This window comes from Lepisosteus oculatus, chromosome 11 (assembly GCF_040954835.1).
Source record: "Lepisosteus oculatus isolate fLepOcu1 chromosome 11, fLepOcu1.hap2, whole genome shotgun sequence".
NCBI lineage: Eukaryota > Metazoa > Chordata > Actinopteri > Semionotiformes > Lepisosteidae > Lepisosteus > Lepisosteus oculatus.
Window position 1 is genome coordinate 29343418 of NC_090706.1, and position 122028 is coordinate 29465445.

Sequence of the window (122028 nt, forward strand, 5' to 3'; positions counted from 1 at the left end):
TGCGGTTCTTCCTCTGCTCTCCTGCTTCGTCTCCGTCTCTTGGCACCGGCTCCCGTTTAAGCAAGAGCTCATCCCGCAATCGAGCAGCCCGGAAATCCGGAAATCCAGGGATCCGGGTGATCCTTGGCGATGACGAAGCACGGTCAGGTCTAGTGAGTCAAACCCGTGGGAGCAGTGGAACTGGCCTGAGAGGACCGTGGTGTACCAGAGCTAATCTGGCTGCGAACACGAGGAGGCCCTTCGGTTCCTCTCGCTCGTGTGGACGCTGGAACGAATTGATCCCAGGGTCTCAGCCAGCTGTTTCTTGAAGGAAGCCAGGGTACCGTCTTCAGCTCGTGTTCCATGCTCTTACTACTCTTTGTGTAATGTGTCACAGAATCCTGCAATGTATGATGCTGCACTGTTCATCATGGTTTACCGCCGACTAGTACAGTAAACCACAGTGTAACGTGCTGCAGCGCAGTTTACAACATCTCAGTATCTAGCGCATCTGGTTTGTAACTCTTAACTGCTCAGTCTTCAGAATTTAACAGAAGCTGGGGACTTTGCGCAGTGGGGGATGTTTATGTTTTGTATTAGAGCCTGGAAAATTACAACGAATAAACACTTGTTCACAAAATGACAGATTTAAGAGATGCTTACAGCCTTGCTGCTTATACACAAAGCCTGGACTACGAATGAGAAATGCGACCTAGTAACACCTCCATTGATGTTAATCTCTGAAGTTATTTCTCATGGCCTTGAGGGGGATGAATTTAATAGTGGTTTAGCAGCCGGGGAGAACTCTGCTCCTTTTGTGACTGATCGAACAGCGTGCACACTAGTGATCTCCGATAAAGAGTCTGGCACATCCAGGCGAGGTGGAGGGGTCACGGCCGCCACCCCTGTCACTCCACGGCTCCCTGGGGGGGCCTGAGGTCCACCCTGCACCCCGATTGGCCGTGCAGCACAGCAGGAGGCAGCAGTCACGTGGATCTAGAAGAAACACGAGAACTCAAATCCAGGTTTTCCGTGTCCGGGGATGAGGAACACGGAAGAGCTGAGGAACTGTAGGGAGGAGAGGTGGCCGGGATACATTCCATTCCACATAATTGTGGAATTCTTCCTTGCAAGCACTTGAGGAGCTGGGAATTCTGGAAAAAAACATTGCCATTGTCATCACCAGAACCATTGTCATGGCGATCACCATGACAGTCCCTGCACTGGCCTACTCCACAGAGCTCAGCCCCGCAGGAGAAAGAGTTCGGTCCGATAGTGTGAGGTAGTAAGGTGCAGCTTTCTGACCACTCCCTACCACAGCCCAGCATCGAGACATCGGCACCTCTGGAGAACCATGGCAACCCCCAGGTCCCTGCTACCATTGTCACCATGACAACTGCATCACTGCCAGCCACTCTGCTGGTTTCCTCAGCCTCTCAGTCTGCGTGCCAGTTTTCCTCTCTGGATCCCCCTACAGGGGACCAATGGCCGAGAAATGGGGCTGATTGAGCCTCCTGACCCCTGACCCCTGCGTGCCAAAGCTTCACAGGTGTCGACCCGCAAGCGCCTATAGCCCAGGAAACGACCCCAGCGCGCCCCGAGTCAAGCACCGAGATGCGAACAGAGAGGGAACGGACAGGCAGAGGAAAGCAAGGGAGTATTCGGATTCTGCACTACGCAGAGGATGACATGCAGTCTGGTAAAAGAACAAGCAGTCTGATAAAAGCTTGTCACCTTCTATCTTCAACTGAGTTCATCCCCTGGAAAGCACAATGCATGTTTTGTTAGGATGACTGAGGCTCAGAAAAGGAGCCCTGGGAACACTGATAACTTAACTTAATTAATGAACGAATCCCCTCACAGGACTGCAAAGCTTACAGCCTGCACAGAGAGTACAGAGGCAGGGCTCAGGTAACACACAACCAGAGGGACAAGGAGACCTTGGCACGTACAAGAACAATACAGCGAATGAATGAAAGTCAACAGACCTGACAAAGGAGAAAAGCCACTGATGGCACCGGAGGTGTAGAGCTTCCCTCCAGGTGCAGACTTCTGCAAATACGGCCGTTTCCCAGAAGCACAGCCCAGATGCTGGCCTGTGTTCTTGGCGTTTGCGTGACGTATAACCCTCTCCATGGCCCCAGGGGAGTATCTCCGCTCCGCGGGGCTCGGGCACGCACAAGGAGAGAACACACAGATCCAGCAGGAGGCTGGCCAGGGAGTGGGCATGTGTCAGAGGCCGGAGGACAGGCGGGCCCAGGAGACCCTGCAGAGCGGAGACTCTCTCTCTCTGTAACACGGCCCCTCACACCTCTCTCCATTACAGTCTCCTCTCTCTCTGCACTGTAAGGGCACCAGGTTCCCCGTCTGATCTGTCTTTGCTTCATGAGTTTTTTTGTGGTGTTTTTGTACTGGCGTCTAGAGCTGCTCTCTGTTGGCTCTTGTTTCAGTCCTACAGTGTGTTACCGTCCTTCTGTGTGGAGTCTACATGTTCTTCCCCAGATTCATGAGAATTTTTCCCTGAATATTCCCTGTGTGTCGGTGCGCTGTGATGTGATCCCGCCTTGCGCCCTGTACTGCCAGAAAGAAACCCCATTCATCGTCTTCTGTTGGGTGTGACAAGGGCAGAATGGATGACAACAAACCTGGCTGGACAGAGTGTGTCCTAGAGGTGTCTCATAGTGCCTGTATGGCACCTGAGCGCTCCGTCCTGCCACTTCAGGTAACCCCTGGGCGACAGAAGATGTCGTCTCTCAGGTGTCCATATATTCCCCAGGATGCTGTGCAGCTGAACTGCTGGCTGTTTCATCCTGGAGTTTCTTGTGCTGCTGAAAACGGATACACAGGTCGATCGGTTGGACAGGAGAGTCCCGAGCCTGGGTGGTGGCCCTCTGCCCTCCAGAACCCTGTCCCTCACAGAACCGGTCTCCTGGTCTCTCTGGCCTGGTCTGCTGGTGCTTCATACAGAGCGCCTCACTCTGCAGGGGCTGTGAGGAGGTCCGAGGGCCTGTTTATACAGATTGAGTGAGCTCGTTACGACAACGTTAACTCGACCCACTCGGATCCCAGACACCGCGCACCTGGCCTTGTTAGGGAGTCACCTGACGAGAGCTCAGTCTTTCCCAAGGAGCGAAACTCGACTCGATCAGTCCCAAATCACCCCTCTCTGCCCACTAAAAAAAGAGTAGGGGTGTTAGCCCGGTGTCCTGGCCAAATTTCCCCCTGGCCTTTACCGATCAGGGCCTCCTTATAATCCCCATCTCCGAACTGGCTTCATCACTCTGTTCTCCTCCCCACTGAGAGCTGGTGTGTGGGGAGCACACTGGTGCACTATGGCCGCCATCACATCATCCAGGTGAGGCTGCACATTAGTGGTGGTGGAGGGGAGTCCCTATTACCTGTAAAGCACTTTGAATGTAGAGTCCAGAAGAGTGCTATATAAGTGTGAGGAATAATTATCTAAACCTCAGTAAACACAGCGGCTTGGCCTCACAGGCTTGGCAAGGTGACAATGACGCTCTGTACTTACAGGAGGAGTCAATGGAGATTCTGCTGGAGAATCTAAAAGAAATAAGAAATAAATCAGGTGGTAAAGAGGGGGACTGTAAAGACACATTAGGCAGTTGCATGTAGGATATGTTAGTGTCTTTTGTTAACAGTAAGAAATATTATTTCTATTAAAGGCACATTTCTGGCGCGTCTTCGCTGTCTTCGCGGCCGCTGTCAGCTGTTGACTAGAACTAGAACAAGCCGATAAGCAGCAGCCGGTTGGCACGGTGCAGTGTTAAAACAGGAAATCGATGAGCTTGACCCCTCAATTACTCCAGCTCTGCTTAATTAGCGGGAAGGTGAGCGGTGGTAATTAGCTCCATTGTGTTCCCCCAGGAGGCTGTGCGCACGCGGTGTGCGCGTTGCCATGGAGACCCGCAAGGCGCACCTGCGCCAACATTAGACCGAGAAACCGAAGCGTTCGGCTCGTGTTTCCTGATTAAACACGGGCTGGGCCCCCAGCGAGAAATGTGTTCCAAATCGTCCGCGAAGGTTACTTCCAGAAACTTATTCTTTAAAAACAAAAAATGTCTCCAGCACTAAAGGTGCGGGCTCCAGTCCCAGCCCGGGTCGTGTGACGGGCGGGCGGTGGCTCGGGGCTCCGCCTAGTGGCGGCTCGCTGTACCGCAGGACTCTGCTCAGGAGCAGGGAGAGGGACAAACTAGGATGTACGAGGAGGCGGGGGTCACAAAGCGAGATTACGTACTTAGCCACAGACCTTTGGTAAACATTACTATATATATAAATAGTTGACAAAAGTCTGGCTCTTCGGTTCTGTGAAGCAAGATCGAACTGTGTCCGTCTCAGTAACTATAGCAACATATCTTCTGTTATGAACCTGCTCCGTGCAGGTTAGTTAACACTGAGCTCCGCTCACAGACCAACCCGCCCCCAGCGAAAAGTGCACGTCGCGTTTCTTTCGGGATCGCCACGCCCCTCACAGTCCGCTGAGACTTTTCAGTTGAAAGACACCGGTTTCGCGGACGGGTGTTAACGCTGTAAATACTACTCATCGCCGCACTGCGTGAACAGAAACTCCGGCTCGGCGCAGACCCGAAGTCCCTTGTGACCAGGTCCAGACCAGTTACTCGGAGCGCTCCAGTACGGAAACCGTGCGGCGTGCGGTGAGGAACGAGGTGTTTGCACCAAAAGTTCAAACTAAAAAAGTTTTCGGCGCGCGTTCCCAACATTGCCGAACCATGCAGTAGCGAATATCATCGTAGAGGAATTTCATGAAATAGCAGGTCATATCCTCATATACAATAATATCCACTGGGCATGTAGCTTCCGTTCCCTGTAACTGTGCACGCTAATCGAAGCTTTTCTCCTGTGGGATTTCCCGATGTAGTAGGTGCTCCTGACTGCATTAAGGCTCCCACAGGGGAAAAAGCATCGATGTACGGGTGCAGAAGTCATTTCTACTCTAAAAAATATGAATATTGATGACACAAAAGACAATAATTCAGTTGTCAGTCAATTCCATCGAACGACGTTTCTAAACGTGTGACTGCAGTGGGTGTTAGCTAGTCTAGAAGCTCATCATGCACAGTTTCCATCATCACCATGTTTCCCGAGTATCAGGTGATCTGCGATACAGGGTGACACTTCAGCAACAGCTACATGACACTCAGATATTCAGATAGTCCACACTGTAGCTATAAATTTGAGCAAAGGAATTGAACACACACAACCACTGGTCTTAAGTACAATGTGTTGTGTAGCAATTTGTTCCATTAATCTAGATTTCAGGTCAATGTGGCAGCCTTGTTGTTGAGGATAAAGTTCACTGACTCAGATCTACCTCGAATTCCCCATACACCCTCCTTTCTGAAATCATTCCTGCGCTCTAATTCCGATGTGTCCGCTGACGGGTTACATAACGCGTCGTTTGAAATCCCGACTGGAACGCCTGGAGCTCGTACTCGGCACACAACATCCCCTCCAGCTCTCGTGCAACAGGAGACTGGCAGAGAAGAGACATCACATCTAAAGTCAAGCCAAGACGGAGCCTGGCAGGCTTGTCATCCTGGCCTGCGCTCGGCTCCGTGCTGTAGCGAGAGGCACGTGGAACGATGTAAAAGCTCTTTAGCACCGACAGCTGGAGCTTCAAAACATCTGAAAGCAAAGCAAGACTACAGCTGGTTGAGTCACACACCTGCATCTTTACATAAGAGGTACTGGAGCTTTCAGACTTTCCTTTTCAAGTGCTGAAAGGAGGAACATTAAATGCTATGGAGATATATATATATAGTGAAAAGTTTTGAATTTAAATCCAAGGTAGTTAAAAATGCATAGTGCACTTGCAAAGCCTCATTTAGAATGTTACAAAAAAAAAAGAAATTACTGCTCTGGATTCAGTCCACAGAAGAACCAACAGGTACATTCCAGGGCTTCAGCAAATGTCCTACACTGACAGGGCGAGGGACCTGAATCTCTTTAGTCTTGAACAGAGGAGACTATGAGGAGACCTGGTGCAAGTTGTTCACAGTCCTCAAGGACAGTCAAACTAGAGGACTCCTTCACAACCAACAGGGAAGCACGAACCAGAGGACACCAGTGGAAACTATAGGGAAGAGCATTTATCACTGAGAACAGGATGTAGTTCTTTACACAAAGGGTGGTAGGAGAGTGGATCAAGCTGTTGAGGTCAATACCCTGCCTTCCTTCAAGAAAACAGCTGGATGAGATCCTCAGATCATTCAGCTACTAACGGACCCAACAGGCCAGATGGACCCAACGACTTCCTCTCATGTGTGTCCTGTCTGAGGTTCTGATGAGTCAGATGGGGCCCGGCTGTTTGTTTACCCTGTTGGTCCCCATCTGGGGCCCCGGGTCCTGGCGCAGGAGAGGGACAGATCCCTGACCATGGGGGCGAACCGTGTGCAGACTGACTCACTGACCACCCTTGGGTGCCGACTGTGGGCACACTTCACCACTGCCATAGAAACAGCAGTCCTCAGGTCTTCAGTGGGGAGGGAAGCTGATCCTACCAGCTTACAAAAATCACCACGCTGCTGCCCCCTGCTGGCCACCACAGCCCCTCGCATCATGTGTTTCCTGGTGGAGCAGAGCCCTCTAGTGTTGAAAATTGCACTTTCAGAGGGCTTGTAGACCAGGTCTCCCTGTCTTAGACCTGGAGACCCTCTTGCTCCATATATTCTTTTTAAATTAATATAATCTAAAAATGATTTTAAACATGTTTGAAAGCCTGAAAATTGACTGCCAATTTTTCCCTACAGTACGGAAATAATTCCAAGATCCCTGAAAACGGGGTAGAATACTTGGTGCAAAACAGGACTGAAGAGTAAGCAGGGATCCTGCATCTGCATTTTGACTGTATGAAAAAATATTGGGATTACAGGAGCAATAAGGCAGCTCATCTAGTAACACACAAGCATTCACCTTGTAACACACCTGGTGGTCCCTTGAGCTGTGCAAGGCTGGGCATGGGCAGTGCTGAAGCTGGAGACTTCAGACAAGACAAATGAGGTGGCCAGTGCAATCAGTGACCGTGTATCAGAGCGACACCTACAACAGGAGAGACCTATAAGGCATGCCCTCAGGGGGAGTGACAATGTACCAGACACACCTGAGGCAGCCATTGGACACACCCACCAGGGGAGTGGCTATGTAGGAGCCACACCCCCGTGTGGGAGGGGCAATATAAAGAGCACGTCTGTGTGGGAGGGGTGATGTATCAGAAAGGTCACATTGACTGGTAGGCGGCACTCACCTCTGGAACAGAGTTTCCTAACTGATACCCCAATGTGGAGAAGTGTTCTTTTTGTGTGAGATGTTAAACTGTTTCACCCTCCTTGGGTTTGGAAAGGTGTTTTATCAATAAAAACGTATTATTTTTCCTGACTAATGTGTTATTACAAATCCCTGTAGAGTTGGATCCCCGTTGTCCTGCCTAATGTCTGGGTCTATACACAGTCTGGTATCCCAAAAAAAATCTCTTTAATTTAGAACAGTGCAGAACAGTCATCCACGTTTGTGCACTTCGGTGGGAATGAAATGGGTCTCCTCCTGTGTGTGAAATGTTTGTGTAGGAATGCAGACAAGTATTATTAGCTTCAGCGGGCCATGCTGGTATCAAACGTGTGACAACAGCGGCCTCTGCTGGTGATAAGCAGCACTGACCACAGTGCTGTCAGACCTTGCTGATCACTGAACTGAGCCCAGGAAAGTCAGCAGTGACTGGGGAGGGTCAGTGATGTGTGCATTTCTGTCTGCCTGTGGCCTGGTCAGCACCCTCATGACAGGACTGTTACTCCAGGAAATCAAGGTCTTCCCTCTCTTTGAGCACTCAAAGGTACAGACACATACACATACATGAACATGTGCGCTTACTGTACATGCACATACAGTACACAGGTGTGCACACTGTCATGCTCTCCCCTGCTGGAGCACTGCAGAACAAGCTAGCGTTGCCACAGCAGCTGGCCATGCCTGTACTCACCTGTCAGTCCGTGGCAGCTGCCCTGGAGACATATCAGACAGGAAGCTTGTTTCACCTGTGGGTGATCACTACCTTCCCCAGCTCAGGTAAAGCAGACTACTTAAGGCCCAACCTTGCCGTGCTCTCGGCTCTATTATAGAGTTTCGCTCTGATCCACTGGCTCATTCCTAGCTTTGCGAGTCTCTTTGGATTCTCGACCCTGGTTTGTCCCTTGTGTTCAGCTCAGCTACAAGCCCGGACTGATTCATTGGACCTTGACTTTCGGATTTTCCTTGCGTTCATTCCTGGCTCAGCTCGTCTACTCAGCCCGTCTGCTGCACCTGCCTGCTGCTTGCCTGCTCTCCTGGGGTTCCCTCGCCTCCCTGTTGAGCTTCTCTTGACTCTTAGACCCCTACTTGACTCCCAACTTAATCAGCAGCCATTACACACACAAGCACGTACACATACACACGTACACATGCACACACACAAGCACATACAAAGATAGACGTTTGTGCATGCAAGCAGATGGACGAAACACACACATGCCTGCACTGGCGCTGTGCTGAACCCTCACTCCGCGAGACCCAGCGGTCTCTGGGCTTTGCTACTCCGACGTCACGTTGCAGGAGCCGCCTGGCCCGGGAGCTTTTACTCATGACAAGCATCAGCCCCTCGAACGAAGGCTGCTCCCCTCTGCCAGGGCTAAAGACAAGGTGGATCATTGTGGGAGAGGGGTGGGCGGGGCAGTTCCAGGTGAATTACCCAGCACACAAGCTCGTGCACCCCCCCCCCACACCCCCCAGTCCCAGCAGTCTTCATCCAATCAGCATCTAGTGAATCACATGCCAGTTTCAGTCAATCAATACACAGAAGGTCACCATTAGCAGTCACTCATCTCATTTAACCCTTCCTCTGGAAGAAAATGATCAGCAGTCCAGGATCTCCAATCTGTGCACCAGTGTCTGAATTACCCATGGAGAATACCCCACTGCCTAAATTACCCCCTTATTCAGGTAAAAATACACCTAAAAGTACAAATGTTAAAAAGTTCAGGTGTATAGCTGCGTCAGCATGCGTAGGCTGCAAAGGAACAAGTAATAGGTTTATTCCATGCTGAAATGCTTAATGTTAAAAATGCTTGAAGAATTATTTTAGTACTGTACTATTAGTTTGAGGACCTATTTTATTTTTTCGGTAAAAAGCGACATCTTGTGGTCAATTGTGGACACTACAAGAATCAGTCATATTTATGTTTTAACCCCCTCAGCTACAGACATTTGTGACATCGGTCAATTCCAACCCTCAGGTCCTCAGGGAATTAACTCCTCCCTCCTCCGAGGCAGAGTCAAAAACACCGAAGGTCGAGGGGAGTGTTTCAGCTTCTACAAGCACACAGAACTTCCACCTTTCCGCCATCTGCTCACTCTCATCTCCGACTGAACGGGGACCGGCGCTGGAGGAACAGACACGCCCAGAAAGGACACTTTGTCGGTCCCGCCCACTATGGGTGTGGCCTGAACAAGACACGCCCACGACATGAAAGGCCTATACCACACACCCAAACCTGGGAGTGACCTGCAATATCCCCGCCCACAGTGGGAGTGACAGTGCAGCAAACGCCCACACGAGTTTCAGTAATCCCTCGGTTTAACGGATTTATATAGGGAAAGCAGTGCGTAATAGACTAAATGTCTATTAAATACGAATTAAAGAACAAAAACACTATTATATGAGAAACAATTCTATACTTTATATATGCTTTCAGGATCTGCAGTCTTTGTTTTACAATTGCAATCAACACAATGAAAATAAGATTTTTAGTCACCTATTGCCAAGAACCAGGCTTTACTGGAACGCTGGCAGGATACACGATGGATCGGACACCAGTCCATCACAGGGCAGACAGGCACACAAACACACTCACACAGAGCCAATTAACCTACAAGCATGTCTTTGGACCGTGGAAGGAATCCCCCACAAACACAGGAAGAACAAACTCACATCGGAGGATTACACTACTCCTTCAGCACCGGCTTCGCAGACAAATCCATCCGTAATAATGAGCAAAAAACATCTATGGTCACTTATCAGGACTAAAGACAGCTACAACACGCCAGGAAACCACACTGAGTTCACTGGACCACCCAGACGTGGCGTCTGGCGTTCTCCAATCCAACCCTTATTTATTTTGTGGTGGTGAAGGCGTTCTCAGTTATACACCGTGTAACTGGTTTAGTCACACTTCTGGGAAAAACGAGCGAACATCGGCAGCGTCACCCGACGGGATCAGGTTTAGGAATGGCGAGAAGAGGAGTGAACCCAAGAACAAAGCTCTCTGGCAGTCAGGCCAAACAAAAAGGCTGGAATCAACACCCTTCCTCTGACAGCTTCCCTCTGCACACTGACGGGTCACACGTGCAGCCAAAGACCAGAAAACCACATTAAAGGTTCATCAAAACACAAAATATTTATTCTGGAAAAAAAAAAGATTTAAGACGCTTCCACAAATAAAAATGTCAGGTTCTCGTTAAGACCCCTCACGTTTCGACCCCGCCAGTTGTTCAGAGGCTCAGCTGCAGGCACGTCTGCGCTGGTTCTTCCAAGACGCACTGTAAAGATCACACTGACCCTGTTCCCTAAAGTCGGGATCATCCCAGCTCTTCCTGGACGATTCTGCCCCTCTCTCGGCGAAGTCGAAACGTCTGCAGGGACGCGGCGCCCAGGCTCCAGTTCTGGGAGAGCGGGGCTCAGTTCTGCCGGAGGCTACGCTGATGATAAAAGCTGTATGTGATCTGCAGGTGTTCGGATCACAGTACAGCCCGGCCCACAGGCTCAACCTGAGGTGCTTAAAATGTCGGTTTGGTTCGATCCGTTAGGATCCGCGTTCTCTCTGTGGCTGTGATCGGCACACAGGTGAGCAGGCCTGTTATTAAAACAACTACGTTAATTGTTTAATTGAGCACTCCGGCTGGAAACCCCAGCTTCTCCAAGATCCCCAATCTGTTTACTAAAATGTGATATCCAGGTTAATATTAACCGCACAAAAGGAAACTGCACGGATTTGTTTTTTTTACAAAGGTCATGGGACAGGCCCACTCGCCACAGAGCAACACCCCCCCGTCACGTCCCTACTGACAGGGCCAGCAGTGACAGCTGCACGGGTTACAGCTTTCAAACCCCCCAAAACACAGGACCCCAACACCGGGGTCCCCCGCCAAGCTTAGTCTGACCCTTGACCTCAGTGCCAATCACAAGCAGGTAAAAAAAAAAACACAACCGGTTAAATAAATAAATTGCAATCAGAGTGGACTCACTACTGCCCCCTATTGGCCTAAAAGTTAGTTAGTGGCTGCAATACACAGTTTCATATATACCGTATATCCATTCCATTATATACAGTACATATCGCTTAATATACATGTTATATACATTTTATACAGTTCCTATTTGTACATTTACAGTACAGAATATATATAGAGCGATTTCTAGAAATTGCATTTCTGCTTACATGACGGATCCACAGACACATCAAAGCCCAGTGAGGATTGATTGTAAAATCCTGCTCTCGAAGCAGGCGGTACAGGACCGCAGTTAAGCCTAATGGTACAACAAGCCAAAACCAAAGATAAAAGAAACTTATTTGTGTGGATCCTTCACTAACACTACAATCCACAGCTCGGACTTCAGACTCATGCTGCCTGTGGATCCCTCGTTTCAGAATAAATACACCAGCTTAAAAATGTCTTCCTTAGCACCCCAAAACTCTTGTGTGCGTGGGGGCTGTGAGGAATTCGGCACACAAACCTGGGGTCCTGACCCCTGTACTTGTTATCTCCCTCTCCATCTCCACACCGCTCTTTCCTTGTTCCAGTTTCTCTCTCTATTCCCAAAATATCCCCCCCCCCCACCCCCTCAGGAAAGACAAAACACTGAAGAAATCGAATTAAAAGCCTAACAAGGCCCGTGGCGCCCTGGGCGCTGTCTCGTCTGGTGCGGCCTGCGTGCAGCCCTGGCACACGCATCTTGCCCTTTCTCAGATGACCACAGAGTGGGGGACAGCCACACCCCTTGGGACCCCCCTGTCTCTCAGCTGTACAGGTCGTTTTGGGGGTCAAGCATGGCCGCCGCCATCACAGATGGGCACAAACCATAAAACACGGAGCTCCGGAGAAAAGCGTTTGAGGAAGCAATACAATGACGATCCCCCCCCCCCAAAAAGGAAAAAGGCGGAAAGCAACTGGGAACTGGGCCGGCTTTGCCATTAAAACCTGCGTTGGTAACTTAAACGGGGCGTCCTGGGGGCGTCTGAGAGTGCAAGAGTGTGTGCGGGTGAAAGCCAGGCAGACGGACACAGGGGCAGCGTGGACTGGCAGCAGGGGCTCGGCTCACGCAGTCTCTGCGTTGCCGCTGCCTGCGGGCGTGGCCTTCTTCTTCGGCTGCCTCTTCACCGTCTTAGTTTGCGCCTGAGAGGACACAGATCCAGAGAGGGGGGGGGGAGAGAGAGAAGGAACCAGGGAGGGAGGGAGAGAGAGGAACGCGGTGACAGAGACAGATGAGGAGAGAGGGAGAGATGGGGCAGAAACAGTAAAAAGGAGAGAGCGAGGAAGAGAGCCGTCAGACAAGAACTGATTGTTCAAGGGTCATTTCTCTCCCTGTCTGCCTGATTATTCCTGGGCTGATCCCTCAGATCACTGCACTCTGAACTCAAACACCCACTGCATTCCAGCGCTAAACGTATACTCAGACATGCTGGACCAAATACAATGCATGAGACAGCATGTGCTTTTACCACAATCACACTGGGCTTCACTGCACTGTGCTGTGATTATACCTTAATCTCACTGGGCTTTACTGCACTGCCCTGCACTGTGCTTTTACCCTGATCTCACTGGACTTTACTGTACTATACTGTGCTTTTACCCTGATCTCACTGTGCTTTACTGCACTGCACTGTGCTTTTACCCTGATCTCACTGTACTTTACTGCACTGCGCTTTTACCCTGATCTCACTGTGCTTTACTGCACTGCACTGTGCTTTTACCCTGATCTCACTGGACTTTACTGCACTATACTGTGCTTTTACCCTGATCTCACTGGGCGTTACTGCGCTGTACTGTGTTTTACTGCAAAGGAGACCCCAGTAGCGTGTCCTGAGGGTCCCCAGGAACAGGACAGTCAGCCGGGGGTGTCTGGAGTCTCCAGTACCTCAGTCTTCGCGGCAGGTTTCTTGGTTGCTTTGACACTCGCAGTGCGTTTCGGCGGCCTCTCTGCTGCATCCTCGTCGGACTGCTCTGTCCTGGCATCTGACTGGTCCCCATCGGGCTTGTGGCCGTGCGACTCGTCGGCTGCAGTGGGCGTGGCGCGGGCTGCGGGAGGGGGCAGGTGAGCGAGCAGCAGCATCCTCCTCTTTCCCTGCCCACTCGTGCCCTTTCCCACTCTCACATCGCAGCTCCGACACAGGGAAGGCCAGCTCCCCCTTGCTGTGGTGCAGCTGTACAGCAGCACTGCCCTCAGGAAACACGAGCCACTGGCAGAACGGCAGGGACACGGACGCAGAGCCAGGCAGCTCCGACACACCGGGGCCAGACAGCGAGGGGTGTCCAGTCTGCCCTCAGTGGGGCACTGTCTCTCCAGAGCCCACACGGTCAGACAGATGTTTGCTCAACATTCACCTGATGCACAGCTGGCACTCACTGGCCTTGAAACACCCTTCTATTTCTGCTTAATGTAATTAAAAGCTCTCCAGGACTCCTTCAACCTGTTTGAGGACTAGGGAAAACATGGATGTGTAATGTATATATTGGATTGCAAAGTGCATCACACACAGGAGGGGACCCACTTCTTCCCCACTGAAGTGCAAAACCACCTGGGTGACACTGTTCTGCACCTGCAGACCCACGACACACAGATCAGGGGAGGAGAGAGAAACTGTACGAGACCAGAGTGGGGTTCAGCCAGGACACTGGGGTGACAGCCCCACTCTTACCAGCAGCCCTGGGATCTGTACTGACCGAGCAGTCAGGACCTCGGTTTAATGTCTCACCTGAAGGACAGCATTCTGGTCTAGAGAGAAAAGCACCACCTACTGGTCCACCAACACCTCCTACAGCAGCAGCCTGCCTGTCCCTGCAGCTCTACTGTCCAGGCCCAGCCTTGCTGACCAGCTCAGGCTACTGAAATCGAGACTTCAGCTCTTCAGTTGACTGCAAGTTGAACTTAATTTAAGCCACTAGAGACCCCAGGCCAAAAGAAAAAGCGAACATTCAGGCAGGCCTGAGAATGGCGGCTACACGTCATGCTCAGTAAACCCCCAGAATTCTCTGCTTCCAGGCAGCTTCAGAGAATGAGAAGAGGAAGTGAGACACACCTCTGTTTATACTCACACCTTCATGTGTTCTGTCTTCACAGATCTCTCCTGTGTCACAGTTTTCACAGGCAGGAACTGTGAAAGGCGCTATACAACCCCGATGTGACGCACGGACCCGATGGCCCGTGCAGCAGCCCTACCTTTGCCCCGGGGGGAGGTGCCCCCCCCTCCCGAGTCGCTGATGGAGTCCAGCAGGCTGGCTGCAGAGCTGCGCAGACGGGGGTCGGAGCTGTGCAGGTGCAGGTCTTCCTCGTCCCGGATGAGCGTCAGGTCCTGCATGCTGAAGCTGCGCAGCTTCTCCGACAGCACGCCCTGACCCTGCAGAAGCGAGCGCGCAGCTGCAGACAACGGTACCGACACCACAGCAAGGACAACCACATTCGCCAATTCGTTACAGGCTACACTGATCCCTGGCCAAGTTTCTTCTTCAGCACTCAGGAGCATGTCGCAACTGCTCGCTCGGCTCTGCTCACTACCCGACTACCTGAAGGGCTGAGGCTGAGCTCACAGAGTGCACCTGGAGTACAGTACAGCAGGCAGGTGATCCAGGTGCAACACGCACACACATACTGGACCTGTTCATCTCCATGCTCAAGTGTGTAGGCTGGAGATGTGATGACTGAGGTACTGAAATGTGGCGATGGTTTGGTAAGTGGCTTTAGAAGGGGCTATATCGCCCTCTAGGTACTGGAGGACTGAAGCACAGGAAATTAGTTGAGAAATACCACATGCCACGACGTAGCTGTACAGTTTGAATGACGACGAACAGGACGATTAACTCAACGAGCGACTCGATTGAATGACCTCTGACCTTGGTGGCAGCTGTCACGGCTGCATTAGCGGCCAGGTTCAGTCCCCTCTTTCCGAACCGCATCATGGTCTCGTAGCTCCGGTCCCGGGCCTGCGTGATGTACTCATCGATCTCCTGGATCGCCAGAGACACAAAGGAAAGCCTGAAACACACAGCCCCTGATACCCCCGTCGCCCCACTGCTGAGGCTGTACCACACACCTGGAGAACCTGCACACAGCTGGAGTACAGACTCTTACTGGAGACTCTGTACAGACACACAGCTGGAGTACAGACTCTTACTGGAGACTCTGTACAGAGACACACAGCTGGAGTACAGACTCTTCCTGGAGACTCTGTACAGAGACACAGCTGGAGTACAGACTCTTACTGGAGACTCTGTACAGAGACACAGCTGGAGTACAGACTCTTACTGGAGACTCTGTACAGAGACACACAGCTGGAGTACAGACTCTTACTGGAGACTCTGTACAGACACACAGCTGGAGTACAGACTCTTCCTGGAGACTCTGTACAGAGACACACAGCTGGAGTACAGACTCTTCCTGGAGACTCTGTACAGAGACACACAGCTGGAGTACAGACTCTTCCTGGAGACTCTGTACAGAGACACACAGCTGGAGTACAGACTCTTCCTGGAGACTCTGTACAGAGACACACAGCTGGAGTACAGACTCTTACTGGAGACTCTGTATAGAGACACACAGCTGGAGTACAGACTCTTACTGGAGACTCTGTATAGAGACACACAGCTGGAGTACAGACTCTTACTGGAGACTCTGTACAGAGACACACAGCTGGAGTACAGACTCTTACTGGAGACTCTGTACAGAGACACACAGCTGGAGTACAGACTCTTACTGGAGACTCTGTACAGAGACAAAGCTGGAGTACAGACTCTTACTGGAGACTCTGTACAGACACACAGCTGGAGTACAGACTCTTACTGGAGACTCTGTACAGAGACACACAGCTAGAGTACAGACTCTTCCTGGAGACTCTGCACAGAGACACACAGCTACAGTACAGACTCTTACTGGAAGCCTAATGAGGCCATTGAAGCTCACTCTACCTTCTCCTTGTTGGACAGTGTGGGGTGGACAAACTTGCGGTAGAGCACACTGGAGCCCTTGGTGTAGGGAGACAGCAGCCAGATGACAAAGGCGATCTTCAGCTCAAAATAAAACGGGAACCTGAGGAGACGACACAGGGATGTCATGAGCCTGGTTTCTTCCAGTATGCAACATGTCAGTTAGACCTATGTTGGTAGCAGTTAGGAGGTATAGATATTTAATGTATATACTAAGTCTCTTACGCAACCTTAACACAGCATGCAAACAAAATGGCCCATTGTGGCCTTTTGGATGTTGACAGTGGATTGATTGATCCCAGGATCTCATCTAGCTCAGACTCCCACAATCTTTGGGTGAGGAAGTGCCTGCTGCTCCCATGAGTCAAAGGCACTTCAGACAGGAACAGCAGGCAGGCATGTTAGACATAGGTGTGTGATCATGGAGGGGGCTCATATCTTCGCTGACACTGAGAACTATTCTAGTCTCCTCCTGAGTACAATAAAGCAGAAATATAATAAATATCCTCTTCTTCACAGGTGGGAGTAATCTGGCACTGGAGTCTGGAGACACTTACCAGGACAGAATGATGTCAGTGAGAGTCTCTGCTGTGGTGAAGAAGGCAAAGACTATCCAGTACATCATCCATTTCACCTGGGGAGCACAGAGACTCACTGAGAGTGAGCACACTGGCACACACACACACACACACACAGGCACACACACACACACACAGGCAGACACACACACACACACACACAGGCACACACACACACACACACACACACACACACACACACACACACACACACACACACACACACACACACACACACACACACACAGAGCACCAAGAGTGAGCACACTGGCACACACACACACAGAGCACCAAGAGTGAGCACACTGGCGCACACACACACACAGAGCACCAAGAGTGAGCACACTGGCGCACACACACACACAGAGCACCAAGAGTGAGCACACTGGCGCACACACACACACACAGAGCACCAAGAGTGAGCACACTGGCGCACACACACACACAGAGCACCAAGAGTGAGCACACTGGCGCACACACACACACAGAGCACTGAGAGTGAGCACACGACCCACACACACAGAGATCTGGGAGTGAGCACACTGGCACACACACACAGAGATCTGGGAGTGAGCACACTGGCACACACACACACACAGAGCACCAACAGTGAGCACACTGGCACACACACACACAGATCTGAGAGTGAGCACACTGGCACACACACACACGGAGCACTGAGAGTGAGCACACGACCCACACACACACAGAGATCTGAGAGTGAGCACACTGGCACACACACACACAGAGCACTGAGAGTGAGCACACGACCCACACACACAGAGCACCAAGAGTGAGCAGACTGACACAGAAACAGACACCTCTCACTCCATTAACCTTCAGATTAGCTACTGAAAGCACATGGGTGCATGAGTAAGCTACAGATAAACTCGACTAATTAGAACCCTGCAGGAAATTCCTCTGGCCCTGCCAGGGGGGCACAGCTCAGAGCCTGATCGCTGGGCCGGACTCTCAGGGCAGACCACAGCACACAGGCTCTCCATTCCCAGGCTGTTGTATTTCCATGGCAACCGTCTCCAGGCAGCGCCTCGCGCTCTGTCGCCGTGGCGAGAATGTTCCAGGGCTGCCTGTGCCGCGCGCTAAGAGGGGGTGTTCAGACACAGCGGAGGGGAGACTGCACAAGCTCCAGTACTAAGGAAGCAAAATTCCCTCCAGCTTTTTTAGCACTATTATCAATACAAGGCCCTCCCAAAGCACAACAAAAAACAGTGGGACCAATTTCCAGGCTATCAACAACACATTGGTCTGATCGTCTGCATCAGGCCCTGTGTGGTGTACAAGGCTCATCTGTGCCCGAACGAGGATGTGTTTGTGCCAGCTCCGTTTCATGCCTGGTGCTTTACTGCCTGTTGCATCAGACACAGCCCTGGTAAAAGTGACAGGTCTCTGTGCCACCGGGACCCCAGCAGGGTGTCCTGGATCTGCACTGGCCTGGCACAAACAGCTCCGCATGCGCCCTGCTGCTGGGCATCACGATGCCACGGAGCAGTAGGACCCAAACCCACCCATCCCCTGACCCTCGACCCCTGACCCGGGGACAGAGATACAGGAAAGCGCACCACGGAGAGCACGATCAACAGGCGGCTTACTTACGTATTCTTTGACATTCTTGGTCTTCACTGCCTTGTAGGAGGAGTAGGCGGGATACAGGGTCCCAAACACCAGGCTGCAGGAACACGAGCAGAGAGGTCACACGCTACTGGCGATGGTGGGAGGGCGGCCCCTCTCCCCCACCACGGCCGAGCTCCTCCTCGCTAAGCTGGGCTCGCTTCTCCCTTCATAGCTGTGAATGAGCCCTGGTCCCCAGGCTGGCAGGGACCCCGATATCCGAGGGACTGCCGGCTGAGCGCGTCCCCCGCAGACAGGAACCGGGATCCCCCGAACCAGACACAGCTCTTTCCCCGGTTTCAACTCAACCAACACACTGCAGCACTGGAATCTGGGACTTTCTCCCAGTACAGCAGGCATATCCGTGTCATCTATGTTCAAGCCCACTGGATACCTGATAGCCACTGAAAGCAATCAGGGAAAGTTATTGGTTCACTTAAGATACCAGTTAAGAAGCTGAGAGCTCATCTGGAATGAAAATAATTCAAATGGATGGCCCCTACATCAAGGTGGTGAGGAGTCTGAATTGATTCTGGGCCAACATTTGGCACTAAGTGTGTTAAGGCAGTTAAGGGGTTAATTTAGGACTACATCATGCCAGCCAGCTCTGCACAGAACAATGCCTCCGTCTCTCCCTCTCTCTCCGGGTCCCCACACAATCACGGATCCAGCGCTTGTCCTGCCAAGAGCTCCCATTCAAAACTCCCCACCCCCAGCCATCCCAGTCCGGGGGCTGATTCACACAAAGGCTCCACAATCCGTCTCTCAGCGAGAGCTGGGCCAGGCTTGCCTCCCCTCTCTATTCACAAAGTTTTTTTTTAATCATTTTCTTTCTGGAAAACAGAAAAGTGCATAAAATCAGGTTTTGTTCACGCTGTGAAAGAGCAGGGCAAACGGTTGGCAGTAGGAGTTCACACTGCAAGCGGCCCGTTGTAGCCCAGGGCCAAGAGGGGTCCCAGCCAGCAGGAGACTGTCGGGATCCTTTGGGTGCTGGTAGGATCTCCTCCAGCCACGACCTGCAGGACCCCAGGGAAACTCTATATCCAGCGGCTCTATCACCCCGCAGTTCCTAGCCGGCACCCCGCTGGGGCTCAGCAGTGTGAGCCTGGTCAGCACCTGGATGGGAGACCTCCTGGGAAAGCTAAGGCTGCTGCTGGAAGAGGTGTTAGTGGGACCAGTAGGGGGCGCTCACCCTGCGGTCTGTGTGGGTCCTAATGCCCCAGTACAGATGTGGGGACTGTAAAAAAGGTGCCGTCCTTTGGATGAGACGTAAAACCGAGGTCCTAACTCTGGTATTAAAAATCCCGGGGTGCTTATTGAAAAGAATAGGGGTGTTACCCCGGTGTCCTGGCCTAATTCCCCTCCTGGTCTTTTCCCATCATGGCCTCCTAATAATCCCCATCTCCGAACTGGCTTCATCACTCTGCTCTCCTCCCCACTGAGAGCTGCTGTGTGGTGAGAGTGCTAGAGCATCATCCAGGTAGGGCTGCACAATGGTGGAGGTGGAGGGGATCCCCATTACCTGTAGAGCACTTTGAGTGCGGTGTCCAGAAAAACGCTATATAAGTTATTAGAAACTTCTTCAGAACCACGACTGGGGAGGGTGATCCAGAGCCCACAGACTTTCAGAACCTGCGGTTTCGAGTTCTGCGTCCTCCCGGTACCTGTGGGTCGAGTCCTCCAATGGAGGTCCCTTTGGAGTGCCTGCTGCTTAAGACTAAAAAGATTGAGTCCCTCTAACCAGGGGAGGCATCTTACAAAAATTCTCAGGAAGAGCATTTTAGGGGCTCCCCTCTGTAAGTGTTCAGGGTCCCCTCCGTTACCCTGGTCGTCTTATACTTCAACAGATATGCATCTAGCTGGCTGCGGGACAGTTTCCTACTCTACTGAATGTTATGTCTTTTGCTGCCCCCTCCCTCCTGACCCCTACAGATGGGAGGGGTTCCCTCCTCGCTGGCCCTGTGCCCCCATCCTGAAATAATGCCACTGGCTGTAACATGGGGAAACACCCAAAACAGCTGGATGAGATCCCCCAGGCAAGTCAGGAGGCCCTTCTTTACACAAAGGATGGCAGGAGGCTGGAACAAGCTACCCATGAATTTGACTTTTTTTTCCACCTTATTCATCTTCATAATCCACATAGTGCTTTAGTAATGCCAAATCCACACACGAGCTAAACACGGGCAGAATGACCTCCTCTCTTTTGTAACTGCTCTGATGTGACCGCCTGCTTCTGTTCTCTCAGTGGATAAACGCACTGGGTAGTCAGTGCAGGAGCCGTATGGCCAGCGGCCGCTCGAAGAGGCCCACGGCCCCCGCCTGACCGCAGCAGTGGGGGGGGGGGGGGCAGACGCGCCCTGCCGCTGGCCCTGGCGTCTGCGCTCCCTGCCTGGCTGCATGCTGCCGAGGCGACAGGACACAGCTGACACGGCGCGCCAGCCCTGCGCAACCAGATCGCCCCGGCCCTGCAGCGCATCATCGCTCCACCGTAGAGGACTTTAAATACTGATGCATCTTTCCAGGCCCCTGCTCCCCAGAGGACGACAGCTAATGGACACGGGAGACACGTCAGTTCAAACCTCCTCATTGATTTGTTCACATGCGCAGGGTCTAAGCACCACGTGCATGGAGACAACTCTCTGGCAAAGGTATTGCTGATGTATTTTAGAGATCTGGCCTCTATGATCTATTAACACAAGAAAGGACACAGGCAGGAGGGCATTCAGCTCATCTAGCTCAGCAGTGACTGGATCAAGTAATTTCAAGATCTCATCTAGCTGTTTCCTGAAAGAAATCAGGGTATTGGCTTCAACAACATGGCTGGGCAGCTTGTTCCACACTCCCACCTCCCTTTGTGTAATGAAGTGCCTTTTGCCTTTTGAAAGGCTTATTTCCCTTGAAGATGATCTTGAAGGAGTCGGCTAGGTCAATCTTTGTGGCTTTTGAATAGTTAAATCAAACCTCCCTGTAGTCTGCTTTGATTAAAGCTAAAGAGATTCAGTTTCATTAACCTGTCTGTGCAAAAGGTCTTCCGGACAGAACAGGAAACCACCACGTTGTCCTTCTTTGGACCGAGCTCAGAGCAGCATGGGAGAATCAAACACCGACTTGACCAGAGACCTGGACAGAGCCCAGTGATGAACAGGCAGGACACACACACAGCCAAACCTAGTGGCCACACACGTCCCAAACAGGACTAGACACTGGTCAGAAGACCACTTGTTTGCAGCCATTCTTAAGTTGTTCTTTTGAAGCTCGTTTTGTCCAAAGCCTTGGTCCACCTTTTACCATCTCATCCTTGATATTTTCAGATACTGGTCAGAGGGAACAGATGTCTCTGCATGGCTTCCAGGGTTCTGCAGGTCTGACTGACTTTTGTTCAGAAGAGAGGAAATAAAAACTGCGGCGGTGAGCGATGATGGGTCTGTGCAAGAACCGCCTGGCCAGAGAGTGCAAACAGACAATCCAAGTGCCTATTTCACTGGATGGGCTGTGCGGGCACACGGAGGGGAGAGGGCAACAGAAATAGGGGCAAACAAACTAGATCAGCCCTTCCAACCCCACCCAGGCCTGCTGCACTTCCTACCCACTGAGCTCCGTACCTGATGCACAAGTAATTGAATCGGAGCCTTTGGAGCTGTTCGCCTGCTTGAAACCTACGACTTACCAGCAAAACACAGCAGTCAAAAGCCAATCTCTAACATTACGCCAGCATCCACTTAAGAGCTGAAAACATCAGACTGATCCTGTGATTAACTCATTTAATTATGTAACTTGAGAGTGCAGAGGAAACTAACCCTGGCAGGTTCTGGGTCCTGAACTAGCTGATAGTGTGTCATTAGAGAGGCCCCGCATCAAAATAAAAACAACAGTGCAAATTCCTGGGACAGTCACACTGATCCAAGCCCCCCCCGGTCTCTGTTTAACTCACATAATGAACCAGACATCCACTGTCCGGGTCAAGAGATTATGATCTGTAGAGAGAGGCTGGACAGGCCACATTAAGCTACTTATTGTGTTTTTATTTTTTGCAAACACACAAACACAAGGGCTAACTGACCATATTTTGTTTTTAAAAAACCACAGTGTTTGCACTGCAGCATCTTCTCTGTATGGCTCTGCGCTACACACTGCTGAAAGTCATTCCTTTCTTTGCTAATGGTTTTTACAAGCACACTGATGCATCTTGAATACAGCCACCTTCTAATCACCCAATCCCAAAGCAGCACAGCCTAGTGCCTTTATAGCATTATTTCTCAGACTAGACGTTTTTTTGGAAAAAAGCCTGCCAGTGTTTCAGGTGCAGTTCAAAATATATCCGTTTTCTCAGAGTTCTGAAATAAAATACCATTTCCAAATTATTTTCATATACTTGGCCTCTTAATCACGTGAGGGTTAATTTCAATAATTAGACAACCTAGTTACTTAGCCTACATAGAACTCCTTGATGGCTGCCAGATCCAAAGTGACTTTGAAGAGCAAGCGCAGTAGACCTCCTCTGAGAAACAGAAAAGGTAAACGCACACCACAGTCGCCTGAAGTTTAACTGGTGTTCATTTTCCCTGTCCTCCCGGTTTTTTTACATCTCGCAGTACATCAGTGTATGATCCATCATCAAGACCGCAGGATATCTGATGTCCGACACCCCTGCTGTACATTCATGGATCCCCAGGCTGGGAGGGGAAAATAAAGTGGGAAAACTCCCTATACAAGGGCTTACTTGAGGGGGGAACAGCATGCCCTTCCTACACATGCTTTCAAATTTCAATTAAGAGACTCTGTAACAGACGGCCTCCTTTCAAGGGTGATGAATGGCTGTCATTTGCTCCAGTCCTTTGAGGGCAGGTCCTATTGTTAGGGGACAGCGCTATTGTTTTTCTAAACGCGTTGGTTATGCAGCTAGATCACTGCCAAGGGTACCTCATTGAAGGTCCTGGAGTTGTGCACAGGGTGCTGATTGTGTCCCTAGCCAGAATGACCCACGTGCGTGGACTGGGCTGTCCGAAGCTTTAGAGACGCCCTCAGAGAAAACTCTTTCCTGCCAGTGGAGACAGAGACAGAGGCAGCGGCGCCGATTGCGACCCAGGTACCACACTCACGTTTAGGAAACAGGCAAGGAAAACCAGGCCACTGCAGCAGCTGTCACCCTGGGAGTCCTGTGAGTGAGGAGAAACCGCATAGGGTCCCCAAAAAGCAACAAGGGATGTTCTGCTGAACTCCTGTGCACTTTATCAGTCACATTTCAGTCATCCATCCATCTTCTAACCGTTTTATCTAACTCAGGGTTGTGGGCGAATCTTTGGACTTTGAGAGGAAACTGGAGCACCCAGAGGAAACCCATGGGAACACAGGGGTGAATATACAAACCTCACACAGACAGCACCGCAGGAATCGAACACTAGGCCCAGCACTGCAAGGCAGCAAACACATTCGCCCCATATTTCTGCCATTTTCCAGTCAAAAGAATAAGGTAGAAGTTAGTCCTATATTCAATTTTTGCTTTGCTCCAGTACTTTGTTAGGGTATGCCTATTGACCACAACAAAAGTCCAGATTGTGTCTCTGTCCAGCACAGGGTGTCATGCCTCTACAGAGGTAATCACCCTGTACTACACTGCAAAGCAAATGCGTCTCAAGTAATTCAATCAACCAGATTTTAAAGTATGATGCTTTACATTTTAGGGCTTTTAATAAAGAAAATAGACACCTTTTCCATTTTTGTTCCCTTTTCTGCTGATTTGGCCAGTCCCAGACCGACAGTAAGTGCCCTGAAGTGCGCAGGCCGAGGAGAAGGCTGCAGGGAGGCCAGGAGGCAGGTGAGCTGGGCCGGGGAGCCACCCGCTGCCTGTCCGCGATACATCGCCTCACACGGAGCATGAGCGCATCACAGAGACGGGAGACACGTTTGTACATGGACAGACTGACAAAACCTGCAGATCATCAGAGCAACACCATTTCCGAATTCCAGCTGAATCCAGCAGAAAGATAAATGAGTCACTGGAACTAGTACAGTCCGATTTGTGACGTGCACAAACAATAATTAATTTGCTATGAAAAGGCTCTGATGACTGTATGGCAATTCGGCAAACAGAGGGGGAGGGGGAGAGAGAGCAGAATAAGGTAACTGAGGGTTCCACCTCTAGCACAATTAGAATTATTAACAACCTTCATTCAGCACCCAGTATTTATCATATTGCGGTGACACGCAACCGACATCCGGCAAGATCGCTGTATTTGCTTTGATCTTTCATCCCCCTGCCATAAATAGCTAAATTGGATTGGCGATACAGCTGCAGCAGCACAGCTAACTGAAATGGCAAACATGGGCCGATGTAACAACAAACATGCTCTGAGCATACTTACACCACTAATCTAGAGATGATCCAGGAAACCATCTTGGTGAATAAACGGTGTTTATTCCTTTTTAATTTCTTCCCCCCAGGTAGCAGTATTAGCGTACAGCAGGGGTACACTTTAAAGGTACGGATTCTGCTGCATTCTGTGTGGAGTCCGCTGAAGAGAATTATATTAGCCCACCTCCTCCACAGTTAAAGGGGCGGCTCATTGCGCTGGATTTTGCCGACAGATAATGATGCTCATGCTCCTATCACCGCAGATCCTGCGTAACCTGCGTCGTTTTCGCCTGGACACTGGATTTAAGAAACTCTGCACTCGATCTAAAGACACTTCATCCAAAGTGTGTATCTTTCTATCAAATATTTTACTTTCCCACCTTGCTAAAAAGACTTGGTATCTATAAAAATGTCAGTTTATAGTTTCATGCTCAAACTATAAACAATCGTTTTACACCACACACAGTATACATTTGTAATCTAACATTTGCTATTTGCCGTTACTGGTATTTTCTTACTGTTTATAGCGTGATTGTGTACTTTGCATTTAATGATGAGGTAGCTTCTCCAGATCAGGAATATCTGGTGGGGCATTGAGTGAGTGACAAAGGTGATTCAGGCTAAAATATTTATTTGTGGTTTAAATAAAAAGTTGGTTTTTCCAATGCTGAAATCTTCTAAACATTTTATTAATTCTCCATGAACAATTTACACTATAAACTTCCAATTTCCCTGTTTTGTCAAAGTAATTCACAAGGCTGGCCGGTGGAAGATTAGGTACTAGGAAGATGTTACTGTATCTGTTTTGCTTGAAGGCAGTGCTGTAACTATTGGAAGACAGCATTCCAGGTGGGTTGAAGCTAGTGAAAATTAAAGACAATATAGGACACATTACAAACCATTTAAAAACAATTCCTGGAGAATCAGACCTTCATGTTCGTACACTTAGTGCACTTGTGTTTCAGCCCTCGTCAGCGCTGTTTTAACTCTCCCTTTGTGACATTTAGCTCATAGATCAGACTTGCTCTCTTCAGCAACTTGCTCATGACATCAGGGTAGAAGGTCCCCACCTCCTCAAGGTCCTCCTTAGACAGAGACAGAATGTCCACATAATTCTCTGCGATGACTGACTCCTCACACCTCTTGCGCCTCAGCAGGAAGATGACCCCATACGACCTGCCCCTAGACAAGAACTCCACTTCCTCTTTCTGGTCGGGCCCATATGAGATCACCCTCACCTTCCCATTCAAGATCAGTAGCATCTGCGTGCCGATGTCTCCTTTTCTGGACAAGAACTCACCTGCAAGTCACAAAGAAAAAAAACACTGACTTCTGATATTTTTACGTACTGTGCAGAATGCCCTTATGAATTGTCCATTTAAATCATTTGCTTTTCATAATGCAAAGACTCCTGTCATCTACAAACATCTGCTCTCACATGAACTATGCGTTAAAATATCCAGCCTGTCTTTACAGCTGTTGGCTGTGTATGAAAACATATCTAAACTGAGTTTGATACACTCATTGCCCTGTTGCAGCTCCACACTCACCAGTAATGTAGCTCATCAGTTTCATTTTGGTAGAGATGTGGCGAAGATAGGTTTCTGACAAATGGGTGAACAGTTGTTGCTTCTTCAGAAGACTTACACTAATCCTAAAACATAAAAAAAACATGGCTTCTTCAGGTAAAGTACTTGCACACAGGAAGAAAACTCATCCCAGATCTGGGATATTAAAAGATCAGAAAAAAAGAATATTAAGTATGTATTCTCAGATACCTGGCAAAAACCTCCGTTTTCATACAGCTAGGTGTGTCTCTGAACAGAGTTTCAGAATCTATCCCCTTATTACACGTCCATCTATTGTTATAGAACTGAATCACACGCTCTTGTAAAGATGGGGGGATATTTTCATCATTCATATAGTCTTTGACAGTCTGAAAGAAAAAAAACAATGGATTACATTGCCTCCTACCTCAAGTGAGAATGTTAGTAATTACTGAGCTCTTCCATGTTTTGTATTTATCTTTTTTTTTCTCCAGGCATGTTTCCTGCCTAAGTGATTTTAAAGCCAGTGGGTCCTTGGTTCATAAACCCTCAAATGCTAGCAGCACCTGAACTTTTCAGCCCCTCTAAATACCCAGTCAGCAACAGGAATAGCCGGATTATTTTCCAGCTTTTGAAAATAAATAACCCAATGGCATGGTTTCGATCTGGGTTACTGTGGCTCCTCCATTCTGTTCTACTGCAGCACCTGAACACACCAAGCAGCCCTGTCCCTGATTACCACTAGTCAGATAACGAGCTACTGTAGGTGCTGGCACTGAAACAGAGTGCACTGGAAGGGGCATATGGCATTTGCCCGTGCTTTCAGTTCTTTAAGAGGTAAGGAGTCAGATTTAACAAATTAAATAACAGGGCCACCATCCAGGGCACTATGGGTTCTGTATATTCCCTTCTTTTACCAATGTAATAATAATGCACACATAAGCAGAAAACATAACATATAAATAACATTACCAATTATTACTTTTACTAAATTACATTACAGCCGTGTTTTAAATGAAAGAGAAAGAGCTGTAAAATTTTGCAATAAGTCAGTATAATTAAATACTAATATGTCTTAAAACATTTAAGACCTACATACCTGCAGTTTCTCTTCATATGCAACCTGAAGAGCATGTTTGTTTGTCTGTGTGGAAGATATTGTTCCCATATGATAGGCAATCAATATTTTGGAAGCAATCATGACAAAAATGGAAAAACACATTTCTGCATATGTGCAAGCCCGGATATCGCCATAGCCAGTGGTTGTGAAAGTTGCCAGCGTCCAGTAAAAAGCATAGGCGTAGAGTTCCGAAAAATAGGAAACATCTACAAAACAAGCATGTGTATGTGTTACTTTTAAAATTACTATTAATTGACATTCCAAATGTTATTAAAAGAAAATTCAATGTCAATGTTTTTCTAAATATACTCAAATATACATTCTATACATAAGTACATTTAATGTAGATTATATTAATTTATTTACATGTCTGGTTAAGAAGGAAACTTACCTATAACTGAATACCATGCATCGGGATTGCATTTCAATGGGCAAGCCAGCATCACAAATACAATAGCACAGCTGTGTACAAACAGAATTGCATGTACTACATATTTGATCACTCGAATTCCCATAACACTGTGAAAGAGAAACAGAAAATCTAGACAATGTTCACAAAATAACAAATTTGAATAAATTCATTATATGTATGCATATGCATTTTATTTATTTTATTTTATATAGATGTCATGTACTTTTCAAAGTTTATTATATAGTATTAAAATGTAGAACAAATGACATCCTCCTCTTAACTGTTAAAATAAACAGGAGAAGCAGTAAACTTCACAGAATACTGTTTCAAAATGTATCATGCATGAACAAGATTATTCCTCCAAACAAACCCTAATTCTTCTGAGGACTGACACCTATCTTTCATACTAAATATTCCTGTCCTTAATTGCCATATGAGTTATATAGGAACAGGTAAAGGTTTATTCCATGCTGAAAGGAAAGGAAAAGAGACGCATCAGTTTGACTGTGAAGCCTTCACATCCGAAGAAGGCTCCACAGCTGAAACACAGTCACTCTTTTCTTTGCCTTTCAGCATGGAATACACCTTTATCTGGTCCTTTGCAGCCTTTGCATGCTAATGCAGCTACCTTCTCAAACTTCATGTAAACTGTAAGCTACATACATATTTTGGAGGTTTTTAAAGTTTTAGTCAACTTTCAGACCCACTGTAGCTGAGTGAGCAGTACTGGAACTGAGTTTCAGAGTGCTCAATAGCTCTCAGCTTTCAGCATGACTCCTGGGACTAACCCATCTGTGAGCTTCCAATGACATCAGTGAGAAACATGCTTTTCATTCTTCCGTCTGAAACTAATGTGTTCATTCTGACATTCATATTTTCCTCTATACAATATTGAAAAATGCAGTCATACAATAAATTAATTGGAGCTGTACTTACGTGGTACTGATAGAATTGTCTTCACTTTGCATAAATACTAAAACAGAGAAAATCCTGAACAAATGACCTGTCCGGACCCACACTAACACAGCCAAAAACGTAGATTTATCTGTTTCTCTGGCTAAGTGCATGACTGTAAGACCATAGGGGAAAGAGGATAAAATGTCGTAAAAAAACCCAACTTTGTTCTTCAAGTAGTTTTTTGACACAGATTCATAATCGGAGATGTAGGTTCTTTTTTCATCATAATAGCAAATGCGAAACTTAACTATAATCTGTAACGAAAGCAAAGAAAACAGACAAATCAGAGGAATTCTCTCCTATTCCAAAGACAAATCAAGGACCTGGGTTCAGGAATTGGTTGGGTGGGATCACAATAGGGAGCCTCTACATTACACAGTAACATTATTGCTTTCCCCATTGCCCTGTACCATCCAATACAGTGCTTTCAACAATGTCTAAAAGGGTGAAAATGAATGGGGCTCCTTCATAATGAATGCTATGTTCTCATTTGACATTTGAGAATCTCCCGTTACACCTTATTGTCCTCTCAAAATCATACCCCTATCGGGCCTTAAATCTCCCTTAGTCAACAGCCCGACTCCCATAACAAAAACAACTAGGGAAAGAAACATTTAAAGCCCTGTTAAACCATTAGCATACAAGGAAAATTTAAAAGTCCCTAAAAACACACAGATCTGCCAATATTGAAATGCTTACCTCAAGCATTTGGATGTATTCTATAATCATCGTTAACAAAAAAATGCTTTTATCAACTTCAAAAACAGTAGGCTAGAAAAAAAGAATTTCTCATTAGTATTTAGTACTCTACTTTTCTTTCAGTCAGCTGCTGAGGTAAAAGAATCAGAAGCTGTCAGATACAGACAGATTGTCAGATCTTAGATGAACATGTCTCAGACGGGACCAGCAGCAGATTTTTTCTTAAATTTGGCTACTGACCACAGTATCTTCCAACCACAGCAGACCAGAAAGCCCCTCATACACTAATTTGTGTTAAGTCTGTAAGTATTTTTATTTACAGGTTTTTATTTACAGGTCTTCCCTTCCCCATTTAATCATATAACACACTGCAGATTTTATTAGTATAGTAGGCATTTCTGATCTACACAGACATGGTGGTGGTGGGGACCCCATTACCTATAAAGTGCTTTGAGTGGAGTGTTCAGAAAAGCGTTATTATTATTATTATTATTATTATTATTATTATTATTATTATTATTATTAATCCTGCACATGGACTATTCTGTTTCTCAATGTATGCATTTTGTTAGCTACCATTAGTTGGCATTAACGTCACTTTTAAATAGTATAAGCCAATGTATTTGAGTGACACAGTACACTTACAAGGTGATACTGTATCTTCAAAGATATCTTACAAGTGAGTGACTTATAGAGGTGAAAAAACAGACTGTTAACATGAGTCAATAAAATGGGGTTGTCAGACATTCTGGAATATGTGATGCTGATAGTGGTACTGAAGAATACTGAATAAAACCAAACAAAATCATTCATCCAAAAAACCTCTATTTTCTAAGTCATGAAATATCCAATGTATTATCCAGTACATGGCTGCGGGTTAGCCTGAGCTTTCCCGGCAAGCAATGGGAGCAAGGCACAATATACAGTATATCCTGGATGGGATGCCAGTTCCTCACAGGGCACATGCACATGCAGACACAGACACACACAGAACAGGGCCAGTAGCCAACAAACCCACGTGTTAATTCTGTTTGGACTGTGAGAGGAAATCGGTGCACCTGGAGGAAACTCAAGCCATCATGGGGGCAACATGCAAACTCCCCACAGATAGCAGCCCAGGAATTGAACCTAGGGCCCTAGCAATGTTAACCACTGTACCACCCAAAACAAAAAATATTTTTCAAAAAGAATAAGAAGATAGTCAGGGGACAAAAGTGCAGTTTTTAATAACTTAAATTTAACTGAAATGTACATAATGCAGTGTTACTGTTGTTATTATTATTTGTAAAAAGCAGAACCTGTCCCAGAGGTCCAGGGTGCAAAGCGAGTCTACACCCTGATCAGAATGACATTCCAATTAAGGACACAAAAATACACAATCTAAGCACACTGCTGCCCTCAATTGTGCTCTGAACATTCACAGAATCTAACATATTTTCCATAAAAAAATTGCATTGTGTCAATAATCCGAAGTCTTAATTTGACTGAATACCAAGGAACATTGTGATTCTTGGGTGGCATGGTGTCATGACAGCGCTGCGAGACAGCAGTGAAGCACTGTCACAACAGTTTCCCATGTTCGATTCTGGACTGAAGAGATTTAGGTGAAGAGTTTGCAGTTATTTCCCTTGGGTACATGAGTTTTCACTTGCTGCTTCTTCTGTTAATTTAAAGACACGCTGGCTAATTTAAATTGTTCCCGCATATGTATGTGTGCGCCCTGCAATGGACTGAGATACCTCCTGTGCCCATCATCTGCTGGGTTAGGCCCAAGCTCACCATGTTTCCACACTATCCTAAGTGGATACGGAAAATGAATAGGGTTATATACAGTAGTCTTTCTTTGGACTGTTCAGAGGCAATCTTGGCCATACCACATAAAATCAAGTTTTTAAACATTTACAAGCATAATTCTTCATTTCATGTTTCTGTTAGCACTTCTTGCATTTACACCACTGAAATCCACTATGAAGTGTTTCATCTGGATTGTGATTACTGGGTAGGAAGATATTTTAATCCTTTGTCTTCTACTGTATGTGTAATACACACATAGAATTTATTCCCAAATCCTTAGGTACATTATGTAACCATACAATCCTACACTACATATTTTCAAATTTTCTGATAATAAATAAAAGTACTCATTGTATTATTAAGGTAACATTACAATTCATAGTTCAAACTATACAAAATAAATCCTAAAGAATTCGTGCAATTAAATCTTACTCTGATGTTTTTAGCAAGTAATTTTTATTGATGTCAGATTTTAATGGTTAGAGGATAAATAGTGTAACAGAATATTATTCCAGATAGCTGAAATGTACGTTTTCCCTTATATTTTAAAAGAACTGGTCTACCTTGAAGTTATCAGACTAAATTATTATCCATTAAATCTTACTTGATACAAAACCAAATTACTATGAAACAATTCCTTCTAGTGCCTATTTAAAAAAAAATCTATAAAAAATGTGTACCTACCATGAATGAGATAGCCCAAAAGCTGAAAACGATCAAGACACAGGAGGAATACTGATAAATGACTCTGATTTTATTCTCAGGATCAATGGTTGTATTGTGGATTTTGACAATCCCATTCAGAAAACTTCTGTAGAAGTTTATGATATTATTCCTCATCCGAATATTCAGAGGCAAAGCAACATTGGACTTGTGTGCTTGATCTTTCATATAGTCTTTGTAAAACTTAATAACTAAAAACAACAGACAAAACATCAAGTATAAGAACAATACAGTTAATCAATTTTTTGCCCAGCATAAGGCTTAATGTAACACTGACAGGGAAACAAGCAGAAGTAAATTCCCTACAGGAAAGTGGAAAAAAGAGGAAGAAACAATGTGGCTCAGGTGTCTTCTTCAGGTATGGGGGAGAAATAGGGAGAAACAATACTGGTCCCCTTCTGTGTGCATATACAAAGCAATATGTTTAGTGTTAATCACTGGGCAGCTTGGGCTGAGCTGGTTACTTATGTTTTTGCCGGCTGCAGACTTTATCAGGCCTGCAATCACACTGGTGTGAAAGAAATGCAGATGTGTATGGCAAATCTGCATCCACCAAAGTAGCTCCCTTGTGGCTGAGAGTATCCTGTATCTTGTATCAGCTGTTCCTGGAACATGTCTTTCTGGGGTTAATTGCACTCCACCCACCCACCCCCCCCCAGCATGTGTGTGTGACCAGGGCTTTACAGAATAATCAATGACAGAAATGTTCATCAGTAAGAAAGCCATTAAAATGAATTATTTAAACGGGTCAAGACAATATACTTACGTCCAGTTCCATTCTGAAATGAAGCTCTTCCCTTGTCTCCAGGTGTCTTTGTGAGCAATTGTTGAGCTTTAAGCTTTATCAGGAGGTCTCGTTTAGCTGCTGCAGCCTCCTTGATTTCCTTGCAGATATCGGGGTAATATTTCACCGTTTCATCCAAACTCTTCTTTGACAACACATACATATCACAATTTGTAGCAGCCCTGTGATATATACAGTAGTAGCACACAGTATTAATGTAATTTCCTTATTAAAATTATAACTAACTGTAAACACATACATCTTTAGTAAGGACATGGTGGATTAGACCCCATACTTGAGTTCACTTCAAATTTCTGTTATTAGAAAAATAGGAGGTATATCTCAAAGTACAAGGGCTGTCTTGTCATTTTCCACAGGAACATCATTAATTTAAGGACTGAAGCAGTCCTTTTGACTATTTGATTGTTTTTTCTGTCAGTTCTACTCTTTAAGAATAAAATAATCACTATGTGCATCAATTTAGAAAAATCCCACTGTCTTGTCATGCCTGATTGTTGTTGACCGAGGTTCTGAGAAAAGGAGGCTTCCTTCTCCAAAGTACTGTCCAGCTTTAAGTTTGACTATCACGTTTCGCTCATCCTGGGACAGAACATCAACCTCTCCTTTCTCGATGAAGAACATCTGGGAAAAAAAAATACTATAGCAGCTGATTATGCATTATGCATTATGCCAGCAGCCATATCACCCTGCAGCTCTCAACTGGCTACCCACTGAAGCTCAGCAGGGTTGAGCTTGGTCAGTACCTGGATGGGAAAACTCCTGGGAAGCTAAGGTTGCTGCTGGAAGTGGTTTTAGTGGGACCAGTGGGGGGTGCCCACCCTGCGGTCTGTGTGGGTCCTAATGCCCCGGATAGTGGCAGGGACGCAATACTGTAGCGGGCGCTGTTTTTCGGGTGACACGTTAAACCAAGGTCCTGACTCTCAGTGGTCATTAAAGATCCCCGAGCATTTCTCCATAAGAGCAGGGAGTTATCCCGGTGTCTGGGCCCAATTTCCCCTCTTGGCCTTTACCGTGGCCTCCAAATTGTCCCCATGTATGATTGCACTTGCCCTGCGATGGACTGGCGCCCCCTCCAGGGTGTACCCTGCCTTGCGCTTGTTGCTTGCTGGGTAGGCACCGGCTTCCAGCGACACCATATGGTATAAAGCAGTTTGGCAAATGACATGACAGTCTGCATTCAAATACTAAACTTTAAAATAAAAAACAATTGATATTTTTTAACACTACAGTAAATATACTGTTTCTCTGTTTGTCACCCATTTACTTTTTCTTGACTTGAATAAACTGATCTGGCATAAATCCACTCCAGCCCTTGACTGAGCAAACCATCCTGGGTAGAGGTACTGCTCACACACCATACCTCTGATCCAAAGTCATTCCTCCTGCAGATAACATCATTGGCTCTGAAAAGGCAAGGCCGAATCTGCCTAGCCAACATCCGAATAAACCCTCCATCTGTCTCCAGCTTCTCCATACTTTCCTTCTGGAGGATTTTATGAAAAATTGGACTCTGTGTGATTCACAATAAAACACAAAAACAAATAAGAATATGACAGATGGCACTTTGTTGCAGAACTAAGGCAGCAGACCACAGTGTTTTGTAAGAAAACATTTAAAGCCAAAGTAAAAAAATCTAACTCAGTTCAAAAGTTTAACTGAAGACCAGTATCATTTGTCATGCTAAATATATTATTTGCACTTCAGGCAATTTCACTTACTGAAGTGATTTTGACCATTTTCTGCTCTTTTCTGCCAACCAAATGTAGGATAAAATTGTTTTTTTTATTTTTTGGTTGAAATGCAAGGCCATTTGTTAGAGAATGCTTTAGTCCTTATCTGACCTGGACATACAATACCTACTTGCCATTTGGTCACTGACAAGAAATAAAGTTTTTTTAAAATAAAAATTACATCTAGTTTTCCTGATAACTTCCGCTCCAATGGAGACAGCTGCTGGACACTTAATTCTGTTCTCTTCCTTGTCTTCATTTTTAGTCCGAAAGCCTGAAACAAAGAATCGTATAAATGTTATTAAAAATATTTACAATCCCAAGAACTGTAGTTGCTCTGCAATAAAAAATCCACAAACTGTAAAGAAACAGGCAGAGATTAATTTTGACATGAAATCTAAAATGAAAATGTTTATTTTTTTACAAATTCCAAGGTAAAAGTGGAAGGCAACAATTTGCCTATTTTGAAGACAGCAGCCAAGTCTTTGAATCCATTTGAATGTGAAAGGCCACAGACAGGACAGAAATGTCAGTGTAATCTGAGTGAAGAGTGGTGAGAGGTGAAAGGCAGGACTATCGGCCTGGAGAGTACTCTGATGCCCACTGCTCTGACGGGGTTGTCTGAAACAGCTGGCCAGTCTTCTTCCTGTTCTGCTGACGTAAATGGGGGGAACTTACTGCAAGACATGCACTAGATGAGATTGCTTTGGGTGTGAGAAAGAACTGTATGCTCACACCTGAAGAAGGCTCCACAGCCGAAACATTGTGTTTTCTTTCTTCTCTTTTCATCATGGAATAAACCTACTACTGGTTCCTATATCTTATACTGTAAATACTAAAGCATGTCAGTGAGGCTGTTGGTGGATCGATTGGTTACCTTGGCAATCAGGTCTGAGTAGATAATGGTGGAAATATCCCCAAGCAGCGACGATGGTAGAAACTCAAAAAGCGTGTCCTGTTCTACACCTTTTGTTCTGATCCATTTGAATGCATAAAACTTTACTATATTGCTGTAGGCAGGTCCTGTAATGTTGTTCCTCTAGAAAAAAAAAGTGATATAGTTTTCAGATCACATGTTGGATTTACTGTAACTTGTTGCTCACTATTTATTTTTCCTATTACAGTCAAATTTAACATACGGTACTCTCTCGTCTGTTTGCATTTGTCCTGTTAGCATTCATACACAAAAATGTTTATCATCACCACTTAGAACAGAACTAATGGGTACCAACTGGGAAAAAAAACAGCTAATACTGTATACCTGAATGATATTTAAAACAAATAGTATGGTAAGTTAATAGAATTCAAAATATGCCAAAGAGAGAGATGTATTACTGGAAGTGGCAATATGAAAGAATGAAAGTATTAAATATTAATGCATAATTCTCAGCTAGTTCAGTTACAAGTTCTTGAAGATATTTTGAAACTAAATGGTTATGGTGAAAATACATATTTTTGCTAGTTTCCCCTCAAATACTAGCCATATATTTTTCTTAAACATTTTGTCAAACAATCTCAAACAATGTGGAGATTAACGATTATGGTATGATAATCTAAAAATCCATTGAGAGTAAATTACATAGTTGATGAAGTTCTAAAAATATTTGAATGTACATATCAAATGATATTACTGTATAACAGCGTGTCTGATACGGTCACTGTACCTTCAGAAAATGCTTTATGCAGTCTATTTTCTCTGTAAAGGCTGCTCGTGCAGCATCTGCATTGGCAAGCATAGAAGTAATTGTCCCAACCACCCAGCCACAGTAAAGAGCTCCAGCCATCATTAAAAAGGTCATAATTATTTGCTGCGTGAAGAGAAATAAAACGTTTTACCTTCTGCATTTTTTCTGACTAAAACTAGTACATAAAAATGTGCAGATATCCTGTAATAATAATCATAATCATTTTTAAGACATTAATTTGAGCTTTTATAAATACTTAAGGGATATATCTATTGATGAGGTATTAATAATGCATTTATCTGGAGAACACAGTTAATATTAACCTACATTTAAAACATAATGACATACTAGTGAAAAAATATACTGAGCATCAAAAAGGCAACAAATTCACAAAATCGGGGAAAAACTTATTCTGTAGCAGTTGTTCATGTCAGCATGCTGGTTAACATGTCACAGCAGTGATGATCACCTGGGGCTCAATGGTAGTGCGTGGCCCCTGCTGGAGTCAGCTCAAACTGAGGTCTATGTCTCATGCTTTGGAGGGGGCAGCAGAGGAGTCCAGACCTCTGTGAAGATGACTGTGACTCATGCTTTGTGTCAGGTTAAAGATGTTGTGTTGTTGGAATCTCTCCTACCCTGGGCCATTGTATAAGTCCCAGGACTTGATCAATATAGCGCCCTGCCATCAGGCTGCCCTTGATCACTACAGGTAGGGTTCGGTGGGGACCAGACACATAAACAGTTAGCATAATCGGTCCTCTGTGAAAATGAGTCAGGCTTGTGTGTTGACCACCCTGATGGACATCAGTAAGTGTGGCACAGATCTGCTAACTGTAGAGTACAGCTGCCCACTGACAGGGAGGTTCTAGTGTGAACATTTGGGCAGAAGTGTCTGTTCCCCACCGAAACCCCACCTGTAGTGAGCAAAGGCAGCCTGATGGCAGGGTGCTATATTGATCAAGTCCTGGGGTTCACACAAAGGCCCAGGGTAGGAGAGATTCCCACAGCACAACATCTCTAACCAGACACAAAGCGCGAGTCACAGTCATTTTCACAGAGGACCAGGCTCCTCTGCTGCCCTGTCCACCAGCCTCCAACTATAAAATGGGATGAAGGTGCTGTTCTCTTAAAAAGCATAACATATTTATTCATTCAGGTGTGACATTTGACATTCGACAGGGCTCAATATTAAATCTTCAACTACACCTAATCCACTCTTCCATTAGTGAGGTCCCTCAGTGCTTATGTCAAGCAACAGTTAAAGTTGCTTAAGTGTATCAGTCACAAATGTTCAATTAACCAAAATGACACTATAATAATTTAACATTTACATAATACATATCTAAAATCCATCAGCTTCATTTTTTAAAAGCATGTACTATATGTGCATAAACAGAGTGATACGTTTCTTTTGTTGCTCATTATACACGACATGTGTACTTCAAACAAATTAGTCTTCTTAATTTAGCTAGTATTGCCAGTAGGACCCCCCAAGGCCAGGATATTCTATGCCATTCAAGTGTCAGGTAGGCACTAAAACACACCTGTTTAACTCACACTGTACATGTTTCAATTTAATCCTCAGACTCATGATATTTCTCTCTTTGTAGGTGAAACCCGGGAATCATTTTAACAAACACATTTGATAATGCAGATACCCAGCCACATAATGATAAAAGTGCTTTACAATAAATCAATACGTATTTTTTCATGAGACACCTTTAATTTAGGCACAATTTCTCTGCAATCTCCACAAGAATCTGCTTTATCTGATTAAATCTACTAAAGTTTCCCTATGACTGTCTTACTGTAGAAAGGAGGTAGGGATGAACATCACCATATCCAACTCCACAAAGAGTTGCTGTCGCAAAGTAAAAACTTGTTACGTAGAGTTTACTAAAGCCGACTGTGCCTGGGGAGGAAAAAAAGAAACATGTAAAGCATTCTACAGTACTGGGATACTTTTAATATGTATGTTACTTAACAAGTGTAAACCTGTGATACGTAATTATTTTATTTTTTTCTTTTTAATTCCTTATCACAAGTTAACATTAGCTCAAACTTTGTAATGTGTCCAAAGTAACTAGGATGTTATTCATAATATAGCTTAAAATGAAAATTGCTGTTCTATGAGCACATTTAACTACTAATTTCAAAAGGTTTAAACCAGTTGTTTTATGGCATAGAAACTGTAAAAACTGGTTCACTTACCATAATCGATGGCGTACAATGTGTCCAAATGTGTCACCCAAGAATTTTTAGTGCAATTATGCTTCAGCACTGGCAAAATGTATGTTGTGCTTTTACTGGTGATGTCTGTAATGGGAGGGCATACAATTGCAAACCCAATGCAAGTGGAGAAATGAAGAAAAAGCACGGAATACATAATGAACTGAAGCATAGTAACTGCCGTCTTTTCGGTAGCAATTCCAGACTGCCAGAACTTAAAGGCAAGTGGGACACGATACAGCTGCAGGATATGAGGGGCTCTGAAGTATGCATACATGTGCATTGCCTTGTCGTTGGTATAAAATTTGTGCTTTTCATCAAATGGAGAAACCATCATCCAGCCAAACACTTCCCAGGGGAAGCAGCTGATGAAGTCGATTAGAAAGCTGGTTTTCATATAGTGCTTGGCTGTGTTCAGTGTGTCCACTTTCAGCTTGCTGTCTTTGTAGAAGCCCACGTGTAAACGTATATACATGTCAATCCAGCAGAAAGCCCCGAGAATGTAGCAAATAATCCACAGTGGCTTTTTAAAATGCAGGAATGAGATAAGGAGAGAGGTGAGAATGCTGACGGATATGGCTAAAATGATGCGGAAAAACTCCCATCTGATGTAACGTGAATCATTTGGCATGATGGCACTTCTGTAACAAAAACAAAAATTAAACAAAATTAATTTTAAAAAATGAATGTAAACAAACTGAATTTCTCTTTAGTGAAAGCAGGTTTACCTGAGTTTTGAATATCTGAAGTAATCAGTTCAATCCGTTGATATTCAATTCTTAGAGTGCCAATTCAATGCGAGTTCCACATCACTGCCCCATTATACATAAGGGTGAGCAATACATATGCATGCTGATACTGCAGTTTTTGTGAGCTCAGTGCATGTAACACACATACCATAAATGAAGACGTTCATGGCTGTAGTGCCCTAGGAAATGAGCCAGTGTGCACTTGTTTACAAACAACTGCCTGTGCCATATTAAAGAACAGTGAAAAAGAAAATACTTGCACAGAAAATGGATTTTATTTTTTTATACCCATGTCTGCTGCACACAGTGTTATGCAATTTGCTAAATATTCAATTTTAATAAACATTAAATATGACCTTCCCAGTCTATCAATATCACTGCCTTTTTGGATGTAATTTATTGAAAAGGGCAGACACACTATACAAGAAGATGGCTGAGTCTTTTACAACATGCACTTTAAAATTAAAAGTGGGAGAAACTCTACTTACCGCAATAAAAAGATCTGTGGAAGTGTTCTACAGAAGAGCATCTGAAGTCTCTCTCTCTGTGTTCTGAAAATAAAATGGAAATAAAATTAAATGCACATGAAACCCTTTTGGTTCCTATTTCACTACAGGAACTGCTTTGAGAGCTCTAGTTTAACTATATAGTTAACATACAGTATAATATTATCTATATCGCACCCTGATTTCAATGACATATGCAAAAAATTGTCAGATGGGAAAATACTGCAGTTCATGCATCAGTACATTACACGTTGTGAAACAGTCTTAGACATCTTAGACACCATCAGGAGCTACAATTTATGTATGTTATCGGCATCAACAATTTATTAATATCCACAACTAGTGTTATCCACTGTTACAAGAATTCTGGCTTATTACATCAAAACTGTTAAGTGTGGGTGAGAAGAGACCCATCCTGTCATCTAATCTACACTGATCAGAGTCTCTAAACACCCGATCACAACACCTGAAGGTAAACTGCAAATAAGATAGTATTGTTAATCTACAGTTGCTATTAATCTAATTTCCCAATCACATGTAATTGACTCATTGTAACTGCACGTGTGGGCTCACCACCCGCAAGGTGAAGGATGAGTGTCGAGTGATGGGCATGAGCAGGACATGCCGTATCTCGACTGACATGTACATAGAATGTACATACCAAAAAAGAAGAAACCTATTCTATGCTGTGGGTGGACTCGATTATTTGTTAGATGAGATCAGATTACTTTGAAAAGAAGAACTGAGCCGCAGTCTGGTGATCAAGATACCTGGAAGCCTTTTCCATTGGTATCCTGTTTTTAATGGTGATTTCCTTTTGTCTTATTTATTATAATTTGGACTTCAGAAATTGTGCGATGTATTCTCATCCTAGTGTTTGAAAAACCTATTCTGACACTATTGTAATAACAGTAGCTATTAAGGAAATAGTCTATATAAAAGCCTCTACAGTTTGAAATGCCTGGCAAAAATAGATGACAGAGTAAGTTTATTCTGCTCTTCAATGTATATAATTGTATAACTGGTACTGTAACATCATGTTCCATTAGATTAGATGGGTAATCAATCTTGGTACCCTTGACACCCTCCCGCTGCAAGTCTTTAATAGCATAAATGCAATATTTTGAATTTTATATTTTACTGTGTGAAGTTTGTATGTTCTCCCCATGCTTGCATAGGTATCCTCTGGGTGCTCTTAGACTCCAAAGTCGAAAGACCTACAGTACATGTAGGTTAACTGGCTCCTGGGAAAACTGGCCCTGGAGTGAGTGTGTGTGTATTTGTGTCTGTGTGCCTGAGAATGGACAGGCTGTATCCTGCCTTCACCCACTGCTTGCTGGGATAAGTTCTGGCTTCCCTCAACCCTGAAATGGATAAAGTGATTAGAAAATGTATACAATTTTTATCACTTATGTCTGAAATGTGTCAACTTACTTAGGTTTGCGTGGTATCAGTCTTGTCTTGCTGAGCTTCTCTAGTTTTTCTGTAATAGATTCTTCTTCAGATCCAGCATATATTGGGAAGTTACCAAAGTCCTCAACATCTGATAAAATAAAAGGTTACTCCTATTTATTTATGATCTCCAATAACATTTAATTTCAGTCAATTCTAAAGAATAGCACTTTGTAGAATTATCAACAAAACACAAATCTTTCCATGAGATCATCTGTATTATTTTTGCTTGTATGGATTTATGGTTTTCTACCACAGTAACCATAGTGAAAATATTTTAGTGACATAAGAAAGTGGTATTAAAACCCTGTATTTTATGAAAATGGCAATTCCTTGGAGAAATTTATTAGACATATTATATTACATATTAATTTAAAATGAAATAAATTACATATCCAAACTAATACACTCAGATTGTGATTAATGCTCAAGGCAGTGATTATAGGTGGAGTAGTGGTTAGGGTGTCAACTGTGTAACTGAATGTTTCTGGGTTCAAATCCCAGGAGAGGCACTGCAGTTATACTTCCAAGAAAAGTACCTCAACCTAGTCACTCCCCTAAAGTCATCATGTGTATAAATGGCTACAAATGTAAGTCTGAATAAGTCAGACAAATGGATTTGTAAAAATATGTTTTTATTCTATTTTTATTTATCTCATTTATTAAACACTGACAAATATTTTATTTTCATTCAGTTTCTAATTATTTTCTGGTCAGAATACTGTTTTGAAGACAATTATTTCAATATTTTAATACAACTAATACAGATTACAGAAATACCCATTTCTGAATTTTTCAGAAAACATGATTTCCTGAACAGGAAAAAATAATGGTGAACTGTATACATCTGATCTCTCATGTAAGTGAAAAATTAACTGATACATTTTTCAAAAGACAGAAACACAACTGCAAAGGACTTAAAGCACTCTAAGGTAACTCACAGCATTTGGACTTTTTAAAATATCGCCGGCCTTGATATTCCAGAGAAGCCTCCTTTTTTTTTACAGCCGTGGCTTCCTCACCAGTTTTTTTCTGTGTCTTTCTCATCATTAAATCCACTTGCTTCACCAAGCACTGGAAAAATGCTCTGTTATCTTGCAATCTTTCAATCTGACTGAAAGAGAACAAAAATCGAGAAAGGTCTAGTTGCCAATCTAAATATTACCAAAACACCCATATGAAATGGTATCAGAATAAGGTTTTTAGGCATTCAGTGACCACACAGGAGTCACGGTACAGTGATTATTATGGTTTTTGGGAGTGAGGAACGAGCTGCAAAGCCATGTTGTTGGAGCTGACACACTGGCGTCTTTCAGGAAACAGCTGGATAGGATCTGTGTGGTGTGCTGGCTCTGTGGCTAAGGATCTGTGCCTGTGGTTGGAAGGTTGCTGGGTCAAATCCTGTGGCTGGCAGAGCTGTTGGGCCCCTTAGCAAGGCCCTTAATCCAAACAATCTCTTAGCTACCAAGTACCAGATGGGCCAAATGGTCTCTTCTTCTTTGTAACTGTTCTTATGATCTTACTATACAAGAGTGACCTGCATCTAGATTTACTCTTAAAAAATTAATGCCATTACCTTTTGATAGGTGGATACTTGTCAAGAACTGGTTTAATTCTGTCAAAGTCAATAACCAAAACTTCACAGTATGTTTTCGCGCGGATTGTCATTGTGGCTGGTTTTCCAAATAAGAATCCTACCTGAACAGCAAAAAACACAAAAAATTTGAAAGAAAAGGTAATGACATCAGTAACATGAAGAAATTAATTAAGTTGTACTAAAAATTGCCTATGGTTAACTGTCAATGAAGTTTTTTGGGAAAAGCTTTAAATTTCTAAGCCCAATTTATATTCAGATCAACTAAAAATATTTAAACCTACAGTATAAGATTATGTAAGATCTGCCATTATTTTAGCGTGCATGTCTGACAATGTCTAGTACTGCAGGCAGGTGAAATCAGGAAAACTGTGGGAATCATGAGCCCCTCATGACTGTGGTGAATAGAAAATTCATTTGACACAAAGAGACACAAAGAGGAATCCTACTCTGTTGGGCCCCTGAGCAAGGCCCTTAACCCCAGCTGCTCCAGGGGTGCTGTATGAATGGCTGACCCTGCACTCTGACCCCCAGCTTCTCTCCCTGTCTGTGTGTCTCATGGAGAGCACATTGGGGTATGCGAAAGGACAAAAAGGTGCTATATAAAATAAAGTTTATTATTATTATATAAATAATAATACAAGAAATTTTATATGGCCAATAAAGCGATCTTATCTTAACAAAAAATTAAGAAGCATGAATGATACTGTACCTCTCCAAAATACATTCCTTCTGTGTAGAGACCCAGAATATCTGAGAGATCATCGTTTAAAATCTGCAGGAATAAAAACATCAAGACGTGAAGCTGATTGAGGACATGCAGACCATTGTTGTGATGCATAACATCTATTTTGTAACATGATTCGAATTATTCCAGCATTATGTCAGCTCCAGCTCTGGGGGAAAGTCAAAAGAAAGTGCACGTGTAGCACCTGGACTGCGGTATTTAAGTCAAGGCTTTCTGTCTGTTCTGGAGAGGTTTCCATCCAGTTTTCATCAAAACTGAATAAATTTGAGACAGTCAGGTATCAGTTAAAATAGTGCAGATTGTAAACTGATATAGATATATACTACAGTCTAATAAAAGCATCTTTTGACCATTAGAGCAACAGATGTTGCATTTTTACAAGCTACATTATTTGCTGTAATTTTACACTACAGCCAAAAAACATGAAAAAGGCAAAAAAAAGGGACTTCTAATAATGACAAAATAAAGTTAAATTCACATTGAATCAATCAAACTTGACAATCATTTAAGAAAAGTGAAATTCCACATCTTCTATGTCTGAATTCAGACATACATGTAGTATATCGCAGAACTTCGAACTGTCCTATTCAGATGCTGTTCATAACTGCATAGAATTGATTCACACCTGACACATCCCTCTTCGAATGCAGAACAGCTCACGGGTGATGGTTTCACTGTACTGGATAATCTCTCCTCGAGGATAAAAGTACATCATAGAGATTGCTGCAACATCTCGAAGGAATGCAGATCCAGCTTGTTCAAAATAAGGAATCTTTGAAAGACAATGAAAAAAACCTGCACATCAATTACAAACATGCAGATCATCTGTGTAATGTGAATTAATCTATAAAACTCCACCATACACTGTTCGTATATTGTGAAATGAATGTAGCATGCACAACAGTTACTAAATACAGTGCAATCACTTACAAATACATCAAAATAAACTTATTTGAAGAGGGAGGTATAACAAAATCTTATTATAGACAAAGCTATTTTAAAACTTCTGAGTCCAACCAAGAAATATTTGTTAAATGTGGCAACTATTGGTAAATATTGTCCCAGCTCTTTTGAATGTGGTTCAGATACATGGTGTACCTTGGACAAAAGCTTCCCTCTCTCCTTCATGAGTATAATATGCTTAAGTTCAGTGGGCAGGTCATGCATCAGAAAAGGCCCTCCTGGATATGCCTGTCCTCTGGAATAAAAATCCAAACTTTTTAACATTTCTCCCAAACTGCAATATATACAGTGTGGTGAAAAGGTAAGTACACATACTTAAAATTTTATGGTTTAACATTTTAAAACATATTTAAATTTCACCTAGTCCTCACCAAGTCCTAACGGTAGATTAAAGTAACCTTATTTGACAAATAACTCACAAAAATTCTGCTTTGTCATTTTTCTTTAAAAAAATCCTCCAGCACTCAAGATCGTTGTGTGAAAAAGTGCACCTTGCCTCAGTAATTTGTGGCACTTCATTTAGCAGCCATAACTTAAATTGCATGTTTCCAGTAAGAGTTCATCAGTCTCTCACATTCCCTGGAGGGAATACTGGCTCGCTCTTCCTTACAGAACTGTCTCAGCTCTGTGATGCTTGTGGCCTTTCTTGGATGCACAGTCTTCTTTAGGTCCCGCCTCAGCATCTCTGCGGGTTTTATAACTGAACATTGACTACTTGGAGAACAGTGGTTTCATGGAAGGATAGCCAGAGGTAACCTCTGTTCTCCAAGCAGAACATTGCTGCACAGTGTATGTTTGCAACACATCCCTTGAATGAAAAACAAGACTTCTGCAACAACTTGCTGCGGACAAATGAGTCAAAAGGGAGTTTGCAAAATATCATGTTAAAATAAACCTATTATGTGTCTCCAGCTCTGACTGAAAGAGCAGCACTACCACTGACCAGGTGAAGGTCAGATATGTCTAAATATGTTAAACTGTAAAATCTTAAGAAGGAGTACTTACTTTTTTACCTCACCGTATCTATCAATAAGATACTGGACAAACCTGTCACTTCTCTATATACACCTCAGGTCCATTTTCTCCCCAGGGGACAAAGATTTCAAAACAATTAACAATTATTTTACATTTTCATATTTCAAAACGCTTCAGTAAGGATAACTCCCAATTTAATCCTTAAAAAATCACATTAATTCCTGCAACACTACTCTGATTTTCTGATTGTAGGCATAATATGTAAAAAAGGAAATTCCTAAGCAAATTTTTTTCCATAACTTACTTATATTTCTTCCACAGCAGACTCATGTAGTCAATAACCCTTTGCTGCAGAGATTGACTGAGATCGTGTGCTTCCATGAATTGGGTCACTGCATTAAGGTGGTTCTGAAACGTCACTCTAGAAAATTTTTTAAACATTTGTTTAGTTGTATGTAGTAGATTCTCTTACTATGCTACATATTTCTGTGTGACATTCACTCTCTCCTGATCAAAGTGTCAATATTCCTCAATCATACAGAATATACAGTAGACTGACAGACTCAAATAATGGTGTATAGTTCTAACAATCTGGTGTCAGTCAATGTGGGGTCTGAGCTTCTTGAATTCTTAACTTGCATACTGATTACTTTCATCTTTCCATCTCTGCCTTTCAAGTATGCTTTTACGTTGCTTTCAATACTGTTCAATAAAATCTTAACACCTTTTTATTTCACTGATAATGTCCTCAGTTATCAAATTAGATAAGTAGATACGTTATAAAATGTAGATCAAACAATAAAGTTAAGAAGAGAAAAATAGTTTTTGAATATGATATATGCAGTATACTGAATATATTATGGACAGCTACAGTAATGCCAAGGCACTTGTATAAGGAGCAGTTTTTCTTTCAATAGAATCATCTACTAGAAGCATCAATATAGTCTTTAGCCTTTAGTAGAGGGATCATATATATAGAAACAAAAGTATTTGGGGGGTATACAGAAACTGAGCAGCAGTGATGTGCTGCATAACTGGAAGGTGTCAGCCATGATGTTTCATAAGGATTAATGGAACAAAAGTATAAAAGCATGATTGGCTGAGCATTCTTTAATTAAATTAGCTCCTGTCTATTACCGTATTCTCAAGATACAAAGCCCTTTTTCACTGTGCCTTAATTGGGCTCCTGTATTTCTACTTGCCCTATAATTGTCCTTCATTAAAAAGGCACTCTCCTGCAAGATTTGAATTGCAATATCTCACTAATAAATAAAACAAAACATTTGATTTTTATTCTGGACTTATCCTTTTTCTTTTTTAATAGTACTTTATATCTTCTGTGGCAGTGTTTAAAGTCTTTCTTCTTCTCCATCTGTCCAGAATGCTGAATATACGTAAACCATAAGTCAGCATTTGCATGGAGCAGCTAGGGGCTTCACCAAGTGCTGGGGATTAAGGCATTGGACCGACTTCAGCAACTGTCCACAACATATACTGTATACTGTATATACGGTATATTATATTAACTGAAAGGCACTAAACTGCAACAAATTCGTTTTGGAAGCAGGAACATTCGTTGTGTTTTGATGCGTTGTTTCTAACAGCTTATGTAGGAGGAGGAACTGCCCCAAAAGATAGTTTAGATAAACAGGGTAAGATCATAAAGAATAATTAGGCACAAACTTTACATAAAACGAAAACAGACTCTCACCTTGCGGCATTGGTACTTGCTAATGTGGCACAGATTTGGCTAATAATGTAGTTGAAAACAAATAAGCCAGTAACACACACAATGACACACACAAGTCTCTCGGAAACTGTGTAGGCTGTAATATCACCATATCCTGAAAAGAAAAAGCTGATTATAAAATAAATACAATTTAAAGGCAATCTGCAGTGTTTCACCTGTACCTTGTCCCTCAATCCCCACCTGTGTTTGTCATTGTAGTCACAGCCCAGTAGGCAGAAGTCATGTAATGGTAAAAGTTAGACTGGTATGCCTTCAAGCCATTATACCAAGCCCAGGATTGTGGGTCACACCTGAGGAGAAATCACAGCTAAGTGGCTACAAAACTGTGTCTTAGTCAAAGCTAAACATGGTGACAATCTCCTGCTTCTGTACCTCTCCTAATGAAACTCTGAAGCTGTAAACTTGTGTTCTGTCAATGTACATATTTACAAAAAAATATATTGATCGTTATAATGGCACCTTTAATATGTTATTGCCCATAATGTTATAAATGTCATTATACTTTGTTTTATAATGAGTATGAATCACAAAAGGGCAATATTGTATGCTGAATAGAAAAGATGCCACTTAATAATCTCATTTTAATATATGGAGGCACTCTGTAGTTTATTATTAGCACTAGATTAAAGTATTGTCATGCAAAGAGGAAACACAATAAAGGCATGGTGAATCACACAGAAGTACAGTAAAGCATGATATTAACTGCAGAAAACCAGGGAAAAAGAATAAAGGTTTCAGATGGGAAGAACAAAATATTCTAGAAAATAATGTGGAAAACTATACCATAACTTTATCTTTCAGTCTGAGCTGGAAAAAAAAAGAGAAAAAATTGCCTTCTAATATTTTAAAGGTACTTCAAGCAATACTTGCATTTATTACCTGTTATAATAACAGCCTTGCAGATAATAGATACCTGCACAAAAGTGAATGGAAAATACCAAGAGAAAGACACATTTTGCTGTCCTGTATTCGATCAAATTCTTGTCCAGGTCATTTTCATTTTTGGAGAAAAATAAGAATACCTAAAGTGCACAAGTCAAAACATTTTGCTCAGATCATCTTATTTGAACACAGTAGTTATAACATAATTAATATATACTTTAAATTCTGTGAACTATGTTGCCCAGCACAGCCCAAAGAGAGAAAGGAGCTGGTGAAGAGATGGTTGGGTGACCAACTAATTTCTAAGATCTAGATGGGACTAATTGACTCATCCCTCTTGTGACCTTACGTATCTTATTAAATATTATGTAAACCTACATATATTTAGAATATTTCTGGAGGTCAAAGGAGATCCAATCTCACAGGAAGGCAGAGCAAAATGTAAGCTGCAAGGCATCTATGTCACAGTTTTAAAACCGATCGTGCCAAGGGATGCAAAACATTATTTCAATCAATTTTCCTTCAGAAGGATTTTTCATGAAGAGGTTTCAAGTATTCCCTTGTCCTGGGATGGGTGAACTTCCCATTAATTTTCTACTGAATGGAAACACTTGACATTAACTGTACTCTATAGGGTATATTAATTATATGAATATATTAATTTCAAAACTAAGGTGAAATCATCCAGTAACAAGCATTACAGGAGTATCATTTCCTCTGTTCAAGCACTTAGGGTTTCTGTACTTGTCATGTATGAAAAATATAGACATAACCTTTCGGATCCAGATTAGTCGGTTCAGTCGAAACAGTCCCAAAACATTCCAGTGGGGGTTGCCACTGCTTATAAAGGAGAACACATCCATGGGGAAAACAGCAAACATGTCATAGTAGAGGCTCCCAGACTTACGGTAGTGACTGAAAATGCTTTTAAAGTCTGATAAGTAGCCTATATGAAAAATAAAAAAAAGAATTAGTTAAAATGTTTTATTTTACAATTTCCTCAACATCAATGAAAAAGTGATCTTCCCCACTATCATGGTATTTCCTCTGGACTGATATTCCTACTGTAAATGTATGCAGTTCCAAATGAAATTAATGTCATGTGACAAGTTCGTATGTGTATCTTTCTGAAGCTGATATACTGTATTTATGTGAAGGAACAAGCAATAGGTTTATTCAATGCTGAAAAAAAGAAGAAAGAAAACACAATGTTTTGGCCGTTGAGCCTGTGTTCTCAAAGACGTTTTCCATGTGATTGCCATGACCACTCTAATCTTTCCGTCTGTGTTCTCAAAGACGGTTTTCCGAACATCAGAAAGACTACAGAAACCAAACACCCCCCTGTTCGTCTACCAGCCCAGTTCCCAGTCTTCTCTCCCCTGTCTCTGTTTCACTCCCTTCCGGATTCTATCATCTGCCTGGAGTCCTGATTAACGCTTCTTGACACACCTTTCGTATGTTCCTATGTGATGTGCATGCCTAGTTAAATATCCGTGTGTGAATACTGTACATGCACGTGCGTCTTCTACCAGGCCAAAATCTCAGTTATGCCAACAGCGCAAGCATGACAAAGACAAATAGTGAGTAAATCTCAGTATTTTGGTTAGGTAAGTAGATTTAATTTTTTAATGATTGTTCCTACAATCATTTCAGTTAGTGCTGAAAAATACATACATACTTAGAATTATTGTAGTACACAGTACATAAATTAAAGGTTAGTTGATTCTATTATTCTCTTTTCTTTCTCTAGTGTTATTGGTAACACTTAAACAGATAACACATGGCTGTACACTGTCACCCACATGTTGACCTTACCATCTTTTGAAGGGACTTGCATCCGAAAGTTGATGAAAATATCCACAACAGCTACAATATCTGCTATACTTGCTAAAGTAAGAAAAAGTGCACCCCAACCTCCGCTGAAATATCCTGGAAAAGCAAAAGATTTTGTGATAAAGTCACTCAGATTTGTTTTGGATTTTCTTCTCCTTCAGAGGCAATTTGTTATGCTAAGAAGTGATTTAATTTAGTATAACCATTTTTGTGACATTACATATTTTATATGACATATAAAAAGTTATACTGACTATATTGAAACTATAGTGTACTGTGTAAGTACATGTCATTGAGAAGATATAAACTAATTATTGCTAATTTCAATAAGTACACCTTACGATTAACTCTCTAAACCCACCCTGCCAAAGAGCAATACTCTCACAGAACATTACTTTAAAATGGGTGAAAAAGTGAGAGAGCTCATCACAGTGCGTAGAGACTGAAGAAGGGGAACAATTGCAGAGATGAATAAATCCTGCAAAATCCTCCTCTGACCCCCAAAATAACATCACTCTTCAGGATCAGCAGCTAGTTACTAACTTCAGCTGAAAAATCAAAAACTAAACTAAGAAACCCTTTGATCGCACTTGATTAGTGTCATTTGCAGAATGTATGTGTATGTAGAAGTATGAGTAAGTTATACTTTACTTATTGAAAAAATGAAAACATAATCACATTCTTTTTATCTTAAAATGGTTTTCATTTTGATGTTAGTTATTATAATCTTGTGAGCTCCCAAGGTTTGCATGTGTTGTCTTAGGAAATTGATCTACTTTAAAAACAAAAAAAAGATTTTAAAATGGATTCTGTTACGTATATAAATATTTCCAAAATGATGCTTTAACTGTCTTTGTGGCCCTCTATTTACGCCTTTGCAAAGGAAGCACTTAGTAACAAAAAGTGGTAGATCAAAGGGAAATAAAATTAGATTAAAACAGCACATAACTGTCATTCTAGGAAACATTAGATTGTATGTTGATTATAAATCAATTATTGTCATGACAAATTACAAACCTATTGTTTCTGCATTGTTGGTAAAGAGCACCACCCAGCTCTCTATGAAAATTGAAATGGAAATGCACCAAAATAAGACAATTTCCCATTTTTTGGCAAATTTGCTGTCTGGTCGAATAGTTTTACTCCAAAATGGCTGAAATCACAAAAACATCAACAAAAGATCATGCTACAAATGCTTCTAAAAGACAAATTACACAAAATGGAAGGCTTTCAGTTTTACTCCACAGTAGCACTTGATTTCTAAAAACACGTCACAGGTGAAAAGCACGAGCACAAGACACCACACATGTTGGAAAACAAAATAAAATGAATCATTTGGAACACAATTTTATCATTAACTTGGATGAGGTGCAAACAAGATTGCACTGGTGAAAAAGCATTAAACAACATATTTGTACTGCATTAAAATTCACTGATGGCAACAAAAATCCCTTTGATAAAAATGTGTTTCTTTCATTAAATGTTGAGTTTAAACAAATATTTGGGTAAGATAACAGCAGCAACATTCAACTGCCTTCAGCTGTCCTATATTGCAGTCATTCCCGATGTCACTTCCTCATGTTACAAACTTCAAATACTATATCAGCCGCTATTTTTCCTTTGTATTTGCCTGCTGCATCCCTCCTCAGGCCCTTCCCTAGTTGTGCAGCTGCCCATTGGTCACTCATCACTCTGCCGATGGGACCCAGCCTGCACCCTGCAACCAGGGAGCTGGCCCTCAGCCGAGCAGGTTAAGCCCAATTGACATTCAAATGTACACATTTCAATACGATTAATTCTGGGGTGTTGGTTTCCCCGGCGAAAAGAAGGCAGCAACAGATAAACCTGAAATTAAAGAAAAAACACAGATCTGAGCGTTCAAGCTGCCTCACCTTCGAGGATTCTGAAGTTGTTTTCACAGAAGCAGGAAATGCCGCCGAGTGACGCGCAACATAATCCAGGAACAGGTGGAACAGCTTCCGATCCCTGGGCTGGAAAACGGAGAGCAGGCCTTCAGCACAATTGTCATCCAAGTGCAGGTCCTTCAGCCAATCCATGCAGACTGCACTCAATCTCAGGCAATCAGGGTGTGCAAATGCTGCCTTGTGTGCTGTGTCACTTTATGCCAGAAAAGGTGTTTTTGCTTATTTTAAGCAATGTTTGCACAGCACCGGAGGATTGAGAAATAGCTACAGTCATATACAGGGCAGCACAGTGGTGCAATGGTTAGAATTCATGCCTTAAAGCACTGCCGCCCTGGGTTAAATTTCCTGGGTGCTATCTGTGTGGAATCTGTATGTCCTACCTATTTTTCCCCAGGGGCTCTGGTTTGCTCCCACTGCCAAAAGGCATACTGGTATGTAAATTGGCTTCTGAGAAAATCTGACTCTGGTGAGAGTGTCTGTATGGCCCTGAGAATCCAGTCCAGGGTGTATCCTGCCTTGTGCCCATTGATTGTTCCCCCGTGACCCTGTATTGGATGGAGTGGTTAGAAAATGGATGAATATATATCTCTATAGTAGGAAGGCTTGAAGCCTGGCTGTTATGGGGTTTAAAAAGATTCCACTCAACGGCTGTCACATTCGTACCAGTCACTTGGGTCAGCGTGAAGTTACATTGTCATCACACTGTCCTACAGAAAACAGCAGATGCTTGAGGAAGGACAATAAGATCCAGTCTTTAGAGCAAATGCCGAGATAAACACTGTGTACAGTAACTGGTTCATACTGTACAGTATGTATCTTACCATGAGGTTAACCGCCAGATCCTTGTGAAATATCACATTATGAGGATTCGATGCAACTCCAATATCAAAGGCGTGCTTTATGGGGTGGGCAATGTTTCTCAATCTTCTCCTTGCTGTGCGGGAAATCTTTACACCAGCTGCAGAAAACATAAACACAGCTACTTATCATTGCAAATAAGCTGTTCTAACACATGATGCTATACTTGCTACATGAGAAGCAGAATGTTGATTTAAATGTCATGCTTCCGGTATAGTCTTTCAAAAATATTGAGCCAATGAACACCACTACTGATGCACAGATTAGTGTAATGTGACCACCTCCAAACGTTTAATTGCTTGCTTATACAGTAAATATAAGTACACAAATGGCTTCTTTGTGAATAGTTTAAAAAATAATATTAAAACTATTATAATTAGTAATATAAAACAAAAAAAGAAAGTTAATCAGGAGGAGAATTACACTCACCTTCAGGAAAATCTGCAAATAAGGCAAGGAGGTCCTTCCGCTCTAGGATACAAACCTCACACAGGGTTGCGGCACAAATTGTGACGTTTCTTGGAATTTTGTACATTAAATACACCTTGGACAAGAATGAATTGACAACAGCATCAGAGGAATTACTGCCAAGAAATACATTTCTTGAACAGCTCAAAAAGACTTCAAGAATTCATTTGATATAGAACCGTAATGTGAGAAACAAAATTAACAGAAACACATTTCAGGGAGCTCAGCAGACCAACAGTGCAAATACTGGGAGTATATTGGCAGTTTTGTCCTGTGAGTTAACCCCTGTGAACAATCTTTACAACCATTTATGCAAGTGACATTACAGGCACACAATTATTCAGAACGATTGTAACAAAATGTACTTTCAGCAAAAAAGCTAAGAACAGGACGCCAGGCAGAGAGAAGTCAGGTGAAAGTGATGGAAGACACCATTAAGGACTTGAGAGCTGAAAGGAAGTGTCTGCATATGCAACTCAGTAATAGTGATCCTGGTACATTTATGTAAAGTTGTACGTTGTTGTACAATTCTTATACATACTGTTACGCCATTTTGTGTAGTGTTCATGAAGGAGTTCCGACAGCGATTTGTAACATCATTCAAGTGAAGAGTTACCGGTGTTTGTCAAGAGTAGGTCAGTCATCCAACACTGGGACTATGTCAAGGTCAGGAGGGAGCTTATATAAAGAGAGCCACAGAAAAACCTTTTCTTAACTAACCAGGAACTAGCCGAACGAAAACTATATCACATAGAGCAGGACAATTGTACACTTTCTTGCTGCTAGTGACTGCCAGACGTAAATATCTCATTAATAATACCTCTCCAATTAATGATCCAGGTAACAAGGTGGCCACTCTGTCACCACGGCCACCATCTCCAAAGACCTGAAAACATGTATTTCTAGGTTACTTTTGTAAGAAAAACATGTTTTAATATTGTATATGAGGCAAAAATAAGTTTTTTTATTAGTCATTTACAAAGTTACCACTAACTAGCTATTATATATGGATACATACTGTACATAAAACATAAAACCCAGCAAATGCAAAAACGTTAACACAAAATGAATCTCTCCTAGTACCTGCACAAGCCCATGCTGAACATAGTACATGGACTGACTGATTTCTCCAGTCTTTGCCAGAATTTGCCCAGTGCTGTACGTGTAGGGGTTAATTTTAACTGACAAAGCTCTTCTGAAGCCTTCATCAGTCCCTCGAAACAAAGTGGCCTGGAAGAAAAATGAAAAAACGATACAACACAAATACGACGCAAATGCAATGGAATCCATTCCTGTCCTTGCGTGTGTTTTGTAAAATAAAAAAACGAACACAAACTTATTTAATGTCCATCACAATATGTCCACTTTACTATCTGTCGTTTGAAAATGACACACAAGCCAGGGCAGAACTGTGGCGCAGCAGTTGGCATTGCTGCCTCACAGCGCTGTGGCCTTGTGTTCGATTTCTGGGGGGCTATCTGCGTGCAGCTTTCATGTTACCTCCTGTGTTCACATGGGTTTCCTCTGGAGGCTCCAGTTTGTTCCCACAGTCCAAAAACATACTGGTAGGGTAACTGGCTTCTAAGAAAACTGGCGCTGGTGTGAGTGTGTGTGTTTGTGTATACCCTGTGATGGACTGTACCCCTTATCCACTGCTTGCCGGGATAGGCTCTGGCTCCCCCACAACCCTGTATTAAAATGGTCAGAAAAGTACTCTCCACAGCGAAATCCAAAACCTTTTGAGAAGGCTAGCGTACAGATTCCAAATTTCCTCAGACGCAAGCGATAGAAAAAGTGCATTTCAGTGGTCATAAGAACACACTTTTAAGGCCTTACCTTCTTCATCAGTGGCTGATAACAAGCTGAAGCAATTTCTGAGCGGAGAGTGAAAGGAAGGTCGTCCAGTAACCCAGACACGATGCTCCCTTTCCGATGCTTCCACAGGTATATGTAATACTTGTACACCCATGCTTGAATTTCATCAGGCAAGCCAATGTCTTTCTTTAGTTACAAAATATATAGAAAATCAAACAAACGTAAAACAGCAAAGACATCTTGGAATTAAGGAAGAGGAACATTTACTATTAATTTGCATTTAAATATATTTGCATTTAAGAAAGAGATCACAATTTCTATTACTAATGATAATTAAGTTTAACCATTAGTTAAATTTCCAATTAACAAAAATAGCATTGTTACATTCAAATTAACATGGGAAAAATCGTTCAAGTTGGAATTTCAGGATAAAGCACTCTTTCCTTCTCTAATACACTCCAAGATTTCATTTTCTCTAGAGGTTATAGTACGATGAGAACCAAATTAATACAGAGCTTAAGCTACTTTAGGTTTTCCAATGGTAGGTCTGGAGCTACTGTATAACATACAAATATTAGAAGTTTCACATTGCTGACTGCTTAAAATCTAGAAATTCACTGCACTTCAGAAAGTTAGTTTTTGAAACTCCTTAATCAGAAATGAAAATTCCACCAGACATCTGAAATGGCCCTAATGAAAAGAATCCATATAATACCTACAGGTTTCCTCAGGGAACTGGGGGATTGCTATAGACAGAAACCTTCATGTTAGTTTCATAAGGTTACCATGTTGAATTTGATAGCCTCCAGTCGGTGGTAGAACCTTCCTCTGCGAGCATCGAGGTTTGTAATGATGGAGCTCATTCCAGTCATGACCATTCCAAAAATGGCTGTTAAACCGGTAATCATCACCAAAACCGACAGGTAGACTTCGCTAATGATCACTGGATGAATATCTCCGTATCTGCACACAGTAATCAGAATTCATGATCAGTAAGACACTCTACGAAAGCCGTGCAGCAATCTGGAGCCTATCCCAGAAGCTCAGGACATGGAAAGGTTGTGTTCTGAATGGGAGCCCATTCAAGGCACACACACAAGCAGGTCTACAGATACCACTTATCCTAACAAAAACGTCTTTGAGACACGAGGTAAATCAGAACGCTTGCAGAAAACCCATATGGGCATGTTAAGAACATGTACACTTCACACAGAAGGATCGCCCAGGAAAAATGAACCCAGAACATAAAATCTGTGAGATAATAGCATTAACCATCTAGAAAGCCCAGAGTCTTGGTGAGGGCTTGAAATCAGTTCAGGGTTGGAAAAGGCCTCACGGAGGCTTATACAGTAGTTCAATTACAGAATTATACCACTCAGCTCAACATTCCTTAAAAATACTGCCATCAAGATGTTTTTTATTTATTTTACACCAACATTACACTCAAGTGTCTTAGAATAGTACATCCTCTTTAGGACTTTTATTAAAAAATATTTTTTTCCCTCAGTCCTGCCAATCATGAATTATTTGTTGTGTAATTTCATGAAATATATACTGTACATTTACTCACCCTACTGCACACAGTGTGACTCCTGCCCAATACACCGAGGCAATATATAAGTCAAAATCACTGACCACGGATATATTCTTTGAAACTGTTGAAAGACATAGAAATGACTATGTTATCGGAGAATCCTTCTTCAGCCATACAATTATGCATTACACCATTGAAGCGATTTTTTCCAGACAAATTCTGTACTTATCTAATTCAGATGTGAATAATATTTAACACAGTGCACATAATATCACTACTTCTTCCTTCACCTGTGCCACACACATTTATCTTGTTTGAGGTGGGATTGATCAACAACACCCCAGTCAATATTGAAAGAATGGAATGGATAAAATGGACTTAAATGGATATTTGCCTTTCTTCATCAAGAAGTGATGTGTTTTATTTTAGTTTTTTATCTTCATACACATACCAGCACCATTGTCTTTAAAAATAATCAACTTTCTTAATGACAAAATTAGTCTATACTGTCCCATAAAAGATGATGTCAAAAAAAGAAAGATAACTTACAACGGGGTAACAACATCAACCAGGAATTTTCAAGGCAGACTCTGGCTTCAGAATGATGAACAGATGTACAAATCAAAGAAAACCTTTATAATGAAAGAGAGAAAAAATGTTTGGAAAAGGGCACTGCAAGTTTGAATCATTTCCATGGTGAGTTAAATAGCACCTCTTTGCATGCTAAGTTTCCAAATTGTTTCCAACAGACTTATTCAGAGCACATTGTAAACCACTGCATAGCCTATGAATATTAAGTAAACCTGGAGATCGACTAATAATCTGAAGAACAAGATGGTCTTGAAATGTAGAATTTAACTCCGCAATTTACATTTCAAATCACCCTTATTTAGCAACATTGCATTATAAAATGAAAAGGTATTATCTGTTCCATGTAAAAAAACTTTCCCTTTAAAAGTTCTTCTTACATTTTTGTAGTTAAACTAGAGCTGTCCCTACTGGTTTTACTACAGTACAACAGAATGTCGACCATGTAGTCATTGTTCATAAACTGGATCATGACAGGTGACTCCTTTCTGCTGTTAATTTATTACACTAGAAGTGATGTACACTGTAGACCATGAACAAATGAATTATCTAAAGTCGTGTCTGTGGACATTTTACAATCTAAATGAAGGATTTTTACAGTGTAGCCTGTGAAATTCTTACTGCATTTTAAGCTTGTGATGTTATGATCTTAAGCAGCCAGTGGTTACATGAAAATAAAACAGGGACAACGGCTTACCAGGAACATGCTGCTACTTGGATACAGAGAACAATCACAACTATATAATTCAAGACAGCCATGTGAACCTTATTCACGTCTGGTTCTTTGCCAAGAGCCGCTAGAAATAAGAAAGGGAAACAAGTTTAGTGTAAACAAATTGCATTTTCTTCAGTGGTGTTACAATTACTTTTAAGAGCAAAACAATCTAATTAATAGAGGAGGAAGACTCAGCCCTTACACATAAAATTGAGCAACCTCCCAACCTTCAGAAGTCGATTCACGTGCAGAAAAGACAAAGATGGATAAGGGATTTTCACCAGCTCGAAGGGAATGATGCACAAAACGTCCACGATGAACCAGAACTGAAGGTATCGCTTCCGGATCTGTTTCTTATCCAAGGTGACCAGCCCCTGGTGCTCGAAGCCGATGTAAAAGCGGGACACAATGTTCAGGACGTAGACCGCGTCGAGGCAGTACTCGATGGCCACCAGCCAAAGCATGTTGGCATCGAAAGACACCTGGGCAGAAAGCAGCAGAGTGACCCCGCTACCCATCACAGCAGCTCAGCCTCCCTGAGGCCCTTTCCTGTCCTGCTCTGTTCCCATGCCCTCGGCCAGACTGGGCTTGGCAGATTAACTCCACATGTGACATCTGCAATTTAAATCTAAATGAGTGTGTACTGTTCCTCCTACAGTCCCTGTACAGTACAGGTAACGCTACAGACGCTACAGTTCCATGTGGGTCCTAATGACCCAGTTTAGTGATGGGGACACTATACTGTAAACAGGCGCCAAGACACAAAACTGAGGTCCTGACTCTCTGTGGTCATTAAAAATCCCAGACAGTTTCTCGAAAAGAACCAGGACCAAATTTCCCATTGGCCCTTATCAATCATGGCCTCCTAATAATCCCAATCTCTGAACTGGCTTCATTACTCTGTTCTCCTCCCCACTGAGAGCTGGTGTGTGGTGAGAGTACTGGTGCACTCTGGCTGCCATCGCATCATCCAGGTGGGGCTACACATTGGTGGTGGTGGAGGGGAGTCCCCATTACCTGGATAAAACTTTGAGTGGAGTGTCCAGAAAAGCGCTATATAAGTGTAAGCAATTATTATTATTATTATTATTATTATTATTATTATTATTATTATTATTATTAATGTTCCAATCCATACAATGTCCATTATCACTAGAAGCTATTAAAAGTTACAAAAAAACACAACCAAGCAATATGAACCTTTACACCTCAGTGCTTCAGCAAACGTTATTTTTTTCCGGGGGTATGGATTTAGGGGGGGGCTTATCTAAGCAACCTCGAGACATGGCAGACCTCCCTTTACCTGGTAGAGAGTGATCGCAATGGAGGCCAGCGAGGTGACGGAGATGAAGAGCTCCCAGTTCCGCACCAGCTGCTTTTTGGGAGAGACCACATACTGGCTGCGGAGGGCGGCGGAGCCTGCGGCTGCACGGTCCTCCACGTCGTAATCGTAGATGTCTTCAAAGCCCATGGCCGGAGCGGGGCGCTAACCGCACCTGTGACACCGCCATCCGGGCAGGCCCGGGGCAAACAGGGCAGAAAAGTGGCGCTTGGTCTTCACGGTCAATCAGTATTATTGGCTAACTAATCATATTTACCATCACTGACTGATAAGCGAAAAACAGAGATAATGCTTTAAAGAACGTCACTGTATCGCCGTGATTTTACAGCAGAGCTGCGAAGTTAAAAATATATATATTGTAACGCAACGGGGGCTCAGGCGGGCGCCCTTGCCGCATCTGGTCGGCCCCATCCCGACTGGAGGCTCGAACCCGGGACTTCCGCGTCTCTCTGCAGCGACCTAGCCCCGTGAGCCAAAGAGAGATCTCTTCACAGCCCAGTAGCTGTGGTCCTGCTATCACAGGGAAGGGCGGTGACGTCACCCGCTCTGGTACGCCGGCTCTTACACACTGCCTGTCGGCCGTAAGCGTTACAATATATATGACATAAGGTTCCACCAGAGCCGAAACTTGAAGCGTTTTTACTTTACCTTTCCCAGCATTTAACTCGTTAAATGTGAACAATAACTGTATTAGGATCAATGTGAGCTACAGATAGACCCGCAATTGTACTCCTAGCCCGCAGGAAAGGGCAGAAAGGAAGACAAAGCACGGAAAATCCTAAATAGACTAGAAAAACTGAGACTGGAAGACTTACTCGTCACTTTAACGCATGAGATGTCGGTGGGGAAGGCGGTGGAGGGTGTCTGAATAGTGAATATTTTTGACAGAAAGTAGACCTTGCGTGTTAACCGCGGCGTCTCCGAAATACGTTAAAAAAGCGGATTTCTCCGAAGCACTCGCGAGCTCATATTTGAATTTTTTCCCGGGGTTAATTCCAAGCCGCTCGCCCTCGCGCTTAACGGAACAGCCTGACGCGTCTCAGCTGGCGGGTACCGTCACTCCAGATTTTCTACAAAAAAACAGCAAAAATGTCCCCCGGGTTACCGTCTCTAACACCTTCAGATCCCTGACCGGTGCACATCTCTGGCTGTTGAGGCTGGGGATCTGGAACAGGTCTTATACTTGACCATTTCAATAAAGTATTGACACAGGTCAGTGTCCTGGGGGGACAGCGTCATATACACAGCAGAACAGCACGGTGCAGTTGAACATAAGCACGTACAGCACTCTTCACAAAGAGTCGTGGCTCAAAGACAACAATTCGCTATGGAGCAGTCCATTTTTTCTGTGACTGGGGCTCCATGACCCTTAGAATATTGCTAAAAATGAGAGGAAAAACAAAAGCCACGCTGGAACCAGGTCAAAAACGCCTTTATTAAAAAACAAAATAAAAAAACAAAAACCAAAACAGAACGGTTTTGAAAACGCTGGAAAGCTTGCAGTCGGCGGAGGCTCTGAGGAAGCCGGGCTGCTCCCCGCTCCGCACAGTCCCCAGGCGAAAGGCACGCCGCCCCCTCGGAGAAGAGATCCCACAATCCCGGCTGGCGACGGACGGAGGCTCCGACCTTCGGAAAACACATCCGGAGAGCGCGCGCCGTCCCACAGGAGTAAACCCCCCCCTCCCCCCTCCCACCGGCTACAACAGACCACAGACAGGAGAAGAAATAAAACGACACGGGGACATGGGGCTGCTCGCCTTTCCGACGCTTGACCCACACAGGAGACCCCCCCCGTGGATCGCGCGCCGAGGCTGGGGGGGCATCTGTGCCGGCGGTGCGAGGTGTAGTACTGCACCGGCGCCCGCCCTCCGGCCAGGGGTCGTCCCGGGACACCGGAGCCGGCTAGGAGCGGGCCAGCTTGGACTCGTGGGCCTTCAGCGTGCCGACGGCGTCTTTCACCGCGTGGTATATGATGTTCTTCACCTGCGGGGGGGGGGATGGGATGGAGAAGCAGAGACAGTTCAGCGAGAGCGTGGCGGTACAGCTGTGAGGAGTCCCACCTCCCCTGCCAGCACAAGGCAGAGCCCTGCGGACCCCCAGAGTGTCAAGAGACAAAAGGCCTCCATGGCCTCATCGAGTCACACGAGCCCGACTGATCTTCCCCAGTTGCAGCCCTACAGCTCTTATAGACTCGACAGGCACACAGGTCTGGATCGACCCAGTCAGTCCGTGGGGCCGGCTGACATCAGGACTCTCCTGTGAGCGGTGGTGCCCGAGAGCTACAGGGTGGTGGTGCTCATTTACAGTTCAGATGATCGCTACCCTGCTTCAGTTTCAACAAGTCTCCTGCCTCCATGGTCAGATGGAAACTGCTCCAGGTGTTTAAGCCTTGACGACTCTCACGCTCTGGGAACGTTTGTCAGAGCTATGAATGGATGAGGGATATTTCACAAGATACCACTGTTTTAAGAGACAGATGGTGGTAGGAAAAGGCATCTTTTTTACAGTGGACCGCAGTCCTTTTGACGTGCAGCTGGGACACCTTGAGGCACAGGAGGACAAAAGCAGTGAACCAGCCCAGGACAGGCGGCTGGACCCAGCCTTTCAGAGTCCGGCCCTTCTCAAGCCCCCCTCGGCCACAGGGCTTACCCCCCAGAGGAGCCCTGAAACACAAAGGCATAAGAGCGCCCCGAGAAAGGCCGGACCCCCGGCGCCCCTCACTCACCTGCAGCTTGTCCTCGTGGTTGGAGTGCGTGTTGGACAGGTGCCTGAACTCCTGCGTCAGCCTGAAGCAGTGCTTCACATGCTCCGGGGACACGAAGTCTTCCGCCACCTTGATGCAGCTGTACAGATTGTGCACCTGCAGAGGGGCAGGGAGGGAAGGGCTCAGCCGACAAACCCACAATCCCCCAGAGAACCGCCAAGCAACAGTGTCTCAGAGTGACCCGTCTGTCTGAGTCATCAACAGATTGTGCACCCCACCCCCACCCGAGGGGCAGGAACAGACAGCGCATCGCAGACGGGCTCGGATATCAAACCCACAAGCCCCCCCCAAGAGAGCCGCCAACCAACACAAATCGGTCTCGGCACGACTCTGGAGCGAAGCTGCGTCTGTCCGTCATTTGCCAGCACAGGAACCAGCTGGGCCTCGAGGCATGAACAACTGAATATATAAACTGGCTCCCCTGAGAAATAATAAGAATTCGACATGGCAGAAGAGCGAAATGAGGCTAACTGGTATCGTGGTGGGGGGAGTCTCAAGGCTACTGGGTACAGAAAGGTGCTCACTAAGTGGCAGCATGGTCCTGGTTCCAATCAAATCCTATTTGCTCTGATTTTGCCATTACTGTGAACAGTAAATACCTAGCATTGGTGCAACTTAGCTAATCACACAACTCAAGAAGTGCAGATTGGGGGCTTTGGGACACAACCCGTTTGTCGGTCCGGACCGAGCTGCACCCCGGCTCAGGGGGTGTTGGGAAGTCAGCCCAGACCTGGTGCGGTGCTCCGGCGGGGATGAAGACGGCGTCCCCGAGGAACTGCACGATGGCCCAGCCCTGCACGCCGTACTCCTCGTACAGCCTCCGCCGCAGCTCCTGGTCCAGGTACCAGCTCTGGTCGTGGATCGGGTCGTGGTCCGGGGGGTTCTCCTGGCCCTGCTCCTCGCCCACCTGCAAGGGGGAGGGATTGGGGGGTCACCGGAACAGCGTCCGAAGGAGGGCAGGGCAGGGGGCTCCAATCCTGGTCCTGGAACCCCAACACCTGCTGCCTTTCATTCCAGTCATCTCTCAGGTACACAATCCAGCCCTCAACCTGACTTAATACCAGGACTGACTCGGGCTGTTCTCAGCTCTTACACGAGACCGGCTGTCTTTGAACGATCGTTCCATACAGCAACACAAACTGCTAGTTCTGAGGAGAGAAGAACTTTCGAATACTCCAATGAAGAACCCTGTCTGCTCAATTAAGCTCCAATTAGGCAGCCTGGTTAACTGGAATGTAATGACCCCCCAGCAGGTGTGTGGAGCTGCAGAGCCAGGACTGGGATCCCAGAACTCTGGGCCGGGAGGACTGGACCCCAGCAGGACTTGTGGGTCTCATTCATTGTCCAACTAATTCAGGTAAGAGATCTAGCTTCTCGGGTTGGGGGGAAGAACCCAGCTGTGCCCACAGGCAAGGGGATCCCCGTTTGCAGCACCCCAGCTAAAGCTCCCTGCTGCTGAACCACACCTCGGTCGAACCCATTTCCGGTTCCGTTCCATCCTTTCCAGAAGGGCTCAGTCTCTGGAGACTGCGGAGAGCTCTGAAGCTGGGCCCAGGCCGGGACAGCTCCCTGGGATCTGGGCCGCCTCCGGATTCGGGTCTCGGTCTCGACCCGCTGGGCAGGACACTGCAGCATCATGTCTGGACCAGCCCAGCGCACAAACTGGGAGCGCAGGCGCGCGGTCCCTCGACGGAGACAAGGGACGCCCTCAAACCGTATGGGGAGGGGAAGGGGGTTGGGGGGTTCAAGGGGGTTCCCTCCAGGCTGCTGACGGGACCCATGGATAACACTAACCCCGCGAGCTGAGCTCCAGAAAGCTCTCCGCACATCGAGAGAGGTGGGGGATCCCCGCGCTCGTTAACCTCACCTTCCGGAGAAGCTCTCGGATCTTCTCGGCGTCCTTGGCAGCGTAGATGTGCCACAGGGCGCCGGGCTTCTCCCTGCCCTCGTAGATCCGGCGCTTGGTCATCTCGTCCACGTCGCCCTCGTCGATGGTCTTCGCCACCTCTGCGCAGCATGGACAGACGGGACAGGAGAGAGAAACCACACCCCACAGGGTTACGCTTAACAGCGGACAGCAAGGACAGCGGACAGGGAGGACTCCCTCTCCAGATCCCGTCAGGAAAAAGCCTCCGGACTGCTCGAGGGCATCCCGGCCAAAGCCACAGAGGAGAAATCTGAACTCCGAATGTGGCGCAGCGGCTGCGTTTTAAAAGCGTCTCCTGATGAGAAAATGTTTATTGGTCTCGTTCTGAACCACAGAAAAACACCTGTACTGAACTACAAGCATAAGCTCATGGTTAGCAACACTTGGGAGCATTTAAAATGAAGAATCAATGCACAGACAAAAAAAAAAAAAGCAGAGCTGATCTGCAAAGCACTTCACAGAAGGCACGCACACCCCAGGAGACTGCAGACAGGCCTGTCCCTCAAGAGGCCAGGGCACACAGCGCACCCCAATCACACTGGGGTGCATGCTTCTCGCTATGTATTTCCAATCTGTCTTCCTACATAAACTCAGCTTTCAGTTGAACTTGGCATCAATTTAAACCATAAACGAGGCTTCTACTTCGTACAATTCCAGAGATTTTAAAAAATGTTTGAGGGGACATCATTCCAGGCAGAAGCTGCCTCTGTAGGACTTTGGTACAAAATGGTTCATTAAACGAGGACGTCCACAGGACTTCACTTCACTGGAGGTGAGCTTCATATACCAATACTGCTGGAGTACCGTATGCACTAATACACCACAACAACCCAGTCACAGCCCCTGTGGAGTCCAGTACACTGACACGGCCCAGTCACAGGCTCTAGACTTCTAGTCCCTGTGGAGTCCAGGACACTGACACAGCCCAGTCACAGGCTCTGGACTCTTCTAGTCCCTGTGGAGTCCAGTACACCGACACGGCCCAATCACAGGCTCTAGACTCTTCTAATCTCTGTGGAGTCCAGTACACTGACACAGCCCAGTCACAGGGCACAAAATCTGCTTTGATCCCTATTATCTTCTGCAAACAGAGTGTTATGGGTATAGAAAACTGAAAGAAATGCATCAGGTCATTTACGGCCTTGATCTGAAACTGGTTCTCGTGTGGTTCTCGTTCTCTAAAATGTGATGGCAATTCAATTTAGATAAAAACCCTGCAGTTTCCCCGAGGCGTAGCATGAAGACAGGGAGGCGTGGTGGCCCTCCTCCTGAGCCCTAGCAGAGCCAGTCAGCACAGGGACAGAGACAGAGGGAAGGGAGTGAGAGAGAATGATTAGTGACAAGTACATGCTTGGAAAGTAATACAAAAAACCACAGACCTTGACTTCCAGTGACATCTGTTTCTGTGGATGAGAAAATTTCCCAGAATGAAAAGCAGCAGGTGGAGTGTCACAGCCCCACCTGGGCCAGGAGCCCAGCCTGCCTCAGCACGGCCACAGGGCGGGGGGTGGGGACGCTGGACATGTCACCAAAAGCACCGCATCCCAGGGAACAACCTTGGGCTTCTGCCATTACCAACACAGTACTGCCAGGCCTTGTGCTCTTGAGGGCAGGGGCCAGGTGATGCTCTCCAACAGATCACTCTGAGCCACTACTTAATTAACTATCTCTTTTAAGAGCAGAACTCTGTCTGCCACGGCCCAGCCCATAGAAGATGCCCTCTCTACCTCTGGATAACAGCAGGGTTGTTTTCTGGTACAGATCCAGCTCATTGCCCATTTGCCCTTACAGAGTTACGGAGACAAAGCCTGCGCACAAGGGAGGCAAAGGCAATACTTTCTGACAAACCCAGTTCTGCAAGTTTTTTGTAATGGGGACAGGTTCAGTACACTCAGTCCATTCCCTCCAAAGCATGAGACTGACTTCGCCCTGGTGTTTCACTGAATGACCTTTCATCTCTAGGTTCTCCTGGACTGGCCACGCTCACTCACACAAGCGGTGGCCACACCCTCAGGTGACAGCCACACCCCAGCCCAGCCAGCCCCGCCCCCAGTCCCGCCCCCAGTCCCACCCTGTGCACTCACCCTCCTCGTGGTTGTTCTCTCCCTCGGGGATGCCCACGTACACCATGACGTTCACGGCGTCGGACACGTCGAGGTGCAGATTCGTCGTCCCCACCTTCCTGTCCTCTGCCGATATCAGGCCTGCGGGCACACGAGCACGTCAGAGCAGGATCTCAGCATCCAGCTGGCTCTGACCCGGAAATCGGCTTCAAAATCTCAGCGGAGCAGCTTATTCCAGACACCTTCTGCGCACAGCTTCCTGTTCTTTGTCCTAAATACACCGTCACACGGCCTCAAGTTGTGTCTCGGAGTCCTGCTTTACTGCAGACCAGATTAGACCAACTCTGCCAGTACATTTAGGACTCTTGTATCCTGCTATCCCCTCTGCTCGGGCAGGAACCGGCCTGCAGCCAGCGTACCCCCAGAGCGCCCCCTCACCGTAAGCGTTGTACATCTTGGGCCCCAGGTCGGGCCGCACGAAGAAGTTGGGCAGCCGGGCAGCCAGGTTGAGGCGCCCGTCCCTCTTGGTGTACTCAGGGAGGGGGAGATTCTCCATCAGGTCCTCGAACCTGGGACAGGAAAGACGAGCCCTCAGACCCCGCTCAGGGGTGGAGAAATGCACACTCCGACTCATGCACACACGAGGGCACAAGAAGGTACTAAAAGCAGCCAGACTGATTAAACCGAAGACTGCTCTGCACTTTGGAAGATAGGACATGCGTTCAGGATTCCAGGTCTGGGCAAGAGCTAAGAGCATCAGAACCCACGGCCAGCTCAGTATTTAAGGACTGGAAGAATCCTTTCCCTGTGATCAATATACTCTCTTATCCACACTGGGATTTGGAGAATCCTTTCACGTGCCCGTCTGACCCGGGAATCAGGAAGCACGTGCCCATATGAGTCGGGGAGCGGAGCCAGCGTTCCTAACCGTGTTGGCATCATGTCCCGGAAGTCCTCGCCGGGGGGCCAGTCCTTGAGCTTCAGCACCATGGGCTGACCATCGGTGCCCTGCAGTCGCTCTGCAACAAGCACAGGAGGGCACTTAACACACTCTCTCACCCCACACACACACAGCACCCACCCTCTCTCGCCACACACACACAGCACCCACCCTCTCTCGCCACACACACACACAGCACCCACCCTCTCTCGCCACACACACACACAGCACCCACCCTCTCTCGCCACACACACACACAGCACCCACCCTCTCTCGCCACACACACACACAGCACCCACCCTCTCTCGCCACACACACACACAGCACCCACCCTCTCTCGCCACACACACACAGCACCCACCCTCTCTCACCACACACACACACACACAGCACCCACCCTCTCTCACCACACACACACACACACAGCACCCACCCTCTCTCACCACACACACACACAGCACCCACCCTCTCTCACCACACACACACACAGCACCCACCCTCTCTCACCACACACACACACAGCACCCACCCTCTCTCACCACACACACACACAGCACCCACCCTCTCTCACCACACACACACACAGCACCCACCCTCTCTCACCACACACACACACAGCACCCACCCTCTCTCGCCACACACACACACAGAGCAGCCACCCTCTCTCGCCACACACACACACACAGAGCAGCCACCCTCTCTCGCCACACACACACACACAGAGCAGCCACCCTCTCTCACCACACACACACAGAGCAGCCACCCTCTCTCACCACACACACAGCACCCACCCTCTCTCGCCACACACACACACAGCACCCACCCTCTCACACACACACAGAGCACTTACTGGAGATGACCTCGAAGCCGTCCCAGAAGTCCCGGACCTTGACGTCGGAGATGATGGCGCAGTTACGGCAGTTCACCAGGTCGACGTCCTGGTCCCCAAACTCCAGGCTGAAGGCCTCGGGGCGCCACAGGCCGGCCTTCAGCTTCTTGTGAACCCCAGACACCAACACGGGCTGAGGGGGACAGAGGGAGATCCGTGGAGGAGACGAGGGAGCGAGGAGGAGAAACGGCCAGCAGGGCCGACGGCACAGAAGGGGTGAAAGGGTTAGAGGGGGGGGGGAACGGGAAGGAAGGAGCTGTGTCCTCCAGGGCGGAGTCTGGCTGCTCCGGACGGCTCTCCTGCTCGGCCCACGAGCCTCAGCCTCTCAGAGACCAGCCCCGGAGGCGGGCCGACGCTCACCTGGCCCTGCTTCCAGCACTCCCGGAAGATCTTCCAGTTGTTGCTGTTGCTGGGGTCCTGCAGGCACAGCAGGCGCCCGTCGCACAGCCAGGAGTGGGAGGTGTGGGGGTCCAGCACGCTCAGCCCCATCATGCTCTCCTTGCGGCCCCCCTCCACCGCCCCGCCGTCCGCACGCCGCGTCTCCGCCGCCTTCTTCGTCTCCACCACCGAGGCGATGATGTGGTCCAGGAAGTTCGGCAGGGCGCCCTTGGGCTTGTCCCCCTGGAAGGGACCAGAGAGACGCCAAGTGTGAGCCGGAGTCACGTCAGCCCCGCAAGGGGCCAGCAAAGCACACCAGCGACTGAGCCAGCGAGCAACGCACGCACCGGCACAAGAGCCAAGACCTAGGAGCGGGCCTCGCGGATCCCACGGGACCAGGTTCTGGCACTGCGGCAATGTTCGAACCCCCCAGTGCATGCTGGGACGCGCTCGGGGATACACACCACTGATGCCGTGGAGAAGACGGAGGGGAAGGGGACCCCCGCGTCCCCCGCGCTCTGGGGCAGCTTCCCCGGGCCGGAGTTGAGCAGGTCGCGCAGGCTGGAGCCCTCGGCCTTGGGCTGGGCGCTGCTGGAGCCCAGGAGGAGGCTGTTGAAGAGCTTGGGGGCTGAGGAAGAGGAGGAGGACTTGGAGAGGGAGGAGAAGGACTCCAGGCCGAAGGGAGACCGGGACTCCTTGGCCATCACCGAGCGGAGAGAGCCCGACTCTGCTGGAGAGGGAGGGAGGGCAAGACGCGTCAGTGTGCCTCCTTTACAGGAGAAATATCCCACAACACACTCTCTCCGGGCTCCTCACCTTTCGTCTCCTCTTTGGCCTTCTGTGTGGCCAGGTCGGCCAGCCAGTGCAGGGCCGAGGAGGGGGGGGCGTCTGTGGAGGGGGGGCGGCTGTCCTTCGTGACAGGGGAGGGGCCCGGAGGCGCAGGGGCGCTGGTGCTGCTGCTGCTGCCCTCCCCAGTATTGCCCCCCGCATCCAGACCCGGATCTGCTCTGGGAGCCGTCTCCCCCTCGCCCCCGGGGCCCCCCACCCCACTGGAGGAGAGCTCGGGACCCAGAGTGCCGCCGCCCACGCTGGAGACGCCCCCGCTGGAGGTCACAGCGGGCTGCTAGGGGGACACAACACAGAGTGGCTGGAATTAGAAACCTGCCCGGCCGCAAGGGGCTGCAGTGACACCTCGGCGCCACCAGGCGTCACTGTTTCCCAGAGGAAATTCTGAAACCTCCTTGATCAGGCATAGCGCTCTCCGTTGGTACACCGCACTGCAGTTACCCACAGCCACAGGCTGTGCTCAGCTGGCGTCACGCGGGCGCGCACCAGTGCTCACCAGGTGCACCAGTACCTGAGAGAGCCCATTGGGGGCAGCGGGCCTGGCCAGGGGCTTGCTCTGCCGGCTGGTGCAGGGGCAGTTGGCTTTGATGCCCCACTTGCCTCGGGCGGCGTGCACCATGTCTCCAATGTTGTACAGCGCTGCGGGGGAGAGGAGAGGGAGAGCAGTCACACCAAGAGGCAGATGCGAGAGAGCGAGAGAGCGAGAGAGCTCGGGTCCTGCCCAGAGAGAGAGCCCAGTGCATGCCCTCACTGCTGGTACTGGAGGAGCAGGGGCCCAGCAGCAGACTGTGAACAGAGGTGCTCAGAGCTGAACCATGCTGGACCCCCACCTCACTGTAATGACTTCACATCAAACTTTTGCTAACTAAAAGAATACAGCAACTTCTTGACCTTTGACACCACGACCTTTGACGCCTCGACCTTGGCGTGCAGGCCCGGCTGCCACGCAGGGGGGGCGTGCGGGGTCACTGACCTGTGCCGGGGATGATCTGGGTGGGCAGGAGGTTCTGGGGTTCATGGGGCTGCCCCTTGGCGCACTTCAGCCAGGAGAACACCTCGTCTTCCGGGCCCTCATCCGTCTCTGCAGAGACACAGCGCAGAGAGAGGGTAAGAGCACAGACAGGCCCTGCAGGGCAGGGGGCTCAGGGCGCGCCCCCTGGGAGAAGCTGCGGGTTCGAACCCCAGGTGGGACCTCAGAGGACACCGGAGGCTGGTGCGCTATGTTTCCCTTCGCGCCTCTTGGGGGCGCCATGCTCTTCCAGTCCTGAGCTGCTGACAATTTCGACAGTCCCAGAGACCCTGCAGGATCTCTTCCGGCACTATCAAGCTCCTGCCGAGCTTAGCGCCACAGATGCGGACCCTTTTCGGTACCGCTGGGCTTTTCCTTGCTGTTCCTGAAGAAGCCCCTTGCTCGCCCAGGGTTACAGCAGCACCCCACCAGGGATTTGAACCTGCGACCTCCGTGCCCCGGTCAGGCACAGCCGCGCGGAGACCAGGCCTTGGGCTCACCGTCCGGCAGGCGGCTCTTGCGCAGCCGGTAGCAGTCCAGGCAGACGCCGAAGCCACACTTGCGGCAGACCCAGTGGATGTTGAAGAGCGTCGTCTCGCACACGTCGCACATCTCCCTGATGCCCCGCACCGCGCGCTTCCACGCCACCTTCTCTGCACACAGAGACATAGCACACTGGTCAGTGTCCACTCCCGGGACTGGTCACTCCCACTGGCCCTTCAGCACTCACTGGTCAGTGTCCACTCCCTGGACTGGTCACTCTCACTGGCCCTTCAGCACACTGGTCAGTGTCCACTCCCTGGACTGGTCACTCTCACTGGCCCTTCAGCACACTGGTCAGTGTCCATTCCCTGGACTGGTCACTCTCACTGGCCCTTCAGCACACTGGTCACTGTCCACTCCCTGGACTGGTCACTCTCACTGGCCCTTCAGCACACTGGTCAGTGTCCACTCCCTGGACTGGTCACTCTCACTGGCCCTTCAGCACACTGGTCACTGTCCACTCCCTGGACTGGTCACTCTCACTGGCCCTTCAGCACACACTGGTCAGTGTCCACTCCCTGGACTGGTCACTCTCACTGTCCCTTCAGCACACTGGTCACTGTCCACTCCCTGGACTGGTCACTACTCTCACTGGCCCTTCAGCACACACTGGTCACTGTCCACTCCCTGGACTGGTCACTCTCACTGTCCCTTCAGCACACTGGTCAGTGTCCACTCCCTGGACTGGTCACTCTCACTGGTCCTTCAGCACACACTGGTCACTGTCCACTCCCTGGACTGGTCACTCTCACTGGCCCTTCAGCACACTGGTCACTGTCCACTCCCTGGACTGGTCACTCTCACTGGTCCTTCAGCACACACTGGTCACTGTCCACTCCCTGGACTGGTCACTACTCTCACTGGCCCTTCAGCACACACTGGTCACTGTCCACTCCCTGGACTGGTCACTCTCACTGTCCCTTCAGCACACTGGTCAGTGTCCACTCCCTGGACTGGTCACTCTCACTGGCCCTTCAGCACACTGGTCAGTGTCCACTCCCTGGACTGGTCACTCTCACTGGCCCTTCAGCACACACTGGTCACTGTCCACTCCCTGGACTGGTCACTCTCACTCTCCCTTCAGCACACTGGTCAGTGTCCACTCCCGGGACTGGTCACTCCCACTGGCCCTTCAGCACTCACTGGTCAGTGTCCACTCCCTGGACTGGTCACTCTCACTCTCCCTTCAGCACACACTGGTCAGTGTCCACTCCCTGGACTGGTCACTACTCTCACTGTCCTTCAGCACACACTGGTCACTGTCCACTCCCTGGACTGGTCACTACTCTCACTGTCCCTTCAGCACTCACTGGTCACTGTCCACTCCCTGGACTGGTCACTCTCACTGGCCCTTCAGCACACACTGGTCAGTGTCCACTCCCTGGACTGGTCACTCTCACTGGCCCTTCAGCACACTGGTCACTGTCCACTCCCTGGACTGGTCACTCTCACTGGCCCTTCAGCACACACTGGTCAGTGTCCACTCCCTGGACTGGTCACTCTCACTGGCCCTTCAGCACACACTGGTCACTGTCCACTCCCTGGACTGGTCACTACTCTCACTGGCCCTTCAGCACACACTGGTCACTGTCCACTCCCTGGACTGGTCACTACTCTCACTGGCCCTTCAGCACACACTGGTCACTGTCCACTCCCTGGACTGGTCACTCTCACTGGCCCTTCAGCACACTAGTCAGTGTCCACTCCCTGGACTGGTCACTCTCACTGGCCCTTCAGCACACTGGTCACTGTCCACTCCCTGGACTGGTCACTCTCACTGGCCCTTCAGCACACTGGTCAGTGTCCACTCCCGGGACTGGTCACTCCCACTGGCCCTTCAGCACTCACTGGTCAGTGTCCACTCCCTGGACTGGTCACTCTCACTGGCCCTTCAGCACACTGGTCAGTGTCCACTCCCTGGACTGGTCACTCTCACTGGCCCTTCAGCACACTGGTCACTGTCCACTCCCTGGACTGGTCACTCTCACTGGCCCTTCAGCACACTGGTCACTGTCCACTCCCTGGACTGGTCACTGTCCACTCCCTGGACTGGTCACTCTCACTGTCCCTTCAGCACACTGGTCAGTGTCCATTCCCTGGACTGGTCACTCTCACTGGTCCTTCAGCACACACTGGTCACTGTCCACTCCCTGGACTGGTCACTCTCACTGGCCCTTCAGCACACTGGTCACCAGAGGCTAGCTCCCTCTCCCCCAGGCCTTACGGTGTGGCTCCACCATCATCATGGCCTCCTTCTCGGACATGACCAGCTGGCAGAACTGGTCGCCCACGTTGGCCAGGATGTACTTGGAGGTGTCGAGGTCGAGGCCCTCCTGAGCGGCGGGCGAGGGCACCCACAGCCCCATGGCCTGGGGGTCGCTCTGCTGGGGGCTCAGGAACCCCTCGACACGCAGCACCCCTTTCCTCGTGAACGCCAGCCTGCGGGGGAGGGGAGTAAGAGAGAGCCGAGTTTTAGAAGGGCACTCTTGACGCAGGCACGTGTCCCAGGGCCAGAAACCTGCAGCTTCACAAGAGGAACAGCCCAGCCCAGCCCGGTCCGATCAGAACCACCGGACTGGCTCCAGGCACTCTCTGGAGCTGGGCAGCGCACAGGCTGGCTCCTCTGCATACATACATTCTGTGACTGAGTTACACTCAAAGCCCCAGCCTCCGAAATCAAAAGGAGCTGTGTTCCCCCCCCACACAGAGACAGAGGGGTCAGTACAGACCCCCCACACACACACAGAGACAGAGGGGTCAGTACAGACCCCCCACACACACACAGAGACAGAGGGGTCAGTACAGACTCACACCCCACACACACACAGAGACAGAGGGGTCAGTACAGACTCACACCCCACACAGAGACAGAGGGGTCAGTACAGACTCACACCCCCCACACACACACACAGAGACAGAGGGGTCAGTACAGACCCCCCACACACACACAGAGACAGAGGGGTCAGTACAGACCCCACACACACACACACACAGACAGAGGGGTCAGTACAGACCCCACACACACACACAGACAGAGGGGTCAGTACAGACCCCACACACACACACACAGAGGGTCAGTACAGACCCACACACACACACACACACACAGAGGGGTCAGTACAGACTCCCCCCACACCCACACAGGGGTCAGTACAGACTCCCCTCCCCACCCCCACCCCCACACACACACACACACACCCACACCCACAGAGGGGTCAGTACAGACTCCCCCCACACCCACACCCCCCACACAGAGACAGAGGGGTCAGTCCAGACTCACACCCCCCACACACACACACCTGCGGAAGTGGAAGAAGCGGCAGGCGACGGTGGAGTCGTCCTCGTCCGGCTCCTGCTCGCGGGACTTGCGGTAGCGCTCCAGCCGGCACTCCCGGCACTTGTGCAGGTGAGGCGCCACGTTGATGCACGAGCCGTCCTGCAGGAAGGACTCGCCCGACTGCTTCAGCTTCCGCACCTTCGTCACGTCCTTCAGCACCGACTGGCCCGCTGCGGAGAGGGACAGAGGGGTCACCCGGACTGCACGGGGGGACAGAGGGGTCACCCAGACTGCACGGGGGGACAGAGGGGTCACCCGGACTGCACGGGGGGACAGAGGGGTCACCCGGACTGCACGGGGGGACAGAGGGGTCACCCGGACTGCACGGGGGGACAGAGGGGTCACCGCACACAGCGCCCCAGACTGCACGGGGGGACAGAGGGGTCACCCAGACTGCACAGGGGGACAGAGGGGTCACTGCACACAGCGCCCCAGACTGCACAGGGGGACAGAGGGGTCACCCAGACTGCACGGGGGGACAGAGGGGTCACCCGGACTGCACGGGGGGACAGAGGGGTCACCCGGACTGCACGGGGGGACAGAGGGGTCACAGCACACAGCACCCCAGACTGCACGGGGGGACAGAGGGTCACCCAGACTGCACGGGGGGACAGAGGGGTCACAGCACACAGCACCCCAGACTGCACGGGGGGACAGAGGGGTCACCGCACACAGCGCCCCAGACTGCACGGGGGGACAGAGGGGTCACCCAGACTGCACAGGGGGACAGAGGGGTCACTGCACACAGCGCCCCAGACTGCACAGGGGGACAGAGGGGTCACCCAGACTGCACGGGGGGACAGAGGGGTCACCCGGACTGCACGGGGGGACAGAGGGGTCACCCGGACTGCACGGGGGGACAGAGGGGTCACCCAGACTGCACGGGGAGACAGAGGGGTCACCGCACACAGCGCCCCAGACTGCACAGGGGAGACAGAGGGGTCACTGCACAGGGGAGACAGAGGGGTCACTGCACACAGCGCCCCAGACTGCGCAGGGGGGACAGAGGGGTCACCCAGACTGCGCAGGGGGGACAGAGGTGCCCTTCTTCATCCCACACACTGACGGGCACGCGCCCAGAGAGAGGAACACGGGGAGCGCGTGTGGGGAGCAGGAGGAAGTGAGACCCCAGGGCCCGCTCACCTCTGAAGGGCTTGGTGCGCGGCCGGCTCTTGCCCACTCCCTTGCCCTTCCCCTTCTCCAGCAGCAGGGCGCCCTCGCCCCCGGCCCCCCCCAGCGGCCCCAGCTCCTGGGGCTTGTCCTGGAGGGGCTCCTCGGAGTCGCTCAGGTCCGACAGGTCGCTGTTGGTGCTGGAATCCGAGTCGCGCTTCGAGGAGAGCCCCCGCTCGTCCAGCGGGAACTTCTGGGGCGACTGGTCGAACAGCAGGGGGGGGTCCGAGAGGGGCACCCCGCTGCCGAGGCCGCCGCCCTGAAACAGCGAGAAGCTGGGGGCCGGCTGGGGCTCGGCTCCAGGTTCCAGGGATTTGGGGTCCCCGGTCCCCTCCGATCCCGCCAGCGCCCCCGATCCCTCCTCGGTGGGGCTGGCAGACAGGGTGGGCATCTCCAGGACCGGCGGGGGGCCGGCGGGGGGCTGCGCGACGGCGGGGGGCGGGTGGACGGCGGCGGCGGCCGCGGCCGCGGCAGAAAAGGCAGCGAAAGGGGAGGACAGGCGGCTCTTGGGCGGATCCGCAAGGGAGAAGAGGCCGGGCTTGCCCTCGGCCGGGGCCCCGGGGGCCGCGGCGGGGGGCGGGGGCCAGTCGGAGGTAGCTGGGGGCCGGCCGGCCGGCGAGGAGGAAGAGGAGGAGGAGGAGGGCGGGGTCCCGGCGGAGGACGCGGGCAGGCCGCTGAAGGGGCTGTGCGACAGCTTCTCGGCCAGCGCCAGGAAGGGGTTGGGGGCCTCCTCCCGGGAGAGCTTGGGCAGCTGCAGGAAGAGGTTCTCGTGCGCCTCGGAGGGCCGGGGGCCGGACAGGAGGCCCAGGCCCCCCCCCGCAGCGCCGCCGCTGCCCGCCAGGCTGCTCCCGGAGCCCTTCCCCCCTCCGCTGCTCATCCCTGCCGGGAAAGCAGGAGAGAGCTTGGGCATGGCTTCCGACCCGAAAGGCTTGCCCTGAACCGCTCCGTTGCCCGCGGGTTTGGGGTCCGGCTTGGCCGGCTCCTTGGGGGAAGCCAGCGCCGTCCCGAACAATCCGGCGGCTGCAGCAGGCTTTTTCGGGGTCTCGGGGAGGGCCAGGGTCTTGAAGCCCCCCAGGCTGGGCGGGTCCTTGGCCAGGCTCTCGGACACGACGGTGAAGTAGTTGGCGCTGGGCCCGGAGTTCTGCGCCATGCACTGGAAGAATAAGTTCTGGGAAGGGTCCGAGTCGCGCGCTGGCTCCTCCTTCGCCCCAAACCCTCCGAACCCGAAGGGCCGGCTGTCCGCGCCCAGCGCCCCGTTGCTCTGGGAGCACGGCTCTCCGAAGGCTGGAATCGGCAGGGGCTGGCTCGGGGTCATCCGGAAACTGCCTGCCGACATCGGCGTGCTCCTGGCACTCTGCGACCAGACATCAGACTCTTAAACGCCAGCTGAAACGTTCGTCACGCTGCTTGCTGCCACCAAACATGCCGCCTGTCTCTAGACATGGGTCGCCAGCAACAGCCCCATGATCATCTACAGTCCCCCGGCTTCCACCCCATGATCCCCTCCCACAGTCGTCTGCCACCCTTCCTCCCCATGATCCTCTCCTGCAGTCCCCCCCACCCTTCCTCCCCATGATCCTCTCCTGCAGCCCCCCAACACTGCCTCCCCATGATCCTCTCCTGCAGTCCCCCCCACCCTTCTTCCCCATGATCCCCTCCTGCAGTCCCCCCCACCCTTCCTCCCCATGATCCTCTCCTGCAGCCCCCCAACACTTCCTCCCCATGATCCTCTCCTGCAGCCCCCCAACACTGCCTCCCCATGATCCTCTCCTGCAGTCCCCCCCACCCTTCCTCCCCACGATCCTCTCCTGCAGCCCCCCAACACTTCCTCCCCATGATCCTCTCCTGCAGCCCCCCAACACTGCCTCCCCATGATCCTCTCCTGCAGTCCCCCCCACCCTTCCTCCCCACGATCCTCTCCTGCAGCCCCCCAACACTGCCTCCCCACGATCCTCTCCTGCAGCCCCCCAACACTGCCTCCCCACGATCCTCTGCTGCAGCCCCCCCACCCTTCCTCCCCATGATCCTCTCCAGCAGTCCCCCCACCCTTCCTCCCCATGATCCTCTGCTGCAGCCCCCCCCACCCTTCCTCCCCATGATCCTCTCCAGCAGCCCCCCCAGCCTTCCTCCCCATGATCCTCTCCCGCAGCCCCCCTCTCCCTGTACTGCCCCCAGCTCACCTCAGGCTGCGTCATTGCCCTGGTGGGCGCCATCTGGTCTCCGTAGCTGGAGGGGGCAGCGGACGCAGAGCTGGTAGCCTCTCCTTCGACAACTCGCAGGCCAGAGGAAGAGGAAGGGGGAGAGGGGGCAGGGGTCGGGACCACAGTACTGGGGTACCCTCCCACTGCCCCCTCTCTCTCATTCTCAGGTGTGGGGGCTGTAGAAGGCTTCTCCTTCTTGAGAGCGAGGGCACCAGTGGGGGCTGCACTGCCCATCTGCCCCACAGAGGGGAAAGAGGTGCTGGAGAAGGGGGAGGGGGCAGGTTTGGGCAAGGGCGGGGGTACAGCGATGGGGGCAGCAGTGGGATTCAGGACAGGCAACGGGTCGCCCCCAGAGACAGGGCGGTCCTGCACCACGACTGTGCGCCCGTTCTCTTTAGTGTAGGTGGCGAACAGTATGTTGGGGTGCCCCTGGGAGGAGACGTGGGTGGAGGGACCGGGGGAGCTCTGGCTCGGGGATGTTCCCTGGGGGGCAGCTGAGGTGTTGGGGCTACCCTCTCCTCCTCCCCCTCGCCAGGTGCCCAGGCTGCCCTCCCCCCACTCGCTGTCGCCCCCGCCCTCGGCCCCCTTCAGCCTCTTCAGGGCCACGTCGCCCTCGCTCTCCGAGGCGTTGCGCCGGCGCCGCCCGCCCTCGCCCTTCCCCCCGTCGCTCTCCTTCCGCCTGCGCCCCTTCTTCCCCGGCTGGTCGGCCTGCGCGGGAGAGAGGGGGAGAGCCGCGGAGCGGGAGCATCAGTCGGGCCGGGCTCCGTCATGCCCACCCTTCCCACAATCCCCTGCAGTCACGCCACCCCTACAGGAAGCGAAACCAGCCCTGTCCGCAGTGGGACGTCGCTGGGGAAGGGTGGGTATCGGAGCCAGACCAGCAGCATTCCTACCAACAAACCACGATGTTCAACATCTTCATACCACAAGACCGGACTGACCACTAGCCAAGCACGACAGGAGCCACCAGGGCCTAAAAAAACAGTAACGCCCACTATGGATGCTCATTTTCTGAAACGGCTCAAGCTGTCTCTCCAGACTATGAGCTGTAAAACCCTGTGACCCTACTAACGAGCCGTTCAATAAACTTAAAAATGTCATCAGTCCAGATAATCATCATGCCCCCCCCTCACCTCGTCCAGTCGCTCGTCGGCCAACATCACGTGGAGCACCCGGGGGTCAACTACCTGGGTCTCCTCACCCTGCGCAGAGAGAGAAAGAGCGATGCTCTCAGTAAAGCCTGGGATGGCTCTGACTGCTATGCATAGGGAGCTTGGCCTGGTGTCCTGCAGTTCTTTCTAAATGGAAGTCAAAGATCAGTGGCTTGGGTTGCTCATTTTCTAATGGCACAGCTAACAGGGGCTCCACATGTCCCTCCACAGGAGTCTGAGCGGCTCTAAGTAAAGCCTGGAGTGGATGGCCTGCAGTGGAATGGGAAACAGATCTGACATCCTGTGCAGCTCTCAGTAAAGCCCGGAGTGGATGGCCTGCAGTGGAATGGTGTCCTACCTGGCTCATGGTGATCTCCATGATGTGGGAGAGGGGGTCGTGCTGGGACACCAGCCCCGGCGCCCAGGGCTCCTCGAACTCTGGCTGGTACACCCTCACCCTCTGGCCCTGGATGGTGTAGGGGCCTGTCAGCAACACAAGGTAGACTGTGTTGGGGAAAAGTCCTTCTACCATTCATGCATCTGTGCTTTGAAGAGACCATTTTGATAGCTGCAGCTATGAAAGAGTAAAGATCCAACAGTACCACTGGTGGGTCTGAGGTTTTCTCTACTGCACCCACCCCATGACCCCAACACCCCGCACAGTGCCAACCACGGGACCTCAAAACTGCACACAGCGCAGAGCCCGTGACCCCAACAGTGCCACAGCACAACACAGCGCAGAACACACGACACTGACACCAGGCAATGCAGACCGCAACTCAGGCAGATTTCCTGTCAAACGCCCACAAAAGTCACTGATTCAGACTGTCTGGCTAGAAGGTAGTCAAAAAGCTCTACAGAAGTTATACAATTAATAAAAATGGCTCTGATCTATCGACGGCGATCACACACCACTGACTGAGCTCAGCCCTACACCAGCTCATCATCACTGGCTCTGATCTATCGACAGCGATCACACACCACTGACTGAGCTCAGCCCTACACCAGCTCATCATCACTGGCTCTGATCTATCGACGGCGATCACACAGCACTAACTGAGCTCAGCCCCACACCAGCTCATCATCACTGGCTCTGATCTATCGACGGCGATCACACAGCACTGACTGAGCTCAGCCCTACACCAGCTCATCATCACTGACTCTGATCTATCGACGGCGATCACACAGCACTGACTGAGCTCAGTCCTAAACCAGCTCATCATCACTGGCTCTGATCTATCAACAGCGATCACACAGCACTGACTGAGCTCAGCCCTACACCAGCTCATCATCACTGACTCTGATCTATCGACAGCGATCACACAGCACTGACTAAGCTCAGCCCTACACCAGCTCATCATCACTGACTGATCTATCGACAGCGATCACACGGCACTGACTGAGCTCAGCCCTACACCAGCTCATCATCACTGGCTCTGATCTATCGACGGCGATCACACAGCACTGACTGAGCTCAGTCCTAAACCAGCTCATCATCACTGGCTCTGATCTATCAACAGCGATCACACAGCACTGACTGAGCTCAGCCCTACACCAGCTCATCATCACTGGCTCTGATCTATCGACAGCGATCACACAGCACTGACTGAGCTCAGCCCTACACCAGCTCATCATCACTGACTGATCTATCGACAGCGATCACACGGCACTGACTGAGCTCAGCCCTACACCAGCTCATCATCACTGGCTCTGATCTATCGACGGCGATCACACAGCACTGACTGAGCTCAGTTCTACACCAGCTCATCATCACTGACTCTGATCTATCGACGGCGATCACACAGCACTGACTGAGCTCAGCCCTACACCAGCTCATCATCACTGGCCCTGATCTATCGACAGCGATCACACGGCACTGAGCTCAGTTCTACATCAGCTAAATATCACTGTATCTGATCTATTGATACCAAGAGCCCCCGTCGATTCCAGAACGTCATGGAGCCACCTCCTGAAAGATTCTGGCTCAAACCCATGGTCAACCAGAGCGGCACGTCGCTGTCCCAGGGGCAGGGGTGTCCGGTCACTCACCTCTCCTCAGGATCTCCTGCAGCTTGAGGTCACCAAGCCAGCTGGTCACTGCGGCCTGCAGCGCAGAGTGCTCCTGCAGCAGTGTATGACAGAGGTCGTCTTCCACCTGCAGACAGCACACACACAGTCACATGGCTGCACGGACACGCCCAGGGGCCACACACACACTGCTGACCTCTCCCTGCCTCCTGTAAACTGAGCAATTATGCAGTTCTCGTTAACCCTGTCATTAAGCCAATTAGGGGTTCAGCAGAGTACCCAAGCGCCCATCTGGACGACAGCCGTGCACAGCGGTGGAGTCGCTCCTTTCGAACAAAGGCTGCTGACCGATACGCGCTGTTCCCCACATGCGTGTGTGTCCACTGCCGGCCCACCTCAAATTTCTGCAGGGACGTCCCATCGGGGAGGAAGCTGAGGGCCCGGTCCACAAAGAACTCCACCGGAACCAGGGAGCCCAGGCCGATCCTGTCCACCAGGGGGCGGAATGCCTGGAAACGAACAAAGCCGCAATTTCAGAGGGAAAACGGCACAAAGTCTTCTTGCTGATAAAGTGAGATGGCCTCACTGTCAACAGAAGTTCTGGAAAAGGCTAGTTAGTCCCTTAACCTGCCCCTGGCCCCATCGCCCTTCATATCTACACACTCTTTCCTCATGGGTCGGCAGAATCTCAGCTGATTTTCCCACTGCTGGTTAATGAAATACATATTAAACTTTCATTCCTATAACTTTAGCTCCCAAAATTGTGATCAGAGAAAATCTGAACTGCAAGGCCAGAGGTCCTGGAGTCCACAGACCCGCAGGGATCAATCTGTGATCATCGGCCTTAATGAGATTAATTATCAACTTAATCATCACGCAGGAGTATCGGGGCTGCAAGCCCCAGCTTATCCAAGAAGAGCCTAGGATAAGCAGCCTGCGAACAGGAAGTTGGAACACGAGCTAATTGGAACTACAGACAACCTGCTTTCCCAAACCCAAGTTATCTTGGGTTCAGTTTCCAGACCCCAGATTGTGTGCGTACCCCAACTTCTGTAAGGCCTCATTTGAGGAAGAGACGTTCAGAAAGATTCCCCCCGTCATCACCAGACAGCCTTCAGATGCTTTATCCTTCATGACGAACACCAGGCAATACAGAGTGGACACACAACGCGCGCGAGAGGCTTCGTCAGGGGCACATGCAACCGTGTTCAGCTTCTCCGGACTCACCAGGGCAGGCCAGACAGCGCTGGGCACAGTGCCCCCTCCCGGCTGGGCAGGCTCTTTGCGGGGCGCCCAGACAATGGAGCTCTCCACCAGCAGCGCCTGGACCTGCTCCGCGTATACCCGCACCCAGGACCGCCTCCCCCATGATGCGCCCTCAAACTCCACAAACACCTGAGGAAGGCAGAAAGGGACGGTCAGATTGCACACTTCACTGAACTCCACAAACACCTGAGGAAGGCAGAATGGGACGGTCAGATTGCACACTTCACTGAACTCCACAAACACCTGAGGAAGGCAGAATGGGACGGTCAGATTGCACACTTCACTGAACTCCACAGGCACCTGAGGAGGGCAGAGAGGGGCAGTGAGACCGCACACTTCACTGAACTCCACAGGCACCTGGGGAGGGAAGAGAGGGACAGTGAGACTGCACACTTCACTGAACTTCACAGGCACCTGAGGAGGGCAGAGAGGGACAGTGAGACTGCACACTTCACTGAACTCCACAGGCACCCGAGGAGGGGACAGAGGGACAGTGAGACTGCACACTTCACTGAACTCCACAGGCACCTGAGGAGGGGACAGAGGAACAAGGAGATTGCACACTTCACTGAAGTCCACAGGCACCTGAGGAAGGCAGGGAGGGACACTGAGACTGCACACTTCACTCAATCCACAGGCACCTGAGACAGGGAGAGTAAGTGTACACACACAGGTAAGCCAGCCCTGGTACTGGAGAGCCAGAAATGAATCACCCCTACTGGTCTGCCTTTACTCAGCAATTCATAAAGACTTGGAACATGTTGTGCTAGGATCAATTTCATCAGTTCAGCTGGTCAGCAGAGTCTGGAATGGCCGACAGGAACTGGAACAGAACCAACAGACCAGCTGTGGTCTCTGACAGCTACAGACTGAAGGGGATTAATGTCAGCTGATCAAGAACCTCACTGAACCGGAGTCTGAAATGGCCAGTAGGAATGGTCAGCAGCAGTTGGGAAGATCTATACTCCAGGGGGGTTTCCATATTAGCTGATCTCTGAGCTTAGTTCTCCAGGGGTCAGAAGGAGATTATTGCTCCCAGTGAGCAGAAACTGCAGAGTTAAGGATGACCCTCAGACCTGAGGAACTGCAGCTGTCCAGGACCAGGGCTGGACACCACAGACACACATCCTGGTACTCAAGCACCCAAGCAAGTAAGACTGCGTTTGCCCTTACACTCCATATACACACAGGGAGAAAGGGGGAGAGACAAACACCTGAGGCAGAGAGAGCCCATGTTTAAAGCGGACTAGTGGGCTGTAGGGTTTCACTGTATGGAAACAGTCACCCCAGAGAACTTCAGAACCCACAGTAAAGAAACCAGTGGAAACTACAGAGAGGTTTGAACACTGAGGCACTTCTTTACACAAAGGGCGGTGGGAGTGTGGAACAATCCACCCAGCCATGTGGTTGAAGGTGATAAGCTGGCTTCTATCAAGAAACAGACTGATGAGATCTGTAGATCAGTCAGCCATTAACTACCCAACAGGCCAGATGAGCTGAATGACTCGTCTCATCTGCAACCTTTCCAATGCTCTTACAAGCCCACTGCTTGCAGCAATGAATGAAAACTAAAAGCCCTCACCGGACTTCTATAACATAATTCAAATGACGATCAACTGTCTCTTGCAGACACGTTTACCGTCATCATGCGCTGACTCGACCAGGGGTATTATACTTGGTCATTCCATTCACCACACGTCTGGAGTCCCATCTACATTACATTTCTTAGCAATGTGACTAGAATAACGCCCACGACTTTATTACAATAACGTCTGACCTACTGAACACCGGCGGTCAGCACTGTACCGAGTGCTGTGTACACAAGCAATTCATCTCCCACACGTGCACAAATCACAATCGTTCACACAAATCCGTGCATTTCTAAGAGGAGGGGAAGAATATCCTGTAACCTCTTTATCTGTTTTTTTTTTACTTTCCAAACACCCCCCAACCGCCTCACCGGGGGAGCCAGGGCGAGAGTTTCTCACGCGTCAGCTCAGAAGAGGTCGTGTTATTGTTTACACTCGGCGCTGCGTTCATTTGCACAGACGCGGTCGCTGTTTCGGGATGAAAGGCGACTCCAGTGCAAAGCAAAAACCAGCGAAAAGCACAAAACACAGACACACACAAGCCATTATGAGCTCCCAGCCCGCCTGTGTTGTGCTAGGACAGGGCCCTGCGGTACTTCGAGACTAGGCCCGAAATCCCCGGACTGGAGTGCGGCGATGCAGGCGCCGATGGGGTTCACAACAGCGCACCGCTATAGACCTTGAAACGATTTCTCTAAACTCAAATGTTCTTTACAACTCGAGAGCGGTACGTCCCTTGCCCATACGTGCACTCGCTAGCTCGTGTGAACCGACTGTGTTGATGTTGTTGTTGTTGTTGTTGGTGTTGTTGTTTTTTGCGCACTCATCGCTGCGGACACTGACCGTCAGCCCCGGCGGTGCCGTCCGCTCTCCGCCGCTCACCTCTACCCCCGGCGCCGCCAGGCCGATCACGCTGACCGCCCGCACCGTCCCTCGGAGCCAGTCGCGCTGGCTCACCGCCGGCTCCGGCTCGGCCCCGGCCGCCGCGCCCGCGTCCCCGAAGAGCAGGAGCAGCCGTTTGCCGACCAGCCCCAGCGAGTCCCCCATCCCGAGCCCCCCTCGGAAAACAAAATGCAGGAATGGAGAAAAAAATAACTTCTGCACAGGGAACTCTTGATACTGTCGTCTCCACTACCCCCCCCCGCCGTCTCCCCCCCAGCACTCCTCTAGAGAGGAGTCCTCCAGATACTGCGCCGCTGGTTGGGGGAAAAAGCGGTTGCAAATAATAATTGCAAGGGTAGAAAGAGAGAGAGCGCTCCCCCGTCCGCAGCAATAAAATGTTATTGTTCACAATGCAACAATCCCGCTCTGTCCGCCATTACAGCAGCCCGACGCGCTCCTGCACACTGCAGAGCTCCTATCCTGGGCGTGAGGGAAACTGCGCGGCGCCCCCCAGCGCCCAGTCCGGGCAGCACAGGGAGAGGGAAGGAGGCGGGGCAGTTGGAAGCGAGGCAGTTGCAAGTGAGGCCAAATTATTAGGTCCCCGCAGTCAAATCAATTGGTGTCCAGCCCTGGTCCTGCAGGTCTGAGGGGTCACCCTTAACTCTGCAGTTTCTGCTCCCTGGAGCAATAATCTCCCTCTGACCCCTGGAGTAGGAGAGGGGTTTAGAGAGGTCAGAACTCAAGGACGACAGCTGAATTCTTGCTGCCCATTCTGGGCTCCACTGGCCATTCCTGCTGCCCATTCCAATCTCTACTGGCCATTCCAGACTCCACTGGCCATTCCAATCTCTACTGGCCAGTCCAGACTCCACTGGCCATTCCTGCTGCCCATTCCAATCTCTACTGGCCATTCCATACTCCACTGGCCATTCCTGCTGACTGGATTGCTCCAAACTCACGTGTGCTCCAGACCACCTGACCACGGCAGGGAATAAATCCCCTGGTGGACGAGAATCTCAGCAGGATAATAATCTACATTGATTTCCCTGCAACATACAGCTGGCAGCCCACTGAAGCCCAGCAGGTGTGAGCCTGGCCAGTACCTGGGACTCCTGGGAAAGCTAAGGCTGCTGCTGGAAGAGGTGTTAGTGGGACCAGCAGGGGGCGCTCACCCTGCGGTCTGCGTGAGTTCTGATGCCCCAGTATAGTGACGGGGACACTATACTGTAAAACGGGTTCCATCCTTCGGCTATCCGACCCAGATAGTCTTATAGGTCTCCCCAAATCAGAAAGCCCCAACCCAGCTAGTCTTATAGGTCACCCTAAATCAATCAGTGAAGACTGGGAACACTTGTACGTTATCAATCAAAAAATAAGCAGCTAGTTAGGCTGGATTTTCTCTATGTACTTGTTACATTTATGTTCTTTTTTATTTTTCGAAATGATCTGTAAATTACTTAACAACTCACTGGTTTAACTGGTTAGGGTGAAATTGTTGCAAGGCTTTGGAAACTGAGTAAATGGCACTTCGGGACCTGGGCTGGCCACCCGTGCTGTAACCCCTCGAACCCCGGTCACGAAGTAGTGGGGGTGTTTCTAACTTCCTCTCCTTGGCTCTCAGTGGACGCGCAAGCTTGGTTGCTATGGTCGGAGCAGCAGCCAGTCAGAAAATCCGGTTCAAGGCTGAGGCTTTCTGATTGGCCGAAGAGCTGAAGAGCCGCAGTGGATTGGCCGCTCAAGGTGACGGCGGGAACATGAATGAGGAGAACCAGGACAGACACATGATCCATTCACATGATTTCTGGTGGAGTGGTGGCACAGTGGCTGAAAGGTTGCTGGTTCAAATCCCGCAGGTGGCAGAGGAAGCCTACTCTCTTGGGCCCCTGAGCAAGGCCCGGAAAAGCTGCTCCAGGGGTGCTGTATAAATGGCTGACCCTGTGGTCTCACCCCCAGCTTCTCTCCCTGTCTGTGTGTCTCAGGAAGAGCAAGCTGGGGTATGTGAAAAGACAAATTCCTAAAGCAAGAAATTGTATATGGCCAATAAAGTGATCTTATCTTACCTGATCCCGTGGCAGAATGGCACCTTGTAGTATTTAAAAATCTTTTTGGCAAGCTGGGATTCCTGCAGTCGAAGCCCCATCTACAGAATGGGACTGTTCACCCCTACACCCTGCCAGGACCCCTGGAGCTATTAAGATGCCCCCCTATAAAGGACGTGTCGTTATCAAGCAGGTTGGACCCCGAATGAAGGAACTGTGAGCAGAAGGATGCTGTCATGTGTGAAGTGGCCAACAGAGGGAGCCTCATGCAGCCTAACTGGCGAAAGGTCTGAAGTTTCTGCTTTGAGATCTAGGGTGTCCAGCTCACTCCCCGGAGAGAATGGGGACTTCTGGGTTTTGTTCCAACCCCTGGAGTCAATTAATCAATTGACCCGATACTTTTTCTAATTCAAGCGATGGCACAGTGGCGCGGTGGCTAGCTTTACTGCCTGGCGGCCCTGGGGTGCCATCTGTGTGGAGCTTGTCCCTGTCTCCACAGGCATTTTCCTCCCGCAGTCCAAAGACGATGAACAGGTAGGTTAATTGGCTTCTGGGAAGACTGGCCCTGATGTGTGCGAGTGTCTCTGTCTGTGTGCCCCCTGTGATGGACTGGCGTCCCGGCCGGGGTGTATCCTGCATTGCGCCCAGTGCTTGCTGGGATAGGTTCTGGCTCCCCGTGACCCTTGACTGGATACAGGGGTCAGAAAATGAGTGAACGGATTTTTCTAAATTAGACAGACAGATTTCTCATAAGGTCTTCAACAGTTTATGAACTGTAACACAAGACCTACACTTCATTCAATGTTAAACAACCCAAAAACCAGAGGACACAGAGTTGGACACCCCTGTCTTAGAAGACAGATTATCTTAGTGTTTTTGTAACTTTAACTAGCACCGGTGTCCAGTCCTGGTCCTAGTGTCCAGCACAGGACGTCCTGTTACCCGTTCTTGCCAAGATCTCGAGGAGTTCACTGTGCCAGTCTCCGGATCCGTCAGCCAAGACGAACTCGTGCACAGGACCCCCCTGTGTCATTAACCCCTCACTGTCTGGGCCAGCTAACAGACATTGAGTCAAAGCATTTATCAGCGCCTTGCAGGAAGCAGCACCCAGGACATGGGCAGACCCTGCAGGACGGGATCACGCAGAGGAGGATTGTCTGCACACCCAGTGTCTCCTTGGTCTGGTAGAGAAAACAACACTCAATATTTATTCATCAGTTACACAGGTTAAAGTACAGCATACCGTATATACACCAGACGGCTGGTTGGGGTTGTTTTTTTTTAGTAAATCTCAAGTCTTTTCATGTTTCGGCAGAGAAACAAAAGTTCAGATTTTTTCTTGGTAGAGCGCCCCCCGGTGGAGCCCGCAGGAAGCGCTGGTGCGTCCGGCTCTGAAGGAGGAAGGAATGCGCGACTGCACCCCCCTCATGTGGCTGCTGGTTGAGGGGGGCAGGCGTCACGGCAACAGCGCTCTGGACCCCGCTGCTGGTCGGAGTTGAGCGCCAGGAGACCGCTCTTTCAGTGCATCAATTCAAAGAGGCCATTCAGCCCATCCGGCCCGTTTGCACGTTAGTAGCCAAGTAATCTGGGGATCCAGCGGTTTTCTTGAAGGAGGCCAGGGTATCGGTTTCAACAACGTGGCCGGGCAGCTTGTTCCACACTCCCGCCACCCTCTGTGTAAAGAGGTGCCTTCCTGTTCTCAGTGCTAAATGCTCCTCTCTGTAGTTTCCACGGCGTGCAGCTGGTCGTGTCAGAACCGTTGCTTGCAGAATGGGGGTGAAGTTGGGGGGGGGCTGGGGGGCAGGGGGGCTGCCCTGCTGTGACCTGTGAGGCGGAGGGCTCGGAGAAACGGGCTGCTTGCGTGCTAGTGGTTCTCTGCGTGTGTGCGGCGTGTTATAGTGCACATGCTGTACACCCAGTGCTGGCCGGAGGAGGGGAGCAGGGGGCCCGGCGGCCTCAGAGGCAGTTGTCGGGGGTGCAGGCGCTCTGCTCCTCCAGCTCGGGGCAGGGCGAGCCGCTGTTCGCCGGCTTCAGCAGGATGTAGCGGGTCCGGTGCCGCACCCCGCCGCCGCAGGGGCCCAGGCACAGCCCCCAGGATGACCACAGGGACACCTCGCAGTCCAGGGGCGTCTCTGAAAGGCAGGCAGGCAGGCCGCGCTGAGATCCGAGCAGCCTGTATCTGTGTCATGACAGCGGTGCGCAGTGGTGACAGCAGAGTACAGCGCTTGGCCAGCTGAGCTCGTTCCTTCATTTAATTCATACTTAACACACGCACAGAGCACAGAGACACACATAAATCAGAGACACAGAGCACAGAGACACACATAAATCAGAGATACACACACAGATCACAGAGACAGACACACGCAACACACAGAGCACTGAGACACACAGATCACAGAGACACACAGACACACAGATCACAGAGACACACATAAATCAGAGACACACACACAGATCACAGAGACACACAGACACACAGATCACAGAGACACACATAAATCAGAGACACACACACAGATCACAGAGACACACAGACACACAGATCACAGAGACACACATAAATCAGAGACACACACACAGATCACAGAGACACACAGACACACAGATCACAGAGACACACATAAATCAGAGACACACACACAGATCACAGAGACACACAGACACACGCAACACACAGAGCACTGACACACACACACAGAGCACACAGACACACACAGAGCACTGAGACACTCACACACAGCACAGAAACACACATAAATCAGAGACACACACACAGATCACAGACACACGCAATACACAGAGCACACAGACACACGACACAGAGTACTGAGACACACACACAGAGTACTGAGACAAACACACAGAGCACACAGACACACACACAGAGCACTGAGACACACACACACAGAGCACACAGACACACACACAGAGCACTGAGACACACACACACAGAGCACACAGACACACACACAGAGCACACAGACACACAACACAGAGCACTGAGACACACACACACAGAGCACACAGACACACAACACACTGAGACGCTGAGGCCCATGTAGACGAAGGAGGAGTGTGGGGGCGCACCCTCACCTGAGAAGTGCGGGGTGTCCGGCTGGGGGGGGATGTGGTTGGACAGCGGCGTGTGGCGGGATGGGGCTCGGCTCTGGCGGAGCAGCCTGATCGCGGCCAGCGGGGGGAGCTCTGCTAGCCGGGGGTAGTAGAAGGAATTGGCGGGATGGCTGGGGTTCTGAGAGGTGATCTGGGGAGAGAGGAGCAGAGGGGAGAATTGCCACACCTGCAGGAGTCCTTTCTGCTCAGGTCCCTTTCCAGAACAACTAATTACAATAAGAGAACACTGGAATCATCGTGTCATCATCTGGGTCTGCGAGCGTGTTAAACGTAGCCGAAATCGGAGCTCACCCGCGTGATGTTCTCTGGCGGGTCAGTGGGGAAGTTGGGGGAGGAGAAGGTGAAGCCGCTGTCTGACCCCGCGTCGTAAGGGTAAAGGTTAAGGGTCACATCCTGTTTCCACTGGCCCCCCTCACACAGGTCAAGACTGTCGACCCCCACAAACCAGTCGGGGCTGGGAATGATCTTCACTAACAGAGAGAGCTGTGGACAGAGAGAGAGAGGGCAGAGAGAGGTATGGGGGGAAGAGAGAGGGAGAGCAGGGGATTAAGAGGAGAGGTGATTTACAGGCCTGACAGACGGACACAGCTTTGTAAATAAGAGAGCGAGGAGCAGGCACGTTTCACAGGCGTCGCGCATGAAAGCGTCTCTCCCGCTGTGGTTGCTCGGGGAGTGTCTCCTGGTCTGCTCTGCTGAGGTTACGGCACTACAGAGCAGGATGATCGCCGGAGGCCTCCAGACCCCCCCGGATCTGCCTGCCGCGGCGTCTCTCGCCAGCCCCAGCGATCAGACGGGACCGAGGCGCCTCTCCGGGCGGAGAGAGATTTTTTTTTCTATCCAAATAAACTTTATTTCCCAGTAAACACCTGCAAACAGATGCACCCGACTCTCGTTGAAATAAAAACGTTCTCAGTCAGGTGACTGCCTGTTATCAGCCGGGGCCAGTGGATGCTGGGTCCGGATTTGCACACTGGAGTCCCTCCAAGCCCTGCCGCTTGCTGTGGTCCCTGCCCTTCCCCTGGCTCCAGTCCTCCGCAGGGGCTCAGGGAACAGGGGTTTCCACTTCACAGCGCCCAAAGAGAGGAGAGAGGTGCCCCAGTGGTGGCCTGCAATCGGCGCACACAGCGCCCCCTGCAGCCCGCTGGGCACTTGCGGTGCCCAGAGACACGCCTTCCCTCCCGTCGGCGCGGCGTGGCGTGTTGGCGTGTTGGCGGTCACAGGGTTTGCAGACGCGAGAGACAACGGGCGACTCCGAATTTAATTAGACGCCCGATTGCTTACTTGTGCTTTCTAACTCTAACTAGAGCACTGTACACTCGCCGCGTCCTGCTTGGGGCCAACAATGTGCTATTGTCGACCCTGCACTCTGAAATCTCTCAGGCACTCTGTGAGCTGACCGAAGCATCTAGCAGTCCTCCTGTTGAAGAAGTGCCAGTGATTCAGTTAATCAGCCAGCAGGAGCTGGACAGGACAGACGAGATTACCGCTGCCCGCCCGTAACCGAGCCGCCTGGAGGGCTGCACAGGGCAGAAGGAAGCAGGAGACCCCACTGCTCACCCCCAGGGTGAAGGGCAGCAGAGAGCCTTCAGGCCCGGGAGGTCCGGGCACCCTGGGGTGAGAAGAAGACCCGATAAATGTTAAGAGATGAAAAGGTTTTTAATGATCTTCTCATTGTCTGTCGGTTTTTGGGACCGCTCTGAGGCAGGGGTCTGTCGTGAGCCCTGTGGGACACCGGCCCCGTCGTCGGCGTCGCGTCTGAGCTTGGCTTGTCCTGGAAGGGTTGCAGCGATGGCAGCCTGCCTGCGCCAGTCGCTGTGACTCAAACTCAGTCAGGGTCATCGGGACGCAGGGATGTCCCCAACCCTGATCCAATTCAGGCTCTCTTGCACAGCTGCACTGTGGGAAGCCTGCCCTGTCTGCCCCAGGGTGTCCGGGTGGGAAACAGGTGTGAGGGGTTAAACACACAGATCGATCTCCGGTTTCAGCGCAGTGTCCTTGCCCCGAGACTCTTGTCTATAAATACCCCCCCCTCCCTGAGAGCCCCCCTGTCTTGACTCCCATTCCTCACACCCCTGGCCAGCACGCCGTGTGGCCCAGCGGGCTATAAAAAGCAGCAGGCTGCAACCACTCCTGCTAGGCCGCTGGCATGCCAGAGCTCAGCAGAAACGTAAATGTATCCTCACACATATATAGCGCCTTTCTGGACACTGCACTCAAAACACTTTGCAGGTCACGGGGATCTCCTCCACTGCCACCAGTGTGCGGCCAGAGTGGACCAGTACTCTCCCCACACACCAGCTCTCAGTGGGGAGGAGAACAGAGTGATGAAGCCAGCTCAGAGATGGGGATTATTAGGAGGCCCTGATGGGTAAAAGCCAGGGGGGGAATCTGGCCAGGACACCGGGCTAACACCCCTACTCTTTTCGAGAAAATCCCTGGGATTTTTAATGAGCACAGAGAGTCAGGACCTTTACTTCTCGTCTGAAGGACGGCGCCTGTTTACAGTGTAGTGCCCCCGTCACTATACTGGGGCATTAGGACCCACACAGACCGCAGGGTGAGCGCCCCCTGCTGGCCCCACTAACACCTCTTCCAGCAGCAGCCTTAGCTTTCCCAGGAGTCTCCCATCCCGGTACTGACCAGGCTCCCACCTGACTTCACAGAGACGGGCGCAGACGTCACTCAGCCCTCCCTGCCAGAGCGCCTGCGCGTCAGGGGGGCCCTGTACCCCTTGTCTGCCCGGCTCCGCCAGCTCCAGGACCCGCAGCGCCAGCCTGCGCTCGGGGCGGGGGGGGTCAGAGAGAGGGGGCCGCGCGCGCGCCGGGGCTCTGCCTTACTCTGGGGTGCCGGGGGTGCAGCAGCAGCTCGGTGGAGCTGTGCCCGATGCCCGTGGCCAGGCCCGGCGTGCGGTACAGGGCGCCCACGCCCCTCCGGCTCCTCCGCGCCTCCTTGGCCTCTTTCAGCAGCGGGGCGGTCACCCCCAGCTCGGCGAAGCTGCACAGCCCGGGGCTCGCCGGCGCCCCCTCCTGCCAGAGCCGGTAGTGCCTGCCGTGGCTGACGGCTGTGGAGACGACAGACGGACACATGGTTAACGGTGTGGGATTGGATTCGTTAAATTCAACAGTGTACTAGCCGGACCTCCCTTAAAAATATTATTCTAATGGCCAGCCCATGAACCTTAATCCCAATTCCATAAATTCCTAAATAATTCCGAGTGCCCTGCGGCCTGGTTTCCCTTTATTCTCCAGCTGTCTCCAGTTGATCCCTGGATCCGTTTCCTTTATTACCCACTTACCCCTCACCTCCCTTCTCCCCCTGCCCACCCAGGACAGAGCTGCAGCCCCTCCCCCAATGTGCAGCCCCTCCCACTGGCCGACGCCCCTTTCTTCTTGTTTGGTAAATAACCCCGCCCATTGCGTAACCCCGCCCACTGAACAGCACTGACCCCGCCCACAGCACCAGCCATGTGGAATAGCAACTTCACCACAGAAACCAAGGGTGCCCTTCCTACGCTGGATCAGAGCGCAGGGCTGTCACATCTGGTTCCCATCACCTCCGGCTGGCAGTCATTTACGCCAGCCGCCACAGCCCAGAGATCCTGGGCTGGCCATTCTGTTCCTGTCAGCGCGGGCGGGCCGTGCTCCAGAGGTCTCAGGCCAGCATCCTGGGCTGAGGACCGTCTGGGCGCGGCTGAACTGGAGTCTTGACACGAGCCACAATTGCAGGTGGCGCCGAATGCCGCTCCTTCATCTTCCTCTCCCACCGGAATCCGGTGTCGGGGGAGAGCAGTATCCCAGAGGCATGCTGCCCTGAGCCGCGGAGCAGAGCGTCAGATCACTCAGGGGGACAAAAGAGCCAGACTCGATCGCCCTGCTCCAGCTCAACCTTAACACCCAGGGAACGTCAAGACCTGGGAGGAAGCGAAGCCCCTGATCCTAGCGACCCCGCCCTCTCTCCCAGGTCACACCCTCGCTCACCTATCAGCTTGGACCACTGCGCGGGAGGGCGGTACAGTGGGTACTGTTTTGGAAAGGTCTGGGGGCTCCACTGTCCCGTGAACACCAGAATGTAGGAGGCGGGGCCACGCTCCAAGCACGTGGCCGGACGATCGGCTGAAGAGCGGACGTTGCCGGCCCACAATGCCATTTGCATCAGTGCGGCAGCCAGCAGCCTCTGCAGCCAACCAGGGGAGAGGATCTCTGGTGACATCATCTGGATAAAACAGCGAAAGGAAAGAATGCCATCATCTGAGTGCGCCACACGACAGAAGAGTGACATCATCTGCGTGAGACCCCGGGGTCGGAGCCAGGCTTGATCTCTGGGACAGCTCAGGAAGCTGACAATACTCTCCCTCACTCCCTTCCTTCCCCTCCAGTAAGGTCTTGCAGAGGAGGCTGCCATAAAACGCTGAATTAAACATAACACAGCAATGTGATATATATCATCCTGCATCATCCTCCCGGAGACAAAGAAGACAGGGAGGCTTCTGAGCCCAAAACAGACTCCAGTGGCAGTCTAATCCCGCAGTTACTTATTGCCTGTGATTTAAGGGTTTCTGGGAAAAAGAAAGGGTGACGTAGCTGGTTTGAGTTAGAGAGGGTTTTTGCTGCTCAGTATTTCTCAGAAACAGTGAAACAATGTGAATCTGGAAGGAGATGTTAGGAGGGAGAACATAAAATATTTCAATGTCTTGCCGTTGCCCAAGAGCTGACTGAACCACCTCTCCTCTCCCAAGTCCAAATCTGCTTCTGCACTACGGCCCCTTGCAGTTTTTTCACCTCCCTAAACTGCTTGCAGATGTCCTTTTCCATTAAGCTCAGACGAAGCCCACGGAGTAAACAAGTTCACGTGTCGGGCTGCGCTCCGAAGGGAGGAGCCCCTTCTCCAGGAGCACGGGCCCAGTCGGTGACTGATCGGTGCCAGGGAGAGACAGGGCGACGTCCGTCCCCCTCTCTCTCTCTCACATCTGCAGCTCCGCTGCCGGGCTGGAGCAGTAAAACAGCGCTCTCTCAATAAAAGCCCAAGGAATGTGTTTAACAGCGCAGTAAAGACACGGCGCCGAGGGAAAGCTGGACAACCGGCAGCGAGGCTGGGTGATACTGACCGGAATCACAGAGCGCAGGGCCAGCAGGCCTGACAGATGATGAGGCACGCACACACACATGTGCGCACGCAGGTGTCCCTCTCCAAGCGTGCGAGTGTTCACACACGTGCGAGTGTTTTCACGGAATGTGGGGGTGCGTCCCCAGAAATCCCCCCCCCCCCGTAGAGACAGAGACTCCTGACCAGCAATCCCCCACCACCACCATCCTGCGTCTGAACCAGACGGCGTCTCCATTTACGACCCGCCCGTGCCCAGACTGGGGTCCGCTTATGGCAGATTTTGGGGGTCCTCACAAAAAACAGGCGGACACACGGATGTGGTTGGGTACGGCGCCACCATGAGCTGCTCCGAGCTGCAGGACCCCCAGAAACCCGTTCGGACTCCCACAGCGGCCCCTCAGGTAATGCAGAGAGCCGCGCACTGCGGTTCTCGAACCAGCGTCCGAGAAAGCCCCGCAGGAGCCAGAAGTGGACCAGCCCAGCGGGAGGAGGCAAGCTGACGGTGGCGCCACAGCGCTGCCAGAAGGGTGGTGGTCAGGGGTTCGATCAGTATCCGTTTCACCGGTTTCCCGCACGCCGGCCTGGCTGTGTCACACACAACCAGCACTGCTGGAGTTCCCAGAACACCACCGGGCCAGGACAGAGGGAACTCACTGCTTTTACTGTGTATACATACTCACACACACTATACACACACACAGAACACCACCGGGCCCAGGACAGAGGGAACTCACTGCTTTTACTGTGTATACATACTCACACACACACACAGAACACCACCAGGCCCAGAACAGAGGTAACTCACTGCTTTTACTGTGTATACATACTCACACACACTATACACACACACAGAACACCACCGGGCCCAGGACAGAGGGAACTCACTGCATTTACTGTGCATACATACTAACACACACTATACACACACACAGAACACCACCGGGCCCAGGACAGAGGGAACTCACTGCATTTACTGTGCATACATACTCACACACACTATACACACACACACCACTGCAGAGCCTGGAACAGGGGAAACTCACTGCACTTTTATGCACACACGGTAAACACACACTGCAGAGCCCAGAACAGGGAAAACTGCACTTTTATGCACACACACTCACTGCAGAGCCCAGAACGGAGGAGAATGTAGAGTGCGCACACACACACACCACACACACACACAATGCAGAGTCTGGAGCACAGAAGAACCTAGAGGAATCACAACCAGGATTCTGTCTGTCTGCACACACACACACACGCTCACACGTCCACTCACAGTAACACACACACGTACACACACCAGTAACGGCCTGCCTGCCAGCCCGTCAGTCCAGAAACCAGAGGGAGAATGAGGGAGAGGCAGACCTGCTGCTGTCGGTACGAGGCGCGGCGAGTCAGAAAGGAGGTTCCTACCGGTCCAGCAGGCGGACAGACTGCAAGGTATCCCCAGACGCAGAGGCGCAACAGCCCCCTCTCTCTGGTCTCTCTCCTCTTTCTGCTCCGACTGTCTCTCTCTCCCTGCGTCCCCTCCCTCTCCCTCCCCCGCGCTCTCCCCTGTCCGCGGTCCCATGTATGGAAGGCTAGGAGTCAGGCGCCCCGCCCAGGTGCCCTGCGCACTTACTGCCAGATAACCAGCCGCTCCGGCAGCCCCAGAGCTCTGCTGCTCACAACCACAACATGACAGAAGACCAGGGCAGAGACCACAGCCCATCAGAGCCCCCTCCCTCCCCTTCCTGCCTCTCCCCCCCTTCTCTCGTCGGATCTCTCCCTCCCTCCACCTTCCTCTTTCATGATCTCTCCCTCCCTTCCCCTCTCCTTTTTTCCCTTCTTTCTCACTCCTCTCTCTCACGATCCCTCTCACTCTCTTCCTGTCCCTCGCTGTCTCTGCAGTCCTGCGGTTCAAAATGTTTGAAACATACAGCAAATCAAACGGCACTTAATACCTGCAAAATCAGACCTGAGCTCTGCTTTCAATCCCCTTGGCATATACTGGCCAGAATAACAGAACCCCCTATCTTCCCTGACCAACAGAACCCCCCTATTCTCCAGGAATAACTGAACCCCCTGTTCTCCAGGAATAACAGAACCCCTATCTTCCCTGACCAACAGAACACCCCTATTCTCCAGGAATAACTGAACCCCCTGTTCTCCAGGAATAACAGAACCCCCTACTCTCCAGGAATAACAGAACCCCCTTATTCTCCAGGAATAACTAACCCCCTATTCTCCAGGAATAACTGAACCCTCTATCTTCCCTGACCAACATAACCCCCTATTCTCCAGGAATAACAGAACCCCTATTTTCCCTGACCAACAGAACCCCCCTATCCTCCAGGAATAACTGAACCCCCTACTCTCCAGGAATAACTGAACCCTCTATCTTCCCTGACCAACAGAACCCCCTGTTCTCCAGGAATAGCAGATCCCCCCTCATCCTCCCAGATGAACAGAAGCCGATCCTCTAGAATAACGTCCTGCGTCTCCGAAAGTCCGACCTGCAGATTTCTGGAATGTCCAGCAGGGGAGGCTGTGAGGAGGGCGACAGTGAGTGGGGTTGAGCTGCTCTGTGCAACAAAGCCCACGGGCAGCGTGGTGGGACCCACGTTTCACTCAGGCCAGGGCAGGGGAGGGGAGTGAGGCTCGTGCTTCTGGTCAAGCTCTGCCTGCCAGGTGGGCCCCAGTCTTCAGCCGTGGAGGGTATAGAGCCGTGACACTTTCATGCAGCGGTGCGCAAATCAGGCCGGAAGTGCTTCCCGACAGCAGCAACACAGCAGAGGCATCTACAGCCGTCCTCGGCAGGCTGGCGAAATCACGCCTCTTTCGCCACTCTCTCTGTCTCTCTGTCTCCAGGAGAGGTGGGGCGCAGTGGGAGAGAAGTTCCAGAGTTCGGGCTGTTATCTTGGCCAGGGTCCTGCCCTGGACATGAGGAGGAAGCAGGGACACGGTGGAGATAGCGCTTGCTTTGAGCTGTCAGTGATATCAGGGCCTCTCTGAGAGAGATGGATGAGTCGGGGCATTCTGCCCATATCCGGTAGTGTGCAGTGGAGTACAGTATAGTACAGTGAGGTACACTATTGTCCAGTAGAGTAGTACAGTGAGGTACACTATTGTGCAGTAGAGTGTAGTAGAGTATGGTGCACTATTGTTTAATAGAGTGTAGTAGAGTATGGTGCAGTATAGTACAGTGAGGTACACTATTGTCCAGTAAAGTGTAGTCAAGTATGATGCAGTACAGTGAGGTACACTACTGTCCAGTAGAGTATAGTCCAGTATGATGCAGTACAGTGAGGTACACTACTGTCCAGTAGAGTATAGTCCACTATGATGCAGTACAGTGAGGTACACTATTGTCCAGTAGATTGTAGTACAGTATGATACACTATTGTCCAGTAGAGCAGTTCGGTATGGTACACTACTGTGTAGTAGAGTGTAGTATAGTATGGTGCAGTATAGTACATTGAGGTACACTATTTTGCAGTACAGTACAGTGTAATACATTATTGCATCTCATTGCTCTACAATGTAGTAATTTCAGTAATCCCTCACTATAAGGTTTTATTTATTTGAGATGTAGTCATTCCTACCTGTTTTTTTCATTTAATGTTTTTTCATTAATTTCGCATCTCGTAAATTCTCACATGAGGAATTAACTTGCTATTTTGATCACAATTGACATACGTGTGTTAAGTGCGTACAGTACATGATAGTACCTATGTCATACTCAGTAAATGAGCAGGGGCTTTATTGTTTTTGTACCTGTTGTTTATGTGTTTGCTAATGACTTTAATGATACTGGAATGTTTCACCAGGAATGTTATTGTTTTCACACTTAAGTACCTATGAAGTGGAAGTTAGGCTATTGGCTGAAACATTTTCAGGTTCTGGAACCAATCAGAGATTATAGAGCACAGTGCACTACAGTACGGTGCAGTAGAGTAGTGTACAGTATACTATACTAAGCATGGTGAAGTATGGTATAAGTACAAAGTGGTACAATACAGACTCCAGCTGGCTCTCGCATTTGTATAGTACATCTTTGATTTAAGTCTTGAAGCTGCAAGCTTTACTTTAAGTTCCAGTGACCAGCCTTATTAAAGTCCACTATGGTATAGCACAGTAAAAACGCAGTAAGGCACCAGAAAGAAGTGAGATTATGGTGAAAGCCCTTGCAGCTGTGTTTACAAAAGATATCAGCCTTAGGAAACGGAGGCAAAGCAAAGCACAGTTAACAACATGGGAAATCTGAAAACCAGCGCAGAACAACCTGTGGCTCCTCTCCACAGGACACAGCGGAGAAGCACATCTGGTTTCTTGCACAGCAAACTCACAGAGCGCCTCCAGCCCAATCTGACCCCAGGGCTCACCCGGGATCAAGTATCAGACCAGGGAGGGCTGGAAATGGGCTGGCAGATGTGTTTCAAGGATCTGGAGTGCTGGGCTGTGGATGCGCGCCAGCTGTTGTCCATCAGGCAGACAGCTGGGGCTGGGGCTGGGGCTGGGGGGGCCGGCCCCTCTGCACCGTGACGTGGAACAGCATGACCTCACTCGGCTCTCGCTGGTAAAAGGGGTTTCTGCAGTTCAGCGGCCGGACAGAGCGCAGGACTGGCGTTCAGCGGCCGGCCGGGAGAGTCCAGGAATGCTTCCCTGCGGGCTGGAACGGCGCGGATCCCAGAAGCTCCAAGCCCAGCGGATGTGAAAGTCCTCGGACCCAGGGGGGGGCTGTGGTGGCCGCCGTCGATTAAGCACGACCACGCGTCCCGGAGGACCGGGAGATCGGGTTACGCTGCAGGAAATGGCGATTCCAGACCTATGGGCGGCTGAGCCGGGCTCCCACTCATCCCCCTGAATCCTGCAGCGTCACGCTCCGGGGTGGACGGGCTCGGGAAAGGGGTTGGAAATCCTGTACTTTTCTTTAGCGGTTCTTCTCGGATGACCAAGTTCTGAGACATTCCATTACCTGTGACACCGCCCTTCTGCTAGCTGCTCAACAGCGTCGTCAGCATCCAGAGACCCGACGCTCCACGCACGGCGGGTCAGAACCCAGTCCAGGACTCGGCCAGCATGTCACGCTGGTCGAGTGTGGGACCCGTCCGTACCGCACTGCAGTCCGAGTTCTGTCCAGGTGGTCTTGTATGATCCCGAGCCCATGCGAAGAGCTTTCATTTAGGTTTTGTTTAGGCCTGTTACGTACCCCTATGTAAAACGCAACACCTACAGTAGGTTACAACTACTTAGCTGCTTTCCGGCATCCATATTTTGGTATAAGCTCATACGGAGGAGTTAACTAGGGTTATAGGGCCAACGTTGTGGAATTGTGTGAAAGACAAGTGGAAACGGCAGGGAAGGACATTTAACACAGAAGAGGAGGCACTTCTTTACACAGAGCATGGTGGGAGTGTGGAACAAGCCGACTGACCCTGATGGCAAAGCCGATACCCCGGTTCCTTTCAGGAGAGGGCTGGAGGAGACTCTCAGATCAGTTATCTACCCACGACCAAGCAGACTGGCTGGGGCGCATGGCCTCCTCCTCCTGCCTGTGATCTCCTGCAGGGCTGTGCGCTGGGAGCGTGCCGGGAATTCTCCAGGCCCATTCGGAGGAATGCGCTGGGCTGGAGGAGTCTGACAGAGCTGTTGCTCGCGGGCACGCACCCACACGGAGCAAAGGCTTCAGAAGGAAAAAACAAAAAAGGGGATTGCGTTGTTTTTTCCATCCTATCCTGCAGAGCCGTTGCGCAAGCCGACCGGCCGACGGAGGCGACCTCTTGCAATCACGATCCCAGCTGGCCCGCGCCCCCTCCCGCCGGCTCGCTCAGCCCCAAGATTTACGGCGAGAACCCAGCTTCCTTCCCTGACCGCAGCGGCTGGAGTTCCTGGAGGAGGAGGAGGAGGCTGGGAGATGGATGTAGCGCACGCGCGGTACCAAGCCGCGACCGGAAGACCAGCGCTTGTATCGAATCCCAGCCTGCGGATTTGGGCCCAGGCTGCAGATGCAAATTTCCCCACAGGCGGACAGCAAAAAGATGGACGTTTCATGATCAGTGGACAGGAGCAGTCAAGCAGCGCAGGCCCAGATCCTAGAGAAGCCTGGAGTGGATCAGACTGCTGTGCACTGGGAGTGTGACTGACAGCACTGTAAAGCCTGGAGTGGATCAGACTGCTGTGCACTGGGAGTGGAAGTGTGAATGCCCCCTTGTACAAAAGAATAAAACATCTGAAATTATTTTTTTATCTTCAGATTTTATTAAAATATTTTGTATGTGAAGTTACGATCACAAACATGATTTTTTTCTAACAAAAAGGTAAAAAAAAGCCTTAAGAGCCTACTTACAGGAGACAGATTTTCTTTTTGCAGGCTGCTGTCTGAAAACAACTCTCGAAGAACAAAAGGCAAAATAAAAAAAAAAACGAAACACAAACAAAAACACTGTGTTCACATGTTGCAAAGCTACGTTTCCTACCCTGTGTCTTTTCACAGCGCCCGTCGGGGGACTCCCTGCCCTCATCTCCACTTACAGAGCTGGAGCCCATGCCCTTTCTCAGACTCATCCCTTCACCTGGACGTGCTGATGCGGGTTTCACCCCCTGCCCCCATCAGGCCAAGGTGTCCGAACCCTCCCCCCACCTCTCTGCCCGAACAGCGAGCTCTCGGCACCGCATCACCCATCTCGACTGGATCTCTCCGCCCCTGCTCAAGCGGGACAAGCAGGACGGGCCCCCCTGGGCCCGGGTCTTGACACTGCCGCCGAGCAGCTGTCCCGGACCCCGTGCTCGCTCCCGACAAGCGGGGAATTCACACCTGGCCTGGCGTCGGAAACGTGCTGTTCCAGCGTGTCGAACGCCCTCAACACGCCAACCCCAACTCGAGACACCGCGGACCGCCGAGATCGGGGGCCCACGTCACTGAAGGACAAGCAGCCATCACACCCAGCCCTACCGCAGAACAGGAAAAACACCCCACAGAACTGGGGAAAATGAAAACAACCACAAAGAACGGAAGGGGAAAAGAAACTAAGAGCAACAGCTCACAGAACGCAAAACCCACAGCGGAAGGGCAGAACACACTGCACAGGGCGGTGGGTGGAAACGCGCAGGGGGGGCGGCTCTCCAGGGGCAGAAACGGGAACTTCAGCCTCATCACACCTGCTCTACCAGTGCCACTGCCGACCACGTGCGCCGGCGTCAACTTGACGTTTCAGTGCCCTTTCCATTTTCCCCATCAGCCTAGTATTTTCTGGCACCAACTCCATGTGTCTCATTAAAGAAGTACAAAAAACAAACAGAGGTCCAGTTAGTCCCTGTACTGGCGATGTAAACGAAGGGCACTGGAGGCTGGCGCGTGCCTTGGACGGAGCTCCGCCCAAGACACTCCAAACCAGCTCCGTCCTGCAGGACCACAGACAAGACCCCCACACAAGCCCATCCCCTGCTTCCTTAAACTGGACCTCACCTGCCTGCTCCTCCCTCGCCCCAGAAAAGGGAAAGGTTCCCCCCAAAAAGTGCCTTAGCTCTGCACCTCCCCCTGCCTCAGAGGGGGGGCATGCCCACACTCATGCCCACTCCCGAGAGGAGAGGTCACGTCAACCCCACAGCAGGGCAGGAAAGAAAGAGAGGAGGCAAACTCCATGGTGCGTTTTTTCATGTAGATATCGAAAACATGAAGGCTAAACCACAACTTAAAACAGAAAAAAAATGAAAGCCTGAGATCTTTCTTTCCTTAAGAATTCATAGATAACCAAAGAGTTGCCATGTTTTCTCGGTATTTAAAAGTATGGTCATCTTTCCTTTTTTTCTATCCCCACAACTATATCATTAAGGTTTTTTTTATCGTAAAGAACTCTGTAGTATCTAAAAAACTGTACATAGCGAAAAAAACAGATCAGAGTACATTCAATATATCTGTTGCTGAGGTACTAAGAAGGGAGCTCCCTTGTCACAGAGCAGTGTTCACAGTAAAGAGTCAGTCACAGACACTGCCCCCCTCTGGCATGGCAGTGACACTGCGCTTAGGATCTGCTGGTCAGTACAAACACATGGCTCTGCTGGTCCTGTGCAGTGGGACCGAGGCCGACATGAGCTCCCCGTGCTCCGACTTGTGGATGAGCTAGGTCTGCACAGCTGGAGGGCTCTCCCCGTCCATCCGCCTCCTGCTGTGCAGCTGCGCAGGTCAGGGTGCCCACGTCAGCCCGCCCGCAGCCACCTCCCCTCTGTGCAGCAATGCCCCAGGCTGCAAGCAGCCGACTGCGCAGCTCAGAGGCTGGCCTGCGCAGCTCAGAGGCTGGCCTGCGCAGCAGACTCACCTGAGCGGGAGTGCTCACACCCTGGGTGTGTGTGCACATACATACTCGGTAACAAACGCTCACCTGTGCGCCTATTAAGCCTCCAGAATCGCGCCCAGGTCTTTGGAAAGAAGCAGCTAAGATAAGAGCACAGCAAATGCCTCCTCCGCCATTGGCCATGTTCACTTATGGCTTCTTTTGGGTTTAAAAGCACTACAAGGGCGTAAAAGGGAGCAGCCGCAGCATTGCCACACAGAGGTGCACAATCCTGTTTCACAGTAGCAACGATCTCAAAACAACAAAAACAGCTTTTCTAAGTTCTCTGAAATGCGTAATGCGATGGAAAAAGGGAGCATGTGGTGCCCACTTCTGGCCGGACAGAGCATCACATCTTAGTGCTGCCATCCTGCTGTGGGCACAAACCTGCAACACCATGTCATCAAAGAGAACGCCCGGTGTGGTATTTCTCCATTCCAACACTTGAAACAAAAGCGTGTTGGATTCTGGACAGCCAGCTCCTGCATGTCCAGCATTAACAACCCTTGTCCTGTGAAGAACCGACTGCACTCGCACCCCAGTGAGCTGCGCTGCCAGTATCTCCATGAATCATGAAGGTACTATCACACCCGTCTCACTGTGGGTGCGTCCATAGCCCCAGCCAGCACCAGTGCAGGATGCTTGGGTCCGAGGAACGGGCCTGGGCCGGGCTGAAGGGGTCATCCGATTGGGGGGCCTGTTTGACAAAGAAGCAGACCGCTGGGCCACTCGCACGCACAGCTCCGCAAGTACAGATGCCTTTTTCTCTCTGCCAACCAAAGTGGGGACCCCTGCCGGTCATCCTCACTGCACCTCGGAGTGCATTTCGAAAGAGGCAGGGACTGACACAGTGAGGGCAGAGAGGGCACAGCCCCTGCCTTGCTCACTACTGCTCCGGAGCACGAGCGATCGAGCGATCAAGACACGACGTGACAACTCAATTCTGACTGACGTGGGGAAACCAACTCTCCGAGCCTCAACCTTGAGGGAGCCCAACAGGCAACACCCTGCCGTGAGCTCGGGCACAGCTCTCCAGCTACCAGCGGAAACACTGCACCAGCAGAGCCACCGCAGTGCGCTCAGCTAATCCCGAGAGCAGGGGGGCGGGTTTGGCACCCCTGGTCCACACCAAGGCAGCGCCCTTCCCCAGCCAGACCTTTAAATGCTCAATGGGCCCTCAATCACATCACGGTCTCAAATGCTTAACTGCCCCCCCCCCAGTGCTGAAGACCTCAGACCTGCAGAAAAGGGGGCAGGGACCCAGACAGGGGCAGCCCCCGGTTGCAGGGAGCGAAGTGGGGTTACCCCTCGCCCTTCAGGAGATCACTAACTACAGGGAGGTGCCAATGATGGTGCAGCGATCAGCGCAGAGCCCACGTAGGGCGATGTCTGCCGACCACAAGGCTCCATGGAAAGAGCCTGGTCTAAAGGCATCTCTGCGGAGCGGCCATGTCGAGGCTTGGTCAAAAGCACACCCTGCCACCCTACATCACTCCCCTCTAGAAGGGCCACTGCCACTCCGTCTCGCCCCACACCGAAGAGTCTGTGACAGGGTTTTAAGTCCACCAGCACAGGAACAGGAGGCCTCTCGCAAACGCCAGTTTTTTTTTTTTAAAAGTGCAGTAGGATTGCTGTCACACCTGACCAGCCTTCCCTCTCTCCCTCTCTGTACACAAATCAGTGATGTGCTCTGCCAGTATTTCCACACGCTGGATCTCAGGCGCAATCATCCCCGTCCCATTGTCCGTGGGCAGCTGCTGAGCTCCGGCCAGCCAGCACCGGACTGAACGCTGCGACTCCCAACAGGGTCGAAACTACGCCGGCGCTCAGCTCTCCTGCTCAACACCCTGGAGCGAGGAGCAGCGCGCGGCAGGGAGGGAGCAAGACCGGCCAGTCAGGTGCCTAAAGACCACAAGGCCGCATTCCCCTTTCCCCGAACCCCCCAGCTGTACAGAAGAGTTCAAGGGCGATGGGACGAATGACTCAAATCTTCAGAGAGAGACGCACACAGGGGAGGGAATTATTAAAAACAGATTTAAACATCTATAACCTTCCTCCCCAAAAGCACAGTGCATCTGGCTTCAGTGAAAACACACACTCGATTAAATATCACCACTTACAAAGGTAAAAATTACTTTATCGTATAAAAATCTATTTTATTCCTCGGGGAACTGCCGATAGCCTGATGTGCCAGAAACAGCAACGACCAAACTCTCAAGGGAGAAAAGAAAATAAAACAAGCCTGTTCTGAGCTGAGTGGCTCTTGCCCATCGGTTAGGTTCTGGACTTTCATTTAAAACATCGCGATTCCTGGCTCGGAGGAAGCCCTGTCTACAAAGCCTCTCAGCACTTAATACTGCACTGTTAAAAAAAAAAATTAAGTCACAATTAAGTTGAGGAGGTCGGCTCCAGAACGTGGAAAAAGAAAAAAGCAAAATAGATCTATATATATTTATAATCCTTTTCAGATTCAAAACAGATTTAAAAAAATGAGGAAAATAGAAATAGAAAAAAGTCTTTGAGGAGTCAATTATTGCTTACCGACGGGGAAGGGGGGACAGAGAGGAGACAGAGGAGAAGGAGAAACAGAGAAATCAGGGGAGCGACACAGGCAGGTCACTCCAGGCTGTTCCGAGGGGTCATGTACTGTCCTGTAGGCCTGGGCCTGGCCGGGCCGGACCGGACCGGACAGGGTGGCCAGCAACTGCCTGTGGGAGGTGAAGTCCGAGCAGGAATGTGTGGATCTGGTGCTATTGGTCAGCGGGGACCTCTCTGTCCGGCTCGGGCTTGGCCGGCTGGCCGGGCGAGGGGGCGTGTGGCGGGTGGGACACCGGCGCGATGCCGTGAGCGATGGGCAGGGAGCCCGGCACCAGCCCCTCCACGGCCGCCGTGCCCGGCAGGCCGCCCGCCGTCACGCTCACCATACTTGCCGGGAACCTGCGCACAGAGGGGCATACGAGTACGGTAAGACCAGACGTCCCAGAAGGTGGCTGGGCGGCGGCGGCGGCGCGGGTCTCCTGTGGAGCTCCTGCCCCTCACCTGTAGGCCGCGGCTCCATTGAGCTCAGGGTGCACGGCGGCTGGGTCGATGCTGGGCCACTGGGCGGCGGCCATCAGGTACTCCTTGTTGACGCAGTTCTTCAGGTTCTCTGGGATACGTCCTGGAGAGACAGAACAGGGACAGCAGAGTAATAGGAGAGAGCAACACCCTTCTTATCCTCCTCCCTGGCCCAGCTGACCAACAGGCCTCTACTCTGGACTCTTCCCTCTCCTGCTCCTCCTCTCTCCCATCTCTCTCCACTCCTCCTCCACCGTTCCTCCCCCCTCTCTCTGTACCTGTGATGGCTCTCCTGACCTCCCTGGCTGCCTCTTCTCTGGCCTCAATGGAAGCCTGCTCACTGTACCAGGCAGTGTGTGGGGTGCAGATCAGATTTGGGGCGTCCTTCAGAGGTCCCTGAGAGAAACTGGAGAGAGAGTGAGTGTGAAGGAGGGTTGCAGTGAGAAATGGGGTAGGAAACAAGCTGTGGTTCCCAACTACAGATTCCCTGTATGATGATGTCACAAGAGCGGATTGGGCCGTGGGGTGCAGCAGTCGGACCGGGGGCACTGCCCAGCACAGGGTGCAGGTCGGGCCTCGGCAGCCGCGTCTTTACTGACCTGAAGGGTTCAGTCTCGTGGACATCCAGCGCAGCCCCCCGTATCCTGCCCTCCTTCAGCGCCTGCGCCAGCGCCTTCTCGTCCACCAGCCCCCCCCGCGCAGTGTTCACCAGGAACGCCCCCTGGCGCATCTGCGGCAACACAACAACAACGTGACGCGTGCCGACAAAGCGACCGCTCACCGCTGTCCCGCGCCCCCACCCCCTCCCCGAAGTAGGGCCACCGGCGCGATCGTCTTTCACTCCCCCCCTGCCCGCCTCGGTGCGGACGGTGCCCGTACCTGTTTGATGGTGAAGTCGTTGATGAGGTGGTGGTTGTGCTCGTTCAGGCTGCAGTGCAGCGAGACGCAGTCGCTGTGCACCAGCAGGTCCTGCAGGGTGGCCATGCGCTGCAGGCCCAGGGAGCGCTCCACGCCGTCCGGCAGGTAGGGGTCGTAGAAGATCACGCTGAACCCGAAGGCCTTCGCCCGCAGCGCCACGGCCTGCCCGACGCGCCCTGCAACGCCAGAACCGCCTTCAGCGGGCGCGGCACGGAGACCTGCCTCTCCCTCGGCCCGGCTTCCGAGGCCGCACTCCTCGCCCGCCCGCCCCTCCACACCCTCGCCCTCACCCAGCCCGATGATGCCCAGCGTCTCTCCGCGGATCCTGGCGGCGCCCCCGGCCACCTCGCGGATCTGCTCCACGCTGGCGGCGCGCGTGCCCTCCCGCAGCGCCTGGTGCAGCCAGCTGACGCGCCGGTACAGGTTGAGGATGTGGCAGAGCGTGGAGTCGGCCGTCTCCTCCACCGAGGACGAGGGCACGTTGCACACCGCGATCCCTGCGGGGGGAGGGGGGTCACGTCAGCGCCGCGGCACAGGGCAGCGCCTGCCCGTGAGGCGGCGGGAGGGGCGGGGGGGGGTAGGGAGTACCTAGCTCGGCGGCGGCCTTGATGTCGATGTTGTCGAACCCGCTGCCGATCCGCACGATGACCCGCAGGCCCTTGAATTTGTCCAGATCGTCCCGGGACAGCGTGATGGTGTGGTACATCAGCGCGCCCACTGCTTCGTTCAACACCTGAGAGAGAGGGGCGGAGTCAGAGAGCGGGCAGAGAAGAGACACGGGAGACAGCGGAGGAGGAGGAGGAGGGCTGGGCACCGCCTCTGGAAAACCACAGCACACCACAAACTATTTTGCAAGTTTATATATGGAGACCCTCTCTCAGTCTGATCTCATGATTAGTAAAGCATACTGAGCTGTACACAAAATAGAGCAATGAAAATGGTTGTTTTGTTGTTTTATTGGAACCAAAGAACTAGAAGTAACCGAACAGGGTAGAAATTCAACAACTTTTTCACAAGCTACTGGAGGTTAATTTTGCTTAGCAAGATAATGTCAAATTCAAAATGTGACAGGTGCTTGGAAGTTGTAACATTTTTTCTTTATAGTGAGTAAAGTTGACATTCACAACCTTATGAAACATGTTTAGCATGTTTATTCCATCTAAAACGTCACAAAATCCTCAATACTTGTTTAAAACATTGCTGAGGCAAGAAATTCTAAATTGACTTAAACAGAGTAAGAATCTTACATGCAAAAAAGAAATCAAGGCATGTCTAATCGTAGTAATGGAATTAAAAAACATGATCAAGACTAGACTGCCCGACTACAGATCCAGTAGAATCAGAAAAACAGCACGTGTGCAATGGGTTACTGGGAATGCCTGTATCGAAAGTTAAGTCGTTCTGAACCAATCAGCCAAGATTATTTCCGCGTGACTTCCGAAATCGCGTCATATTTCTGAACTTACGAGCCAATGATATGCGGGACATACCTTTAGCATGACTTTCTTTCAAGTTGAAAACTTGACCCTTTTAAAGTGAACGATATTTTTATGGCAGTCGTTTTGGTTTTGAATCAAATTTGATTCCATGAATGTAAACAGCAGAAGCTCTTTTGTAAGAAAAAAAAATCGAAAACAAAACCGCTCTGGGAATTCACTGGAAATCACCGAGCGTCCCGGTCCCGTCTAAAACGTACCACGGTACGTACCGTGTGACTAAAGAACCGGGGTTTACCGGTATACCCGTTTTATACCGTGCACCCTTACTGGAGAGGGTCAGCAACACAGGACAGTAGGAGGGAAGAGAGGAGAAAGAGAGAAGAGATTCGAGAGGGTGAAAGGTACGGGCCGGGAGGGCACCTTCTCGTGGATCTCATGTGTGGACTGGGCATCACAGAAGGCCACGGTGGCCACGTCCTTCAAGATGGGCATCTCCACGGTGCAGTCGCGCCCATCCAGCAGGGCCACCAGGGGGCGCGGGTGCATCGGCCCATTCAGGATGGGGGGGCGGATGCCTAAGGAACAGAGGAGAGCAAACAAGTAACGTTACTAACCACCCACCAGAAGACTCTCCTGCTTAAGCCTTCCAAGCAAGTCCAGGGCACAGTTATAGGACAAATGTGGTGAAACAATTAATTCCAAAGGCAAGCAGGCGATTCCTGCCGCAAGTGATGCTGGTAGACCAATAGGAGCACAGCTTCAAATCCAAAATCCCCATAGGATGACTGAGGACACTGAGCTGTAGGAGGTGCTGTCCTTCACAAGAGACATTAAACCGAGGTCCTGACTGCTCGGTCAGTACAGATCCCAGGGCTGCTGGTAAGAGTGGGGCTGTCACCCCAGTGTCCTGGCTGAACTCCACTCTGGTCTTGTCCAGTTTCTCTCTCCTCCCCTGATCTGTGTGTCGTGGGGCTACAGGAGGACTGAACCCCACTCTGGTCTTGTACAGTTTCTCTCTCCTCCCCTGATCTGTGTGTCGTGGGGCTGCAGGTGCAGAAAGATTTGTGCAGGTGGGGCACAGATCCTCACCCAACCACTTGCCCCGAGTCCTCCTACATGCCTCCTGATTGCCCCCGGGCGCTAGACACAGTCACCGCAGAAAAATGTGACGGAGCAGGTGCGTGTCCGGCCCAGCCTAACCCCGCAGGAGAGCCACAGTGACCTCTCTTCCTAGGGCCCTCACCCACAACGAGTGCATGTTTTTCCCTGGCTGGAATTGTGGAAGAAGGCACCCCTCCCCCTCTCCTCTGACAGCCGCCATGTGCTCCCTGAGCTGGGATTAGCGCATGCCAGCGGGCACAAGGCAACACAGGCCGCATGGAGCCGGGGTCTCAGGAGCGCAGCTCTCCAACGAGGAGGTACTTCCCCTCTTGACAGAGGGATTATTTGGTGGAGGGGAAAAAAAAAACTACAGGAAAATTCTTAATTGCACCCTTCCTACCTCCCAGTGCAATGCAATGGCAGGACCGGGTCGCTCGGACAACCTCGTGGCGGCACAGATTTGAACAACTGAGCCCGATTACGGGGCGCGCGGCGCAATTCTCCGTGAGGACATGAGACAGCAAGCTTGCAACAGAAGACAGAGGATAAGAATTGGCACTGATGTGTGCCAGCCTCACATCAGTAACCCAACACCCTGGAGGACTCTGAACAGAACGGTACCAGCCCCCACCCCCCTCCAGCAGGCTGACCCTGATGCTCCAGCATCTCCGTAAGGCCCTGCGCGATCCGCCTCCACCCAGATACCGCCCTGTTGACCCCCCCCCTCCCAAGGCCAAGTGCTCATCTTACTGCAGCAGGGCAGGGCCGAGCGGTGCCCCCCCCACCTCGAGTCACGACCGGCCAGAGGGCAGAGGTGGTGGCTGTGTGGGGATGGCATGTGTGAGCCCAGACGTGGCTCTCCAGTCAAGGCAGTGGGGGGGGGAGGGGTGGGGGGGGGGGGAGGAGGGTCAAAGCAACACGCACAGGCACGGCACGGACACACAAAGCCATTCATTCAGATCCAACCCCCCTCCTCGCAGAGCACGTGCTTGATCTTGGTGCAGTGTCCCACCCTACACCCACTCCTCACACAATCACACAGATCAGGTCAGAACCCCCATCTCCCCCCCCTGCCTTAAACCACGCTCCCTCCCCCCCCCCCAGAAAGCCGAGCCAACCTTGCATGCTGCAATCCGCTGCCGTGCTCCCCTCTTTCTCTGCTCTCCTGGACGGTGTCACACTGCTTCCACCCACACCGGCACTGTGCTGACAGCGCCCTCCCCCTCCCCCGGTGCTGCTCCAATCACACGCGAGGACCCCTCAGCACCAGCCAACCGGCACAGACGTGCGCCGTCACCAAGGGGCGGAGCTCCCTCAGGCCTGCTGTTGGCTTATAAAGGGACAGCTGGGCCACTTCCCAAGCTCCCTGTAGACCAATCCCATCTCCCTCCACACGGGAAGGGATTTTTTTTCCCCTGAAGACCTTCGATTTTGTACATTCAAGAGCCAACAAAGCATTACAAAAAATCTTAACACACTGAATAAAGATTTATCGACACGTATGACTTCTATGCCAATAAGCCATATGTTTTTATGCGACCCATAAGGCAAGAGATGTATGTTTTTATGTAAAATCAGGTTACCTGCTCTTTACAACCACACACTGCTCACTGTGTTGCGATTCTCCCCAGGCTTAATCTTTTTCAATAGAAAAATTTAAACACAAAAACTCAAAAAACTCAAAAGCACCTGAAGAAGGCTTCACAGCCGAAATGTTGTGTTCTCTTTCTTCTTTTTTATAGCATGGAATAAACCTATTACTTGTTCCTTTGCAGCCTACGCATGCTGACGCAGCTGCCCACCTGAACTACTACCGCTCAAGTAGGTAGCTGCACCAGCATGCGTAGGCTGCAAAAGTTTATTCCGTGCTGAAGAGAAGAAACAACGTTTCAGCTGTGGAGCCTTCTTCGGGTGACCAAAGAAGTCAGACTGAAAGCCTGGAGTGGATCAGACTGCTGTGCACTGGGAGTGTGACTGACAGCACTGTAAAGCCTGGAGTGGATCAGACTGCTGTGCACTGGGAGTGTGACTGACAGCACTGTGAAGCCTGGAGTGGATCAGGCTGCTGTGCACTGGGAGTGTGACTGACAGCACTGTGAAGCCTGGAGTGGATCAGACTGCTGTGCACTGGGAGTGTGACTGACAGCACTGTAAAGCCTGGAGTGGATCAGACTGCTGTGCACTGGGAGTGAGACTGACAGCACTGTAAAGCCTGGAGTGGATCAGGCTGCTGTGCACTGGGAGTGTGACTGACAGCACTGTAAAGCCTGGAGTGGATCAGACTGCTGTGCACTGGGAGTGTGACTGACAGCACTGTAAAGCCAGGAGTGGATCAGACTGCTATCCACAAGTGGCATGAAGGAAAAATAAAGCCTATACAGCCCCTTCATCTGTGCTGCTGACATCCTGCAGACTGAAAAGACAAAGGGGCCCCATCTAATTAGGGCAGCAGACAGTCGGTGTCATGCAGACAGCCTCCTCGGCCACGACACACTCACGCACACACCCCAACAACAACAACAGAGCCGCACTCCCATACCCCCCCCCTCTGTGACACACTTTCACCGCTCGGCCCAGGCAGGCCCCCCGCGACACGCCGCGCAGGAAGGAAGTGAGACGTCGGCTGCCCGCCCGCAGGCGAGCGAGCGAGCGAGGGGGGAGGGGCGGCTGGGCATCAGCTCCTCGACCTCAGAGAGGGGCACAGGCCGTGCGCAGCGAGGCGGCCGGAGAAAACTCACGATGGCGATTCGAATCGGCCGGGGGGGACAGGAGCCCCTCTCTCAGCACAGCCATCTGAACTGCTTGTTCAGAGGGTAGAGAGTTAGGAGCGATCTGCTGCCCCTGCGCAGCTCGTCAGCAGAGCACAGACACCCGGCCCGTTTGAAACTACCTGCCGCCCCTGCGCAGCTCGGCAGCAGAGCACAGACACCTCACCACTTTAAACAGGTCATAGCAGGAGTCGCTATAGCAATCGATATAAAAAAAAACAGACTAATTCAACTTAAATGTGTAATTAAAGTAATTATATTGCACCCAAAGATTAAATACAAAAGTACAAAACCCAGCATACATTTTGGTGGGATTCAACGCTCGTTTTTGGCAACCAATCATCTCTCTTAACCAGCAGACGTACAACATTAAAATATTAAACAGCAGACACAGAATACACAGTGCAATGCATATTGAACAGAAGAGAAGATACGACAGCCACTGCACACCATACACCAGTCAGGGCTGCTCTCATCTGTACTGATCCCCCACTGTGCTTCACTGCGGACGTCATGCACGGACTGCTAGTGCTCTCCGGGCAACCTCTGAACACACTGCTCCTCACTGCTCCCAAACCCAGTAGGGGTGGGGGAAAAAAAAGGTGACTCTTAGATGCATCATGATCCTCTCCTGTATGATTCTGCATCGATGCACAAAACTCCATAATCGATCTTTTTATTTTTTTAAAAAAATACGCACAGTACTAAACATTTCAGACAAAAATGTTACAAAGTAAAAGACAAAGAGAACAAATAATAATGGTTTCGTTCTTTGGGTTTAAGACTAAATTAATTGCGTGGTGATCTGTACAAGTGCGCCATGCTTACACCTGAACTAAGCTAAACTACCCGGTTTGTGAAGACGGACACACTCCGGCCTGCACCCTCCTCTTGGAGAGACACCCTTAGGGCACATTTCGGATTTTCTGAAGTGAAAGGTGAAAATGAACCGGATAAGAGCCGTGCAGCGTGTCAGCTGCGTTTTACCCAGACAGAATATTCCAGGAACACAACGATCATGCGCAATCACATTTCACATTCCCACCCGGAGCTGGAGGGAAAACGGCCCGTTCTTGCTGCTGCCGAGCAGAGACCCCCCTCGAGCCCGCGTCAAAGCTCCCACACGGTTCAGACCGGGCCAGGAGAATCACCGGGTCTATAACGAGACTTGCGCCCCCACGCCGCCGTTGAAAACCCGGGCTTCCGCTAGATGTCAGAAACACCGGAGCCGGGGTACGACAGGCCGTCTCGGCCTCGCATCTGTGAAACAGCAATACCAGCGCTCTACAACGACACCAAAACCCAAGTTCTGGAACCCCTGAAGAAAGCCAATAGGGTGGCAATAACCTGCGACGCCCGGACGTCCGCTGCAGCAGAACCCTACATCACCATTACCGCTCACTGCGTCACCGATGGCTGGCAGCTCGGGTCTCGGGTGATCCAGTCACGCAGTGAGAAAAAAAAATCATCATGTATAGAAAAGAAAGAGATCGAGATGCATGGAGAATCGATTTATAAGCGCATGGTGGCACCCCGAATCGAAATCGAATCGTGGGGTGCCTAGAGATTCCCACCCCTAGCGGACACTTTTACTTTGCATGAAACTTCGCAACAAATCTTGAGGGCGCGTGCGCTTGGATCGGAAGTTTGAAACGCACATACAGGACGGTTTATCGTGGCGACCTTGAGCCCTCCCGTACTGCACAGCCCAGGTCTGCGCTATCTGGGCCGATCTTAAGCCCCCCAGTATTTTAGAGAAAAATATTAACCTGGAGGCCAAACCCTGAGACAGAACGACCAAAGTCATTGTGACCACAAGCAACCAGGTTCACAATCCACACAGCCTCCTTTCTGGTTCACAAGTGAAACAACAGAAGTACAGCCCATGAAGAACAACAGTATTGGCAACAGGGCTACAGACTGGTGTAGTCATGTCTGTGTGTGTGCTGCTAGCTGTGCTCAGTGCCCTTCAGTGATCAGCTGGTGCAGTAATGTGCAGTAATGTCTGCATGTGTGTGTGATGCTAGCTGTGCTCAGCACCTCTCTCAGTCCAGTCCGGATGCCCTTCAGTGATCACCCTGGCAGTTGGGGTCAGCGGTCAGCGGTCAGCCCCAGCACAGAAAACTTCACTTAACCAAGACAACCTTGTCTGATCCCATACAGCCCCACACGTATATGCAGGGCGGGAAAATGTCATTCAGGGGGGTGCTATTGTCACAGGTGAGGACAATGAGTGGGACCCCCAGTAGGACAAGAGGGGTTCCCTATATTTCACAGGTACCTTCTTCGGGAACAAGTCACCTCTCATCACCCCCAGAGCATCATGGGAGGCCAGGCTATGGGAGAGCGATTTCCCATTAAGGAAAAGCGAAACCCCCAACTGCTGGAGGGGTGTGCCAGTCAGCACAAAACTGGACAGCAGAATCCAAACATGACACAGGAGTCCTGGACTTCAGAGAGCTGAGAACAGTCTCAGGTTTAAAGGCACAGGCCCAGGCACACCAGAGGAACCGAGTCTCTTCGGTTCCGACTCCACCAGACTGCAGGTGGGGAGGGGGCCCTGCTTCAAGGATTCAACAACGGACACCATCCTGCGGGACCTCTTGGAGTGCCCCCTACTGGTCCACCTACACCACACGCAGCAGCAGCCTGGGTATCCCAAGAGATCTCCCTCCCCGATACTGACCCTTGCTATACACTGAACAGAGTACCTTACTCTGGGCCCAGGAGCTGGAAAACTGAACCAGCTGCTCTTCTGCACCGCCTGTCTCTACATCAGTATCTGGCAAGACCCGGACTGGCCCAGACCAGGGGGAGTCTCGGACCGGTACCCCACGGGGGCCTGCGCGGGCGGCTCACCTTCACAGATGCGGTCCAGTCTCTGCCGCTTGACCTTGTGCTTGTCCATCAGAGCCATGGTCTCGGAGTCCCGGCGCCGGCCAGCGCCACTCGCACACGGGCGCAACCGCACAACCCTCGCCGCTGCCTCGCTCCGGCACAGGACGGGGCGCTCTCGCTCGCCGCAGGGTCTGGGGGGGGGGGGGAGGGGAGACGGAGCAGGTCACGCCTGACGGAGCAGGTCACGCCTGGGCCGCAGGCCACCACGAGCCCCACGCACTGGGCACGGGTCCCACACTGTCGCAGCGGAAGGGTCCAGGTCTCGGGTGGAAGGGTGGAGAGAGGCAGAGAAGGACGAAGAGGGAGAGCAGAGGCAGAGAGAGAGTGGAGAGTAAGAGCAGAGACACTCGAGAGCAGAGGGAAGAGGCAGAGAGCAGAGAGAGACACTCGAGAGCAGAGGGATGAGGCAGAGAGCAGAGAGAGACACTCGAGAGCAGAGGGATGAGGCAGAGAGCAGAGAGAGACACTCGAGAGCAGAGGGATGAGGCAGAGAGCAGAGAGAGACACTCGAGAGCAGAGGGAAGAGGCAGAGAGCAGAGAGAGACACTCGAGAGCAGAGGGATGAGGCAGAGAGCAGAGAGAGACACTCGAGAGCAGAGGGATGAGGCAGAGAGAAGAGAGAGACACTCGAGAGCAGAGGGATGAGGCAGAGAGCAGAGAGAGACACTCGAGAGCAGAGGGATGAGGCAGAGAGTAGAGAGAGACACTAGAGAGCAGAGGGAAGAGGCAGAGAGCAGAGAGAGACACTCGAGAGCAGAGGGATGAGGCAGAGAGCAGAGAGAGACACTCGAGAGCAGAGGGATGAGGCAGAGAGTAGAGAGAGACACTCGAGAGCAGAGGGAAGAGGCAGAGAGTAGAGAGAGACACTAGAGAGCAGAGGGAAGAGGCAGAGAGTAGAGAGAGACACTCGAGAGCAGAGGGAAGAGGCAGAGAGCAGAGACACTCGAGAGCAGAGGGAAGAGGCAGAGAGCAGAGACACTCGAGAGCAGAGGGAAGAGGCAGAGAGCAGAGAGAGAGTGAATTTGCAGATCTGTGAGACGTCCGCTAGGAGGCTCTGCACTTTGTCTGGAGGAGGTCCTGGATCGCTGGTGCCACCACTGGGATCTCCGATAACTGCAGACATGACCCGCTGCTGGACGCCGGCACACCCGCGCAGAGCTGGGTCGCTGTGCGGGAGCCCCGGGGCCCAGGGAGAGCAAGAAACAGGCCAGGGGGATCTCCAAGCTGCTCCAGTGGAACAACCGCGCTCGTCCGGATCGACCGGGGCACCTCGTTACTCCAGCCAGAGCTCATCAGGATAACTAGGTCCTTAAAAACATCATTTTTAAAGGTGCCTCTTGCGGCGACCCCTCCCTCTCAAACCCCCCGAGTCTGTGTTTTGGAGAACACTGTTTGACGTGAAGCCGTCGTGCCTCTTCCCTGCAGTTATCGAGCGGGGGATAGGACAGAGCAGTCCCACAGGCCCCTGCTCTGCCTCCGTCGGGAGGCGAGAGAGGTGGATACCAGGGAGAGGGAGTGGATTAAGGGGAGTCCCAAGACTGCTCCAGTAGAACACCTGGCTGTGAAAATGGCTGCAGAACCGTTCCCCTGCACAGAGCATTTCAGCCAAATGAACAAAAGAGGCCCCGAGATGCACCAATGTTGAGCTTTCTGCCCCTTGCACACGGGCGCCCTCCCCGGCGGGCACGCGATCAGGGGGCTTGCAGGAAGCGATCGCGAGCTCACGTGCAGCGGCGGGCAGGCCCAGAGCTCCCGAGGCGCGAGGGGGGCGCCTGGCCGCGGCCCGACGCCGTGGCGGAGGCAGGAGGCAGGCGATCCGACACTCACCGCTCGGGGGAATTCGCTCTGTCTCTCTCTCGCGCGCGCTCTCTCTCTCTCTCGCTGTGGGGTGTCCGCGGTTAGTCCATCCCGCCGCCGACGGTCAAGGTACCTGCTGGAGAAGCAGAGAGAGAGGGAGAGAGGCGGGCCGTCAGGGGAGCACCGCGGAAGAGAGCTGTGCTGGGGCACGCCTGGCGTCGGGGGCTGCTCGCCCGCTGGTCACCAACGGGCTCTCCCGCTGTGCCGCGAAGGAGGCGGGGAACACTGCGACCCGAGACGCCGTCTCGGCTCGGAAGCGCAGACGGCTTATCATGGGAAACCATCTGAAGGAAACACCTGCAGCGATCTTGCCCAAAACACGCTGGCAGGCGCGCGCACACACACACACACATCCACACAGAAACTGTGATCTCCTGGGGGGCGGGGCGGGGGGTTTCGAGCTGACACACTGTCTGACGCGCAGCGAGGACAAGCTGGGGAAGGTCAAAAACGTCACTGCCATCCGAACTGAGCGGGGCTCGCTCGGGTCAATTAAGCAATTAACCCTCAACGCTGCGATGAGGCTGTCCGCTGGGAGAGAGACCGCCATCCCCCCCCCCGCAGTGAAAGCCTTCCAGATGAGGGCCACTCCATTCAGCCCAGTGTCTTGCTTCGGGGTGCCCTGTCCCTTCTGCTCCTAGAACACCCTGTTCCCCTAAAACAAGCTCTGCCTGCGCCCCGATAGTCCCACTCCCCCCCAAAAAATAAATCACCCTCATTTCCCAGTCCCACACAGGTTGGGATTTTCCTTCAGGAAGATAAGCGCCGCTGTGCACTTCGCGGTTTGAACCAACAGACACGTTACACTCAAGACCGAGACCCCAGAAGTGTTCACGCCAGCCGGCGCTCTGAACCCCCACACAAGGCTCTCGGCTCACCAAGAACGAGCGCCTGATCGGCAGGGACTCCCACTCGGCCGAGCGCAAACCGCTTCGTGCGTGGAGTGGGGGAACAAGCACCGCGCCATCCGGGGACCCGCGTCGCGAACTTGAACCCCCGTGAGGAAACTCTCGCCGTGTCGTGCCCGCACTCCCACGCCGTCCACGACCTGCCGTCACGTGGCCGCCATTCCTGCCGAGGGCGAGAGGCGCGCAGCCCGGAGCCCCGGCCGGACACCGGGAGGGCGGGTGTCGCCGGGATGTCGGCTGCTCCGGTTACACTGGGCTGGAAACAAGCTAGCGCCTGCAAACCCCGTTTCCGCGCCCCGCAGGGCGAGAAGTGACAGTTGCCGCCGACCCCCGCACGTCACCGCCGCCACGGGGGGAGAAGACGGACCCGACTGCGCCTCAGCCTGGGCAGCCGACCCGAGCCCGTCCGTCCGCCCGCCTCCCGCGCTTCGGAAACCGGCCCGGAACTTTCCAGCCGCCCCGCTCCGCCCCGCTCCACCCCCCGCGGTGTCCCAAAACATTTCCTTCTTTTTTTTAAACAAGAAAAAAAAAGTGACCCGCCGCCTCGGCCGCCACCGCCGTCACCAACCCCTCGCCCCCCCCGTCCTTCTGCCCCCCCAAATGTTCCCGAATATTCACCGCAGGGCACGAGCTGCGGGAACGAGCCTCCCCAGAAAAGTCCCGAACTCCGCGGGCCAGGAAAGTAGCGACACATCCACGCGTGTGTGCGAGACAGTTACTGGGGAAGGCGGCCCGTTTCGCTTTCGTAGTGGCGCACACAAAGTCTCTCTCCCTCCCCTCCTCTCTTTTCCTAAAATTTACAGCCCGAATGGCGGAGCTCTGGAGTCCCGGTGCGCCCTCTCCAGCAGCCCTGCTCCCGGCCCGGGCGCCCCGTGCCCCCGCGGGCGGATCCCGGCGAGCTCGGCGCCGCGCTTACCCGCTGAAGGCCGCCGTGGGCTGGGATGGTGTCTCAGGGAGTCGGTGCGGACGGGACAGTGTGAATGCAATCGCCAGTCCTCTTCTCCCCGGACCGCCATGAAGAAATAAAAAAGAAGAGGAAACCGCCGGTTCACGGAGGTCAGGCCGCTGCAGACGAGCGAACTTCTGGGAAAGAGAGGAGCCCAGCGGGTCACGACGGGCCGCGCTGCAGCTGCAGAGGCGCCTACAGGCCGCTGAGCGGTACTACACCCCGGGTGACAGGAGCGATTGGCGGCCGTCTCCCCGAAACCAGACTGAGTCAAGAGCGGTACGTGTGCGTGTGGGGCTCTCCTCTGTGGCTCTCTGTGCTCCTGTCCTGCCCTTGCTTTCATCCCAAAGAGCTTCACACACAGAAGGGGACCCACTTCATCCCCACTGAAGTGCAGAACCACCTGGGTGACACTGTTCTGCACCTGCAGCCCCACGACACACAGATCAGGGGAGGAGAGAGAAACTGTACAAGACCAGAGTGGGGTTCAGTCCTCCTACAGCTCCACGACACACAGATCAGGGGAGGAGAGAGAAACTGTACAAGACCAGAGTGGGGTTCAGTCCTCCTGCAGCCCCACGACACACAGATCAGGGGAGGAGAGAGAAACTGTACAAGACCAGAGTGGGGTTCAGTCCTCCTGCAGCTCCACGACACACAGATCAGGGGAGGAGAGAGGAACTGCTTCAGAAGCTGAATTAAGGGAGACTTTAGGAAGGTTGGATTGTACAAACTGTTAGTGGCGTTTAGCCAGATCTTTGAAGACTGAGGACTTCGGTTTAACATCTCATCTGAATAACATCTCCCCCTACAGATCAGTGTCCCAGGCCAACATACAGAGCCAATGGACTGGAAAGTGTGCTCCAGAGGAAAGTGCGCCACTTACTGGTCCACCAGCACCACTTCCAATGATCACCTGCTGTCTCTTGCAGGTCTCCCTACCTTGCCGGTACTGACCAGGCTCAGTCCAGCCTCGTGTCCAAGATCTGACAGGGTGGAACTGTCAAATATTACCAGAACTACTGCTGTCAATAGTACCCCTCAACTACAGTACAGTAGTCGTATTGCCCTCCTATCCCAATATTAGATCACAACTCCTAGTGCTGCCATTTGGCCAGTACATCTGCATCACTAAATCACTGGCTCTGCTGAGCCTATAGTCCAGTCTAGGGCTGTCGGTCTGTTACAGAGGACTACCAACACTAAGAATATTAAAATAAATATTTACTGTTATCTATATGAAATTCTGTAGAAGGAAATGGTGCTATGAGTAGCTCCAGAGCTGTAATTTGCAGTAATCTGTAGACCTGTCCACCATGCTGTGGGTGTAGGTGTTGTTTGCATGTATAAAACGGCTTTCTGTTAAGTGTGTCCGTCTGTTTGATAGCTGGTGCTAAACGGTTCTATAAGTTTTAATTTCCAACCACATGGAGCTTCTGAAAAGGCTTTGGTTCTTAACTGTGGACTGAGACACACCTGGCTGAGCTAACAAATAAGAGTCCTGCCTCTCACACTAGATCCACAGAGACAGGCGATAGGGGAGAGAGGGGAGAGTGTAGAGGCAGAGAGAGGGGTTAGAGGCAGAGGGAGAGGTTAGGGACGAAAAGACTTGCAAGTAGTGAAATGTCCACTGGGGGGCGCTGCACTCTTGTTCAGTCACAAACACTCTGAGATTTAAGTACCGGATACTGGTGATCGCTGTCTGACTGCAAGGGACCGCAGAGCTCTACAGCACTGTCTCTGTGAACTGCACTGCACAGAACCCATCTTCTTCTGGAGCTGCTAGCACTGTACCACTGGACTGCTCAGAGCTAGTCTACCACCTTTATACTAGAGAATAATACTGTACCACTGGACTGCTCAGAGTTAGTCTACCACCTTTATACTAGAGAATAATACTGTACCACTGGACTGCTCAGAGTTAGTCTACCACCTTTATACTAGAGAATAATACTGTACCACTTGACTGCTCAGAGCAAGTCTACCACCTTTATACTAGAGAATAATACTGTACCACTGGACTGCTCAGAGCTGGTCTACCACCTTTATACTAGAGAATAATACTGTACCACTGGACTGCTCAGAGCTGGTCTACCACCTTTATACTAGAGAATAATACTGTACCACTGGACTGCTCAGAGCTGGTCTACCACCTTTATAAGAGAGAATAATACTGTACCACTGGACTGCTCAGAGTTAGTCTACCACATTTATACTAGAGAATAATACTGTACCACTGGACTGCTCAGAGCTGGTCTACCACCTTTATACTAGAGAATAATACTGTACCACTGGACTGCTCAGAGCTGGTCTACCACCTTTATAAGAGAGAATAATACTGTACCACTGGACTGCTCAGAGTTAGTCTACCACCTTTATACTAGAGAATAATACTGTACCACTGGACTGCTCAGAGCTGGTCTACCACCTTTATAAGAGAGAATAGTGCTGTACCACTGTACCACTGTACTGATCAGTGGTGGTTACCACCTTTATACCGGGCGCACTGAGGTGAAATGACCCGTTTCGGGCGGGATGACGACGCCATGACCACGCCAGGCCGCCAGCACACCCGCCTCTCAGAACCCCACTCCGTCCCCCAACCCTCTCAGTCTCCTGCAAAGAGCCAGACCAGTGTCCAGTGTTGGCAAACACGTCTGTCACGCCAAGCTGTCTCGTGGGTGGGAATTGCAATGGTGGAAAATGGAAAACGAGCGGGGATTTTCTTCTCGGGATAGCGACTGGCTAAGAAATAATTCCTATTTTAAGAGCACGGACAGTGCCGGATCTCTCCCCAGATCCCCCGCGTTTTCCCTGTCCCCAAAAAAGCCATTCACCACGGACTGCCTTTTTTTTTTCTTGGAAAAGTAATCTCTAATAAACTTTTATTTGTACACAAACTGTGTTAAAGAGCAGAAATTTGCCATCTTGGTAACGTACAATTAAAAAACAACAATAACATTTTCCAAAAGACAGACCGACGTTCTCTCTCCGAAGAGTCCCAACCGGATTCTCGCAAAGAAAAGAAAAACTTTTGTCTCTTTAACAAACGGTCACTGTACAGAACAATACAGGCTGCGCCCATCGGACCCACTGCGACGTCTTCGCAATGTCGTTCGGAATTCAAAACAGTGCATAAATCATTCCTTTAGTTCCTTCTTTCACTGAAGCGAAGTTAAAAAGAATCCTAATGTACACATTAGAAAGTTGTGTTTTTAAAAAGCTTAAAACGAAATGAAATTGAACTGAAGAAGAAGAAAGCAGCTAGACACGCATCTGGTTGTGTTTAGAAAGAGGAGGGAGGCTGTTGTTTTGTTAAGGCTGGAGCCGATCCAGGCGAGTCTCGCCGGAGAGCAGAAACGGTT

General features: G+C 50.3%; 5 protein-coding genes across 17 annotated transcripts; all 5 read right to left on the reverse strand.

Annotated features, from left to right (window-relative positions):
* Window positions 1-10413: 10413 nt before the first annotated feature.
* On the reverse strand, window positions 10414-25162 carry reep2 (receptor accessory protein 2). The gene is made up of 8 exons (XM_015349349.2): window positions 24809-25162; window positions 18432-18504; window positions 16797-16873; window positions 16222-16342; window positions 15151-15264; window positions 14480-14657; window positions 13178-13338; window positions 10414-12435 (listed from the first exon to the last, which is right to left on the reverse strand). The coding sequence occupies exons 1-8, from the start codon at window positions 24838-24840 to the stop codon at window positions 12358-12360; spliced, it is 834 nt and encodes a 277-aa protein (XP_015204835.2). The 5' UTR covers window positions 24841-25162; the 3' UTR covers window positions 10414-12357.
* Window positions 25163-25412: 250 nt separating this feature from the next.
* On the reverse strand, window positions 25413-60141 carry cngk (cyclic nucleotide-gated potassium channel). Of its 3 annotated transcripts, XM_015349347.2 has the most exons (44): window positions 60012-60141; window positions 59158-59350; window positions 58057-58336; window positions 57837-57936; window positions 57101-57183; window positions 56588-56672; window positions 55803-55980; window positions 55039-55203; window positions 54286-54432; window positions 54023-54088; window positions 53164-53278; window positions 52698-52834; window positions 51844-51942; window positions 50969-51104; window positions 49934-50047; window positions 48892-49064; window positions 48116-48258; window positions 47417-47526; window positions 47198-47330; window positions 45791-45907; window positions 44647-44746; window positions 44174-44320; window positions 43513-43575; window positions 42783-42904; window positions 42148-42320; window positions 41189-41297; window positions 39737-39799; window positions 38482-39140; window positions 38079-38182; window positions 36250-36393; window positions 35463-35624; window positions 34767-34859; window positions 34216-34365; window positions 33343-33476; window positions 32817-33016; window positions 32012-32241; window positions 29534-29605; window positions 28814-29088; window positions 27857-27984; window positions 27445-27671; window positions 26577-26734; window positions 26349-26452; window positions 26037-26098; window positions 25413-25883 (listed from the first exon to the last, which is right to left on the reverse strand). In XM_015349347.2, exons 2-44 carry the CDS (start codon window positions 59323-59325, stop codon window positions 25770-25772), a joined length of 6342 nt encoding a protein of 2113 aa, XP_015204833.2. In that variant the 5' UTR covers window positions 59326-59350; window positions 60012-60141; the 3' UTR covers window positions 25413-25769. The 3 variants fall into 3 exon arrangements, with proteins under 3 accessions (XP_015204833.2, XP_015204832.2, XP_015204834.2); XM_015349346.2 differs by having other exon boundaries at window positions 25413-26098; XM_015349348.2 differs by lacking the exon at window positions 26037-26098 and having other exon boundaries at window positions 25810-25883.
* Window positions 60142-60612: 471 nt separating this feature from the next.
* kdm3b (lysine (K)-specific demethylase 3B) lies at window positions 60613-84689 on the reverse strand. 7 transcript variants are annotated; one of them, XM_069196036.1, is made up of 25 exons: window positions 84141-84689; window positions 81670-81837; window positions 80838-80951; window positions 80464-80569; window positions 78773-78897; window positions 78397-78465; window positions 77243-77971; window positions 75036-76416; window positions 73855-74062; window positions 72780-72994; window positions 70513-70665; window positions 69977-70084; window positions 69515-69642; window positions 68974-69280; window positions 68622-68887; window positions 68140-68400; window positions 67741-67912; window positions 66879-66969; window positions 66389-66519; window positions 65972-66091; window positions 65267-65284; window positions 63828-63967; window positions 62691-62867; window positions 61922-62056; window positions 60613-61179 (listed from the first exon to the last, which is right to left on the reverse strand). In XM_069196036.1, the coding sequence occupies exons 1-25, from the start codon at window positions 84342-84344 to the stop codon at window positions 61099-61101; spliced, it is 5607 nt and encodes a 1868-aa protein (XP_069052137.1). In that variant the 5' UTR covers window positions 84345-84689; the 3' UTR covers window positions 60613-61098. The 7 variants fall into 7 exon arrangements, with proteins under 7 accessions (XP_069052137.1, XP_069052140.1, XP_069052139.1 ...); XM_069196039.1 differs by having other exon boundaries at window positions 65267-65290; window positions 68622-68884; window positions 84180-84688; XM_069196038.1 differs by having other exon boundaries at window positions 65267-65290; window positions 84180-84688.
* Window positions 84690-87403: 2714 nt separating this feature from the next.
* spon2a (spondin 2a, extracellular matrix protein) lies at window positions 87404-96157 on the reverse strand. 3 transcript variants are annotated; one of them, XM_069195545.1, is made up of 6 exons: window positions 96081-96157; window positions 93331-93565; window positions 92191-92414; window positions 89645-89836; window positions 89315-89483; window positions 87404-88350 (listed from the first exon to the last, which is right to left on the reverse strand). In XM_069195545.1, the coding sequence occupies exons 2-6, from the start codon at window positions 93563-93565 to the stop codon at window positions 88175-88177; spliced, it is 996 nt and encodes a 331-aa protein (XP_069051646.1). In that variant the 5' UTR covers window positions 96081-96157; the 3' UTR covers window positions 87404-88174. The 3 variants fall into 3 exon arrangements, with proteins under 3 accessions (XP_069051646.1, XP_069051645.1, XP_069051644.1); XM_069195544.1 differs by lacking the exon at window positions 96081-96157 and adding an exon at window positions 95825-96045; XM_069195543.1 differs by lacking the exon at window positions 96081-96157 and adding an exon at window positions 95873-96043.
* A 4519-nt stretch (window positions 96158-100676) lies between these two features.
* On the reverse strand, window positions 100677-118833 carry LOC102692404 (C-terminal binding protein 1). 3 transcript variants are annotated; one of them, XM_006631699.3, is made up of 11 exons: window positions 118634-118833; window positions 116780-116885; window positions 114914-115083; window positions 108606-108760; window positions 107335-107479; window positions 107037-107243; window positions 106708-106922; window positions 106428-106558; window positions 106107-106234; window positions 105811-105931; window positions 100677-105708 (listed from the first exon to the last, which is right to left on the reverse strand). In XM_006631699.3, exons 3-11 carry the CDS (start codon window positions 114969-114971, stop codon window positions 105522-105524), a joined length of 1347 nt encoding a protein of 448 aa, XP_006631762.1. In that variant the 5' UTR covers window positions 114972-115083; window positions 116780-116885; window positions 118634-118833; the 3' UTR covers window positions 100677-105521. The 3 variants fall into 3 exon arrangements, with proteins under 3 accessions (XP_006631762.1, XP_015204885.1, XP_015204886.1); XM_015349399.2 differs by lacking the exon at window positions 118634-118833 and adding an exon at window positions 117688-118213; XM_015349400.2 differs by lacking the exons at window positions 114914-115083; window positions 116780-116885; window positions 118634-118833 and adding an exon at window positions 110405-110501.
* Between the last annotated feature and the right edge of the window lie 3195 nt (window positions 118834-122028).

Bases quoted from the DNA above. Each gene is read 5' to 3' on its own strand.
- reep2 (XM_015349349.2), bottom strand. From the start codon at position 24,840: ATGGTTTCCTGGATCATCTCTAGATTAGTGGT. The intron at 18,505-24,808 runs GTAAGTATGCTC...GTGTTCCTGCAG, and splicing joins ATCATCTCTAGATTAGTGGT to CCTGGTGTTTGGGACCCTGT. The intron at 14,658-15,150 runs GTCAGAGGTCAT...TCGCTTCTGCAG, and splicing joins CCGTGACAGCTGCCACCAAG to GGTCAGGGCGTGCTGTCGGA.
- kdm3b (XM_069196032.1), bottom strand. From the start codon at position 84,344: ATGGGGGACTCGCTGGGGCTGGTCGGCAAACGGCTGCTCCTGCTCTTC. The intron at 78,898-80,463 runs GTGAGTGACCGG...TGTTGCTGACAG, and splicing joins GCAGGAGATCCTGAGGAGAG to GCCCCTACACCATCCAGGGC. The intron at 69,643-69,976 runs GTCAGTGACCCC...TCTCCCCCGCAG, and splicing joins CCAGATCATCCCCGGCACAG to CGCTGTACAACATTGGAGAC.
- cngk (XM_015349346.2), bottom strand. From the start codon at position 59,325: ATGGGCTTTGAAGACATCTACGATTACGACGTGGAGGACCGTGCAGCC. The intron at 41,298-42,147 runs GTGAGTTACCTT...TTATTTTATCAG, and splicing joins TTTTAAAAAGTCCAAATGCT to ATGTTGAGGACTTTGGTAAC. The intron at 34,366-34,766 runs GTAATTTTTATT...TGAATCACACAG, and splicing joins AGTTATCAGGAAAACTAGAT to AGTCCAATTTTTCATAAAAT.
- LOC102692404 (XM_006631699.3), bottom strand. From the start codon at position 114,971: ATGGCTCTGATGGACAAGCACAAGGTCAAGCGGCAGAGACTGGACCGC. The intron at 106,923-107,036 runs GTGAGGGCGAGG...CTGGCGTTGCAG, and splicing joins GCTGGGCATCATCGGGCTGG to GGCGCGTCGGGCAGGCCGTG. The intron at 105,709-105,810 runs GTGAGGGGCAGG...CTCTGTGCGCAG, and splicing joins AATGGAGCCGCGGCCTACAG to GTTCCCGGCAAGTATGGTGA.
- spon2a (XM_069195545.1), bottom strand. From the start codon at position 93,565: ATGATGTCACCAGAGATCCTCTCCCCTGGTTGGCTGCAGAGGCTGCTG. The intron at 92,415-93,330 runs GTGAGCGAGGGT...TCGTCTCCACAG, and splicing joins GCAGTGGTCCAAGCTGATAG to CCGTCAGCCACGGCAGGCAC. The intron at 88,351-89,314 runs GTGAGGGTGCGC...CCTGCCTTTCAG, and splicing joins GGACACCCCGCACTTCTCAG to AGACGCCCCTGGACTGCGAG.